Consider the following 144,179-nt stretch of genomic DNA (forward strand, 5'->3'; position numbering starts at 1 on the left):
TTCTGGGAGCTTCTACTCCAGGAGGGGATAAGAAAGGAGACAAGTGAATGAACATGATAACTACTGATAGTAATAAGTGCTAAGAGTAAGCGCCAATACTCTTAATCTAGCCACTCTTTGTGTCCTCTTGGAGATTCTAATAAAACAATGTCCCATGGAAGACAACAGAAATATGGAGGGAAGCTGCTTCAGGTGGGCCAACCAGGGAGGGCCTCCCTGAGGAGATGATGTTGGAGTAAAAAGGAGTCTTGGGAAGATCAGAGGGAAGGGAAATCCAGGCCTAGGAAACAGCAGATGGAAAGGCCCCAAAGTGGGAAAGAGCCAACATGCTTGAGGCACTGACAGGAGGCTAAGGCTGTGAACCAGATGGATTTGGGGGGTAATGGGGGAGCTGTGAAGATGGCCAAGGGAGGCCAGTGCTTCCCAGCATTTGGCACCACAGCCCACAGTGAGACATCACCTCTGACCCAACCATACAGCCCTCTAACCCAGGCTCTAGTGGTACACACTGATGCTCTCTATTCTCTCCCCTTCTACTCTACTCAAGTTTTCTTGGAAGAAGGAGGGGAAAAAAAGAAAGAGAAGACATGAAACCCATCAATTAACCTCCTCATCTGCTAAAGGGATACAATTGGCAATGTAGCCAACACTATTATAGATAGTAATAAAGATTTTTGTGTGTATTCTCAGAGCAATAGGAGTCCACTGAAATGTTTAGGCAAGGGAGAGGCTGATTTAGGTTTTTATGAAAACTGTTCTGCTGTTGTGTGCAAAAAGGGTTGTCAGGGCATATCAGTCAGCCAGCATCCCATAAGGACAAGACAATGCACTCAAAAGGACTGAAAAATGAATTAAAAATAGCTCTTGACAATGGTGAGGTAGGTGACAGACAATGCAGAAACCATTTACTCCCACTGGAGATGAGAAGAAGCTGGGGACTGGAGTGTGAAGATGGGATGCCAGCAACAACACCAGAACCTTGGCAGGAGTGGGGGTGACCCTGACCTCTTTCTGCTCCCAATCCCCCATTGCCTGCCTTCCAGGGCCTCTTATCGGTCAAAACAAACCAGATACCCAGAATGAGAGAGACCCAAGGGGTCTCACAGGACACAGCAGAAGGCAGAAAAGGGAGTGACAATTGGCACTATAAGTGGCCTTGATAATATGGTCGGCAGAATTTCAGAACTAGCCAGTGGCTTAGACTTGAGTGAGGAAAAGGTTTTTTTCCTCCACGTGGGGTGAGTCTTTGCAAAATACAAGATGCAAAGCTATGGTGAAGAAAAAGATAAGATGGGGTAGAGTGGAGATACCAGGTTCCAAGACACCTAGGTCTGGAGCCAAACTCTAATCCAGTACAGACGTGTGGGCAGGGATGACATTCAAAACAGCTACACATTGGAAGGGTACAGTCCTCCACCAATCAGAACAATGAAGCAGAGCTGGCAGTGTGAGGTGCCCCTTCTATTACTGGATTTCTGAGCTGGGTCCAGAGCAATGGAATGGCTGGGAATAAGGGCCCTTGGGTGGGGCATGAGGGGTGCTAGGATAGGGTTCTTTACACAGAGTTGAGTATTTTTCTAGCTTGTCCATCTATGCTAGGTCATCATGGGCTTGTCACCTCCCAGATGTGTCATTTGGGATGATGTTGGAATATTCTGAAGACAAAAGCAGAAAACAGAGGGAGAGCTCAGCTTGGGATGGCATTTGGGGTGAGGGACAAGCCCAACCCAGCTGCAGGACAGCTGCAGGACAGAGGAAGACATGTGACATTTGTCACCTACCCAACCCCAACATGCTCACGGAAGGGATATGGGGCAGGGGTACAGCCAGGCCTGGATGAGTACTTTTGCAACAGTCATTTGCCAGATCTCTTTATTGCTATTGTGAACTGCAAGTTGTAACTTTGTAGTGGGCCCTGGAATCCATTTAATAATGCAATCAGCATAGTTTAAAAAATCAAAGGAAAGGATAAAATCAAAAAGGAAAGGAACTATCAGAGTTTACAGGAGATGGCAAAGTAAGTACTTTTCTGTGAAATCTTCCCCTTAGACTTGCCCTAGTCAATGGATTCCTTAACTTCAGTTACAAACAGTGTGTTTGCAGGCAAGTAACCTTGTTTCTTTTCTCCACTTGCATATTGTACACCTTGGCTGTCTGGTCCTGTCCCCTAGGACCTGTGTAAACTCTCCCCTCTCTTGCTTTTCCACTCCTCTGGCTCAATGCATCATCTTTGCCTGTTTTTTTTTCTTCCTCCATTTTACTGATAAGGACCCTGAAGCCCAGGGATGGAGAATGGCCTGTCCAGGGCCACCTAGCAAGACCTCAAAGTCCCTTGTGTAGCATCCAGCAAACTCGAGAACAAATATCGGAGACTTTCAGGGTATCAAAGATGTTACTTTATTGGCCAAGTTTAACCTGCACAGGGGCGAACTCTCAAAGTGTCCAGAGACACAGTGCCCACAAGGAGCTGCAAATGAGAGCTGCCCCAAGCGCTTACAACTACATCCTTATATAGGGGCGGGCAAGCAAGCGTTATACAGAAGCAGACGTGGCAGTTAGCAATTCGCTTACAAAGACTGCGCGCGGGAATTTCAAACCAAGCATTCTTGCATAAGGTGGGAAGGCAGGATGTTTGTTCATTAACCTAGTAATCTCCTGGCTCTAGCTAGGTAGGTTCTTATTTTCTCATTAAAACTACAAAGCATTGCTTATCTAGCCTACCCAGGGGAGAGCATCTGCTCGACACAGGATGTTTGCTTAACTGCACTTTGTCTCTTTTATCATTTCTTTCTAGCTACAATGTGGTTCTTATTTACTAAGGTTAAATTTAGTTCTTAATTTCCTTATTCCCAACACCTTGCACTGCCTGAGTACATAGGCATGGTCCCCAGGGATGCCTTGGTGGAACAGAGTTGGAGGGAGGGGCACAGGAAGGGAGACATATTCTTGGGGAAGTGAAAGTGGACCAGAGCCTTGAGAGGACCTACCCTACTCCTTGGACTCTGAGGCCATGAGGATAAGGGTAAAAGGGTAAGGAAGGACATCAAGAAGACACCAAGTACTATGAAGGCTCTATTCTGGGTGCTGGGCAGAGGGCAGTGAGCAAAATTAACAAAGTCCTTGCTCCCTGACATTATATAAATAACTGTCAGAAAGGGAATGCTCTCGTAACTTAAATTGAGAAAACCAGTCTGAGAATAAGAAGAACAAGCTGGAGGCATAGTTAGACTGGAATGTCAAGACAGGCATCTTTCAGGAGGGAATTTGAGTGGAGGCCTGAAGGATGATCAGGCCTAGCCAGACTGAAAGTCACAGGAGAGCATTCCTGGCTGAAACCCGGGCACGTGCAAAGGCCCTGAGGTGAGACAGACTGAGAGAAGGCCAGTATATCCAAAGCACAGTCTGTCAAAAGGCCAGTGCAAGGAGTTCAGTGGAGGTCAGCAGGTCAAAGGGGAAAGGGCTTGCTTCCAGAAAGGGGAAAGTTGTGCAAGGCTCTTTGCTATAACCTGCCATCAGCCCCAGATCCATGTCCTGGGCCCACTGTGGTCCAGGACAGCCATGTTCTCTCACATTCTGCTTCCCAATGACTCACACGTCAGCTCTACCCAATTCAAAACAGACTGCACTGTGTATGCCAGCCATGTGCAGAGCCCCAGCAGGGGAAGGAGTGGAACTAAGAGAATGTGAGTCTGCTCTGTGGTATAAACACCCCGCCACTATGCCCACTGCTGGAGCAGTGACCATATGGGCTTGTTTTCAGTGTAACAGGCTTTTCTGTGTAATTCGTGCACATAGCAAATAAGCCAAATGGTAGGAAAGGACAATCAATGAAGAGCAAGTGTCCCTCCTACTGGGCACCACTTCCTGCAGCACCTATTCCCTGTGGCCACTTCCATAAATATGCTAAGCAAAAAAAAATGCATGTCACTCTTTTTGGATTCTAACATTCACATGCACACTTACCCTCTCTGAGGAAACCATATGTGTACTGGAGACATTCCCTGACCCCTCAGGCAGTTCCATTGTGCAGAACATTCACCATTCATGCCCTTCCAAAGAGCATTCCCTCTGCTACCACAACTGCAGCAATTCCCCCTGTGACTGCATTTGCTCACCAGAGTAGTGAGTCTATAGCACAATGAGTGTTGGGAGGGAAAGGAGTAGACAGGGGGATTAGGCCAAGGGTATATGGATTTTTAAATTTGGATTGGATGTGAGGATCCACAGAAGGAGAGTTAGGTAATTGACTCCTAGCCCCTTTGCCCCAATAGCACCTGGCATACCTGCATCCTTGCCCCAGCCCCCTTTCCTCTTGCAGGGCTGGGGAGAGGAGTCACTGTCTCACCTCTGCAGACTCACCTCTCTGCTTGGGGTAACAGCAGGCCTCCTCTTGGGCAAGGCTCACCTCCATTCTCTGGGTATGTCCAGTTCTGTGGATTTATTTTTATTTTTATTTTTATTGTTGTTCAAGTACAGTTTTCTGTCTTTTACTCCCATCCCAGCCCATGCCCCCCCCAGTCCTCCCCACCTCCCTCCCATTTCCACCCTCCCCTAGTTTTGTCCATGTGTTCTTTATACTTGTTCCTGTAAACCCAGTTCTGTGGATCTTGTTGCATCTTCTCCTCTCCCCTTTACCCACCCAGCCTCTGGCCATCCTCCTTTTTCAAGGCTAAGTAAGACCTTCAACTGCTTGGAAATGGGCTTTATCTGGTCCCAGTCCTGGCTGGGACTTTTAGCCATGTCTCAGGCAAAAGGAAAGGTTTCTCATACAGCAGTGGGCATATTGCCACTGTCGAAGAGGCAAGGAAAATTCAGGGGCTTGATCAGCTAGGGCCCAGGAGTTAGATGTGAACCCTGGGACAATGTGTCAGTCAGCCAGCTCAGGGTCTGAGGTTCAGGCTTCCTGCTTCCATGCAGTGACTCTCCAACATGTGTTTGCATCAGATTCAACACTGGGGAGGTTGAGAAGGGAGGTGACTGACACAAGATCTGGAGCCTCACCTCCAGAGAGGCTGATTTGGGGGCCTAGGAATCTGCATTTTCAGGAGGCTCCCAGATGATTATGAAATCCACATTTCAGTCAGCATTACTCAGAGTCACTGCTACATGTTAGGAGTCATTTAGGCATTTGAGTCCCAGCAAAGAATATAAAGTACAGGCAAATATATCTGCCCTTGAGGACTTACAGTCTATCAGGGGAAGACTGAAAACAAATAATAGACTCAGACAGCAAATGATAGGGAAGGTCAGAAGGGAGATACACTGTAGAGAAATGGGAAGTGGAGCAGGGCAATGGCACTCTGGAGTCCCAGGCAAGAGAAGAGGAGCAGGCCTCATCGAGAAGGTGATAGCCTCTTGAACGTGAAGGGAAGATGAAATAGACAATGCAAAGGTCCTGAAGCAGCAAGCCTGGTGTGGTTGAGAAATCAAGGAGGCCAGGGTGGCTGCAGCAGCACAGGGAGTAAAAGGACAGGGGTAGGTGTAGGTAAGGTAGAAGCCAAGAGGCCAGTTAAAGACTATCAGAATTTGGGTGAGGGTGTCTGAAACAGAGTGGCAGCTGCCAGGTGAATCCTTACCAGGACCTTCAGTGAAACCAACAGCTTAGCCCAGGCCAATCTGTTCCAAGTACTTTGTCAGTATTAACTGATGTAATGTTCACACAGCCCTATGGAGCAGGTACTCTTATGGTTCTGTTTTCTAAAGGATACTGAGACACAGAGAGGTGAAATAACTCACTCCAGGTCACAAACATAGCTTGAAGGTGGCAGAGCCCAAGTGTGAACCCAGGTCATCTGAAGCCAGAACCTAGGCTCTTGAAGACCATACTTTTAGACAGAAAATTCACAACCCCCACTCGGAGGGAAATGGTTTGTAAAGAAAATAGAACTAGGCCCTCATTAGAAAGATGGGCCAATAGGGGGGAAAAAAATGTCAGGCTCTGGTCTGACTGCCAGGTAGTCCTGCTGCACTTTGTCTGGAAGTGGGAAATCAGGCAAGCCCCTCAAGCTCTGCAAATCTCCATTTCATCTTATGGGAAATGGGGGCCAGACAATAGTACCTGCCAGGATGCTGCAGAGATTCAAACACCCCAGGCATTAAGAGGTGTTGCATTGACATCCACAAGGGATTGCAAAAATTGCATAACCAAGCGGGCAGGTCAGGCTAGGGATGGGACTACAGTCAGGAGGAGCCTGGGCAACAGGACCTGGGAGCAGCATTTGGCAGGCAGGAGCCCAAAATACTGGTTACAAGGGGGATTCTTGATGACAGATGTGGGCCTGCTTTAAGAGTCTCTAAGGGATATTGACCAGAGCGATGCAGGAAATAATGTCCCAGACACACAGACCGAGCCCAGACGCTCACCAGCAGTGTGCCCTTGATATGTTTGACTTCTCTGAGCTTCAGTTTCCTTGTTGTAAAACAGAAGAAAAATGCCAACTCCACTAGAAACCCTTTGTCTGGCATGTTCTCAACAGCTATAAATTTGAGCAGCTCACTAGTTGATTGTGAAATTTTTTTGTCTTATTCCCCATTTACCCCTGAGGGTTTCTGTCACTCTGAGGCTATTTCTTGAGGATAAATCTGAAGCTCAAGTCTTTGAAAGTAATTTCTATTTCTGCCAGAAGCTTTTAGGGGTTTGGTGGTTTATTTTGAAATACAGAAAAATGGGCAGCTATACACTGGGACTGAGTTTTCATGTTCCATTTTACTTAGATTATTGGTGGCTGTATTCTAACCCACACTGGCTTCTTTCCTTTCCCCCTCTCTGGGACCTTGATTTATAAATTGCAACCATTTGTTTTCTCCTGAAGAGGAACTTGTGTTATATGTAACTGGTTGACCAGCTTTGCACTTGGTGGACCATTCTATTCTGCGTTCTGGATGCTTGTCAAGTTCATCACCCAGTTTCATAGGTCCAATCATTATTCCAATATTATGGCTCATGTGTTATGGCTCATGTGAATTCATGTGTTATGAATTTGAAACCTTTGTAAAAATCTCATTAAGTAATGAAATCAGCCATTTTCTGATATTTACTTCTGTTTCAAGTAGCATATATATTCAAGGGGAGAATTTACTTCCCTTGCTGCCATTGAATCATTTATTCAACACTCATATACTGGTACTGTATTATGCCCTGGGACAGGGCTTTTGCAAGTTACTTCAACAGTGTTTGTGGCTTCTATTCTATTATTTTGCCAGTGACTTCCAAATTTCTATCTCCTGCCAGGATATGTCCCTGAATCCCAATATTTTGCATTCAGCTACCTGTTTCCATCTCCACGTGGGTGCCTCTCAGACACAACCAAACTCCCCCAACCCCAGCAGCTCACCCGTAATACTTGTGGAATCCAGGGCACCTCCTCTCAACCCACCCTGGCTTCATTCAGAGCTGCAGGACCTCACTCAAACATGCATGATTCCCAGGGCCAAGTCAAAGCTAAGTCAAAGCTCTGTACACACTAACATCTGCCTCTGCAAACAGCACACACCCATGGCACAGGCCACCTTGGGAAGGTCAGGCCTGGGGACAGGATCCAAGTTGTTCGGGCAGGGAACTCTAACGTCCAGAAACGTGGGAAGTCACTCCCAACACTCCCTCTTCTTGGCCCCAGCAGCAGCCTAGAGGTCTGTTGCCTAGTCCAGCAGATTCCCTTTCTGCCTTTCTCTTCTCCAGTCCTTGGGGCCTGGTTCAAGTCACCACCCTCTCATCCTAGGACAGAGCAGCACCTCTTCCCACACCTACTCCTGTCTACTTAAATCCATCCAGAGTTTGGAAGATTTTTAATTAGATTAAGTATTTCCCACTTAAGCAGTTTCCCCTTGCATTTGGAACCACATGAAGACTCCAACCCCTACAGCCACACCACACCCCTCCTAACTCTCAGCTCCAGCCCACTGGCCACCATGGATACAGCAGAGCCATCATCCCTGCAATTTCTCCTGTCCACACTTGGAGATTGCTCCTTCCTCCTTTGAATCTGGGTTGGCCTGTGACTCTCCTTGGTCCACAGAAAGTGGCAGCAGTGACATTGTGCTGCTCTGAGCCTGGGGCTCACCAGGCCTTGCAGCTTCCTCTCACACCCCTGCTCTGCTGCCTTGGGACTGGCTCAGGCTAGCTCTTGGGGAGCAGAGACAAGCACTGTTGTCCAAGGCCTCCAGGGAACCCCAGCTCCAGCCCATCTGCCCATCAACCACAGAGATGCCAGAACACTTAGCCAGGCCCAGCCAGAGAACCACTTGGCAGAACAAAGCCCAAATTGCTGATCCACAGAATTGTGAACAAAACAAGTGGTCATTGTTTTAAGCACTCCATTTCCGGGTGGTCTGTTACAGAGTAACAGCTGGATGACACTGTGGTATCATTCCTCAAGCTGACCAAGGTCTTCCCAACTTCTGAGCCTTCACACAAGATTTGCCCACCTAGGTCCAGCTTCATGCTGATCATGCCACCCCAGTTCAGCTCAGCCTCTACATTTCTCCTTAAACACCTCTGTAAAAATGCCTCTGTGACCTTCTGTGTAGACTCCTGTTGTCCATGTCCTTGCCCTTTCTGTTCCTTTGTAGCCCCATCTTTCCTGTCACTGCACATACCTCTACTTTCTTTCTCTCATCCTTGTACTTTCCAGGCCCATACTGGACTGTAGGTGGCAAATGGAGGGACTACCCCCAGTGCCTCCCATTTCCTCCACAGTAAGGGTAAAGCCAGCAAACCCAGAATGGCCTCCACTATGTTTCATTCCTTCATCAGATTAACTTCTCTCTCCCCTGTTGGGCTATAGCTCCTTAGGGACAGAGATCATGTCACATCCCCAGTTCCTACCACAAGTGTGGCACATAGTAGGAGATGAATATACATTCACTGAGTGAATAAATGACTGAACAAATGCTCTAGATCTGATTCCTCAAATGGGAATGCATGGGTGAGCTGGAGTCCTGCTGAGTGATGAGTAGGCCCTGGGGACCTGGAAATGAGAGCATTCTCATCATGTGCTCTGGTCCTTCCCATGTGCTCAGGCCAAAATCTCCAAGGTCCTCACAGTCTCCTCTGCCTCATGACCTATAGTCACAATGTATCTGGCACCTGGCCACTTTTCACCACATACTTTGCTATCTTCCTGCTTCACTGTCATGATCTTCTTTCTCCTGGACCATAGCCTCCCAAAGGCCACCCAAGAAAAGTTGCATGTGCTCTGGCTGGTGTGGCTCAGTGGATTGAGTGCTGGCCTGCAAGCCAAAAGGTTGCTGGTTCGATTCCTAGTCAGGGCACATGACTAGCTTGAGGGCCAGGTCCCCAGTTAGGGGTGTGTGAGAGGCAACCAATTGATGTTTCTCTCACACATCAATGTTCTCTTCCTCTCTGTCCCCCTCCTTTTCACTCTCTCTAAAAATAAATGAATAAAACCTTTTTTTTTTTTAAGAAAAGTTTCTTGACATAGCATCGTCTAAATAGCAGGTCACAGGGAAGTATGGAGAGGATCATCCAATTAGAGAAAGGGTGCAAGCCCCACTGCAAAGGTGAGGGTTCTGGAGAGAGTGAGGGCAGGAAGACACGGTGGCTCATGAAGGGGGACATCCATGTTTGACCACTTTCAATTGTATCATTGGAATTTTTACACCCACAAAGTGGCTTTCAGCCCATAGCTGGGTGTGGAATTGGTTCACATTGGGGCTGGGTTAGGTTTTATTACTATTGGTTTAAGAAGTGCTGTGATTAGAGTTAGAAGATTGGGATTTGAGATTCGTAATGGCGTTTGCACTAAAAGACCCAATAGAGTAGGTGTAAAGATGCCTTGGAATGGTTAGCGTTTGGGTAGGATGGAGTTCAAATTGTGAGCATGAATCAAGACTTGGAATAAATTCGGATTCTGGTGGAGTCAAAAGGTAGGGTAGGGTTGGAGTTTGAGATAGGCTGTAGATTTCCCAATTACGTTTTAAAATCAGGCAGATTAGAATGTAAGGGTGTAAGCCTTTGGCCAACAGGGCTGCATAATCTTTGAGACACTCCCACCTCCTAACCCCACCAAGTCTCCCTTTGGCTTTTGGCCTTAGTCCAAGGAAGGGGACTTCGGAGTCCCCATCCCTGATGCTGGTGGCTGAGTCAGCGCCTTCGGAGCAAGAAAGACTCCTGACCCCGCCTCAGTGTGTCCCCCAACAGGCGCCCGCAAGCTAGGAAGGCAGGGGAGGGGGAGTGGGGGAGGTGATACACTGGACGCAGGAGAGCCCAGCTAAGGTCGTGGCCATGCTGTTTGTGCTGTCTTACACTGACGCGTTATCGATGCGCAGCGCCTTTTCAACTTGTTTACAAGCCTGCGTCACCCGGGAACCTTTCACCTCTGCCTGGGACAAAAGGTTCCTCTTTTTAAGTCCACTTTGGTCAGAAAGGGCATTCACCAGAGCCAGGTACACAAACTGGTGCAGGGCGACACCCCGTGGTGGATTCAAACAGTGCACACTCACCCCTTCACTCCTCCCATTCCTCCATCTGTACTCTACCTACATCTATAATCCACCCACAATATATCATCTATGCATAACATCCATTGCACACCCACACATACATCCACCACATATAACTCAGCCATGTATATACACTTTCTCCTCACCCATTCATCCCTCCACTGGAATTTTCATCCTTTTATGTAAATATCTATGCTTCCCGTCACTATCCACTCACCACCTACTATCTATTGACTTAATTTAAGAAAATATCCATGGAACACCTTCTGTGTGCTAGGCCCTCGCAAAACACTGGGGTCAAGGAGTTAGAGGACAGTTCCTGTCTTTATGGAACCTGTAGGGCAGCAGAGGAGACATACCCAAAGAGGCCCCTATGAAATGGCCATAGTATTCACAGAGCATTCTGAGGATGTATCAGCTCAGACTTGAGGGCCAAGGATAGCTAAGTGAGTGAAAAATTTCTAAGCTGAGATTTAAAGAGTGCCAGGGATGAGCCAGGCAAAGAGGAAGAGACCAGAGGCCAGTCCCCTCACAGAGTTCACCTCAGAGTGGACTCTGAACAGAGTGTGCGAAGGAGCCAAGGGAAGAGAGAGCAGACCAGTAAGGCCCCTGACAGCTTATCAGAGCGCTTGGACATCACCTCAGGTGGCTGTGCCACAGGAGAGTTTCTTCTACTTGTAAACTATTGTATTTTTTACAGAAATAATACAGTTCTACAATTCATTGTACCAAAGAGAGATCAGTAAGGAAAAATAATAATTTATAATCCTACCATGCAGAGCTAATATTTTGGTGTATGTGAATATGTAGAGACCTCCTATGCATCGATGGGGCAGCCTGTGCTATGTTCCTCAGTGCTAGATGGTAGGATGACAATGAGTAAGGCTACAGCCCCTGCCTCAAGGTCTCACAGACAACCCATTGTGAGGATGTCTTGAAGTGGAGAGTTATGGGTATAGCAGACGCCATCGAAGTCCAATCCATCGCCCATTCAAATCATCCCCATTGCCTTGCTAAGATATCTGATGGTGTCCAAGCACCTATCCTTGTCCTTGGGGCCATATTCTCCAAGGCAGGGTCTCCCACAGAGTTCCCATCTCCATGCCTACATTGGTTTAGGCCTGCATAAAAAATATTTTTGCTAAGCAGACAGGACAAGAAGTGCTCTGAGGGGCTTCTCATTATATGAGTTGATATTGCCTCATCACTTAAGTCAGCTTTGTATATCTACTAAGCCTTTTTGCCAAATGACTGGAGTATTTGCCTTTTCATTACTGAGTTGTAGGAATTCATTATATATTCTAGGTACAAGTCTCTTATCAGATGCGTCTTGGAAAAATTTTCTCCCCTTCTTTTTACTTTCTTGATGGTATTTTTTACAGCACAAAAGATTTTAATTGTGTTGGAAACATGATCAATCTTTTTTTCTTTTGTCATTTGTGCTTTTAATGTCAGTGCTGCAGGAGCAACCTGAGACCCAGTGCAGTGGAGAATATACACAGTCTGCTTGTCCTACAAGTAGACCACCTGCACCTCTGAACACCCTTCCTGGGTTTGGAGGAGTCCCCACCCCCACTGTAGAAGCTCTGTTTCCCATCTCTCTTGCAGCCAGGGTGGAGGCAAGGACTCTTAAGCTTCTACCTATAAGACATAAAGTGTAGGCTGGTGACCCATGTTCTGCCAGTCAGAATCACACAGGTAGACCAGGAATCACAGCCACAGTATCTCTGCAAGGTCACTCGTACAACTGACTTTGGGCTCAGCTCCTGGCTACAGCAACTCCTATCCTGATTTCCCATCACCTCTGCAGATTCTGGGAGCCTTCGTATCTTTTTTTCTTTTAGCCAGCTGTGTCTGATTCCTACTGTCTGTTCCCAAGAACCCTGTCTGATGCACCTTCTTCAAGGAGGAAAATATGAAATCATAAATATAAATTACCCCTTAAAAATCCTCAGCATTTCTCACAAACATTTTATCATGAAAAACTTTAAACTTCAAACATACAGAAATATTGAAAGGATTTTGTAATAAATACCCACATTCCCACCACTTGGATTCTACAATTAGCACATCACATAGCTACCCATCTCTCTATGTCTTCATTATGTCAATTTATGTTAAAAATTAGCTTTTAATCTGTAAATTGTGCTGCTAATTAGATTTGTTAGGCTAAGAGTACAAGTTCCAAAGCAGGACACATTTTTCTAGAAGGTTAGGTTTCTTTCTAACCTTCTAAATTACTGACAGCCAAAGCAAAGACAAAAACACAAACACTGACCCGAGAACTTGTCTTATTATGAAGTACACCTTTGGACTTCTTGGTTTTTTTTTTCAAAATGTATGCATAAAATCATAGAACAGTTTCTGGTGAGAGGCAGTGTTTGGTTAAGAGTAATGATGAACTCCTCTGCCTGCGAATCCTGTTTCTGGCATCCCTGGATCTTCTGGGCATATTTGTCAACCTCACAGAGACTCCCATCTTCTCCTTCATGTGAAGGATGGGGTAATAACAGGACCTACTTCCTTAGGTGGTCTGCGTTAAATGGGCACAGAGAACTGCCTGGCACACAGAAACACTCTGTAAAGCTTCACAGAAAATTCACAGTTGTCCATAAACTTCCTGTTGGTAACAATAAGTTGGAAGTATGTTCACTAGGGTCACCTCTTTTCTAGATTCCTAAAAGTCTCATTATAACTCCTGGTGCTTAAGATAAATCATTTCAAATCTGTTTACTTTTCTACCTCAGTCACTAGTTAACAAAATGCTTGCAGAAACCTAACTCCAGTGCATAGCTTTCTGTTCTGCTAGTCCGCGACAGTTAGTAAGGAGGTAAGGCTACAGAATGTTTGCACGCCGTATATTTGCTTTTTAATGAGTTCCCAAGCATTTCTGAAGCTACAGGTGGCGAGACTACGTTGTAAAAACTGCTCCTCGAGATAGTGAGATCCACTTTGCAGAAAGTACCAACCATACGCATCCAAAGGCGCACTTGGAATCAATAAATTAGGGGATAAAAAAGAAACTGGAATAGAGTGAATATAATGAATGACAGAAGGAAATTCTTGTTCACCACACACCATCCTGGACGGGTGGCCTTCCTAGTGGGACCTCTGGAATTGAACTAGTAGAACTCTGGGCCTCCTGACACTCTACCCTGCGACCACAGACCCCACCCCAAAGCGGCTTTTGTGACGTCAAGGCCCCAGAAGTCAGAAGAATGGTTGCCATGGCAACGTCAAACAAAGGCCCTGGCGCATTGAGCCTGGAACTACTTTACGGAAGCTTCGGAGCAAGTCCAGGTGCGTGGGGCTGGAGGGTGCAGGGAGCTGCAGGGTGCGCACGGGGCTGTGGTGGGGGGCAGGCGGTGTCGGGGTGCGCTCTGGGCCGAAGTGCAAGACCTCTTTGCAAAGCTCCCTGCCCTCCGTCTCCTGTCAGGATACTTGCTTTATCATTCACCTAGTCTGTCTCAGGTCCCCGACCTCTTGTCCTGGCCTAGCTGGGGATACGGAGGCTAGACCCTGCTACCCTCCCACCTCTGATACCCAGATTTCTGTCCGCGGGACTGTAGCAGGCTGGAAGGGTACAGGCTTTGGAGTCAAGGAATTTTAATCTGGAATCCCAGTTTGGCCTTTCCTGGTTGTGTGACTTTGTACACCTCTCTGAATCACTACTTTGTTTCCTCCTTTGCAAAATGAAAAGACACTCAATGTTAAGAATGCGCCAGGCTCTTTGATAAGCGCAAGAGCTACAAACCAAAAAAGACCCCTGTTCTCGTGGAGCTTATATTCAGAGGGGAAATAGGCAATAAACTGATTTTTTAAAATGATAATTGGAGAGTGGGTAATTGCAGAAAGGAAAATAAAGTGAAGTCATGGAAGCGGAAGAAAGGAACCTACTTTAGATGGGGTGAAAAGAAGGCTTTTCTGAAGGGATGACTATTGAGTTCATATCTACAGAGAGACTGTGGGAGCTGGGTATGGGAGAACATTTTTTATCTGAGGAGGCAGCAAATGCTAAAGCCCTGCAGCAGACTGGTTGGTGTGACCTAGCAACAGATTAGACAGGGAAGCTAAACAAAGTCAAGGAGAAGAGAGAGAATGGGGTTCAGGACAGAGGAAAGGCAGAGAGCTGCAGGTGTTGGCCACATGGTGAACCCTCGGTAAATGCCAGCTGTTCTCAGCCACCCAAGGGGAGGGGAGCTGTAGGCCTGCAGACCATCTGGCTGAAGCACTGTGTCACTCCCCAGGTTGGAACCTCCTTTAGCCAAAGTCAAGTTTTGCAGCAAGCCCTTGTTCCTTTGCCAGGATATACAAGGTCCTGTCTACTATGGTCTCGAAGAACATGATGTACAACAGTAAGTACCCAGCTGGTGTGGGTTCTTTCAAAGATAAAGACAGCCTTGGAAGTCTGGACAATGAGGTCTAGACTTAATCCCGGGTTTAGGTGACTCTAAATCAAGCCACAAGGCAGAAACCACATTTTGCCAAGTCTCCTAGAAACCCCATGTATTAGTGTCCTAAGATTGCTAGAACAAAATATCACCACAGACTGATGTTTTAAACAACAGAGATTTATTGTCTCATGGTTTGGGGGCTGGAAGTCCAAGATCAAGATGTTAGGAGAATCTATTCTGTGCCTCTATCCTAGCTTCTGTTGGTTTGCTGGCAATCTTTGATGTTCCTTGGCTTGTAGACCTCAGTCTCTGCTTTCTTCTTCACATGATATTCTGTCTGGATATGCTACAAATTTCTGAATTAGGCATCCACCCTACTACTCCATGACCAGATCTTAGTTACTCATATTTTTCAGTAGATAAGATGCACCTAGGTTTTAGAGGAGGAAAATAGGGGGAAAAATTGAAGCAAAAAATGTGGTAAAATATTTAATAACATAAATAACATAATATTTCACCAATGTAAATGTAAACAGAACTCAACAGCAGCATTAACAACCATTATTCCTCTCAAATTTGGGGGAAAAGGTGTGTCTTATTGTCCGAAAAATACGGTATACCTGCAACCACCTATTTCCAATAAAGGTCACATTCTGAGGTACTAGCAGTTAAGATGTCAAATATTCAAAAACATTAGGGCAGGACACAATTCAGACCATGAGACCTTGTAACAGACCTTGAGGAAGGTGAGGCTGAAGGTGGGCCTCTTTCAGCTTTCTGACAGCCATGGTCACTGCGCTCAGCCCAGAGAAGATGCCAGTTGGCCCCAGGTCTTTGTGTGAAACATCTGCCTCCCCAAAGTTGCACACAGGCTGTCCAGCACTTCCACTTGTGGGGTGGGACACAGAGGGAGACTGCTGAGGCACACCTGGGGTTGCTTAGGCTGAGGTGGGCAGACTAGGCAATACTATCTACTGTCGTGTACTCTAAATCACCTCCAGTTTTTTATTTAATTTGGTTTTGAATAGACAAAATATTATTATGGTTCAAAATTCAGAAGTTCAAAATTCAGAGGTTCAAAACCTCCCTTGTAAAAATTCTAGCCCCATCTGTCCTCAGACAGCCAGTGTCCCCTCTTTGGAGGTGGCCAATGTCAGCAATGTTTCTCACATCCATCTAAGTGAGCTGCATGCCCATGCTCCCTGCACATACAGCTAAAAGTTTCCTTACACTTTTAGTGTTTTGAGCAGAATAGTAATTCATAGCATGAATGTATCCTAATTTGTTTGGCCAGTTCTCTGTTAATGGGCATTTAGCTTATTTCAAAAAAATGTATTACTGTTAACAGTTATCCCCATCATCATACTTGGGTGCTCACTCATTCTTGTTCATGCTGCTCCCGAGGAAATTGAAAAACAAAGAAAAGCTGAAATAGGATGACAAAAAAAAAAAAAGAAAAGAAAGAAAAAGATAGCTTTGGAATTTACAGATAACAAATTAACTTAAAACACACACACAAAATGATGCAACACAATGGCACTGTCACAAGACAGTTGAAGCTTCTATAAACTATATTGATTCATCCAGTGGTATCAAGGGATGGTGATAGGGGGTACCCTGTGATTCTCAAGGTTGGGTAATTCACCTTCTTAGAAGGTGATATGCAAAGGGGAGACCTCTTTGAGCTGAGTAGCCTGGTCTAAGTTGAGGGCCTGTGCATTTGGGGGGAAACCAGGCCAGGCCACTACTAAACTAACATACCCAGGGTTTTGGCAGGTCAAGCCAAGCAGGGGCACCAAACCAGGTGCACCAAACCAGGCAGCCGAATGAAGTCTGCCTGTAAGGACATGCACCAGCCAGGGCTTCAAGCCAGGAGGATTGCTGAGTCTGATGTTCTGGGTTCAGCTGTAGCAGCTAGGAACAAAGGTGGGGACCAGGAAGTCTACTAACCCCTAGGGAATGAGGGGCTTGGGAATAACTGAGCTCCAAGTCTGGGCCAGGAAGAGATAAAGTGTCTGGACCCCAGTCTTAGCCAGAGAGCTAAGGGCAGAGGGGTGGATCTGGGCAAAGACTTAGCTTAAATTTGACTCAGAGAAGTGAGTTCTGGGTTTGTTCTTCATTCACAAACACGTGCCAGCAGTATACAGGCATGTGTTCTAGGGACTGGGGATTCAGGGGTGAGTAAAACACATGGAGTTCCCCCTGATGGAACTTTAAAAAAAAAAACAACCAGTTTATATTTACAAGCCAAAAAGTGAAGGAAGTAAAAGCAACTGGAAGCCTCAAAGAGGTGGCAGGGGTAATTTAAATAGGAAAGGTGGTCAGGAAAGCCCTCTGGGAGGAGGTGACATTTGATGCCTATCATTAACAATCCTAAAGGATGAAAGAGGAGAAGAGCAGCTCTGTTGAGATAACTGGAAAGGTTTAAGCAGGGAGAATGTCCAGTTTCTGGTTTTTATGACTTTTATGACTAAGGGCACCATTCCCTATGACACAGGCAGTGGGGCTGCCTTGCCCACAACCTCCCTCAGGACACCTGGGCAAGGCCTTGTCCCTGATGCAGAAAACAGATGACACTTGATAGAGACTTTGGCCAGGGAAAGTCCAGAGCAGACCCCAAGGCTTCCCAGTCAGGGATAGTGTGTGCAGGGGCTATAGGACATGCCCCCGACTCTGGCCCCCCTACCCTCTGCACCCCACCCCAATTTGAAGCCACTTCAGGGAGACCCAGCTTGCAACTGGTCCCTCCATTTTGGGGGTTCCTGACATTTAGGCTGGAACCCATCCTGAGCCTCATGGGGGCAGGGGTGGGGAGTGGTCTTCATTGAGTGGCTGTGACCAGGCTATGGGCACTGGGATGAGGGTGTGGTGAAAGTTCATCCCTTCTTAAAACAACTCTCTTCGCCAGGTGCAGATACTGAACAGACATGTGTGCTGCCCCTCAAGTCCACGTTCCCCATGCTGGAAGCATCAACAAAAGGTGTAGGGATCTAAAGAAACTTCTTAACCATACAGATGCCCAGGCCTTCCCTCTGTGTGACTGCAGGGCTAAGGGAAGTTATAGTTGGCAATTTTAAGAATTATGGTTTTAAGTGATCCAAAGTTCATCTGGGGAGCTACAACATTGGGCCATTTCAATCCCACCCTGGTGGCCACATGAACTCTGTGTTAGACACTGTTGCCAGGCCACTGTTACTCAGTGATTTGACTGATGTTTATAGAACACCTACTATGTTTCAGACACTGTGTTATGCTAAGGATGCCAAAGTCAATGAGACAGAGGTGGTGCCCTCTCTCAGATAGTTTGCAGAGATGAGCAATAAATAGCTCTCCCCTCTGTGCTCACTCCACTCTGCTACTCTAGCCACCTGTGTTCCTTGGACAGCCCAGGCATACCCACTCAGCATCTTGGCACTTCTGTTCCCTCTGCCAGGAATGCCCTCTCCTTAGATTTCCTTGTGGCTCCCTCCCTCCTACCCTTCCCTCAGGAGTTTATTCGAACATCACCTTTTGGTGAGGCCTCCCCTGAACGTCCTCTTTAAAAACCTGAAGCACCCCACACCCTTTCTCTTCTTCTCTTGGCTCTTCTCTGCTTTATTTTTCTGGTTAGCATTTTCCACTGTCAACCTACCTCATCTTTCCTTGCTTATCTTGTTTCTCTCTCTCTCCCAATAGAATGTAAACTCCCTGGGGCAGGAGTATTTGTCTTTCTTACGTGCTGCTGTCTCCCCAGAACCTGGCATATAATAAGCCCTCCAAAGAATTCTGTTAGCTTGAAAGTCTTCTCTACAGAGAAGGAATAAGAGACAGATGTCTGCTATTCAACACTGTGCTGGGAGTAGTAGCCAGAGCACTTAGACAAGGAAAAGACATAAAAGGCATCCAAACTGGAAAGGAGAAAGTGACACTGTCTCTAATCAAAGGTGTCATGATCCTACAGAGAGATATCCCAAAGGATTCACAAGAAAGCTACTAAAGCTAATAAATGAATTCAGCAAAGTTGCAGAGTACAAGATGAGCACACAAAGATTAGTTTTACACACCAGCAATGAACAGTCCAAAACGGAAACTAAGAAAGCAATTCCATTTACAATGGCACCTAAAAGAGTACAATATCAAGAGTGACATCATGGGAAATGGCAGAGTAGTAAGATTCAGGAATCATTTTCTCCACTAAAACAAATATTGAGGTGGCAGGATCTTTAAAAACCCAAAATAGGAACTCTGGAGTCTAGTTAAACACTCAATTTCTGGAGGAAAGTGATGAAGAGGCTGGAAAATTTTGGTGAATATTGGCATTTTGTGGAGAGGGTACCAACCTCTAGATCAGCTTCAGTGGTGAGAGTGACCACATTCCTGGTGTGACTTGCTGGTGCCTTGTCCTACTTGAGTTGGGGCTATATATTTGGTTACTGAGGGTCTGCACCAAAAGCTGAGTGACTTCCCTGCCACATCTGTCATCAGGGATTTAAGGAGATAGGACCTTTCTGCCCCACCCTTTGGGGAGCCAGACATTTAAAAAACTATTTGACAAGATACTGATATCCAGAATATATAGACAATGCCTAAAACTCAACACCAATCAAAACTAAACACTTCAACTCAAAAATAGGCAAAGAATTTAAATAGACATTTTTCCAAAGACATATAATAGTAAGCACATGACAAGATGTTTAATACCAAGGACTCCCGGCCAAGATGGAGGCATAGGTAGATACACTTTGCTTCCTTGCACAATCAAAAGAAGGATAATGACAAATTTAAAAACAAAAAACAACCAGAACTGCCAGAAAATAGAACTTTATAGAAGTCTGACAACCAAGGAGTTAAAGAAGAAACATTCATCCAGACTGGTAGGAGGGGCATAGAAGGGCAGCTGGGGCAGAGAGGATGTGTGGTAAGGTGGCAGAGCAGACAGTCCCACATACACATGCAGGTAAGCCAGAAGGAACAACTAGGGAGCAAGACAAACCACACAACCCAGGGTTCCAGCATGGGAAACTAAAACCTCAGAGCCTCTAGTGGTAAAAATCTGTGAGGGCTGTAGCAGCAGGATACAAAGGAGTCTCCCAGTCTCAAAGGAGGGTTCATTGGAGAGACCCACAGGGTCCTAGAGTGCACACAAATCCACCCACCCTGGAATCAGCACCAGTAAGTCCCAATTTGCTTGTGGGTAGCAGGAGAAGTTACTGAAAGCAGGGTGAGAGCCAAGAAGTGGCATTGTTCCCTCTTTGACACCTCCCCTACAAACAGCCACAACATAAAGAAGTGTATTACCCCACCGTAGCGAATACCTAAGGCTCCACCCCTTACAACATAACACATACGCAAAGACAAAGAAATATGGCCCAAATGAAAGAACAGATCAAAACCCCAGAAAAAGAACTAAGCGACAAGGAGATAGCCAACCCATCAGATACAGAGTTCAAAACAGTGGTAATTAGGCCTTGGCTGGTGTGGCTCACTGGATTGAGTGCAGGCCTGAGACCTCAAGACTCGACAGTTTGATTCCCAGTCAGGCCACATGCCTGGGTTGCTAACCAGGTCCCCAGTAGAGGGTGCCCAAGAGGCAACCACACATCGATGTTTTTCTCCTTCTCTTTCTCCATTCCTTCCCTCTCTAAAAATAAATAAATAAAATATTTTTTAAAAATACTGGTAATCAAGATGCTCACAGAAACGATGGACCATAGACACAAAATAGAGGAAGAACTGAAGGCTATGCAAAGTGAAGTAAAGCAAAATACATACAGAACCAACAGTGAAGGGAAGAAAATCAGGACTCAAAGCAACAGTTTGGACCAGAAGGAAGAAATAAATATCCAATCAGAACAGAATGAAGAAACAAGAATTCAAAAAAATGAGGAGAGGCTTGGGAACATCCAGGACATCTTTAAGTGTTCCAATATCCAAATCATAGTGGTGCCAGAAGGAGAAGAGAAAGAAATTGAAAACTTATTTGAACAAATAATGAAGGACAACTTTCCCAATCTGGTGAAGAAATAGACTTCCAAGAAGTCTAGAAAGCTCACAGAGTCCCAAAGATATTGGATTCAAGGAAGAACACATCAAGACACATCATAGTTAAATTACCTAAAGTTAAAGATAAGGAGAGAATCTTAAATCAGCAAAAGAAAAAGAGACAGTTACCTACAAAGGAGTTCCCTTAAAACTAGCAGCTGATTTCCCAAAACAAACCTTATAGGCAAGGGGCTGGAAAGAAGTATTCAAAGTCATGAAAGGCAAGGACCTACATCCAAAATTACTCTCTCCAACAAAGCTATCATTTAGAATGGAAGGGCAGGAAAAGTGTTTCCCAGATAAGGTCAAGTTAAAGGAGTTTGTCATCACCAAGCCCTGTTACATGAAATGTTAAAGGGATTTAGCTAAGAAAAAGAAGAAGATCAAAAACTATGAAGAGTAAAATGACAACAAACACAACTATCAACAACTAAACCTAAAAACAAAACAAAACAAAAACTAAGCAAACAACTAAATCAGGAACAGAATCACAGAAATGGAGATCACATGGAGGATTATCAGCAGGGAGGGGAAAGGAGGCAATGGGAGAAAAGGTACAGAGAATAATGAGCATAACTGGTAGGTACAAAATGGACAGTGGGATATTAAAAATAGTATAGGAAATGGAGAAGCCAAAAAAACTTATATCTATGACCCATGGACATGAACTAAGGGAATGCTGGAGGGAAGGCCGTGTAGGGCAGCAGGTGAAAAAGGGGAGAAAAACATGGGACAACTGTAATAACATAATCAAAAAACATACTTAAAATTTTTTAAAAAGATGCTTAACATCATTAGTCATTAGAGACATGTGAATCAAAACTATGATGATGTATCATTTCACATCTACTAGGATGGTTATAATAAAAGAGAGAAACAAGTATTAGTGAGAATGTAGAAAATTTGGAACTCTCCTGCATTGCTGGTGAGACTGTAAAATGGTGTAGCTGCTGCAGAAAACAGTATAGCAGTTCTCAAAAAATTTACATAGAATTACCATACATATGATCCAGTAATTCCACCCGTAGCCTGAAAGCAGAGACTCAAACAGATATTTGCACATCCATGCATATAGCAGCATTATTCACAATGGGCAAAAGGTGGAAACAACTCAAATACCCATTGACAGATGAATGGATAGACAAATGTGGTGTATCTATATAATGGAATACTATTTTGTCTTTAAATAGAAGGAAATTTTTCTGACATGTGCTACAACGTGCTTGGATTTTGAGGACAGGACTCTGAGGGGCATGGGTGAGTGCATTTGTCCATTTCAAGTCACAAAGAGTGCCAAGCAGAAGGATAGGCTTATGTCACCAGCAGTGTTTAGGTGGGGCCACACAAATACAAGCAGAAAGTATAAGTGGGGTGGGTGTGAACACACATGTGTGTATGTGTGTATACGGATGTCTGTGTCATGTGTACATCATGGTGTGGCTTATGGTGGGTAGTACCTACTCTCTCCATACTCACCCAGGAAAGAAGACAGCATTGTGTTTCTGAAAGTCTGAGGAAGATTTCACAGAAGAAGCTCAGAAAGGGAGGAAGAGGGGCCAATGTTTGGCTTTTAGGAGGTCAGGTTCCCTGATCAGGAGGGAAGGAAAGGGGAGGGCAGGGGGAACAGAGGTGAGGTTATCCAAGTCTGACTCCTCAGCTGGCTTCCTGCTTCCTTCCACTTATGCAAATTGGCATTGCTGGAATTTCAGCAGCAAGCAGCATGCATGATTCAGGGCCCAGTCCCACCCTCCTGCTAAGCCCAAGATTGGGGGGAGGTTAAGTGACTGGGGTTGAGTTGCCTGAAGATATAGGGTGGACATTCAAGCACACTCATAAAGGCTTATGACAGTTCCAGCACCGAGGGCTGCGAAGGAATGTATGTGTTTGTTTTTACCAAATAATGAAGTATTTCAACTGGGTACCAGGGATGCTGTTGGCATGGCTGTGAACAAAAGTACCCTCATGAGATTTAGATTCTAGGGGTAGGAGACAGAAAATGAGCAATACTCAGATGATTCAGATGCCTTCAGGTAAGGTTATATGAGCTGAGAATGAAGTAAATTCAAGTGGCAACACACTGATATGGGTGTGTCTTTCACTGGGTGTCAGGAAAGACCCTTCTATGCAGACATCAGTTGAAAGAGACAAAGTCCTCCATGCAAAGGGTCAAAGGAGGTGCCCTGGCAGGGGAGCTAGTGGAAAGGTCCTGAGCAGGATTTGTGGGGCCTGTGTGAGGACCTCAAGGAGGCTGAGTGACTGGAGTAGAGGGAGGGAGAAGGAGATGGTAGAGGAGACAGCAGAGAACTCTCAGCAAGCACTCCTTGTCGGGCCTCCAGGCCCTGGTGTGGAGTGGAGCTTAATCTGTGCCAGTGCCCTCGTGCTGTGAAGCCAAGTTTCTTCATTTAACTCTAGGTATTGGAGATCATTTACTGTCTGTACACATTCATGCTCCATGCTTTGTAAAGATTGCAGAGATGCCCATAGTGTGACATAACAGCATTCACGGGATCTCCCTTCATTGTGGGCTAATTCTGGTTTCAGTATTTGCTTTTCCCAGCAGTCCTACAGTAGATATCCTATACAAGCATTTTCCCCCACCCCCACTCCCATGTTTCTGGGATAAAATACAAGATGTATCACTCGGTCAAAAGACCTGAAAGTCTTTTATTTGCACAGCTACTGTCCAGTGAGACTGTGTGCATCGGGACTGAGGCTGGCTGGTCAGAACAGTGCCCAGAAAGCAAGACTTGCACAGAGCTCAGAGTGGCAGCCAAGGCTGGTCAGCCTACTGCTCTGCTGACCTCATGGTGCTCTCCTTAAGGACTTCTGCCCATCTCCAGACTCCAGACTTAGTCACATGGGCAAACAGAGTTGGAGGAGGCCAGGGATGCGGTCCTTATGTTCTTGTGTCAGAAGGGAAAAAATGGAGATGGCGTTCTGAGGCCATACACTGGTGGTGTTTGCTCCCTGCAGAGCCCCTCCTGAGGCCAGACCCAAAACTTTCTCCAAGTCAGTGGTTAGGGGCAAGCAGGGCACTGGAACCCAGCTTCACTTGAGGTAACACTGAACCCTCTGAGTCTCAGTTTCCTCATTCTTCTCTGTTCCTAAGAAAGGAGGATTATGCAGCATGTACAGAATTTAGCACATGGTTGTGTGAGCTCCTGTGGTCCTGTGGGAGGGCTACCCTGAAGATACAGGCTGATGGCTGGACTTGAGCAGGTGGAAAGGGGAAGAGACACTCTGGGAAGAACTGCAGGTAAACAGACAAAGGTGGGCTTGTGGGGGAGGGCCACACCATTAGATAGAAAGGTAAGTTGAGGACAATCACAGAGGGCCCATACACCATACTGGGCTTCAGTGGGCAGTGGGCAGGTGCTCAAGGCTTGCCAGCAAAACAATGCCCTGGTTGGTGAGAGGAGGGCAAGCAAATGAAGACCCAGAGCAGGGCAGCTGCCACAGGGGAGGCTAGGTGAGGGACTGGAGGTGGGGAGCAGCAGGTAGGCTCTCTGGGAATGGTGGAGCAGATTTCAGCATAGCTTACAGCACCATTATGCCTGGTGGACCATTGGTGCTTCAGGGGAATTCTGCAATACTGATTTGGGAGTCATCTAAATACCAAAATGACCAACTTGTGAGAGCCACACCATCTCTACCTATTCAAGGTGCCTCTTCCCCTCAGCTTCCAAGCAGCCACACTTCCACCTGCCTCTGCTCTCTTCCCCTTCTCAGCCTCCTTTACAGACTCCTGTACAGCACAGTGACCCTAACCCACAAATTCCCTAGGGCTGGGTCTTCAGACTCTAAAATATCAGCATTATTTTATGCATCACTAAGAAAGAAAAATGTGGCCAGTGACTCAGTGCTGCCTTAGAATTTTAAATTTATTTAAACAGGGGTTTCTAGCATGTATCACACATGTGCATATTTTAAAAAGTAACTGAAATCAATTGGTTAAAGTATTCCTGAAGCCTCTTTGCATGCCTAATTCAAACACTCAGGAGTTACCTGTGACCCCAGGCATGAGATTTAACATCTAAATGCCTTCTGGTCCATGGAGTATTGTCAAGGGGCAGGGATGTTCAGCCCTGACACCCACTCTGTACATTTGATACATGTGCACAGCACAGCTGACTACATCCCAGCTCTACCTGACCCACAGTGGCTTTAGGAGGATTCCCAATCTCAGATGACTCAAAAATGTTGATGCCCCAGTTCCAATATACAGTCTGACCTTTCCCTTGAATTTCACACTCATACCTGCCTGCCTACTCTGCAATCCCTTGAGTGTCCAGTGGCAGAGCAAACTACCACAAACTTCTATCCCTCCCTGCCACATCACCACGTATCCCATCGCTAACTGTCACCCAGGTGTTCAAGTCAATAACCGGGGAGTCTCCCTTCCTCCTCTCTGTCCCCCTCAACATCCAAGGCCCAGAAGTCCACATCCCCTCCAGCTGTTACCAGCCTAATCCCAGCTATGACAGCTTCCAAGCTCTTAAAAATCACACTTTGAATCTTATCATTCCCTGTTCAAACCCTTTATGTGGCTTCACATTGCCCTTTTGATGAAATCCAAGGTCCTTCCATGGCTGATGGGGCCCCAGCCACCTCTCTAGCCTCATCTCCACATACTCTCTAAGCTCATGCCACACTGTCAGAAAAGGGATAGCCACATCACTCCATCTGCTTCTTTTGCCTCAGTTACCTCATGCTGACTTCCCTCAGTCCCTATTCAAATGTCCCACCTCACTGAGATTCTCGGACTGCCTCTTTACTGAAACATCTCTCTCACTTTCCTTTTACCCTGCTTTTTTTCTGTATAACACATATCATTGCCCAACTCTCTATCTTATTTTTATTTGTTACCTGTTTAGAATGTTGACTCCCAGAAAACATCACAGCACCTGCAGCATCACAGACACTTAGAAAGTGACTGTAAACATTGGCTGGGTGGAGGCTGAGGAAGTTATCATCGTGTCCTATCCCATTAATCAGAGTTGGCCAGAGTCCCTCAGCAGCAAATGCCACAGGGCAAGTGCAAAGAGGGCTGGTTGTCCTATTGATATGATAACATCAGGTGCTGGGAGAGTGTGGTTCCTATTGTTTTAACATGTAAATTTCATTATTATCCAGGTTTAAGGAGGCACACCACACAGGGCCATGCAGGGAAACACCAGGGTGCTCAGGAGGCAGAGGGAGCAGGGAACTCAGGGCAGAGACTTGATTGTGCTTTTCTTGGTAAGGAATGAATGAAGCAGGGTGAGAAGGCTTAGGATTGGCTGGTTTAAAGAATTTGGTGCTCTGGGGCAAAAGGCTTTCCCTAGTAGAGGACCATCTTAGAAGATGGCTACCACAAAAGATGAAAACACTTGACCATCTTTTTTTATTGTATTTTTAAATGATTTACCATGCTGTTGGGCTGGGGAGTCAGGACTTGATGTAGAACTGGCTGAGGAGAGGAAATCACAGAACACGGACAGTAGCTTAAATAAGGGTTGTGATAGCTGAAGTGGGAGGGAGGTGGATTGGATGGAATCTGCTTTTTAGAAGCGAGTCCTGGGACTGGGTGCCTGATTGTTATGAGCATGGGAGAGAAGGGAGTGTCAAGGTAACTTCATCTCTTATCTAAGAATACCTGTGCATCATGTGCTCTTTGCTGAGGTGGCAGAGAGCAAGGGAGGACTGCATCTGTGGATAGCTCAGATGGATGTGTTCGGTTCAGGTACCTGTGGGAACAGCTAAGTGGAAACTCAGAAAAGGCCGCTGTTGATGGAAGCTGGGGGTTAGAATAATAGAAGTTAAGAGTGTCAGTGTCATCGGCAAATAGAAACTGAAGCTCTGGTCCTGAGACAGAGAGGGAGGATGACCTGGACACAGCCTGAAGAATTCTGACATTTGGAGAAGGTTGCAAAGGAGGTGAAGAGAGCAACTGTACAGGCCAGAGGGAAGCCAGAACAGGGGGAGGAGAAGGAGCATGTCAGAGGGGCAAGTGCCCTAGGAGGGTAACCTCGCCTGCTGCCTACCAGAGTGAGTGGAGTATCTGAGTTGGGGGTGGTAACAGACAGACCAGAAGACAGAATTCCTGGCATGGGGGGAGGTGTCAAAGGGAGGCTAGTGGAAATGGTGAGTTTGGTCAGCTCTCAGGGGGTAGCTATGAATGAGGAGGGACACAGTAATCAGAATGGGTCATGCAGTTGGAGAAAAGCCATCACCAGAATCCCGGCAGGACATAGGAGGTCCACATAAGTGTAATAATTTAAGGAAATGTTGTGTGCCCGGTCTCAGCCTATTGATAATGTTAACCTAAAAACGAAAGGGTTTTTCAAAGTGAGAGGCCACAAGCTTTTATTGAAATCAATAAGAATAGCTATTCAGGTACACTGTTTCAGGCAGATGCCCAAGTAGTTCCAATTAGGGGACAAAACAATGGATATTTATGACAAAGGGAAGGGGAACAATTACACCAACAGAAGGAAGGCATTTCTATTGGTGCAGATAACTTAACATACCGATATTAATTCTAAACAGTTTTCAGTATTCAGTCTAGCAGTCATCAGTACAGTAGTCATAGTATCTGCTTCTTACTATCTTTGAAAATAATTTTGGGGGGTACAGCGTTGCTTAGGCCCAGTCCAAAGTTAATCTGCCCCATTTTTAACATTCAAAAGTTTTGAGGTATAAGACATGCAAAGCAGTTCTTTTGGGGTGGCAGCTCTGATTCATTTTAAAGTGGTTCCATTTATTTTTTTTACAATGATTAATGTTTTTGATCATGGATAAGCCTTCATAATTCTTCTGTTGCAAGATGCCCTTCAGAAATAACCACCAGGAAACTTGGGGGGGGCGCGGTTTATTACTTAGAGGACCTGAAAATCACACTGCACACCTGGGCCCACACAACCACAAGGAGGAAAGGGAGAGGGAGACAGAGAGGGAGAGGGGGAGGGAGAGGGAGAGGAAGAGAGCATGACTAGCACTTTCCCATAAGGGCCTAGGGTTTTGCTTTCTTTGGGGTTGAGTGTGGGAGCCTAGAGTGTGAGAGCTCACTCTTCATAGGTAAATTTAAAGATAAGAGTAGGAATTTAAAGGGAGGGAAGATAAAACAAACAAGTAGCCCAAATGGTCAGTTATTGAAATCAACTAAGATCTCCCAGACAGGAGCCTCAATGGGAAAGGTGCCTGGCTCTAGTCTTGTTGCCTGCATAGCTGGGATATAGCCAGCTATGAAGGGGATGCCTCTTTGAAATGGATACCTAGACAATCAAAGCTTAAGTCAGACACTTTCATTACAAAAAGGAAAAAAACAACTGTCAGCACTTATGCTATAGGAGTCCTAAGGAAGGGGCTATTGAGGGATGGGGAAGCACTGAGGGGCAGGCTTGCTCAGAGAGCTGGAAGTCTTTGGTCTCCTCTGTGAGCAGCAGAACCCACACTGTGCTGTGCTGGTGACTCAGGAGGTGTGAGGACCTTCAGATGCCCAGAGCTCACACCAGATCTCCCATTGTCCAGAGTGTGTGTGTATTTTATCACTTTTCATGAGAATATTTTTCAGCCAGCTTATCTTTTCCTCTTTCTCCTGGAGAATTATTCTAAAAGTAGGCTTATGTTTTGAAAACTTTTTAATTAAAAATTTTTCAATTTGTTAAAGCACTAGAAAAAACACAGGAATATTTTATAATGTATTTTACCTTCAGATTCAGAATGCCTTTTTAAGCAAGACACAAAACCCTAAAGCATTTCACGAAGCAAACATTAAAATGTCCTGTGAAGAAAAGATATGATAAATAGTCCAAAGATAATTGACAAATCATCTAAAGGAAAAATATTTTCAGCAGCTCTGACAAACAAGTGAGCTACTGTCCTTTAATAGATAAAAATTCTCAAGAATCATTTAAAAACTACAAATCCCAGCAGAAAAGTTGGCAAAAGATATTAACAGAAAGAGAGAAGCAAATGGATAATTAACACCTGAAAAAACAACACAATCGCATTAGAAATTGAAAAGTGCAAATTAAAACTGAGAGTGTCAATTTTATGACATTGGCAAAGGTCTAGATGTGTGGGAAATAGTCCAGCTCAGCCTGGTGAGGGAGAGTGACCATTGCAGAAGTTTGGAAATAACCTCAGAGTCCACTAGGGGGCTTATCAAGTAACAATGAGGCTTGTGCTTGAGCAGATGTATTTTTTTTAATTTATTAAAATTGTGGTAAAATACACATAAAGTTTAAGCATTTTTATTTTTAAGCATTCAAAGCATTTTCACATGTTCAGTTCAATGACATTAAGTATGTTCACATTGTTGTGTAACCATCACCACCATCTGTCTCCAGAACTCTCTTTATCTTGCCTCTGTACCCATTAAACATTAACTCCCTCTCCCTTCCCCTTTCCCCAGCCCCTGGCACCCACTATTCTACTTTCTGTCTCTATGAATTTGACTCCTCTAGGGAACTTATATAAGTGGAGTCATACATTATTTGCCCCTTTGTGACTGATTTTTTTCACTTCATATGATATCCTCAATGTCTTAGCATATAAGCAGATGTATTTTTAGTGAAGAAGCAAGTAATATTTAAGTAAGTTCATTCATAAAATACCTCTGAGTAGAGAAACAAAAATCTGTTAGTAAGGGTTTCAGGTAAGGACTTATCATCATAGAAATACATCATATCAATCTTCATCATGTCAATACATCAAAGCTGCATTGTTAGAAAAACTTGCTATGTGTGTGCAATTGCTTTTTCAATTAAGAAAAATTAAACTTCATTAAGATTTTTGTTTTTGTTTTGGGCCTATTTAAATTACAGTGGTATCTTCTGATTTTTATGATGTGGTTAAATAAAGTTTACTTTCTGGAAATTTAATCAAATAGTCACTAAGAAAGGCAGAAAATAATAAAGATTCAGCAACCTGTACCCCTGAGTTCTTCACAGGCTTCACCATTCCCTACAGCCTCCTTTCCTTTTACCACTATATATACTGCTTAGTCCTGGAGGCATTTGTTTTCAGCCCCAGGTACTTTCTGCCAGTCCCACAATAATCTTCTTTTCCTGTCTTCCCATACCCTATGACCCATCTGATCAGGGCCTGGCCTTTGGAAGTATACCCCCCAGCTTCCAGATCCTCACTTTTCCTTCATCATCCCAGGTCATCCTCCCCCACACTGGCCCAAGAGGACCAGCTCCCTGAACTTTCCACCAAAGCACACCTCCATGCTCTCCAGCAGTCCCCACCCCATGTGCCCTCTAAGCTGGCTGCCTTCCTGGGCTGGCATATACTGGGATCTCCAAGCTACAAAAGATTCCTGAGTTGGAGTTGGAGAAACATGGGGCCAAATGCCTGCTTCTCCGTGGGTATCAGTTGAAGAGAGAACAAGGAAATGGAAATCTCTGAGTCTGTGGGTCCAACTCTGATGGAAGAACCTGGGAAGTTGGTAGCAAAATGCTGGTAGGACAGGAAGAAGAAGCTTAGGGTCCATGACCTTCCTGTATAATCCTGTGCTGCTCTTCAGGAATAAATTAAAGGATATAAGGGGAAAGAAGGGGAAGGCATAAAAAAATCATCTGGGTGCAGGGCATGTGTGCTAGGAAATTTTGTGGCCATTTTCTTGCACAATTCTTGCAATTTCCTGGCAAAGTCAGCATGATTATCTCAAATGTGGAAACTAAGGTTCAGAGAAGCTGAGTGACTCGCCAAATCCCCTCAGCAAGCAGGTGAGAGCACTGGGGCTGGAGCCCTATAGTGTGTCTGAGACTCTCCCCAGCTTCATGCTGCCTTCACAGCTATCACAAAATATGTCATTTTCTGTGGCCCTCACTTTGTGTCTCCACAGAGAACAGCCTGGAATCCTCAGACAACTGTTCTCCCACAATTACGGAAGAAAAAAAGAAGCAGAGGAAAAAAGGCAAAGGTACCTAAAGAGCATGGAGCTGAAGTCCCAGGTGGTGGGGACTTTCACTTTCTCTCTCAGTTCCAGATGCCCTAAGACCTAGTCTCCAGTGTGAAAGGCAGAAAGAAATGCTTCTGTTTTCATTAGAAAATGGGTTACTGAAACCTGAAATAACAGGAACATAAACAAACCAGAATATGTTTCTTCCAATAATGGGAAGTGTGGGAGGCAGTCCATGACTCCATGAGGCTCTACCAATAGCAATTCTACAAAATTATCCAGGTGACCATATCCTAAGTCTTTCTCTTCTACTATCTTTAACTGTAGGGCTTTTAAATGCAAGGTTATCACATGGTCACAAAATGGCTGCTGCAGCTCCAGCCATCACATCTCATTCCAGACAGGGAGAAGGACCAAAGAGAAGAGCAAACTGTCCACGTGCCTCACAAAATATCCTTTCCATAAACTCCACCCAGTGATTTCTGACTACATTTTATTTGTCACAGGGTCACCAATGTCTGCAAGAGAGGCTGAGAAGTGTAGCTTTTCAGCTAGGCATGTGACAGCCACCTGTTAGGAGAAAGAAGGGTAGGCAGCTAGCTGCATGCACCTCATCATCTGATTCCCTGTTCTGTCACTCCACATCCTGGCTTACTGGACTTCCTCCTAGTTTCTGCATTGCCCCTAACCACCCCCAACACTCCTGGGCTTACAGGGCTGTCTGGTCCTTCTGTGGAGGTGTGCAGATATGACCATGTTCCCTGTGCCTGTCCTTCACAGGCCAAGCTCCCTCCTCTCAGCCTACTCCACCCCTCATTTCCTCTGTCTTTTGATTAAAATCCAAACCTGCCCAGAAGTAGAGACTAAAGTCCAGTGAACTCACATGAACTGACACGCCTAGTACCAGATTGGACAGTAGACAAGCTTTTGCCACATTTGCTTCATCTATCCCTTTTCTCCTTTTTGTTTTTTGCCAAAAGATTTTAAAGTTAATTCCAGAAGTGTCATTTCATCCCTACATATCTCAATGTAATTTTTTAAAAATAGGAACATTTTCTTACAAGCCCACAATGAAGTTAACCAGACCATCATCAGATTTACTTAATTATCTAGGAAATGTCTTCCTCCAAGATCTGTTTTAATCGAGATTCAAAGGAGATAGAAACATCTCCCATCTCTCTTAATCTAGCACAGCCACATCCTCACATCCTTTCATTTTCTGTGCCTTGAGTTGTTGGAAAAATGGTGTTAATTACCCTGTAGAATGTCCCTGGTTATGAGTTTGCTTCCTGGTGCTGTCATTATAACTGTTTCTCTGTTCCCCATACTTCCTCAAATAGGACAATAGATGTTTCATAGGATAGATCCATGTTACATTTTGTCCGCAACTCCTTCCTAGGTGGCCAATGTGCTTCCTACTACCTTTCATAAGAAGCCCACACATCCAGCTGCCTCAATGCTGCAATGGTAATTCAAATGGTAGCCACCTAACCCTCCCTCACAGATCCTCATCAGGCATTCACCCAATAGTTTCTTCTACTTATAGGTGCTTGTGCTGAACTGATTGTTAAACTAAGGGTGTAGGGTCTTGGTTTTGGATTTGTTTTGTTTCTTCACTGAGACATATCACATATAATGAAAAGAATAAACCTCAAGTATACAGTTTTGACAAGTGAATAAATCTTACCCTTCATTCACCATCTAGAACAACTCCATCTGCTCAGAAGTTCTCTTTCCCCAAAAGATGGCCAATCATCTGCTATCACAGAATCATTTTACTCATTCTTGAACTTCACATAAATGAAATCAATTTGTGCTTTTTTGATCTGGCTTCCCTTACTCAACATCACATCTGTGAGACACATGTAACAGAAGTCCGTTCTCCGTTGTTGATGAACATTTGGATTGTTTCTGGTTGTTAGCTATCACAAACAGTGCTATGGATATTCTTGCACATGCTATTTTGGGGACATGAGCACTCATTTCTCCAGGTATTTATAAAGGAGAGGAATTGCCGGTCATATGTTTAACTTCAGTAGATAGAGCTGGACAGTTTTCCAGGGCAATTATACCAATTCACAATTCTACCAACAGGTGTGAATTCCAGTTGTTTTACATCCTCTCCAACACTTGGCACTTAATATTACCTGGTCATTTAACTATGTATTAGTATCTTATGTTCCCTGGTTACCAAGTAGAGTGACTACCTGTTTATGGGCCATTGATGATTCTGCGTTGTGAAATGCCAGTTTCTGTCTACTGCCCACTTTTCTATTGGGTTGTCTGTCTTCTTATTTTAATGATTTCTAGGAGCTTTTCACATATTCTGAATGTAAGTCATTCACTAGTTTTAGGCCTTGCAAATGCCTTCCCCCACTCTGTAGCTTGTGTTTTCAGTCTCTTGGTGGTGTCTTTTAGTGAACAAGAGTTCCTAACTTTAATGTAGTTCAATTTAACATTTTCTCATGGTTAGTACATTTTGTGTTCTGCTGTTGACCAACCTCCCCACCCCCCAACCCAGGTCATAAAGATTTCCGCTTATTGTATCTTCTGTAAGTTTTATTTTAATTCCACAGTTAAGATTTATAAACCATTGTAATTAATCTAATTGTAAACATTTTGTTTGTAGATTTTTTATTTTCTGCTATACAGTTATGTCACCCTGAAAGACATGATTTTCCCTTACTTTCCAATCCTATACCTTGTATTGTTTTTTCTAACCTTGCTGGAATGTTGAGTAGAAAGTAGTTCAAAAATAGGCCTCCATGCTTTATTTCTGATCTTGGGGTGGGAAGGAACATTCAATATTTCACCTAGAACTTTCTTATATATACCTACATTTATTTCCTATTGCTGCTGTAACAAATTACCACAAATTCAGTGGCTTAAAACAACACAAATGTCTTATCTAACGACTTTGGAGGTCAGAAGTCTGAAAGGGACCTTACAGGGTTAGCATCAAGGTGTCCCAGGGCTGCATTTTTACTGAAGGCTCTGAGGGAGAATCCCTTTTCTTGCTTTTTCCAGTTGTCTGCACTCTTTGGCTTGTGACCCCTTCTTCCATCTCCAAAGCCAACAGTGTAGGTAGCATCTTCCAATCTCCATGACATCACTCCAACCTCTGTTTCTTTCATCACACCTCCTCCTCTTGATTCTGAACCTGCTGCCTCCATCTGATAGTAACCCTTGTGATTATACTGGGCATCCCATCTGGATGATCCTGGATCATCTCCCCATCTCTAGGTCCTTCATCACATCTGTAAAGTCCCCTTTACCATATAAGGGAATATAGCCATAGGCTTAGGGATTCAGGCACAGAATTCTCCGGGGTCCACTCCCAGAGATTCCCTTTATCAGACTGTGGAAGTCTCCTTTATTCCTAGTTTGCTAAGACTTTTATTCAAAATAAGTTTTTAATTTTATGAAATACTTGTAACTGCATCTATTGAAATGATTATATAATTTTCTCATTTTGTTATGGGTATACTACACTGATTGGCTTATAAATGTTAAACTAACTTTGCACTTCTGGGATGATTTGCTTCAAATGATTGCCATTCTTGGTTGTGAGCTTATTTTCACAATAATACACTGATTATCTAGTAAACATCCCCTACTCACTTAACTGCAAATGCAAACTCTGTTTTCAGAACCAGTCTCCACAAAGCATATAGCTACATAGCCTTGAGTGAGATTCTAAACTCTCTGTGCCTCAGTTTCTTCATTAGGGGTAACAATAATTTCTACCTCATAGGTTGTTATGAAAGTTAAGTCATGTAACGTCCTCGTCCTGGCCAAGGGTAATGCTCAGTGCTTGTTAACTATCATATGAGTCTCTCTGATGGAGACTGGGAGGTGCTGCCACCCAGTGTGGGGACATAAAGACTCTTAGTTCCCCTGTCACTGTGTGGACTGAGGAAGAGAAGTGGCAATTCTGTTCAGGCCCCTCCCACTCCTTTCTGCTGCCAAGAGCCATTCCACTTCTATGCCCTCCTCCTGGAGCTGTATTGGACTGCACTTCCCTCTGCTTAACCCTATCCTGTCTGCCTTCCCTTCCTCTAAGCTCCCTATCAGTTTCTGCTCCCTGATGTCACCCCTTCTTGTTGTGCAGAGTTGTCCACCATTTCTAAATTTGTTATATCTTTTCTGGTGGTGAGAGGGACCTCCTGTGTGGGGAGTCAAGTACATGGATCACCATCTCCATCTACCTCCCTAGATGACTCAGGTTGAGAGGGGCCCTTTGGAAGTATCCTTTGGAGTTTGTCAGAATCAAAGTCAGTATACAAAAGAAAGTCATGAATAGACATGGAACAAGAACCACACTTCAAGCCAAACCTGCACAAGCCCCTATAATGGTCTCCTGTCCCCCAGATCCTCCTCAACCCCATCTTGCATGAGCCTTTGTCCCATCTCTGGCCCTCCTATTCAGAGGTCCCTGATGGGCCTCAGGCCAGCACTGCTCCTGTGTCCCTCCCTGTTGTGGGCCATCTCCTGCCACAGTGCAGGCTCTGCTCGCTCCTCACCAGCCAGGTCAAGAACTGCCTGGAGGCCCTTCCTTCCAACTTCCTCCCAGCAGTTGGGCCAAGGAACAGATAACCTTTATTCTTCTCATTCTGAGCCTAATTTTTTTAAACTTGTGTTTTGACAGGGTTTAAGTCTTATAGAAAAGGTGAAAGAATAGTACAAAGATGTTGTAGAATGCCTATGACTTTGGGCTTTTCTGATCCCTCCTCAGGACAGACTGAAAAGGAAGCATCCTGGGCAGGAATGTCTGAGTGATGTCCTGGGTTCCCTTTGGAGAGAGTGCCAACTTTTCTCTCACCAATGTTCACCTTGGTTGCTTGAGTGACAAGGAGCCTACCAGACTTCTCCACTGTAAAGCTCCTTTTCCCTTGGTAATTAATAAGTATCTTGAGACTATCATAACTTTGAATCCCTTTAACAGTGCCCTCTTTTGGCTTGTGAGACAGACATCTAGAAGGCTGCCCACAGCCCTTGGCCTCTAGTCTCACTTTGGAAAATTAGCTACCAAAAACCAGTCAGTAGTAGTTGGCAATGTCCTTAGGATATCCGAGTGCTGAATGCACCCTGATGACATTGTGTGTCACTGTAGCTCTTAATGTTTGCTTACAAGGTCCAAAAGGAATTAGTCATTTCAGAGGGAACCGATGATGGTAAAGTGTTTTTTATGGAATATATGCAATTATTTAAAAGGTGTGTTGAAAAGTACTAGAAGAAAATACCCTCAAAAATGTTACCAGCAGATGATTCAAAGCCAATACTTTTTTCTTTTTTCACATTCTTTCAAGAATTTTTTGTTTTGTTTCACTGTTTCCCAAGAATCTTGTTTCTTTTAGAACAAGGGTAGTGGGAGGAAGCAACCATATTTTTGAGCCCTTTGTTTGGTGCCTTTTGGCTTCAGTCTTCCCTGATACCTGAGCTGTGGGAACCTCTCCCCAAGCCCTGAGGTTGGGGGAGTAGCAGAATTGGGGTCCTTGGTAGTCCCTACATCTCAAATTCTTGTACTGCCTCCCCAGGCCTCAGGCACATTGCTGTCACCCACCCCCAAGCCCAGTCCTTCCTTGGGAGGCTGGTGGAGACTCCTGCAAAAACAAGGCATATTCACATTTAGTGCCTCCTCCCCACTTGCAGGCAAGCACCTCAGCTCTGGAGTCAGCAAGCTCTTGCTTCCTTCCTCTACAGAGTAGGGGTTCCTGAGACTTTATTTTTTTTTTAATTGAAGTTATTGGAGTGACATTGGTTCACAAAACATCTCAACAAAATGTCATTTGCACACTGCATCACGCACCCATCACCCAAAGCAAAATATCTTTCCATCCCCTTTTGCCCAACCCCACCTACCCACATCCCCCACTGAGACTTTAAATGGCAGAGGACAGAGGGCCAAGGATTTAGCAGATATCTGAGACAGGAGGGGCTGTGTTCACAAGGTGTCTTTGAGAAGTCAGGGACAGATGTCCAACTCCAACTAGGTTAAACCAGACAGGTGAGTTTAGGACGCTGGAAGGTCCAGGGGTGGATTTTAGGCACAAATGGACCCAAGAGAACATTTGTCATTTGCAGGTGCTTTCATTCAAGTTTGCTGTGCTGGGCTAGGAGGGCACCAGGACCCCAAGGGCACAGACCTCAGCTTGGAAGAGCTGGTTTGTCTCTCCAATGAGGTATATCTTTCCACAGAGTCTGAGATTGTTTCCAACAGTTCAGCTAATCCTTTCCACATGTCTGGGGACGTGGATTTCTTCCTGCTCAGAGATCAGGAGAGGAGTAAGTCTCACTCAGTGAGTATCCAGGACCAAGGTCTGCCCCAGTTCGCTCTTCCCTTCACATGCAGCAGTCACATTTCCGAAGAGCACTTTCCTCCTTTCGCACCCCGAAGCCTGCCCAAGCTAAGTGCGCATGACCTCAAGTCCATGCTACCCTGGGACCAGGCAACACAGAGGGGAGGAGACCCAGGCAGGGTGGGACAGGATGGAGAGTGGCTGGGTGGGGGTTGGGTGCAGGCTGGCCTTGAGAGACCCGCCTGACCTGCCCCACAGGAGCGGCAGCAGAAGAAGGTGTTGCGGGTGCATGAGAAGATGACATACTCATCCAAAGTGTCAGCCAAGCACAACAGTTTGCGGCGGGAGCTGCAGATGGAGGACGAGACAGAGGACCAGGAGGCACGTGCAGAGGCCGAGCAGCTGCGTGCCTTCCGCTACCACACAGCCTGGAAGCTCTCGGTGACCAGAGGTGGGACCTCCTTCCTTACCAACATGGGATCTGAGCCACCTGAGAGGGCAGTGCTTTAAAAGCACTTGGAGAGGCAGGACTTCAGTGTAATGGGAAAGAAGGATCTTCTTTGTCCAGGGTCAGAACGATCAACTCCAGCTGGAGTGCAAGTCTAAACCCTTTCAATCCCAGTATTGCATGCATTCTGAGTGTTGACTATGCACAGTGAATGCAGGCTGTATAAAATATAGGCATCTTGCCCTGGCTGGGTGGCTCAGTTAGTCAGAGCATCCTTCCATACAGCAAAATGTTGTGAGTTCTATTCCCAGTCAGGGCACATACCTGGGTGGCAGGTTAGATCCCAGGTCAGGGCAATATGGGAGGCAGCCAATGGACATTTGTCTCTCACAATCACATCAATGTTTTTCTCTCAGTCTCCTTTTCTGCCTTCCTCTCTCTCTACTATTACTACTACTACTACAAAAAAAAAAGCAATAGAAAACATGTCCTCAGACAAAGATTTATGTATATGCACTTAACGTAGAGATAAAGAGTCAATATAGAACTAAATTGCCTGGGGCCAGATCTCAGCTAAGCATTTAATGGCTGCACCATGTTGAGCGAGTCAGCTAATGTCTTTGCATGGCAGGGCAGTTTCCTCTCCTGGCTAATGACTGTAGCCATCTCATGGTTGTGGGATTCAATGTCACCAGACATTGCATATAATGAGAAAGAACTGTGTGTGCATATGCTGTTATTTTTGTGACCCAGTAGGAAATCTTAAGTAATAAAAATGCATGTGTTTTCAGATGATATAAAGTATGTCACTAAACTAGAAAAAAGTAGCTTGGGATCAGAGAGTCCTGGAACCCCCAGTGACTACAAGTGTACTGGATGTATCAATGTAAGGAAACTCCCAGCCTCCACCCTGACACCCATAGCTTGTTCTTTGAGGTAGGAAGCCCTAACCTTGCTTTGACAATTGTGTGCCAAGTTCTGCATGGGGGAAGCAGTAGAGCATGTGTTTCCTTTCTGTCTCTACCCTCCATTCCTAAGACCTAGGAGAGGCAGATGGCACCTTAATAGGGAAGGTTGGACCCAGTGGGTTTAGACACAGATTCATCAGTGGTCCAGTTTTGGCCTCCAAGGGAAAGCTGGGTTTCCTTAAGGGCAAAGACTTCCCCAGGGTAGACCAGGGAGACCGTGACCTAGTGGGCTCACTGCCAGGCATCTAGACTTAAAATAGGACTGCTGCACTACACTAGCTTCTTCTGGAAAGGAGAAGATTTGAGAGGCAAGACAGCCACATGGTCCCGCAGTCTTTCCCATAGTCCCTGGGGTCTCCAAAGTTGGGGAGTATCTAGGTCTTCCTTTCCAGAATGGCCAAGGAAAGAGGTTCCCACAGCCCTTGGACCCATTGTACTGCCTCTCTGCTTATACTCTGAAAGGTCATCCAGATGCTCACCTTAACGTCCTCCCACCTGTCTTAAACCTTGGCTGTGTAGACTTAGCTGCTGCCCAAATTGGGCCCTGGGGACTTAGGGTACCCCAAATAGAGCTCATGCTGCTCCATTTTTCTCTGGTCCTGGGCAATAGGCCTTTTTTTTTTTTTTAAACAAGATTTTATTTATTTATTTTCAGAGAGGGAAGGGAGGGAGATAGAGACAAACATCAATGTGTGGTTGCTGGGGGTCAGCCTGCAACTCAGGCATGTACCCTGACTGGGAATCGAACCTGCAACACTGGTTCGCAGCCCGCACTTACTCCACTGAGCTATGCCAGCCAGGGCTAATAGGACTTTTTTAATGAAGTCCAGCTGGGTAAGACTTCTAGGGCAAGGGTGTCCAGAGTCTCATTCCAGGTAAGAGGAGTGCAAGAGAGGCTCTCCCACCTGGACCCATCTCCAGGCATGGAGATATGTCAACAAAGCCTTCTCTCCTTTTGCTGGAGAAAGGGCTTGTTCTCCCATGGTCCCTGTAATAACCTGGACCTTGCAGCTGACTGGCTCCCCTCTTTTGGCTACCTACCATCTACAGCTGAGAACCTGGGTCTGTCTCCCATTGCCCACCCCACCCCTCTAGATGCCTCCCTTCTCTCATTGCAGAAAAGAAAGGGGAATCTGATAACATAAACAAGTACATCAACCAGAAACGGCAAATGTTCCTCATCCAGGTAGGCCCATCTGTTCACGTGAAGGGGACCCTGGTGGGCTGTCCCAGTGAGGAGCATGATTCTTGCTCTGGTGGCCCTCAGTATGCCCTAGATATGAAGCGGAGTGAGATCCAGCGGCTGGAGATGCTGGCAACTAAGGAGGAGGCAGAGCTGGAGCGGGCTGAGAAGTCCCTGGAGAAGGATTCAGCCTTGTTCGATGAGTTCCTCAGGGAGAATGACCGCAGCTCAGTGCAAGCCTTGAGAGCGTGAGCCTGTGGCCAGAGGAGCTGGCTGGCCATGCACCATCCCCCCAGGGTCCCCTGGGCTTGTGCACACCAACCTAACCTAGCTGGGACCCAGCCCCAGCTCCCGTTTCTACCCCTACCCCTGCCCCCACCTCAATCCTGACCCCAACCCAGCCCCTGGGTAGTCCCCCCACTTCCAGCTCTGCCTGAGGGCAGTGTGGATGCCTCTCTTTAATGTCTGAGATTGTCTCTCTGCCCCTATCTCAACCTCCAGAGCAGAGAAGGAGACCAAAGTGAAGATGGAGAAGATCACTGAAATCCGAGATTTGACCACTCAGATCATGAACATCAAAAGGTGAGGTCAGAGGCAAACTGGGCCTGGGTTGGCCTGCCTACATTTTCCTCTACCACTTCTCCCCTAGCCAAAGAGATCCCCCACAACACAAACCTCATCATTTTAACACTGAACCCTAAACATGTCAGGACTCTGAAGCCCTGTAGGCTGCTGTCCATCTTACAGATGAGGTGACAGGCCAGGAGAAGTTCAGTGACTTTCCCAAGGCCACACCACCGAGACACAGGGCTCACATGCCTCCGAGAACCCCAGGCTCCCACCCTGAGAGGGGCAGAGAGAGTCCCTGAGGACTGTCACTCTGTTGGAAGCATAACCGACATCGGTCCCAGCAGGGTGGGGGCACTCTCCTTGGCACCAGTGTGTCTGTGGCTGTCTTTCTTGGCCAGAGTGCACTGGGTCCCCTCGGGGCGGGGGATTGGGGGATTCCAGGTAGAGTGTGACCTCACCTGTCCCTTCCCCCGGTTTAGCGAAATCTCCAAATTTGAAGACACTCTGCAACATTACAAGGTCTACAAGGATTTCCTGTATAAACTGTCACCCAAGGAGTGGTTGGAAGAACAAGAGAAGAAGCACTTGGCTCTCAAACAGGCTGAGGAGTTCGAGGTTGCTGAGGCCCCCAAAGAGAACACTCTATTCTTCACACAAGGGGACAAAGGTAGCAGAAGAGAATACAGGTCCCTGGGTCCACCTACACCCTGTGTCCAGCCAGCAGAGGCCTTGGAGGTGTACAGGCCATGGACTTGGCCCCTTCCATACCTTACAGAGCTCCAGTTAGGGCAGCAGCCTCCTCTTAGCCACTGGTGGCTCAACCTAAGCACCTACTTTGGGAAGTGGGACTGAATCTCAACTCAAACCCCAGGGACTTTCCTCCTATGCACCTCTTTTCTTCTGCCACCGAGGGACCCTGGGGAACCTTGTGCCCCCAAGCAGTGTTGCTGCTGGCCTGATTCTAGCCAAGGCCATCTGGGACCCCTCCCTTGCTTCCTGTAGGACCAGGGATCAAGGGCAAGACAGGCTCCAGAGGTATGTGGCTGCCCCAGGCTGGAGGGCCCCCACCCTGGGTTGGGAGCCCATAGAAATTATTCCTCTGATTCCTCCAGAGGGGCAAGGCCCAAGGAAGCCCTGGAAACTGCTGCAGGTGGCACAGGCAGGGCAGATCCTGACCAGCGCCATGAGCATCCAGCAGGAGAGTCAGCCCAGTGTTGGGCTGGACCCCAAAGGGTGAGTGAGCTTGGGAGAGCTGCAAAGGTGGCTGGGGCCTGGGGTGGGATACTCCCCAATGGTTCCGGGCCAGGAGTACCCAGGATGGGCCCAGACTCCTTGAGGGGAAGAGTGTGAGGAGGGGCTGTTCCCATACTAGAAGGTATATGAGTACAGTCTGACTTCAGTTGGAAAGTCAAGAGGTTTCTCAAGAAAGGTTTATTTCTGCTTGATTCAGTAAACTTAAGCCTGGGGTGGCCTACTCAGGTGCTAGTAGACTAGTCAGGTATGAACAGATGAAGGCAGCCAGGTGGACAGACAGGATGGCACATACCTCCTGCCAGCACTCTGTCACCAGGGAGTACTGGCCCAGGGGCCAGAGCTCCAGAGCTGGTCAAGAGAAGCCAGAAGTCTAGACATTATAAAATCACCCAGATTTAAGTATGGTGGTTACTTATAAATTTTCCAAAAAACACAATGAGAGAAAACAGAAACCCCAAACAGATCCATGGTCCAGTGCTAATCTGTTCCTCCACTCCTTTACCTCCAAGGCCAGAGCTGCCCTCCACTCACCCCACCTGGTTCATAGGATGGGCATATGTTTAGTTGCTGGAGCACCCAGTCACTGCTCTCTCAATGAAACATTCACAAACGTTACAACTCTATAGACGGTGTAAAAGCTTAGACAGGTCCCTGTGTACCTCCTTCTAGGCTATTGGCCCAGGAAGCCACAAGCAGTGCTTCAATGAATTTTATTATTTCCTGCATATCTTTTCAGCCATTTTCAAGCAAATAGTACACTGAACCATATGTAGGTCAAAAGAGTACTGGTATGTCCTTATGACTCAACCTAAACACAAGCAAAGGAGATTGTCTTATGCCCACCCTTCCTTTGAAAAGGGAGCTGACCTACACATATCACTATTTCTCCATTAGCAATATTGCCAGGGTGGATCCAAAGGCAGTCCTTTTTAGCCAGGGTTCAAGCTTCCCTGATGGCTTGTCTTGCTCCTGACATCTTGATGCTGGCTGGAATAAAATTCACAAGATGAATTTTGGGGTCGGGCACTGACTACAGCATCAAATGGCTAACTGGCATTTGCCTTCCTAGTGCCAGGGCCACTGCCAGGATGCTCCCCTCTCCCACGGACTCTGGACCACCTTGGGCCAGAGTGATGAGGAGAACCATGTGGTGAGCCAGGACAGGTGGCTGGCAGGTTTATATCCAGGGAAAAGAAAGAGAGAGAATTTAATTGGTTGATGTGATTGAGGGGTTGGCAAGACAACATTCTGCAGGCAGGCCAGCAGGGTGCAAACCTAAGGAAGCAGAGCTGCTGCTATCACTTAAGTCCAAAGGCAATAGTCTGACAGAATCCTCTCTTTTTTGGAGAAGGTCAGTCTTCCTCTATTGAAGCCCTCAACTGACTGGGTGAGGCTCACCTATATCATAGAGGGTTAGCTGCTTTACTCAATCTACTGATTTAACGATGGAGAGCAGGATGACAGCTGGGGATGGGGGAGATGAGGAGATGGAGGGATTGAACAAAAAGCAAAAAGGACTCATGGACATGGACAACAGTAGTGATTGCTGGAGGGAGTAGGGTGTAAGGGGACTAACGGGTAATGGAAAAAATAAAAATTAAATTATAAAACATACACAAAAACATACAAAACATTATTTTTGCTAATACTGATAAAAAAAATACAGAAATGGAACTTCTGGCCAAGATGGAGGCATAGGTAGACACACTGCCTCCTCGCACAACCAAAATAAGGCCAACAGAAATTTAGAAACAAAAAAACAACTAGTACTGACAGAAAATTGAACTGTATGGAAGTCCGACAACCAAACGGCAGAAGTGACTGAAAGCCAGCAGAGAGCAGAGCAAGCGCCATTGTTCCCTCTTGGAGCCCCCCACCCCCGACATACTGCATCACAACTCAGCAACTGGGTTGCCCCACCCTGGTGAACACCTAAGGCTCTGTCCCTCATATGTAACAGGCATGTCAAGACAAAACAAACGGCCCAAATGAAAGATTAAAGCTCCAGAAAAAATACAGTTAAGTGATGAAGAGATAGCCAACCTATCAGATGCACAATTCAAAGCACTAGAGATCAGGATGCTCACAGAGCTGGTGGAATTTGGTCGCAAATTAGATGAAAAAATGAAGGCTATGCTAAGTGAAATAAACGAAAATGTACAGGGAACCAATAGTGATGGGAAGGAAACAGGGACCCAAATCAATGGAGTGGACCAGAAGGAAGAAAGAAACAAACAGAATAGAATGAAGAAACAAGAACTCAAAAAAGTGAGGAGAGGCTTAGGAACCTCCAGGACATCTTTAAACGTTCCAAATCCAAATTATAGGGGTACCAGAAGGAGAAGAGGAAGAGCAACAAGTGGAAAAGTTATTTGAATAAATAAAGGAGAACTTCCCCAATCTGGCAAAGGAAATAGACTTCCAGGAAGTCCAGGAAGCTCAGAGAGTCCCAAAGAAGTTGGACCCTAGGAGTAACACACCAAGGCACATCATAATTACATTAGCCAAGATTGAAGATAAGGAATCTTAAAAGCAGCAAGAGATAAGGAGACAGTTACTTACAAAGGAGTGCCCATAAAACTGTCATCTGATTTCTCAAAAGAGACCTTACAAGCTAGAAGGGGCTGGAAAGAAGTATTCCAACTCATGAAAGGCAAGGACCTACATCCAAGATTGCTCTATCCAGCAAAGTTTTCATTTAGAATGTAAGGGCAGATCAATTGCCTCTCAGATAAGGTCAAGTTAAAGGAGTTCATTATCACCAAGCCCCTATTATATGAAATGTTAAAGGGACTTATCCTAGAAAAAGAAGATAAAAAACATGTATAGTAAAATGACAGCAAATTCACAATTATTAACAACCACACATAAAACTAAAGCAAACTAAGCAAACCACCAGAACAGGAACAGGAACAGAACCACAGAAATGGAGATCACATGGAGGGTTATCAACAGGGGAGTGGAAGGAGGAGAGAGGGGGGAAAAGGTACAGGGAATAAGTAGCATAGATGGTAGGTAGAAAATAGACAGGGGGAGGGTAAGAATAATATGGGAAATATAGAAGCTAAAGAAGTTATGACACATGGACATGAACTAAAGGAAGGGAATGTGGGTGGGAGGGGGTGTGCAGGGTAGAGGGGAGTGAAGGGGAGAAATGGGACAACTGTAATAGCATAATCAATAAACTATATTTTAAAAATACAGAAATGTATTGATTTAGACAATTTAAAGGTTACAAAAAATTATTAATCTTATCTTAAAAAACACCTCCACAGACACATCTAGAATAATGTTTGTCCTAGCCAAGTTGACATATAAAATCATCACAGGGGCTCAAAGCTGGATCTGCTAATCATGTAGAATTATGCCAGTGTCTGACAGCTTTGTCAGTCATCTAGGAGGCTCTAGCTGAAGGCCAGGCTTCCTGGGTAAGGTCCAGCTCCAGGGACTCTTGTCTTGTATGTAGTTCCTCCAGCTCCCAGGTCCCACCTCTGGCACTGCCAAGCACCTCAGACACCTCATGGATACCTTCCCACTGTCCTGTCCATCAATGACCAGTGACCACAGGACAGATCTCCTCCTACCCTACCCCCAACCTCCTCCCTCCCCAGCCAGTCCCTGCCTATCCTCACACTTCCCCATCCTTCACCACCCCTCCCCCAGGTGCCCTCATCCTGTATTCCTCCAGCTCAGCCACTCCAAACTCTAGTACCTTCTGGAGGGCCACCCATATGACAAGTGAGGAAACTGAGGCACAGAGCAGCCAGATAGAGTTGGAACCCTGGGCTCCATAGTCCAACCTTGGGTCCAGGGCCTGCAAAGGCCAGGAAGTTTCTGTGAAACAGTGATATGATCATATTTAGTTTTTTTTTACTTTTTTTTCTTTTATATTGAAGAGCTATTGACATCACAAAATGAACAAATCTTAAGTGAACATTTGGCTTTTTACATAAACATATACCCACATCACCATACCCAGATCCAGATAGAAAACAATCCCAATGTCCAAAACACCATGTTGCCCTCTCCCACACCAGAAATTAACCAGTTGTGATCTCAATCACTCTGGGTCACTTTCCCTTGTTCTTGAACTTGATGGACTTACACCACCACCACTGCCCTCTGGGTCTGTCTCTTTTCACTTCACACTTGCCTAGCTTTGTGCAGCCACAGGCTGCTCTTCACACCTGTTTTGTATCCCACTATGGGGCAAAAAAGCCCTGCTGTCTTGGTCCACTCTCCTATTGGTGGTCATTTTGGTTATCACCAATCCTTGGCTATTTTGATTAAAACTACTTATACACATTCTTGTACTTCTCTATCTGAGCACTATTTTATGCATGAGCATTATTTCTATGGAAATAAGGGTGGAATTATTGGTTCATAGGGTGGGCATATGCTTAGCTTTAGTAGCTTCTATCTGCATGCGTGAGAGTTCCAGCTTCCCCGCTTCCTCATCAAATTGTATTGTCAGTCCCTCTGATTATTCTAGCAGGGTTTGTTTGCAATAGAGTATATTGAGAGGAAATTTGAGGTTCCATAAGGCCAGTAGATCAGATGACTACCTTTGTAAAGACAGTTTGTTTTTCACAGTCCCCAGAGAAGGAGGCATGCCATGCCCCGAGAGCCACCTCGGGAAGCACCAGGGTGGTCAGGAGGCAAAGGAAGGAGAGCAACTGTGAATAGGAGCCGTTACTGTGGTTTCTGCAGGAGGGAATAGGTGAGGCAGGTTAAGTGGATTTAAATTGGCTGGTTTGAATAAATTCAGGCCTCTGGGACACACTGGCTACCCCTGATTGTCTGGTACTTGGCCCTGGTAATGAAGCAGGGAAATAATGCCTCCAGTGTGAGAGCTTGGGACAGGAGCACTGGATCGGTTGCTTTGCATTTGAAAAGCACATTCAAGGGTGTTCATCCCTCCAGTCAGCATGGCCTCAGATGTCAAAATATCAGAATACAGAAAATCAAAGATAGAGTTAATACAGGGGTGAGGTGATATATCTTGATTTTAATGACATTTTCATGAGGAGAAATACAATAGCTATTCAGATATCCTCCTTTGTGAAGTATGTGTTCAATTTTTGTACATTTTTATTGGACTGCTGGCCTTTCTCTTCTGGTTTTCTATTACTTTGTATATTCTGCATGCCAGTCCTTTATGTAGTAAGTCTAGTGTAAGTATCTTCGTCTAGTCTCTCTTATTACTCTTAATGTTATCTTTTGAGTCCAGTTTACCAATCTTTGCTTTTATGATTGGTGCATTTTGTGTCCTACTTAAGAAACCTCTGCCAACCCCAAAGTCACTAAAATAGTCTTCTATGCTTTCTTCTGGAAGCTTCATGGTTTATCAGCTTGGATGAGGGTGGTGGTAGTGAGGATAGGGAGAATGGGTAGCCCAAGAGCTCAAGAACCTCCTCTTCACTGTGCTTCTCAGGGTCTGTATCTTCTGCTCATCCCTTTATGTACCCTGTTCTCTGTCCTCTCTTCTTTACAGTGGATTGGCCACCCCTCCCATGGTTCTGCCTCCCACTGTTTGCTGAGCTCCAGGCCCCCATGGGCATTCCCCCCTTAGATATTCTCTACACTCAATCTCCCATATCCCAAACTGATACCTCTCCAGCTGGAAGGTGACCCAAGTGCTACCAATTTGCAAGCTCATGTTCATCTTTATGAATCATGGTCATGCCTTATGGAGACGAGTAGCCACCATTTGTGGGCCAGGCACATACCATGGTTTATTTACTCTGATCCCTGCAACCCCTGCCAGTAGGAGCTGCTATTTCCAGTTCTGTTTTGGATGGAGGCTCCAAGAGGTTAGACATGCATGCATGTTTCCTCTGCCTAGGTTACCCCTCAGCCCTAGAGCTACCACTGTAAGGTCTTGTGTTGGGAGAGTCCCTGAGAATAGAGGTGTGGGATCACTCTGTCCTGGGTTTGCATCTGGGCCTCTCCATCTATTAGCCATGTAACCAGGCCTCTGTCTACAGTTGGGCAGGGTATGATTCACAAGGTGTTTAGCCAAGAGGTTGAGTGGACACTAAAGTCCCATCCACACCCCAGGCTGTGTCCCTTTTTTATGAGTTTTTCTAGTATTTTATTCAGCTCTAAAAGGTATTTAATATAGCATGCCAGTAGAGGTTGCCTACATTGTGTCCAGATTCTTAAAAACATACCTTATGTGCCAACAATGTCCTGCAGGTGACCTTGGGCAGGTGACTAGATCTCAGAGCTGCATGTTCCTCATTTGCCAAATGGGCATTGATGTATACACGATGTGAGGGGCAGGCCCAGAGAGTGCTTAGTATCCTCTCCCACAAGGCCCTGCAGTTTTCACCTCTCCACTGTAGGCAGGTCAGGGCCTGGAGTCTCTCAGATCTCAGCCCAGTTTCCTCTGGCCATTCTTCAGCCAGCAGAACCTGTAATCCTGGGTGGGGGCCAAGGCTGCAGCAGGTGAGAATGGGTGATGAAAGACGTCAGGCAAGATTGGGCCCCCATCCAGCAGAGCCTTCCAGGGACCCACACTGAGGGCTCTAAGCCTGCACAGCCTTTCCCGCACTTATGTGGGCTGGCCCAGGATGGTCTCTGCCCCTGCGGAGTGCTCAGGGTTGGTTGAAGGCAACTGTGTCACAGGACAGCTATGAGGGCCATCAAGGACAAGTCAAGAACATACCTAAATAAGAGAGATGGGCACAAGAGGACCTGAAAGTGGCTTTTAAAAAAGAATGGCAAATGGAGAGGGGCAGTCTCCACAGTGGGAGCCGCAGGTGTCAAGGCCTTGAGGCAGGGTTGGCTCCTGGAGAGACAGCTATGGAGCTTGCACGGCAGGAGCAGAGTAACCTTGGGCAGTGGGGGAGGCAAGGGTAGGGAGGGCAGCAAGGTCCCCACAGCTCCCAGGTGGAGGCCAACCTTTATTCTAACGAGTGCGATGAGTTAGTTGAATTTAAAACTATCTACCTGGTTGCTGTGTGACAGTTGAGGAACCAAGAGGAAGCTGATGCCACCACCTGGGCAACCTGTGCAATGGACAAGGAGGACAAGGGGTTTGAGGGTGGAGAAATGCTGTGAAAATGCCAGGATTCTATACCCCTGGGGTGGAGTATATCACAGGCTGGGACCTGGTGCCCTGAACCCACATCTCTCCACAGGTCCAGCTCTGCCCTCCCTGTGCAAGAGGACCCAGACAGTGATTGTGAGGTCGGTGGCCCCATTCCTGGCAAGGCCTGAGGGAGCTGGTGCCCTCTGACTCTTACACACACACACACACACACACTCACACACACACACACACAACTTGTTGCAGGAACTGGAGCTGTACTTCACAGAGCCCCAGCAACTCCTGGATGTCTTCACAAAGCTGGAAGAGCAGAATCTCTCATTGATCCAGAACACACAGGAGATGGAGGAGACCTTGGAGGAGCTCAGCTTCACCCTGAAAAACACCCAGATCCGTATGTAAGTCTCAAGTGGGGTCGCCCAAGCCAGTGAAGGGTGAGTTCTGTCACTGACTCTCATCTTGGAACCCCCACAGTCACTGGGAGTGGGACTGAAATGTGCCACCCTCACACCCTACCCATCCATAGCCCTGGCCCTTCCCTGACTTCTGTTTTTGGGAAAGCTCTATTTGAAGGCTGTGCCTGGCTCTGGTGAGATGTACCCTATTGGGCAGGGAGTGTTCTGGGAGAAGGTCATATCATATGGGTGGGGCCACACCAGACTGGTCCATCACCACCCTGGAGCAGTCTGAAGCCAGAGGAGGGCATCCTAAGGACCTTTCGCCCCAGGTACATTCTGCTGATGCCAGGCCAAGGAGAGGTGGGTTGGGCAGAGTCAGGCTGGGGCACTAGGTGAGGCCTGTTGGGAGCAAGGAACTCACTCCCAAATACACACTGAGCACCTATGCTGGGTCAAGCCTGAGTCTAGGCCCTCCAAGGATAAAGTAAGAAGGCCCTGACTCATGGAGCTGACATTCCATGGAAGCAGACAAACAACAGACAGACCCATATATTTCACTAGTAGATACTGACACATGGTAGAAGGAAAATTAAAAGAATTATATGAGAAGGGGGCTAAAGTGGAGAGTGGCACAGATTGATGAGGGCAGCGGAGGCTTCTAGGGGAAGATGTCATTTGAGACAGGCACTTCCTGGGTGATGGGAAGCCAAACAGTGGTCTAGGAAGAGGATGCCAGGCAGAGGGAAAGTAAGTGCAAAGGCCTTGAGATGGGAGCCAGCCCAAGGATTCAATGTCCCACAGGGGAAATATGTTCCTGAATACTCATGCCTTATTGGCCCCTGTCCTGCCATGGAGAGTTTCCTGCTGGGAATCTCCAGAGTCATGTGAAACCACCAGCTCTCAGGCAAGATTTTGTTTTCTAGAAAGCTGGGAGGTAGCAGAGACACACACAGAGATGAACTGGGGAGAGGCAGGTAGCCTACCAGATTCCAAGAACCTGGTAAGGGGACACACACATGCATACACAAACCTCATAGAATCCTGGAGGTACTGTCCAGTAACTGGGCTTAAGCCAGCTGAGCCACCCCAGCATCTGAACCATACTAAAGCACCAACACTTTATTTCCAGGGAAGTCACAGCCCATATACATTTAATTTCCATGAACTCAACTACCTTTATTCAGGAAAAAAACTAAAAGCAAACAAACAAAAAATACAAGTAAACCATCCTAATGGGCCTATTTATTGAAGAAGTTGAATCAATAATTAATAACCTTCCAAAACAGATGAATTCTACCAAACATTTAAGGAACAAATTATACCAATTCTGTATAATCTCTCCTAGACAACAGAATACAACAGAATCTTCCTAACTCATTTTATGTGACCAGTATTACCTTAGTACCAAAACCAAACAAAAATATTATAAGAAAACTATAGACCAGTATCTCACATGAACATAGATGTGAAAATCCTCAACAAAATATTGAATTCAACAATATATGAAAAGAATTATATACCATGACCAAGTGAGATTCCCCCCAGATGTGCTAAGCTGCTTCTGCATATGAAAACCAATTTAAAAAGCAATCAACAAGCTAACAAAAATCACATGATCTATCAATAGATGCAGAAACAGCATTTGATAAAATTTAATCACTCATAATAAAAACTCTTAGTAAATTAGGATTAGAGGGGAACTGCCTGAACATGATAAAGGACTTCTTAAAAAAAACCTTACAGTTAATAACATACTTAAAGCTTTCCTTCTAAGATCAGAAACAAGGAAAGGATGTCCTTTCTCTTCATACCTTTTCAACATAATACTGGGAGTCCTAGCTAATGCAATAAGACAAGTAAATGAAGTAAAAGGTATACAGATTGAGAAGGAAGAAATAAAGTTGTCTTTGTTTGTATATGACATGATTGTCTATAGAAAATCTGAAAGAATCAACAACAAAAAAGCCCTTCCTAAAACTACTAGGCCACTGCAGCAAGATTATAGAACCCAAAGTTAATATACAAAAGTCAATCATTTTCCTATATATCAGCAATGAAAAAGTGGGATTTGAAGTTGAAAACAAAATACCATTTACATTAGCACCCCAGAAAATGAAATAATTAGGTATAAATCTAACAAAAATGTATAAGATCTATATGAGGAAAACTATAAAATTTCAATGAATGAAATGAAAGAACTAAATATATAAAGAGCTATTCCATGTTCATGGATAGGAAGACTTAATATTGTCAAGATATCAGTTCTTTCCAAGTTGATCTATACATTTCCAGTCAACATCCCAGCAAGTTATTTTGTAGATATCAGCAAAATTATTTTAAAATTTATATGGAGAAACAGAAAACCCAGAAAAACCAACACTGTACTTATGGAAGAAGAACAACAAAGTTGGAGGACTGACACTATGCAACTCGAAGACTTATTATAAAGCTACAGTAATCAAGATGTGTAGTATTGGTAAAAAGAATAGATAAATAGATCAGTGGAGCAGCACAGAAGCTCAGAAAGAGACTCACACAAATATAGTCAACTGATTTTTGACAAAGGAGCAAAGGTAATATAGGTATGCCTGCTTTCCACAAGTTAAGTTATACCACTTTGCTTTTATGAAAGGCCTACATTATTACCTGTTTTATCTGAAAGAAATCTAAAGAGGATTTTCACTTTTATGAATAAAGCTGTTACCATACTAATGTAGATCTTTCATAAAAGTGAAGTGGTATAATGCAAACTTTTAAAAGTTTGCATACTCGTAAGTTTGCAAAAGCAGGATACTCTGCTTTGTGCTATTTTAGCTTACAAAAGGTTTCACAGGGATGCTCTACTTTCAGATAACAGGGGAAACCTGTATAATGAAAACCTTTTCAAGAAATACTGCTGGAACAACTGGACATCCATATGCAAAATAAATAAATAAATAAGTAAATAAATCTAGGCATAAACCTTAAATCCTGCACAAAACTAACTCAAGCCCTGAATGGTGTGGCTCAGTTGGTTGAGCATCATCCTGCAAAGCCAAGGGTCGCTGGTTCAGTTCTCAGTCAGGGCACATACTATAGGCATCCAATCAATATTTCTCTCTCACATTGATGTTTCTCACCCTCTCTTTCTCCCTCCCTTCCCCTTTCTCTAAAAACAAATAAAATCTTAAAAAAAAAACCCAAATGGATCATAGACCTACATGTGAAATGCAAAACTATAAAATTCCTAATAAAAGATAACATAGGAGAAAATCTAGATGACTTCAGGTGTGGTGTTGACTTTTTAGATATATCACCAAAGCAAAAATTCACTCAAGAAAGAATTGATAAGCTGGACTTCATTAAAATTAAAAACTTCTGCTCTTTAAAAAGCAAATGTCAAGAAAATGAGAAAACAAGCCACAGGCTGGGAGAAAAATATTTGCAAAACATATATCTGATAAAGAACTATTATCCAAAATTAACATAGAACTCTTAAAATTCAACAATAAGAAAATGAACAACCCAAATGAAAAATAGGCCAAAGACCCTAACAGACACCTTATCAAAGAACATATACATACAGATGGCAAATAAGCATAGAAAAAGATGTTCAACAGCATATGTCATTAGGGAATTGCAACTTAAAATGAGACAGATACTACTACACACATATGGCCAAAGTCCAAAACTGACACCACCAAATGCTGGTAAGGATATGGAACAGGAATTGTCACTTATTGCTGGTGGAAATGCAAACTGGCACAGCCACTTTGGAAAAGTTTGGGAGTTTCTTACAAAACGAAACACACTCTAACCATATGACCCGGTAATTGTGTTCCTTGGCATTTACTTAAAGGAACAGAAAACTTATGTCTACTCAAAAACCTGCACACAGCCCTGGCTGGTGTGGCTCAGTGGATTGAGTGCTAGCCTGCAAACCAAAAAGTCAGTGGTTTGATTCCTAGTCTAGGGCACATGCCTGGGTTCAGACCAGGTTCCCAGTGCAGGGCACACGGGAAGCAACCGCATGTTGATATTTCTTTCCTCTTTCTCCCTCCCTTCTCCTCTCTAAAAATAAATAAATCAAATCTTAAAAAAAAAAAAATCCAATCCTGCACATGGATGTTTATAGCAGCTTTGTTCATACTTGCCAAATTTTTGAAGCAACCAAGATGTCCTTCATGGGTGAATAAATAAACTGTGATATACCCAGATAACAAAATATTACTCATCACTAAAAAATAAATGAGTTCTCATGCTATGGAAAGACATGATGGGGGAACTTTAAATGTATATTGCTAAGTAAAAGAAACCAATCTGAAAAAGCTACACACTATATGACTAACTATTGGACATCCTGCAAAAGGCAAAACTATAAAATCAGTGGTTGCTAAGGTTTAGGGCAAAGGAGGGATGAATAGGTGAATGATGGGATTTTTAGGGCAGTGAAACTATTCTGTATGATACTGTAATTGTGGATACATGTCATTATATATTTTTCAAAACCCATAGAATGTACACCAACACTGAACCTCAAGTAAACGATGGACTTTGGATGATAATGTGTCAGTGTAGGCTCATCAATGGTCATGAGTGCACCATTCTTGTGCAGGATGTTGACAGTGGGAGAGGAGGGGGATGCAGAGGATATTTAGGAAATCTCTGTACCTTCTGCTTTTAATTTTGCTATGAACCAAAAACTGCTTTAAAAATAAAGTCTCTGTTTAAATAATACATACAATAGTAAATGATCAGTCTATTCCAACAGTGAAACAAAGGGTGGCTGTGTTACAGGAATGTTCATAGCAGTTATTCATAATAGCCAAGAACTGAAAACAACCCATGTCCATCAGTAGGTGAGTGTATAAACAAAATGTGGTATATCCATACCATGTGCATTTAGATTTGTTTTTAACATAATATACAGGGTCCAGCAGAAGTAGCGCCTGCTTCATTGTGGTTGGTAGGGTAATAATATGGGTGTAATAATTTAAAGTTTTAATTTGAACATTTCACCTAAAATGTCCTATCACTATATGGATAAAAGATATTTCATGCAAATGGAAATATCGTACAAATACCCATGTACTTGGGTACGGTATTGTTATGTTTCAAAATTACATGCTTATGATTTTGTAATAAAAGATTTTGTAATAAAAGGGGTGTTTTTGTGCTAGACTCTGTATATATTTACTTTTAAATTACAGTTCAGGTGTCCAACATAGTGGTTAGGTCACTTATATAACTTACAATGTGATCACCCTAATCTTGTATTCATCTGATATCACACATAATTATTACAATATTATCAACTAGACTTCCTATGCTGCACTTTATATCCCCATGAATGTTTTTATAACTGGCAATTTATACATCTTAATCTCTTCCCCTTTTTCACCCAATCCCCAACCCCTCCCACCAGGCAGGCAATCATCAAAATGCCCTCTGTATCTATGAGTTTGTTTCTGATGTTTGTCCATTTAATTTTTTAGACTCCACATATAAGTAAAATCATATGGTATTTGTTTCTCTGTCTGACTTATTTCACTTAATACCCTTTAGGTCCATCCATGGTGTTGCACATGGCAAAATTTAACTCTTATTATGGCTGAGTAATATTCCATTCATCTATTGATGGGCTCTTAGGTTGCTTCTATCTCTTGGCTATTATAAATATGCTGCAATGAACAGGGATTCATGTCTTTTCAAACTAGTGTCGGGTTTCTTCAGATACTCAGAATTGCTGGATCCTTCTTCGTCTCTCGTTATAGCCTTTGTTTTAAAGTCTACAAGTGTCTAACATAAGTATTGCTATTCCACTTTTCTATATGTCCATTTGCATGAAATATCTTTTTTCCATCCCTTTACTTTCAGTCTGTTTCAATCTGAACTGGGTCTCTTGTAGACAAATGTATGGGTCTTGTTTTCTTATTCATTCAGCCACCCTGTGATTTGATCGGGGCATATAATCCTTTAAAAATAATTATTGATAATTATGTCACTATTGCCATTTTTTATTTGTATTTTTATCTTTTTTCCCTCTTCTTAAAGTCCTTGAACAATTCTTGTAATACTGGTTGAGTAGTGATGAAGTCCTTTACAGCTTTTTTTTCCCCCCGGGAAGTATTTTCTTCTTTTTGATGTTATTGTAAATGTAATGGTTTTTGTGTTTTCCTTTTCAGATTGTTCATTATTTGTGTGTAAAAATGAACTAACTTTGTTACCTTTGTGTCCTGTTATTTTGCTGAATTCATTTATTAATTCTAACAGATTTATTGTGGAGGCTTCTTTTTTATTAAAACATTTTAAAAAGATTTCATTATTTTCTAGAGATGGGGAAAGCCAGGGGGAAAAACACTGATGTGAGAGAAACTTTGATACATCACCCCTCACACGCCCCCAACTGGGGACCCAGTCCACAACCCAGGCATGTACCCTGAAGGGAATATCGAACCTGTGACCCTGTGACCTTTCTGTTCACAGGACAGCACTCAACCCACTGAGCCACACCAACCAGGGCTGTGGTGGTCTTCAGGGTTTTCTACATGTAAGATCATTATCATGGGTAAACAGACAATTTTACTTTCTCTCCAATTTAGATGCTTTTTTTTTCTTACCTAATTGCTCTTGCTAGAAGTTCCACTACTATATTGAATAGAAGTGTGAAAGTGAGCATCCTTAGCTGTTTCTGATCCAGGTGACCTACTTGCACCCAAGCTGCATGTGGCCTCTCATTCTTTCACCACTGAGTATGTTTGCAGTGAGTTTCTCATATATGGTTTTTTATTATGGGGAGGTAGTTTCCTTTTATTCCTATTTTGTTGTGTTTTTCATGAAAGGTCATTAAATTTTGTCATATCCTATTTCTGCATCAATTGAGATGATCTTCTGGTATTTTCCCTTCATTCTGTTAATGTGGTATATTACCTTGATTGATTTCCATATTTTAAACCATCCTTGCATTCCAGGAATAAGTCCCACTTAGTTGCATTGTATAATCCTTTTAATATGCTGCTGAATTCTGTATACTAATATTTTGTTTTAAGTTTTTGAATGCATGTTCATAAGGGATATTAGTTTGTAGTTTACTTTCTGGTAGTATCTTTGACTTTGGCATCATAGTTATTCTGGTGTCACAGAATGAATCAGGAGGTGTTCCCTTCTCTTCAAATTTTTGAAAATGTTTAAGAAGGGTTGGAATTAGATTTTGGTTACTGATTCAATCTCCTTACTAGTTATAGGTCTATTCAGATTTTCTATTTCTACATTATTTATTCTTTGTAGATATTGTTTCTAATATTTTATCAATTTCATTTAAGTTATCCAATTTTAGGGATGTACAATAGTTCATAGTACTCTTATCTTTTCATTTCTGTAGAATCAGTAGTAATGTCCTCACTTTCATTTCTGATTTTAGTAATTTGTTTTTTTCTCAGTCCATCTACACTAAAGGTTTGTCAACTTTGATCTTTTAAGAAAGAACCAATTGTTTTTCTATTCCCTATTTTGTTTTTCTCATCTAATCCTTATTATTTCCCTCTGATAGCTTTGAGTTTAGAATATTTTTAAAATAAGTTATTTAAGTTGTAAAGTTAGATTGATTTCTGATCTTTCTTGGATTTTTAAAATGTGTTTATAACTACCGTATAAATTTCCCCCAAGCACCACTTATTCTGTGTTGTGCAAGCTTTGGTATGTTGCATTTTTTTAATCTCCAAATTTTTTATTTCCTTCAACTTTTATTTATCTGGGAATGTCTTAACTTCTCCTTCACTTTTAAAGGGCAATTTTGACAGATACAGAATTCTTCGTTGACAGTGTTTTTCCCCCTTTGAGTACTCTGAATATATCAGCCTACTGTCATTTAGCCTCCAAAGGTTCTAAAGAGAAATCTGCAGATAACCTATTGAAGGCCTTTTATTGTGAGAATTTGTTTCTCTCTTCCAGCTTTCCAGATTCTTTGGCTTTTGATTTTCCTGTGACAGTCTTATTATAACATGTCTCAGTGTGAGTCACTGATTTCCTTTTACTTGGCAGTTCCTTGTGCTTCTTGGACATTTATATTCATGTCTTTCATCCAGTTTGGCAAGTTTGTGGCCATTATGTCTTCAAATATTTTCTCTGTACTTTCCTCTTTCCTTCTCCTTCTTCAACAATCAAGATGTGTATATTGGTTCTCCAGATGGTGTTCCACAGATTACTTAGGTTGTTTTTTCTTTTCTTTCTGATCCTCAGCCTTGATAGCTTCCATTGACCTTTCTAAAAGATCGCTGATTCTTTCTTCTCCCTGCTCAAGTCTGCCTTTGGATCCCTCCAGTGAATTTTTCATTTCAGTAATTGTACGTTTCAGCTCCAGAATTTTTAAGGCTATTGCCTAATGTTTCCATTTTGTTCACATTGGTTTCTTACTTCCCCCTCATCTTCCTTTAGTTATTTGAGCCTCTTTTAAGACAGTTGTTTTAAAGTCTTTGCAGTTTATCTGCCATCAGGTTTTCTTAGAAACAGGTTCTGTTGCTTTTTTTCCCATCTGAGTGGGCCATTCTTTGTGTTTTTCTGTGCCTTGTGATTTTGTTTTTGAACACTTAACATTCAAATCTAATAATGTGGTAACCCTGAAAATCAGCTTCTCTCCCTACTCCAGGGTTGTTGTTGCTGTTTTTATTTGCAGGTTCCAGGCTGTCTCTTTGCTGAGCCTGATATGTAAATTTAAGGCCTTTTTAGGTCTTTTCTGAGCCTTTCCCTGGGCATGCACAGTCATTTCCTAGTTTTCCCTATATATACTTTCCTTAATCATCCTTGGTCTTTAATGTCTCTCTTTCAAAAGGGGGAAAAGCAAAAAATTAAGGGAGGGAGGAGCACCAGCCTTTTAAATCCCTTGAAAGTTACTTCAGCCAAGGAAGAGGAACTTGCAGCAATGCAGGGAGGTGCAACAAAAATGGCTGTATGTCTGCCCCTCTGTGATCAGAAGTGCCAATCAGTAATCAGAGCAGATACTCAATATTTGAAGACAGTCCTTTTTGCCCACCAGAGCTCCCACACACTATGCTATGTTATGCTGTTGCAGGAAACTTACACAGCTGTCTGCCTCTGGGCTGGGAGTGGTAGTTGGATAGCTGCTATGTCAGAGTTGAAATTGACTGAAATTAACTGCAATTACTATCCAGGCTTCCCCTGGAAGTTGTCAGCTTCAATATTCCAGTATTCCAAAATAGTTTTATTAGACAGGTTCTGCCAGTGCAATTGCTGTCTAGGTGGGGAGACAGATTCCTAGGGCTTCTTACTCTGCCATCTTCCTCTATTTTAAAATATTTTGTTTTTGTTCTTTCTTGCTGCTATTTCTGCAGGAATATGGTAACTCTCTTTTGTTTGGTCTTTTGAATTACTTATTTACATTTCTTGATGTCTGCTTTTTTTTCTTTACTACCTGTCTAGTAAACTGTCTCATTACATGTCCCCAGGTATTTATAAAGGAATCCTCTTTCTTGTTACCTTAAAAAAAAACAAAAACAAAAACAAAAAACAGAACAATAGCAGCAAAAAACTTTTTGTAACTTCTCCAATTCAGCCCAAAAGCTCTAAGAAAATGTCAAATACACAAACATATATATCAGAATAGTATAATGAGTCCCTAGTTCCATCACCATCTTCAACACTGCTCAACTCAGAGCTAATATTCTTTCACCTAGACCCCACCCATGTCCCCATCTTCTATATTATTTATAAGCAAATTGCAGGCATTGTATCATTTGACCTATAGATATTAGATATTTCTTACACAATAGGGCTCTTTAACACAACCTCAAAAACATCTTTTGTTTAAAAAAAAAGCAATCATTATTTAATATCAACAATCCACATATTATTGCATTTAGTATATTAGATTGAATTAGAATCCAAATTAAGATAACACTTTTCAATTAGTTGTCTTTATATCCATTTTGATCTATTGGTTCCTTCTCCATCTTATTGTCCCCCTCCAGTCCAGTTGTTGAAGAAACCAGGTAACTTTTCTGGCAGCAAAGTGCTCCTCAGACTCTGTGTGTGCACTGGACTCCCCAAGGAATCTTGTAAAAATGAAGTCTCTCATGGGGTAGGTCCTGATCAAAGCCTGGACTCTGCTTTTTATGACAAACACGAAGGTGACAAACATGCCAGTCTGAGGACCAACAAAGAGCCATGTATCCTGGTGCCTCTGCATTTCCTATAAATTGGAGGTGGGATCCAGTTGAGAAAAAAAGATTGTCACCCAATGATTTAACATTTATAGAGAACTAGTAGGGGGCAATGGTCCCAATCACCTGAAAAAGTAGAAAACCAACAACAAACTACCACCACCACCACCATATCCACATAATAAATGAAAGTAGAGATGAAGCAGCACAGTGCCAGCTGTAGGATATGTAGGATAGTACACAAGCCAGTTAAGGCATAAGAAAGTGAAGGAAGTGTTAGAAGCCAGGTTAAAGCCAAATGCAATCATTTATCCCTTAGAAGACATACTACTGGCCCCAAAAGCACCTGCTCTTGCAGTGGGTATTCAGGGTTGGAGGGAAATAGGGCCTCGTATCAGGAGGTGTTGTTATCACCCCAGGTGATCTGCTTGTGCCCAAGCTGCATGTGGCCTTTCTGACCACCAGACCAGCTCAGTACTCCTCACACAGTCTTCTGGACTATGGTGTGGCTGTAACCCTGTGGCGATGCATGTGACAGATCATGGGACCCCTAGTGGGCAAGAGCTGTAGCCCATGGCACTTTGCTTAAGATGGAGACAATGTCAGTAGGTTTTAACAAATGGAGAGATAGCCATGAAATCTTCATTGGGGTAGGGGGCCACTTCTGGGCCTCCCAGGAACTGTTGGTGAAGTAGCCCAATTTGCATGTGGTCATTGTGATCAGGATTGGTGTGCAGCTGCCTGCATTGGGTGAAGCTATGCCAGCCATGAGAAATGAGACTCCAGCTCGGGAAACCCCCCAACATATAAGGGCCAGTGTCTGCCATGCTTGTGATTTCATTTTTTTTAAATTTGTATCATTTAAAAGTTGATGGTTGTAATTCTATTCTTAAATATTTACTCAAGAGAACTGTAAACAGTCCTCATAAAAACCTGTCTGTGAATGTTCATAGCAGCATTATTCCCAAGAACCAAAAGATGGAAGGCCACATGTACTATAATGGATCAGTGGCTCAGCAAAGTTCAGTGTGTCCACACAATGAACTATTTTTTGGTCATAGGAATGAAGTTCTGACACATGCCACAATGTGGATGAACCCTGAAAACACTGAACTGAGTGCAAGAGCCAGACGCAAAAGGCCACATGTATATGAGTTCATGTTTATAAAATGTCCAGGAGAGATAAAAAGTAGAGGGAGAGTGAAAAATGGGGAGTGACTGTTAATGGGTACTGGGTTTCTCTCTGGGTGATGGAAATGTTCTAAAAGTAGATTATGGCAATAATTGTACAACTTTGTGACTATACTAAAACCTTTTTTTTTTAAATGTCAATTGTTAAAAATCTTAAATTTTACCCGTGCATCTCTCAGTTCCTTTGACCCCTGGACATGCAGACACTTTGCAGTCATGGTCCCTTAGCCCTCAGGACAACAGAGGAAGTGGTCAGGCTCAGAGAGGTGAAATGCCCAGGGTCACACTGAGTGAGCAGGGTCCTGCTGGTCCCCCATCTAGGGATAGGGAAGTCAACCAATTAAAGCAGTGGATCACCACATTGATGATGGCCATCACCAAGGAGGAGGAGACAGCTGCTGAGCTGGAGCTCAAAGCCCGAGTCTTCCATTTTGGCGAGTACAAGGGTGCTCAGGAGGTAAGTCCCTGGATTGCAGCCAGCAGGCGGTGGGCAAGGAAGGAGTGCAGGTGACCACAGGCTGGCAGTAGGGGGTGTGTGCCTTTTCCAGGAACCTGCTGGGAGGGAGCCCAGTGCCTGGAGCTGTGACAGTGGGAAAGCAAGGCCCAAGGTTCAGCCATGCTCTGGGTCTGCTGTGGTCCCTCGCCATCTCTACGCTCTGTGCCCCAGACCAAAGGGGACTGGCTTAAGAAGGCTCTTGGTCCCAAATCCAAAGCACCCCATGTGTTTTTGCTCCATGGCTGTTCAGCTGCCCAACACACCTCCTGCATGCCTTTTCATTCAACAAATATGTCTGCTTCTTAAACTTATACACTGTACCCAGAAGGTAACCCTGCTTGGTGGAAGACAGGCACATCCCCTGGTCAAGCTGGGTGAGAATTCTGAAGGCACAGAAGGCCAGGAATGTTCCAGGCAGCAGGACCAGAATTTGGCACACACCTTTCCTGATAGCACCTCCAGCTCCCTAATTCATCAATTCCTACTGCAGGCACTGGGCCAGGTACACAGGATACCACAATGAGCAGGCCAGTAGATCCCCCGCCTCCTATTGATTGTCACTGGGTACCAGCTATGCCCTATGCCTGGCTTAAGCCTTTTTGTCTGCTGTTCATCATTTAGACCTCAGGCCCACTTGTGTGTCAGGGGGGTTAACTTTTTCTGAGTGTCAAAACAAGCTCAGAGAGGGGAATTCATTGGGCCAGGACCATACAGAAAATAGGTCACAGGATGTGGTCTTGTGGGGAGCTGAGGTTAGTGAAAGGGCAGAGAAAGGGTTCCCAGGAGGAGGGGATGGGGCCTTGGTGCACACATTGAGGCAGCTGGAGAGAGGCTGAGGCACAGGCAGACTCAGTGGAGACTGGAACCCAAGATTTGGCTGACCACAAAAGAGCAAGGGGGTCCCAGTTCTGGCCACGGTAAGTCCAGGTGTCCAAGTTCTATCCTTCCTCATGCTTCCCGAGTATTTACCTGTACTGAACAAGGCCCTGGGAGGTCTGCCATGCCACAATGAGGGCAGACCATGAAGTGGGGACAGACACAAGCCCAAGTGACCCTGCTGGTGGATTGCCCACCTCACAGGACAAGCTGCTGGAGAGCCTCAACCACAAGGTTCTGGATGTGTACCGGCACTGTGTCGGTGTCCAGCAGGAGTCTAACCTGGGCACTGTGCAGATGCTGACCATCATTGAGCACCAGATGGATGAGCTGCTCGAGAACCTGGAGCGTGTGCCCCAGGTCAAGGTCGAGCAGGCTGAGAAGGCCAAGGAGAAGGAGCGGCGCCAGAGGTGAGAGCCTAGGCTGCCCCTGTTATCCTGTTCTCCAAGAACTCCCAAACCAAGGAGACTGGACCCAGGTCCTCCATGCTGGGAGGGCCAGCAGCTAGGACTCTGTGGGAACTGGAGAGGACACCAAGCTGAACCTCAGTGAGGAAAGCCCCTCTTTTGGAGTGGGATGTTGTAGAGTCAGGGAACCCAGGAGCCAAGGTGAGGTGTGGCTAGCACAGCCTCACCTCTGAGGACAAAGGATATTTCCATTGCTGGACTGGAGAAGACACTGGCACTGCCAGAGCCCAGGGAAGGAAAGGGGTACAGACTCTGGCAGCAGCTGGCAGGGATCCCAGGATTTAGTGGCAGGGGCAGAAAGGTGGAGCTGGCAGTGTCAGAACATTGGAAACAGGTGGCATGGGCCCATCCTCTGAGGGGAGACCTGGGGAACTCCCCATAGGCCTAGTGGGGCTCAGATGAGTTCCAGAGGCCATGACTCCTCCGGCCTGTGGGATCCTGGCTCATTCAGTCCTGTGCAGAGCCCTGGGACACAGCTATCTGTCTCTCCCATGAACATGGGGGCTCTTCTTCTAGTGCCCTGCTCAAGCCAGACACTGGGCAAAGGTTTAAGAAGAAGTACAAAGAGGAAGGAGACAAGACTACTAACTTTACTGGGGTCTGGGCCTTCAAGAGTGATAACGGGGAAGCCCTTGGCATGTGAATCAGTGACCAGGGGATGAATCTAGGAACCTGGGCTTCCTGAAGGTATGAGATGATGGCCCTTAGGTTGTCTCCCAGAGAAGCCCAGAGCTGGGATGCCCCCATAGGAGCAGTGGCAGAACTATGGCCCTGCCTTGGAAGTGAAGGCTGGATAGGAGTGGGAAGTCTTCTCAGAAGTGCGTGGGTCATGGCCTGAGGGCTGTGGAGGAGGGAGCTGGGAATGGAATTTGGCAGCTTCCTCTGGCCCCTCTAGTCCTTAATCCATTTCTTGCTGCCACTACCACCTAGACTCCGGGAAGAGAAGGCCAAAATGCAAAAGCAGCTTCAAGAAGAGCGTCTGCAACGGGCCCAAGCCCGGGCCCAGGCTGAGATCAAGAAGAAGGTTGGCAGGGTGGCCCTGGGGAGCTACTGCTGGGCAAGGGTCCCACAGCCAGGCACAGTGGAGTTGGGAGGAACGGAGGGCCTGCAGCCAAGCCTGGTTCACCAAACCCTTAGCAGATGCAATTGCAGGGGTCTTGGAGCCTTAAGGGCCAAGCCTGGGTAGAGCAGGGTCTCCCATTCCTGGGCCTACTACCCCTCAGGGCTGCCCTTCCCTTCCTCCAGAATCCTTCCCCTGGGGCTGCCAGCCCTCCTGCAAACACTCCTAGTCAGTGACTGGCCTGGTCATGCCCTCCCAGCCCTGCCCAGGTGTAGGTCCTGAGCACAGAGAGACAGCACAAAAGCTTAGCTTTCCAGAGTCTCACTATACAACCTATACCTCAGGCCAAGCTCATCATCTACTCCTAGGGTCCCCCAGATTGCTGTGTACCAAGGCCTCCAACCCCACAGTGAATGGGCAGAACTCACCACTTGCCTCTGGCCCTAGCCCAGGAGGCATGGTCTCTAATGCAGGCCCAAGCCTGAACATGGCTCATAACAAACAAGGTTGATGGGCTTTCCACGGAATACACCAGCATTCACCACTCTGTCCCATGGAAAATGGCAGACATTGCAGGATACCCCCTATAATCCCCACAGCAAGAGTTATTTCCCATCTGTGTTTCCAGGTATTTACCACCCCCCCACTACCCCCACACATGTAGGGGCTGGCACCCCAGGGCATAGGCTTTAGTGCTGGACAGACACACTCCTGAGTTGGCTCAACAACTGCAGCCCTCAGCCTGCAGCTGACCAGGAGTGACCAGAGACTGGGATGGCTCACAGGGTCCCACAGTCCCAGCTCCCTAGCCTTTTGGCAGGGGTGTGACCTCCCAGCATCTAGGCAGCACCCCTGGTGTACTGAAGCCACCAGCAAAGGGTCATTGAGTCCACTACCTCTGCAGAGAGGCAGAAAGTTGGTGTGTCGCTCCCGGCCCCCGGTCTTGAAAACCAAGAAAGAACCTGAATACGAGCTGCTGGACAAAGAAAAGGAGGAGCAACTATTCTTCTTCACCTAGGCTTCATGGCGATGGTCTGGCTGACAGCACAGGAAAGATGGCAGCAGGAAGCAAACAGGGCTGTGTCAGAGCCCCATGCAGCCATCACTGTGTCCCCCATGGTCTCCTGCTGTGTTTCCTTACTCATATGAAATAAACCCCATGACTCTTTGGTGTCTAAGGCCTGTTTAAGGAGGAAGACCCTTTTTCCAAATGCCAGCACTCCTCTTTAATCATTTAACCCTAAGCAAATGTTTGAGGGAAGGAGTCCCTCTTGAATCCCATCTAAAACAAATGCTTTTTGAGAGACAAAAGCCAATTCCATGCTGGGGTGTAGTGTGGGACTAGCTCCAACACAAAGACTAGAAAAGCAGCAAGCTGAGCAGATGGAAGGGTTATTCCTACTGACTGGAGGAAAAAGTGATTTCAATACTATACACACAATTTCTTAAATTAGGCCAAGAGAAACCTTCAGTGTGTAACTATACAAAAACTTTTATTCATTTGCACTAGTAGTTGGGTCCACTGCCAACAGGGAACCTCAGTGCCCATAAAACTGACAGCAAGTACCAATCACTTTGTAGTGCACATTCACTGGGGACATGCAGGAATAAGGTCCAACAATATGTCCTCCTTTGGTAGACCAGTGCAGTATGACTACCCTTAGCAGACAGGCCTGGCACCTTGGAGAGGGAGGGGACTTCTGGAGGACCTGGAAGCTGAGCTAAATGGGCACAGAACTTTAGTCTGTGACGCAGCACAGAGTTCTGTATGAAGCATTTATAAATGGGGCCTAAATTCCTTCATGTGGGGAAGCACTGAGCAGGAGCAGTTGGCACCTCAGAACCGGACAGAGAGAGGAATCACAATCAAATGCTGGGGTCATTCCTAAAAGCCCAAGTCCAAAAACTCAAGAAACAAAGAAAACTAAGAATGTGCAGTTTGGATGATTCCAAGTCTGAAAACCAAAACAGCATCTGAATAAACACACACTTCAAAAGGCACAAGGCAAACACAGCATTTCTGAGTGACCAAGTCCAGTGTACTAACAAGTATGTGCAAGGTTATTCGCTTGTCTCCTTCTGCAATACAAAATTTACTCTGTAAAAATATATGGTCACATATGATAGCACATCTTCAATCTCAACAAAAACATGTACATGCCATCATCACAGTTCTGCACATAATTTACAGCATTCAGAACATTATAAACCACTGTCAAATTACTATTAAATGTTAATATCCAAATACAGAATTTAGAAAATTTATTGGAATGTTTCAACTCTACCACCCCCGAACTATGAGCTCAAAATTCAGGTTCCAAAGAGTGCCTTGCCAATAGGGACCTTAATGTTCCCACTTCACCCTGAGTATTTTCCTCTTACACAAGAAGCCTGCCTGGTCTGCCAGAACATGGATTAAAATTTGGCTTCCTATAACAGCAAGCTCACTTCTGCCCCACAGTGTGACAAAACCCAACTATGAACACTATCCAAGGGATTGAGAAACAGCCTGTTACATAGTCCTCAGAAAGGGAAAATGGGGTTTTTAGAGCTCCCTCAAGGCAAATGCTGAAACACCAAAGCTGGAAGACCCCATTTGGTTTTACTACAGATAAAGTTGTATTTGACTATGGAACTCATACACTATTTCCTGCACGAGTCTATTTTTTTAAATGCAACTGGTGCTCCATGGCTCAGATAAAATGGGAAAGGGATGTGTATACACAGGCAAGTAGAGAAGAGGTGCATGCTTTGCCAGAAAGGCAATCCTTGCATCACTGCAGCATTTTTCTTGGACAAGGCAGTTTCAAATGGTATAGCCTCAGACTGGTTCCTGATAGAATATGAGAAAAACATTTTCAATAAATGTACCCAAAAGTCTCTGAAGAACTAGGCTGGACTTCTGAGCAGAAACCAAGGGGGTTCTCACTCAGGCCTGCTAGACCATGTAACAGAGTCTCACAGGACACAGCCTGGAGGTGTCACCCTTGGGTCCCCCTGGTAGAGGACTGCTTTCACTGAAGGTCCTGCAGGTTGATTGTACTGCCTGTGCAGTGCATATCCTCAGGCCCAGCGGCCCCTCCAGCTGCAGGAAGCACCTTCTGCAAAACCAAGCAGAGTAATAAGGGGGACAGAGCAGAGGGCTGAGGTGGTATAGGTCCACCTCACTGCTGCTCACCTGGCAGCACAACTTGCAGGGCCACTCAGCAGGGTAGTCCTGACTTTTCTCAATTAAAAAGAACTTGTTTTCCCCTTATGTTTAAATATAATGTTCCTTGAAGAAATTTAAGCAATAAGAATTTCTAAAAAAAAAAATAACTGTCCTTGTTTAACCTGTAACCCTGTTCCCTCAACTTCATATGTGGCAAGCATATGAAGTTTACCTAGTTAGGAAAGGTAACTTTACCTAGTTACGACAGGTAGTAGGCAAGCACCTTTCCTAGTTACACTAGGTGTCCATCTGCAACATCAGCGGCTGACCAGAACTCCAGCTGCATTATTATCACCCATCTAATACATCTCTTCATGCCAGAGAAATATTCCTACATCATTAGAGAGGCCACGATGACCAGCTTTTGGCCACTTGTATCCTACCTTATTTCTTTAGAAGTAATCTTGTGAGTGGGAATACAGCCAGAATGCAGCAGGAACCAATGAAGCTTTCTGGATAGGTGCTACCAAATCACCCTCCAATTCCCCCCCACTCTAGCAGTGTGGGAGCTCCCACCTCCAACCCCACCTCATACCAGAGCTTTATTCTATATTTATTTTTGACATTAAGAAGAATGTTTAATAGTCCAATTTGAATACAAGAAAACTAAAATTCCTATTTGTATGGATTTTAAATATATATTTATCATTAGAAATTTAATAAGCTAGATACTTTCATTATTTTATATCCAAATTACCCACAGCCACCTATACCCAGCTTAACCACTTAACTTAAGCAAACTCTTTAATTTGTCTGGATCTATTTTTCCACAGGTTAAAAACTAACTTCCCACAGAAGAAAGTGACTAGAATTTCTATATATAAAATGTTTTAAAGAGTATTTTCACCTTACTTACAAATAGGAGCTATAATAACAGCAAATTTGAGCTTTAGTCTTACTTAGCCTTTATTTCTTAGCCATTTACCACCTTTTCTAGAAAGTAGCACATATGATGGCAACCAACCCAATGGATCTCCACCCGAGGTCCACCTCCTAACCAGCCTCAAAGCTGGATGCTTCATGGTAGTCTTACTAACAAACCCGAAGAGCTGTAAGGCATCAGACCTGGAGGACACAGACAGGCAAACTGATGGTGAACAGGGGGTGGAAGGTGGAAGGCTGCGGGCTGAGCACCAATGGCAAGACTCCTTCACCTGAAGGGTCATCCTGGGGAGGCAACAGCACATGTTTTATTAGCCAGGCACGACAGCATTCCTTACCTCAGCCTGAGATAGCTCAGTATGATTACGCAGCAAAACTAGTCCCACCCATTGTATTCCAGGCAAAACACCACCTGGACCCAGGTGAAGCCTGAGAACTCCACAATAATTGGCATTGGAACTGGGAGCTGCTTGCTCCCACTTCTGGTCATTATTGTCTCACCTTGATCCTAGCCCAAGTCCAGTGGGCTAAGGAGGATCTGAACCACCTACGATCAGCTGTTCCTCCCTTCCAAGCCCTTCTTCTGGAACTTTCCCGTGTTCTCCCACACTCAAATTCCTCCCCTTAGTCCAAATGCCAATTTCTCTACTGTTTGTTGTTCTTGAACTCTGGTGGAAGCTCCAGCATTCCTCCCTCTGTGTCCTCAGTGCTTTCCAGCAGACTTCTCAGACCACATAGGTAGGCTCATCTCTGCCCTGGACCCAGCCCTCAGTCAAGCTGGAAGGGACTAGAGAGATGGAAAGTCTTTTCAAGAGGAGAAGGCGACCAGGCCCCTAATCACCCAATTCAGGAAAGGGACACTACTTAACACTTTACCTGTCTTTCATCTACACATTCAGCCCATGGCCATCCACAGCCCTCACTACTCAAATCCTGGTGCCACCGCCACCATTAGCATCTCTCATTCCTTCCACAGCCTCAGGAACCTTCTGTGTCAAGCACTGAGCACTATCATTCTGATTTTACATATGATAAAACAGAGGCCAGAAGCACTTAACTTGCCTAAGACTACACTAGCCAGCAAGGGAAAGATAAAGCATTAAAACTCACGTTTCTCTACCTCAAAGGTGACATCTTTAATTGGGTAACTCTTAGAAAAATAGCCACTGCTTTCCACAGTGGCTGCATCAGTTGGCCAAAAAAAGAAAATTTTACCCTTTGCAACAGCATGGATGAACCTGGAGAACATTATGCTAGGTGAGATAAGACAGTCAGAGAAAGACAAATACCACATGATTTCACTCTTATGTGGATTTGAATAGGCAAAAAAGCAAAACAGAGACCAACTCACACAGAGAGCAGACTGACAGCTAGCTATGGTGGGGTGGTGTTAGTGGAGGGATCGAACAAAAAGGAAAAATTACTCATGGACATGGACAACAGTGTGATGACTGCAGTGGGGAGGGGATAGAAGGGGGATAAATGGTAATGGAAAAAATACAATTAAAAAAATTTTTTTAAAGAAAAGTAGCCACTACTCCTTTTCCAACTAGTTCCTGTTCTGCCAGTGGTACCGGCCTCTCTGCAATCTCCATTTTAGAAACTTGAGTCCTGCCTTCTTCACTTCTGACCTATCAGCCTTGACTATGTTCAGAAGGTTTGGGCCAGTCTGCCTCACACACATCCAACTTCCGCTACCTCTATCTTGGGAGAATCTTTCATTTTTCTGCAGACAAGTCCCACAACATTCTCACATCAGCTTCTGGTTTACGATAGCATGGCCATTCACTGGGCCCATCTCCCAAGCCCTCCCCAGGCTCTGCCCAGGCTGTTTCTGCCTCTCTTTCACTTATCTGAACCCTACAGACAGACTGTTAACAGCCAATATAGTCTTGACTTCTTCATGAACCTGTCCCAGGACTACAGACTCCACAGATGGTACTCCTCCCTTCTCCAGGTCAGCTCAGGACTCAGATGCCCTGTGACATCTCTTAATTGTGCCCTAGCCACATGGTGCTCTTTGGCTCCAGAGTACCCAGGACACAGGAGATTGCTCAGAGATAGCATGTAATCAGGTCAGGAGGGACATATTCCCTCATCTTTTAAATCTCTTCTGTCCTAAAACCCAAATTACGCTACTTCCCTATTCTGGCCCATATGGCCCCTCAAAAATAAGACTGGAAATAAAAGTGTACACAGAGGTATAGAGGTGAACGTGTCCAGTGAGTGTTCATGGAGTAGTTGCCAGCTGTAGACAATCTGCTAGACCATGGGCACAATCTGAGAGGTGGGCTGGCTCTGCCCTTGAGGGGCTTACTTTGGTAAATAAGAAAACAAGAAAAGAAAAAAAAAGCTACCAAGTTTAATATACAAAGGCTACATCCTCTAGTGTGCTGCAAGCAGTCCCCAGAGATGGGGGTGACAATGCAGCCTGAGAAATCCCCTTCACTCCAGCCCTGAGAAGAGAAGTATGGTCTAGGGAAAGGCAGGCATCATAAGGAGCCAGACACCACAAGGCATCTGTAGCATTGTAGTGTCTATCGGTGGCCAGCTTCAAGCAGCCCAAGCACCTGCAAGACAGCTACAGGGTGCCTTGGGATGGAGCAGGCACATTTCTCCACTCCACAGGATTCCTAACAAAGTATGGAAGATAGATTACATGGGGAGTGGGGAAGATCAGACACACACATAGTTTTGATACTGACACATCAATCCTAATGAAGATAAAAGCTTGAACAAATGATGGATGGGAAGAAGGGAGAAGCTAGGGTTATAGAGAGAATATTTAGGATATAAAATAGTACTTGGAACAATTCAGAAGTGGGGTGGGGGGCAGGGCCGTTCATTGAGAGGAAGGTATACTCAGAGACATAAGGCCTGAACCTTGCCTACAGCTCTTGCCTGGACACCTCTGTGGCCTGTCTCCTCCCAGCTGGATGGCTCTTACCTGCATTAAGTGGGCCTGAACACACTGCACCCCAGCTGCTGGAGCTGGTTCTGGCAGACCTCCACCAGGCACCACCAGGTTCCCACACAACCAACCGCTCTGGCTTGCATACAAGTGAGTAGGACTGACTTTGCCACCTTTCATTTTTCTCTGAGTAGACCCTGAGGCTCCTAAAATGAAACAAACCAACAATGCACTGTACATGGTACTGTCCAGGCCCCTGCCTTCACAGAGGGCACACTCTGGTGGAGACAGCCTTCCCATTACCTGTCACTCTGCACAGCCCTGCAGAATTAAAATGACTGAACAGGAACTGTCATGAGGTAAGAGGTGAAAAAAATATGCTGATCATGTGTCTTTTGGACAGACAACAATCAGACCCCAGATGCCTACTTCTTGAGGGCAGAAACTCTTCTTCCCTCTCCTTCCAACATGCAGCTCCAGACATACGGATCTCTGAGCAAAACCAACCAGTCGGAACAGCAGAATCACAAAAAAAGGAAAGAAAGAAAGCAGGTCATTGCATCCCACCCTTGGGCACTTTGGCACTTGCTAAATAGCTGCCATATCCTTCAGGCTGTTTCTGTGCAGCTTCCTTTCCAAAAATCATCATCACTTCATTGGTTTCATAAAGGTTTTTTAAAAAATTAAATACAAAGAAGAAAGAAAAATCCTGACACTCAGAAAAGATTTTCCTGACACTCATGGTTTGTGAGCAGCAGGAAATCCCAGAAGCAGAAACCCGTCTATATTTAATGCCTGGCTCCACAGTTGACTTGACCTTGAACTAGTAACCTAAGCTCTAGTCTCAGTGTTCTATACCTATAAAATGGGGATAATAGTCCTTACCTCAAGGTTTTGGGAGGAGTAAATAAATATGTGTAAGAGTTTAAAACAGTGTCTGGCTCATAGTGAGTGCCAGGAATTTTAGGTGCTATTACTGCTATGTCCAGACATAGCTGGACACATGTATATGAATGGCATCATAAAGACAATTTTATAAGGACTAGCATACAAGTTATTCTGAATAAAAGTATTCGATTTCATTTTGTTGAATTTAACAAAATGAAACAAACTGAAGGACTTGCTAAACTTCTAGAAAATTATTTCTTCATGGGAATTTCTAATTTAATCTAAATTTAAAGAAAAAAATGGAAAATAGGAGAGGCTGGATTCTTTTTTTGGAACTTTAGTTTCTATTTTAAACAGCAACAGTTGACTGCCTGTTGAACTACACAGGTCGAACTGTCTTTGTTATAGCAGATCTTACCTTAAGGTTTCAATACCACACAAGCCCAGAGGTCCCAGCTCCAGAGCTGCACTATCTCCTCTCTGTAAGCATGGTGCCTGCTGCTTCCCAACCCTACTCATCTCATGAGTGGCTGGATCTCATGCCAGTTGTTTCCCATATCTCTCACAGTCCCACATGTCCAAAAAGCTTTCCTGCCCTCGGCATTCGCCAGCCACCCTGGCTGGTATGAAACTCCTGGATCACAACTCCCTACCCTTGATGCTTGATACTCATAGATAGCTCTGTGGCGAGGGGCACTGATAACTGCAGTGCGTCTTCCTGCACACAGCCTACTCTTTTCTTCCTGGGTGCCTGAGGAATTCTTTATGTTTAAAGTACAATTACTAAGGACTTCAGATGGCAAGCCTCAGTTTCCCAGGGAGCAGATTCAGTGCCCCTTTTGCTACAGGGAAGTGCAACTCCATTACACCTCTGAGCACTTCCTTTTCTGTTCTCTGCCTCAGTTTACCCAATAACAGCCCCCCCCCCCCCCCCATGAGCTCTGGCTGGTCTCCATGTCTCTCTAAATTGCTCTACTGGTTTCAGACACCACAGTAGGGCTGGGACTAGGGTGAGGTGCTAGGGAGTAAATTCACTCACTCTTTTGTAACACTTACAACTTTTACATCACTCCCTATTCTTCTGGGAATATTAATTCTACTCACCTCTGGAATTTTACCTGAATGTGCTATTATACTTTGAAGTCATTTATCACCCTGTCATATTTCCCTACAATAAAAAACTGTACATAAATTACAATTTTATTTATTTTTAAAATGTATTTAAATATACTTTCTAGGAGTTAAAATTCTTCATCTGAAAAACTTAGTTACCACTGCAATTATTAGTAATGCAAACCAAATCCAAATAACATATAAAAACTTTGACAGATAATTATAAAATAGTCAAAGCAAAACTGTACTGAAAACACATCAAGAACAGTAAGCCTGACTGCCTGTTTTCCACACAGACTTCCGCCAGGCACCACCAGGTTCCCACACAGTCAACCATTCTGTCTAGAGTACATGTGTTTGTGTAACTATTACTTATTGCTAGACTGAGACACAGTCAAGCATATATTTCTGCCAATTAAAAAATATTTTTAAAAATAAAATGCTAGTGTTCTTTAAATACAATTTCATTAGCCCTGGTTGATATGGCTTAGTGGATTAAGCACTGGCTTGTGGACCAAAGGTCTCCAGTTTGATTTCCGGTCAGGGCACATGCCTGGGTTGTGGGCCAGATCCCCAATTGGGGGTGAAAAGCAACTGATTGATAGTTCTCTCTCCCTTTCCCTCTCTCTAAAAATAATTAAATAAAATCTTTAACAATAAACAAACATAACTTTATCACATCATTGTAACTGCAGACTCAGCTCATTCAATGTAGGGGCACTGTGTGTCACAAAGCCAAGCAGCATCGTTAGTCATTACTATCAGGATGGTTGGCTTATTTATGATAAAAGGTCCAACTTCATTTTTTAATTCAAATAAGCAATATTAACACATGTTTCAAGGAACATTATGGAATTAAAAAAAGGCATCAAATCATGTATTTTTTTCAACTTACTTTTAGAAGCAGGCAAGATTTAAATGATGCATATAGGTTATTTATCATTTAGTTTTATAACAAAAAACAGGATAAATATTATCTATTTCTCATTTATTTTGTAATGATTCAATGCCAACTGTGTGGGTCACAGTCAAATCTATGAAACATGAGACAATGATCAATGCCTGCATTCCTTCACTGAATGTGTGCTACCATGTATGCTATTCAACTATGAGGAAATTAAGTAAAAAATCATGTGTACAAAACCAGAAATAAATTCCACTAATTTTGCTAGACACCATGATTAAACATTTCCTTTATATTAATGAAAGACAAATGTTCACTACTGAAAAACTAGTCAGTAACTAGAATAAGATTGTAAATGCATTAATTTTGTAACAGGAAATAAGACTAACTAGAACTAGAATATTTTATGGTATATCAAAAGCTAAATTGGTATTAACTACTCTGTCAATATACAATCTGAAATTTACAGAAATTCTCTTTTTAGCCTGTACCTTCAATTCAGTGTCTGAAAATCTGGTAACCCTGCAGACACCACAGTTACATTTAAAAGAATCACTGCTACTAACTTGAACTGCTCTAGTGCCAGGTTATTTTTCTTTCCAAGTAATAACTCATTCTAGGGATGAAACACGAATAGCTGAAAAATGTGAATAGCTGAATGCTGTTGCTTTTATGGGACTTGCTCCTTAAGAAGCAGTTCATTTTATGACAACAGTACAGGACTAGGAATGGTGAGGGCTTCAAATGAAAACTGCTTATCCTGCCCAAGGAATATATACGATATAAGGGGCCCAAGGCCCCTTATACGATATATTTCCATTCAAAACATCTCACTATTCACTCCTAAAAAAAAACCTCTCTGCACAACAAAGGGCAAGCTGACCCTAAAACCAGCATCTTGAAGTGTGCTGGGTTTGGTCCTCTGGAAAATTATTGTTGTTGTTTTTCTTAAGATTTTATTTTTTTTTTTATTTTTAGAGAAGGGAGGGAGAAAGAGAGAGAGAGAAACATCAGTGTGTGGTTGCTTCCTGCACTCCCCCTACCGGGGACCTGGTCCACAAACCAGGTATACGCCCCAACTGGGGACCCCTGGTTCGCAGGCCAGCACCCCATTCACTGAGTCACACCAGCTAGGGATATTCTGTTTATTTTTATCCACACCCTACATTGTGCACCCCTATAAAAGCCTGGTTGAGGGACATGGCTCATTTTTTAGAAAGCAGAAGGGCAGCTATAAAAGGAAAGGTGGACAAGCAAACCTGTAGAACTCCTGGGCTCAAATGCACTCTCTCAGGCAAGTCAATTTTAGGTACCATTACATTTGCAAGGTGACAATCTGAAAGCTGATTCCTTTAAAACTATCCATGCCTGCCTCCCCCTTGAAAGTCTCTCCAAACACCCAAGGTCCTGGAAATCACGGTGAACACTGCCCATCAGCTCCTGTGAGAGATGCAAAGAAAGAAGACAGGACAAGGAGAGGGGGTATCTGACCCCCATGGTGCACCAAGCATCCATCAGCCCAGCAGGTGGCTTCTAGTCTCCCTGCTCAAGAGGAAAAAAAAAAACCACCTTTATTGTTAGAGCCATCAGGGCAGTGTATTTTGTTATATGATCCCAAATGATACACCTTGCCATCTGGAATTGTGTCATCAACATTTAAGATGAGTAAAAATTAATTATATACTTCCTTGTTAAGCAAGACTCTCCATCTGTGGATGCTTGACGGCATTGTAAAGCAAATAGGCGGTCCCTACATGGAACCCCACTTATGATCACACAGCAGAGTCCTCAATAGTACAAAAAGTCACAGTAGTAAATACAACATGACCCAGTTAATTAATAAACCAATCCCCCCAAAAATAAAAAATCCCTTTCTTACAGTGGAAATCCCGAGCCCCGTATAGAGCAAGGTAATCTTCATACTGAAATGAATTTTGCTTTTATATTTTCAACATTGATCCAAAACACTGACTTATGCTAGACAACTTTAAACAGTAGGGAAAGAAGTATAAATCCTACCACCAAGGAAATCTCTGGTAAGTAGATCTAAAAAGATAATCCTATGGATATTAAATAGCAAAGTGAGCTGGACCATGCAGTCATGTGACCTGAGCTCCCACTGACTCCTCCTGGAATGGTGGCACAGCAGGCTACCACCTCATAGAGCCACTATGAGAACTGAGTGAGGCCAGCAGGACACAGCCTGGCTCAGAAGTGCTGCACGGACACCAGCCCTACTACTATGGTGATCTCCTAAAGGTGCCCCTATACTGATAACTACAGGAGAATTGGGTGCCAACCCAAGTACCCATTATCCTCATCCTCAGGGGGTTCGGGCTTCAAGTGCACTTAACCCTCTATCCTACACACCACTGGCTCATATGCCTCCCTTTCCCCAATCTGGTGTATGGGGGTTGGGGGGGACAGGTGTGTCTGATAACTCTGCCTTTACGGGCACTTTCTCTACTGGGCTCCTCATTGAATCACAGAACACAGCAAACTACTTGAATAATTTCCCAATTCTGAGGATGGGATATTTGACTCATTATATATTGTGGATGGTGGAGGGTACTGAGGCATAATTCTCTCACAGTTTCTGATATGTTTGGTACTACACAGCTATTTTTTTTTTTATTTTTTATTTACTGATTTTAGAGAGAGAAAGAGGGGTATGGGAGAGAGAGGGAGGGGGAGTGAGTTGTTGGGAACTGCCCTGCCTGGTTTCAGAGGCTGTAATCCCCCATGGCTAAGGCTGAGTAAAGGACGTGGGACCATAAGCCACTTAGAAGAACAAAGCTTATTTTCCTTGTAGGGGCACCACCTCTGCCCCCTTTCCCTTCACCCTGCTTGGCCCCTGGCGGATGACTGGTTAGCCAATGACGGGTAAGATTCCTCAAAAGAGGGATGACCTAAGACAGGCATGGTCATGAAAAGGCCCTCAAGGAAGGACTTGAGAGGCTATAAAAAAAGGGGGTGATGGACCCTCACGCCTTGGCTTTGACATAGCCTGAGTCCTCATTCTGTCTGCAAGAACTCTCCTAATCTCTTGGCTGCCTTACTTCCCCTGCCTGACTTAAGCCTGAAACAATGCTGGAGGTGTGGCCCTGTACTGGAAAGGGCAGGTTCCCTAGAGTGATGAGGCCTAAGAAAGAATGCATAAAATCCTATGAATACTACCTAGCTAATACCCTCAACTTAAATTATAAGGGTTCAAGCAGGAAGTGAGTTTGTTCCTCAAAGTTTTATGGCCCTTTAACTATCTGATCCTGTCTCAGAATAAGTCCTCAGAGTTCTCTGAATGTTATCTATTGTTTAATCATTTCTGCTTGACAATGATTGATGAGCTTTACGTGTATATACCCTGTATTCCTGTGCAAACTGAATCCAATAAAAGCTTGTCAAGGCAAGGGTCAAGGCACTCTCCTCTCAAGAGAGTGGCTGACGCACTCTGAGGCTTTTTCTCCTTTTGGTAGAGAAGCCGCGCCGTCCCTTTTCCTTCAAAGAACTTGGTAGTCCATGTGAATTTGTCTTGCCTCATCCATAACGTCTCAGACCCCAGGAGCCGGGATCCAAGTGAGTGAGAAAGAGAGAGATGGATGGAGGGAGGGATGGATTTGTTGTTCTACTTATTTATGCATTCATTGGTTGGTTCTTGTACATGCCCAGACTGGGGATCAAACCCACGACCTTGGCATATCAAGACAACACTCTAACCAACTGAGCCACCTGACCAGGACTAGCTACACAGCTATTAAAAAAATGTACTATAAAATATATTTATTCACAATGAAAAATATTCATTATTAACAGTAAAACAGACAAAAACATGTCATTTCCTCAAAATTAAGTAACAGGTATAGTTTATACACATAGTGAAATGTTTAACATGAAAACATTGGAAATGGTTTTCTTTAGGTGGTGGAGCTGTAGGAGATAGTGCATAAAAATGAATCTTCATTTTTTTCAGAGTAAACCAACATTATCAGAACCATTTACTGAACACTAGTCCTCTGCTTAATGACTTGTGCACCTGCACCAGCTGTCCCCATTTGTCCTGCTGACCAGCTCTCCTCCAAGGCACTGGCCAGGCTTTCATCACCAACATTTCTCAGCATGCCTATATCACAGCACAGCAGTCTCCCCACCTCACTGTTTCTTTTTTTCAAAGCCCGCATGGAGATTCTCACTATTCTTTCAGATAAACTTAAAACTGGTTTTTTTTTTTTTCCAAGTTCCTTTGGGATTTTAAAGGAACTGAACAAAGATGTAAATTAATAAGAACTGAGTGTTTCCATCCGAAGTACATGGTAGGCCTTAAGAAGAACCTCATCCAGGCCCAGTATACATCTATCATTGGGATCCCAAGATTCTATACTATTTTTATTGCCATCTGAAGACTTAGTTTTTATTATTTTTTCTGATAAAAGCTACTAATGTGATATATGTAAATGTTCATCATACAATTAGCTGCCTATTTATCTTTATTTCTACTTAGAGTCCATTCCCTTGGATTTTCTAAACCTGACCAGTCATTAATAATCACTGATTCCTTTCTATTTGATTCCCTATTTTTCTCTAAACTTCCTATAAAAGTGTCCAATATCATTGCATTGTTGGTTTGGTTGCCTCTTCTCCAGACTGTAATATGAACACTTCCCACTGACACTGTTAGTCTGACTTGCTCTCCATTATTAGGGAAATGTTTTTGGTTCATAGTTGATTAAGGATTGTGATTTAAAGAAAAAAAACAGCACTGATGAGAAATTACTGGCTGCGTTTTTTGGCATCAGGGAAAAGAATGTGGTTCTCCTCTGGTCTTCGGATGTGGCAGATAAAGCTGATAGCCGTCTAACCCCACCCACCCAGAACCTTGGACAAGTCCTAATGACCCAGAGTCCAAGTGCTAGTTTACTTAGTTGGGAGCTCCGGGTCCACTGCACTTGAAGGTGATAGTTCCCATGTGTATTATATAGCTGAGGGTTTGACTCCTGGTCTGGTCAGCCACTAGCTATGTAGTTCCCATCAAGTTAATCTCTCTCTGCCTTAAGTTCCTCATCCAGAAAATGGGGTACTGGTACTGTGAGGACTCCAGGGGCTAACAGATGGAAGGAACTCCCAAACAATACTGGGTACTATGATCTTTAATTAGTGGTCATACCTGTCAGGTTTAGCACTGAAGTGGGCTAACTGAATGGCTTTTATTTGAATGTCTCCAGTTACCAGCAACCTGTTTATGTTCTTTCCATAAATACTGACTGAATGTTTACTACATTATATATTGTGCTAATAATGATGAGTCTTACCATAGTGCTTCCAATGGCTGGTGTATTCTAGATGCAGATGTTTGTTTTTCAGGGTCACACAGACAAACCCACAATCAAAATACAATGATGAAGGAATACAGGGTACCCTGGGAACCGTGAGGGGCTTACTGCCAAGAGACCTGAGCAAGGTTTGGGGGATACTGTAGTGCCATAATGTAGTCAATCGCCCTTGACAAACTGTTTTTAGTTAGGGAAGCTGTCAGGGTCCCATCAGGACCACAGGAACACTCTAGCTTATTGCACCCAGAGGGACTTCATGCACACAATGGGGTACATCAGTGACAGTACACTAAGGAACAAGCAAATAGCCAGATGGGCACACCAGAAACGCAAAAGCACATAAGTCCAGAAACAGGGACAGTGTATAGGATCCAGAATTACATCAGGGGCAACCCAGCAAGAACTGAAACCACAGGAGACATGGGCATTATCATAAAATTCCTAACAAAGCAGAGCATAAACGAGGAACTGGTTTCCCCTCTTCCCTCTGCCTAGTCTCCTATCAATGTTCACACAGGCCAACCCTGGCTGAGAGTCTGAGAAGGAGTCTCCAAGGATGGGAAAGTCAAATGGCACATAGAAAGGATTAACAGGAGCTCCCAGAGTGACAGAGAAACTGGGGTAGGCTGCAGGACCGAGTGTGTCCAAGCAACATCAGCAGCTCAGGACCACTAGAGTACATTTTGGGCAGAGAATGGTGGGTCAGACTTCAGGGAGCAAGGAGGGCACACCTACATAGAGCAGGGATTCTGCCCAAGGTCACAATACCTAATTTTGTCAGGTAAGCTCTCAGGGACAGGACCTAAAAGCACATACACACAAAGCCCTGCCACTGTCTTCCTTATTCTGCTCCAACAAAAACATTAAATGAACATATAGAAGATGTGATAAGCAAAACATACATTTAATTAAACCTATCACTGGGGCTCTCATTAGCCCTAGAGCGAATGTTTTGTAAGAATCTTTGCACGTTACTCTCACAACCACCTAGAAGGACAGCTCCCATATGTGTCCCTCTTTCACAGAGGAGGATGCTGCATCCAGAGGCTGGACACTTGCCCAAGGCCACTGCATCCAGAGAAGCAGACCTCAGCCCCCATTCCTGATTCCACAATTAGTGCTCTGAATTCCTAGACACTACCACTTGGTGTTGTCACCATGGGTCACATGGACAGCATAGCTCTTCTATGTGTAACAAAGCTGATTACATTTTTTGGTTAAACATAGACCTCCTCTGTATAAGAAGTAGAGACCTGTTAAAGAGGGCTTTCAGCTGGACACCTCAACTCACAGCCTGTTCACAGAGGGGAGTCACAATTCTCTACCAATACAACAGGAATGTCACTGTCACCAAACCCTTTTACCATGCCTTGGGAGATTTCCAGCTATGCCAGCCTTTAAAACCACAGCTAGAGTCCGTGAACAGACATACTCCTTGTGTCCAAGGGATCAATGACCAGAGAGGAATATGGCCTTGCCCATGAGTATACTGTAAAAGGCTCATGCTCTGAGTAGCTTTCCAAAGCAGACAGCTGTGCTTACCTAGCCTAAAGGGCTCTAAGCCCAGGAAAGTGAAGGTCAGCACAGGGAACTACCATGGCCAGATGAAGCCAACACATCCCTCATCTAAAGAAGAGTTCAGAGCAGAGGCCCCCAACCTGTGTCACCAAAAGTCCAAAATCCACTTTCCTTCCCCATCACAGGCTACATCTGCCCCAGAGTGCCTAAACAGGGCCTACAGGGTGTGAAAAGCCCCCCAAGTGATGATGACACATTTTCCTCCATACCACTAGGGCACTGTTTCTGGATCTGTAATCAAGATTCCTCATCCATACCAACAGGGGGTGGGGGGGGGGGTGGCAGGTCACTTCATGACATCACTCACATTCATAAACCACACTGGCCTTTACATTCAATGTCCATGTGAAGGTTACCAGAATTCTCTTTTGGAAAAAAGTCACAACTGCTTGTTGTAACTCCCTAGTTAACTGACAGCCACACTAGGGCACTTTTCCTGTCCTCCTCAGTGTGGTCCTTCTGCTCTCATCACAGCAGCAACAGGAACAAAAGAGAGCAACTTCGTAACTTACATGCACAAAGATTTGTGTTTTAATGTAAAAAAAGTCCATGTATATATTTTAAAAAGTAGATCACTAGCCTAATTTCAGGGCTCATTTGAGCCCAATTATTTACTCCAACATTCCAGCTATGTGGACTGACCAGCAGCACCAAGTGCAGTAGTCTCACCTCGCCCTCTGCTGACACGCCTATCTTCCAGCGTTAGACAAGCTGACTTGGGCTAAAGTCAAGGAGCTACAGAGCTGCCCCTAACCCATGATGCCAGGCCCCTACCTATTTCCTACTGCTCTCAATCCCCACTCCCTTCTGGGAAGGGAAACTGATTCTAGACTGAGTATTTCAGCTTATTGGAGAGACATATGGGGAGCCCTCCCAAGTGCCCCAGGTCCAACTTAAGAAACTTCCATTGTGTGCTCCACTCACGGAGCATAGCTGCTCTAGTTCTCAATATGTAAATGGGGGGGGTGTAGTATTAATACTGATTTTTAAATTACATAATTACTATATTTTTAAATGAAGAAAATGATTTAAAAATCCACAAACTTAAGTTAAAAAACCACTATCCTTGCATTAATTCTGCCATGTTTGTTTCTATACCAATACATACACCAACATGTCTATCAACACATCCAGCTTTTCTTACAAACACGGACTTAGCAAAAATATACACAAAGTGTGCAGCTTTACTGGAGTTTGAGTTATAAATATTCAATAACGCACACTTCCACACAGAGCTGCAGCTGGCACATGTATGGTATATTTACCTAAATATTTCCTTGAGATAAAATTCGTAAATGTTATTGCAAGACTGAACATTATGCATATTCCCTGGCTCTTCAAAACATTATGAAGTGACCCCCCACCCCAGAAATGTCACACTGCATCCCCAGTGAGGCTCTCACCAGCAAAGCATGAGAATTTGCTCCCTGTACACTTGTGCAAGCTCTGGGTTTCCTTCCTCACCTCTGAGATCCAAGCATACTCTGTTGGCTTATGGCTAAGACACATCCTCATGTTAGCAGTGTTCTGCACAGTGCTGGCTCATATCCCATATCAGTTTTTTACAGGGGTAGTCATCTTTCTTATCATTTCATAGTTTCTGCTTATTTAGAAACCTTTCAATGTTAATTGATCTTCAAGGCCCATGCCTCTGCCTCCCTATGGACATCTGTACCCTCCGAGTAGTGAGTGAGCTGGGGAGAGGGGCCTTGGTGGCCTAGTTGCAGAAAGGTCCAGTAATAACAGTCTTACCTTAGAACACAGGTGTGGCAAACACAAGGCCCACAGGCCAAATCTGACCCTCCACCTTATTTTATCTGGTCTGGCACCTTGTTTCTCACCCGCAGCAGTGCCAAGCTCCTTGCCTAGTTAAGCAGTAGTTACATTTACACAGTCCTAAAATTACATTTGGTCCTTTGAAGGCAACCACAAAGCTGATGTGGCCCCGGTGAAAATAAGTTTGACATCCCTGCCTTAGAAGGTTATATTTAGGGATCCAATATGAGGTAGCACACAGAAGAGAACAAAGTGTTGACTATTATTTCAGCTTTCCATGTTTAAAAAAAAAAACAAAACCTTAAATCTCTCATCTTCATTCTTTATCTTGTAGGGGATTTTTATATATTTTTTCCCCAAAAGGTCATCACTCATTTGTCAGTAATTGGAAGAGCCACCTTTATACACACAGAGGTTTGTAGTCTTAGGCCTGTGTCTCAGTGTGTGTAGATCTGGTGTCCTGTCTGCCTACAGGCCACCAGCACAACCAGCTTTAATTGTAGCTTATGAGATGCCCTAACAAGCACCATGTAAATCCTATATGCTAGTTTCCCCATGTTTCTTTATAAGTCCTTATCCATAGCATCTTACACAATTGCTCTGAAATCTCTCAGGAATTTCAAATGGAACTGTATTATAATACCATGGAAAGAGTTAGCATGTCTGCAATGACTTCTCTCATAAAACCCACAGCTGTCAGCAACTCTACCCACTGCTGAGTGACAGTCTAATACCAGCTACCCTCATTTCTTGCTGGAGGGCTACAAGAAACTTCTACCTGCTCTCAATGCCCAATGCCTTTTATTTTTCAGAAGAGCAGCCGGGACAATCCCTTAAAAAATATCATGTCACTTTTCTAATTATGCCTCTGTTTTCCCACCTGAGTGAAAGCCAAAGTTCTGACAATGACCTTGAGGCCCTAAACAGCCTGCCTCCCACCAGTTCTCTGACCACTTCCTAAAAACTCTCCCCTAGGCTGCCTGGCTCTGCCAACAAAGGCCTTTCTGCTGACAGTACCCTCCAGCCTAAGGGGCTCATTAACACTTCTTCATGCAGACCTGTCCAGGCACTTCCTTCCTCACCTCCTCCATGTCACCTTCTGTGAGGTGTCTACCTTTTTAAAACTGGAATCTATCATATTTTATTCTCATTTTATTCACATTTATCATCTGATTTACAATTTTTCTTGTTTATCAAATGCTCCAACCTCACCCCCCATCAGAATGCAAGCAGTGGTATCTGTGTTGTTTCAGGCCCCTAGCAGGGATATGTATCAGAAGTAAGGAGTTGCCTTGTCTCCTTTTTGGTCAAGTTTTATGTCTCCTCCACTCAGGTCCTGCACACTTTTGAAATTTCCTCCTTGATACTTTGTAATTTTTGTTGCTATTGTCAATGAGGTATTTTCTCCACTGTATTTCCTAATTAGCTCCTGGTGCCACACAGTACACTCCGGATGGTTCTACATTTATTTTAAAACTGGTCACTTAAATATCCTTTAAGTTCTAATTTTTCAGTTGATTCTTTTGAATTTTCTTTTAAAAAATGATTTTATTTATTTTTAAAGAGATGAAGGGAGAGACAAAGAGAGAGAGAGAAACATCGATGTGTGATTGTCTCTCACATACCTATGACCAGGGACCCAGCCTGCAACCCAGGCACGTGCCTTGACTGGGAATCGAACCAGTGACCCTTTGGTTCACAGGCCAGCACTCAATCCACTGAGCCACACCACCCAGGGCTGATTCTTTTGAGTTTTCTAATAAACAATCAAATAATATCCAAATTATTGTATGTCTCCTCCTTATCATTTTATCTTTCTTGCTCTATTTCAATAGCAAGAACCTCCAGAAAATTAAATACCAAGGGTGATAATGGTAACCAGTGTAATTCTTGCATGCACGTAGAATGTCTGCTAACTCACCATTAAGTATTATATTGGCTCTTGGTTTGGGATTCAGAATTTTTATTACATTCTATTTCCATCAGTAATGGATACAGAGTCCATTGGGAAAAAATAATAAAGTTCTTCACCAACCTATTATGATAAAGAGTGAAAACACTGAAATATCCTCATGCTATGGATTTAAACCCCACTAGTCAGAATATTAAATTTATTGCCAGATCCTATGTGTTTTGAGAACATTTCCATCAATTGTCATAAACATCAACATACAGCTCTCTTTTCATGGGGTATCCTTGGCAAGCTTTGTACCCAGATCATGGGGAGTTTCCTATTTTCCACAAAAACACTAGAACAGCGGCTACTACACATATACCATGGACAAGCAGAAGCTGTTAACAGGCAAGCATGAGACTCTGAAATACTAACTTTACTCACAGTTCTTATTTTTGAATAATGATAATTTCTGTTTTCCTGGAAAGTGTGCATTTTGTTGCAAGCACTCTAATTTATTATCAGAGTTTCAATGATACTTATTTTTTTTTTGAATCTGTGAAATTCACTTACACTTTTTTTTTTCTTGGTGATATTACTCAGCGGTAGAAACTGACAAGCTAGGGGCTATATAGACATAAAGATTTTTTGTTTAGCCCACACTGAATAGTTTGTCAACTTATGCATCAAAATTCAGAATTCTGATTCCTCTTAGATTTGTTCTCTCTCTTACTTAATACGAAGGCAAGCACTGCCTAAACTTCTGTCTGGCTTTAGCCATATCCCCTCCCTTTCATCCTTAACAACAGTAAATAGCTGAGATTTGGAGTACTTGTAAGCACTTTACCAGTATTATCTCACTTATTCCCCACAAGAATCCAATATAGCTGCTTCTATTACTGTTTTACAAAGGAGAAAACTGAAGACAGAGCAGCTGCTTGCTCAAGAGTTCAAACATAAAACCACTTGGCTATCCATTTCTTCTGTAAGCATTTGTAATTAGATTTTATTGCTTCTTTTACCCAAGAATTTGGTAGGTTTTCTTTTGTTTTCCAAGTAATTTTTACTTTCTATTTTATCACATTATGGTCAAATACATACACCATCAGGCTGGGGATTTTTGCCTAACAATTTTGCAATGCTTTTTCTGATGGCCTAATTTGTTCAGTTTAATTTCTATAAATATTCCATGTTCAAGGAATAGGATCTATTGAATCAACTTTATTATTCCCACTGTAAACATCTTTTGTATCATTTTCTGCTTCAATTGTAAATGAGTTAATTACCTCGGATATTGGTTTTTATTTATCCAATCCTAGATTTCTATCAGTTTTACTTTCTAATGTTTGATAATGTAAGCCTTCATATAAATATTCACATAAACGGCCAGAAGTCTTCTATAGTTCTGCTGTTGATCGTATGTGGAGAGCAACCAAAAACAGGGAAAATCTTCTCTGCGCCAAGTCATCATCTTTAAATTGTATGCTTTTAATAATAGTAGTATTGCCCTGGCTGGTGTGGCTCAGTTGGCTGGAGCACTGTCCCACAAACCAAAGGTCACCAGCAGTTTATGGTCACAGGTTCAATTCCCGGTCATGGCACACGCCTATGTTCAGGTTTGGTCCCAGTCATGGAACGTGTGAGAGGCAGCCAAACAATGTTTCTCTTTCTTTCTCCCTCCCTTCTTCCCCTCTCTCTAAAATCAATAAGCATATCATCAGATAAGGAATAAAAAAAAAGTTAATACTAATAGTATGAGCCTATGCTTTGTGATTCTGGCTTTTCTTTTGTTTTCTTATCTTAATTTTAACATTCCTAAATATTAACATCCAAAATGTGCTTTTTCTAGACAACATGAAGTTGGGATTCTGCTCTTTGACTCGGTCAAAAAAAATAAAAAAAGTTAGGGGACCCACACTTGTTTACACTTTTATTGTATGACTCCCCTAACATGTGTGTTTTACTGTTTACCGTCTTTTCCAGTAAGCACTGTTTTCTTTCCCGCCCCCTACTGTTAAGAGTACAGAAAAGAGATGTTTATATAATATGGATGTTTATAGTTCTAAAATTGGTTACACTTTTTTAAAGCTTATTTTGCTAACTATCAGCTTCAAGAATAAAAGTTTCTCTTGACTTTTTATGCTGAGAAAATATTCTTGGTTTATTCTGACGGGGGACCTCAATATTGAAGATGAAATGGCACAATTTTATTTTGTACATTCAAGAGCAACCCAATGGGAAGGATCTATAGGGTTTTAGATCCTATATCTTATTTATCAAATCATTCAGATTGCACATTTCCTAAGAATCAGCATATGCACTTTGGACTTCACTACACTGATAATGTGAAGTCCAGACTATGTTCAAATTACTTAATTCCATTAATAGTCCTTTTAACCTGTAACCTCACTGTTCCTGGACTTATTATACCACAATCCAAAAACCCAGGAAGTTCCAAAATCTACATTCCCCCCCTTAAATTTGGTGCCAAAAATAATTTAGCAGTAACACCTGTGAAACTATTTATAATCTTAGTTGATCCCACTTACATGAATATATTTCACTGAAAAATGCCAATGTAGTAACTAGGCATGTTAACAAATACAGAACATATGTACCATATTTCCATTCTAAAATGTGAAATATTCTGTTAAAGCATAGCTAGTGCAGGTTATATATTCTATTGATATATATAACATAATATTGGGTTGGCCAAAAAGTCCATTTAGTTTTTTTCCTTAAAAGACATATTTTTCATTTGGACATATTTTTGGGCAAAAATATTTTTGGACAAATATGCCCAGTGATTTGGACATATTTTTCATTTTCACCAAGAACTTTATTGCTTTGGAGTATGTTGGTTATCTCCTGCTATTGGCTTCCAGTAGATAGAAGACAGGAGCACTGCTAAACATCTTCCAATGCATAAGACAGCCCCACAGCAAAGAATTACTTGGCCAAAATGTCAGTAGTGACAAGAAACTTCACAAACCACTTTTGACATATTTTATTGGTCACAGCACCTTCTCCATACACTGCACAGATCTTTTTTTGCATTTGAGTTGTGTTTTTACCTTTCTTGAAATTACAAAGCATAATATGTAAAAAATGTTCTGTATATTCTTCCATCTTCAATTAAAAGGACTGCACAAAAATGCAACAATTTTGGTAATTTTTTAATGCACGCTGATATGACAGCTGTCACAATACAATCCAACAAAATTGTTTTGAATGAAATTAACGCAACTAAGCACTACTAGAGCCATCATACAGAAAAAAACTAAATGAACATTTTGGCCAACCCAATATAAAACATAAATATATCTCCTAGCAGCATCTGCCAAAAGAGCCTAGATGCAATGATACCCTGTTAGCAGGGACAACGAGCACACCCACAGCCTAGACCTCAGTTTCAGATATCTCTCTCCAATAAAAGGAACAGGGCTCCTTGGAGAGTGACAGACTCTAGGACTGAGCTAGGGACAATATAAGACAAGTCTGGTGGAACCAAAAAGTAGAAAGTGTCTCCCTAAAACACCAGGATGGAGGCATGTTGAAAGGATCCAACCAAAATTGCTACCAGTGGCCAAAGCTGGAACAATTTGAGCATCAAAATAAATACTGATAATAAATTAAGTAGGGGTGGGGGAAGTGGTGGGGGAAAAATGGAGACAACTGTACTTAAACAACAATAAAAAAAGTTTTTAAAAATACAATATTATAATAACTTAAAGGATAAAAGAAATACCTTTGCATACATACTGATGTAACTGAATGAATGGGAGAGAAGGGACAGCTCTTCCTTATAGGAAAATTCTAATTAATAAATGTGCAAGAAATGAAGGAAACTGAAAAACACCACAGTAATAATATCGCAGGCAAATCTACCCTTGAGTGTTGACTTAGTGAGAGATTGAAAGAGAAACAAGGTATCTACACAGTGTGTGGAAATGGATTAACCTTGCCCAAGGTGAGGTATGGCCTTCACTCCAGGCTCCTGGAAATTAATCTCAAGGTCCTTGGAATGTCCTGTCTGGTAGATGTGTTTGTTTACCTTTGGGCCCTGGGCCACCCTAAGTAGTCTAACAATGTGATTTATGGTGGAGGCCTGGGGCCCTGCTCAACAGCTGGAGAGCAAGACTCAGGTGAACTCCCCTGGCTGACAATACCCTGTGTGTTGTCACACAGTGGGAGGAGTTAGCACTGTCCACAACTCTCGGGACAGGTCAACTGGAAGCTTCACTCTGGGAACTGTCCTGCACCCTGCCTTATGCCCCTCTTCCCTTGGCTGATTTTATTCTGTGTTGTTTCACTGTAGTAAACCATAATTGTGAGTTCTGAGCCCTTCTAGAAAATTACTGAACCTAAGAGTGGCCTTGGAGACCATCAAACTTGCATTTGGATGTGAAAAATCAGGGTGATCTTATAGACCCTCGAGATCTACACACCATCTCAAAGTATCTACCTCAAATAAATATTTATTAATTAGAGGAAAAAATAGTAACTTCACAATGGGAAAACCTGGCAGATAATACCTTAACCCCGATCAAGGTTAGTATTATCTGTTACACGTTGATTACATGTACCTTGACACAATGCAATGGGGACACCCCACTTTGGCTTCAAAAGGTCCATAACTTCAGTCAAATCAAGAAAAAGCATGAGACAGATCCAAATGGAAGGATATTCCAGACTAGGGAACCAGTACTCTTCATAGGCATCATGAAAGGCAAGGAAGGGTTGAGGAACAGACACAGACTGGAGAAGGCTAAAGTGTCGTGACAACCAAATGAAATGTAGGAACAGAAAAGACACTAGTAGGAAACTGGTCAAACCCAAATACAATCTGCAGTCCATGTAATAGAACAGTGGCCATGACCACGAGTTAGGTAAATATACTGATTATGTGAGATGCTAATATGAGGAGAGGCTGGATGAAGAGCACCACAAATGGAGGACACAAATAAATAATAATACATATGGAATACTGCCAACAAAAGAAGCATTTAATGGCTGGTGTGGGGTGGAAACAGTTAGTCCCAAGGGTTTTGGAAAAGGGACTATGCATCTGTATTTTCATTCTTCTCTCTCTCAACTGGTTATACTTCAAGAGGGCTTTTCAAGGAAGGTATATGGCTGGCACTTACAGGAAAATTCTCCTGCCTTCAACATATGAAGCTTGAATACTTGGCAGGTTCTAGATTTCTTCCCATAAAAATGTGTAAAATGTTTATCAACAAGTGTCTAAAAACATTTTGACCACTACTGGAAGGTGCTAAGAAACTAACTCATTATTTTAAAAGGAATGATAGAATATCATCTTTCTGCAACCCCTAATCAATCTACTGGTCATCAACAGCTGCTAACAAAGACGTCAGAGACACCTGGAAGAGCCCCCTACCACCTGGTAAGCATTTTGCTACCCACCCCCTCCAAAATCAAACTTCAATTAAACCAAGCCCACAGATGTAATTACTAATTTACAGGAAACATACAAGACAGAAACCTGTTAAACTGTACCACAGTGACACAATCAGCAAAATCCACACTGGCTAGATTCTCCAACAAATACACAGGAGAGAGATGGAAGAAGTCTACAGATGTAAAAGAAACTTAAGAAACATGTCAACCCATAGTCATAAATGAGCTTTATTGGGATGCTGATTCAAACAGTTTTAAAAACCATTTATGGGCCCTGGCTCATATGACTCAGTGGATTGAGTGACAGCCTAAAACCAAAGGGTCAATGGTTCAATTCCCAGTCAGGGCACATGCCTGGGTTGCAGGCCAGATCATGGGGGGGGGCGGGCGTGCGGGGCACTTGAGAGGCAACCACACACTAATGTTTCTTTCCTTCTCTTTCTCCCTCTCTTCCCCTCTAAGTGTAAATAAATGAAATCTTAAAAAAAAAATTTATGGGATTTGGGACAATTAAAATTTGACCATTTGCTAAATACTGACATTAAGAAAATAGAATTCATTTTAATGAAGTGATACTAGTATAATTAATATGGGGCTATGTTTTTTCAATGTCCCTATTTTAAAAAATGCTGAAATATTAAAAAAATAAATTAAAATGTAAAACCACATCTAGAAATGCAACTCCAAAGCAATGCAATGGATATAACATGTATTATATACCTGAATGTTCATCGCACTTTTTTCTTCAAGCTGAGATTACTATCAGGTTAAATAAAGGCATTTGGTTTCCTTCATCAACTTTGCCTAATATGTGCTGAATGTCATTCTATAGATCACCAGCACCATACTTTCTTTTATTATTATCATCTCCAAAAGTCCTATTTGGGCATTTTTTTTTTAGATTTATTTATTTTTAGAGAGAGAAGGGAGGGAGGGAGGAGGAGGGGGAGGGGGAGGGGAGAGGAGAGAGGGAGGGAGGAGGAGGGGGAGGGGGAGGGGGAGAGAGGGAGGGAGGGCGGGGGGGGAGAGAGAGAGAGAGGGAGAGAGAGAGAGAGAGAGAGAGAGAGAGAGGAGAGGAGAGAGAGAGAGAGAGAGAAACATCAATGTGCGGTTGCTGGGGGTTATGGACTGCAACCCAGGAATGTATCCTGGCTGGGAATTGAACCTGGGACACTTTGGTTCCCAGCCCGCGCTCAATCCACTGAGCTACGCCAGCCAGGGCTCTATTTGGGCATTTTGTGAACTATGGAGGTAGTAACCCTTGCTCAGTCACAATGAACACTGACATGTACAACATACCTTATAGGGCAATGTTTGCTTTAAGAAAACTAAAGGAGTTATTATTATTTTAAAGAAAAAGCCCCATATTATTAAGGACAGAAAGATAATAAAATTATATTGCTAATTCTCCATACCCCGATATTTTAAAAACACATTTTAGATAAATATAAGACAAATAAAATGTATAAAATAAAAGCATTAACGATAATTCATGTTATCTTTACAAAAGAATTTACTGTAGTTTCCTCTAAACACTGTGTCTCACTATTCCATTTTCAGGATGGATGAATGTATAGATGCATGAGGCCACAAACTAGGTCTTATTGTGTCTACTTAGTGTTTTTTTTAAAAACCAAAAATGTTGCTGACATTTTAAAATTAGAAGACTTCAACATATAACTAAACTAGGTACCCATAATGACTCATGCCGCCTAGAGGCTGGCTCGGTCAGCAGCAGCTGTCCTCAGGGTCTTCCCAAATGCCAAGCTCAAGGGCCAGCAGCCATTTATCATCAGATTTCCACCTCCACTTTTGACACATGGTCTGCTTTGCTCTTTAACTTGCACCCTACCAGGTAACAAACACTGAAGTTTGCAACCACTAACTTTTACTCAGCTTTTTAGTTAAATAAAACATGTCCACACTGATGCTAGGAATTTTGTAACTTTTTTTCTTAAATTCACATAAAAACTAAGAAGTTGATGAAAGGGCATTCCGAACATAAAAGTAACACAAAGAACATAGAAAACATCCATTCTATGTATTTCTCCTGTCCCTAATTAAGCCCCAAGCTATCAGAACCTTCACTCCCCCAGCACTGCAGCACACACAGCCTCACCTGCATTGCTCCCAGTTCCTTTCTGCTTTTTTTTCTTGATTAGTTGAATGGCTCGGGAATCAGTTCTTGCTGAGCCCCCACTTTCCTGAGATCAAAGAAAAGTGTGTCAGTCACTTGACCGAAACAGCAAAGGGAGGGAACTACCAATATGTAGTAATTCTGCTTCCTGAACAGAGCAAAGTCGAATACTCTTTGAGAATCTCCAGCAAAGGCTCACTGAGAATCAAATACTATGTACAATTATAGTGATAGCTAAATGAAATCAGAGTTGGAACAATATATATAATTTTATTACCCAGATATTCCAAGTTTATTCCTCGAAAGTCTAAAACATTAAAATATTTTATACAGAAACTGTTAAAAAATGAATTACATACTTCTCTGCTGTCTGAAACAAATAACCAGTCTTCCCTCAGTGATTCAAGATTAATTTACTGCAGTACTTGCCAACGTTTTTCAGAGCATGCCACATAATACTTGTATGACAGACCTGGAGGTCCTATTTCATGTACCCACTGCAGAGGCCACTCCAGTGGCAGGTGCTCAACTCAGTGTTTTACAGACCAAAGCAATAATTGGTTATGAATTCAGGAAGTTTACTGAGGGAGTCAAACAGTATTATAGTATTTAAATAGGCCTTCAGCTGAGTTTGTGAATGTTTTATAAGAAAACCATGTTAATGCTTACCACTACAAAAAGAGAAAGAACAACCCTAAACAGCTCACGGCATACCTATAACCCATTCAACACACACCATTTGTGCTCAGAAAATCGAGGCAGCCCAATGTCACTCAGCTAGCAAGAAAATGGATCAAGGATCGAGGTCAGGGTGGCTCCTCCTGTCCCCACCCACAGTTAGGCCTCTGATGACGCAATGACACCAGAGAATTACTGTTTCCCAAGGCACTGAGGCCCTGCACTCAGGCAGTGACACCCTACAAATCTCTGAGCCTTAGCCATGTCCCCTCCAGGCCTAGGCACCTGCACACTAGGCAACTGCTGTAGCTGCTGAAGCAGAGATTAGCACATGTAGATATGCCCCCACAATAAATAAGACACCAGACAAAGCTAGACAGAGATGGAGGTTCTCTCAAAAGACATAAATGCTGGCTCCATGGTGGATGGTTACCACATCCCTCAAATTGATCCTAATTCAGAGAATTAAACTCTTTTTTAGAAGTTGTGGTAAGATTTAATATTTTGATCAATATCACTATCAAACTTAACCTGTGCCACAAAGAAAAAGACCTATTTGATCATTCCCATCTGAACCTGAGGAAAGAAATCAGACTTCTCCAAGAATCTTTAAATTATTTTTAAATTATATTAAATGTAAAACTGATATAAATATAAAGGATATTAACTGTCAAGCCTCAAAACTGGAGAACTACTCATAACCCTCCAGAAACAAAGGTACACAAACCACTATTTCCCCCCCTAACTCTAATTCTTTTAAAAAAATTGTTTTGCATGATTTTAAAATTTCCATTAAAACTCTAAAGACAATTGATAACAACATCCCCCTTACTCTGCTTATTAGTAAGTCTAAGGGCTTGTTATTATGTGAAAAGCACAAAGGCAGACTATTTCAACATTATGAAATACTACCAATTTTTTTTTTCAGGAAAAGAAACACATTATCAAGTAATCACAGCACTCAAAAGGACCTTAGAAATCATCTAGCCAACCCCCCTCATTTTAGAAATGAGACTTTTAGGCTCAGACAGGTTAAGTGATTTGCTCGAGGTTATAAAAACTAATCAGTTCTGACTCAGGATCAGAATTCAGATTTCCAAACTGGTAGTCCAGGGCTCCATTCTTTCACAAAGAATAAGAAATGTCTGTACATAAATGATTAATCCAGAACATCCTCAAAATTAAGTGTAAGAGAAGTGGGCTATGTGGCAGTGACTGAATATAGCACTTCATACCAAATAAAAGTTGCCAGTCCCTGCACTGAGCCCTGTGTCTCTCTGAGGACTGTGCTTTTCTGGAGGGCTGGAGAACACAGGCCGGGGCACCTCTCTGCTTTGTTCTTGCCGCCTGACAGCTTCAGGGCCAGAAGGTAAGTCTGGTTCCACTTTGATTGAAGCCAGCAATTCTGGGACACTGGTATTCCCTGGGAGGTTGCTTGAAGAGGTCAGTGTGGTGGTGTTCACTGCCAAACTGCTGCTGGAGGTCAAAACCTGTGGGTCCTGACTCAAGTTCTTGACAGGCAGAGCTACCAGACAGCCTAATTCTCCTGCACTTACAGTTTGCATATCATCCATATTGAAGTTGCTTTGCTGAAGAACTGTGGCTGTTGTCCCAAGAACAAGAGGGCTGTCCAGGCTTGGAGGAATGTCATTGTGGGCCACCAAGACCAGTGGGTCCATTGGCCCTAAGGAACTATTATTAGGGAGGTTCCCTCCAAGAGAGGAGCTCACAGAAGTCACATCAATAGTCAGGATTCCAGGAGTCAGTGCCTCATCCGAGGCCCCTGCTGCACTACTACCATCAGCAGGTACATCAGAGAAGAGTACTGTCAGGTCTATGTTGTTGAGCTCACTTTGGCCTGGGCTGCCAAGTTCACTGACTGGAAGAGAACTTTGAGCTCCTAGCTGAGGGAAGAGATCTGAAAAGGAATAAACAGTCCAGTTATTTTATGCCCTTAGAAGACTAAGAAGTTGTTTTGCTTTTAAAGATTTTATTTATATATTTTTTAGAGAGGGGAAGGGAAGGAGAAAAAGAGAAACATCAACATGTGGTTGTGTCTCATGTACCACCTACTAGGGGCCTGCCCCGCAACTCAGGCATGTGCCCTGACTGGGAATCAAAGCAGTGACCCTTTGGTTTGGAGACCCACGCTCAATCAACTGAGCTATACCAGCCAGGGCAGAAGACTAGGAAGTTTTATTTGTACACAAGATATTAGGCAACCCATCAAGACAACATCTATTGCCTAATTCCTGACCCTGCTGCCTGGCACATCAAAAGCAGAACATTCAACGAAGAAAGCCTGATGACACATAAGGCATTTTGCATATGTTGTCTCAAATCCTAGAGCTCACAGGGATGTCTCCAGATGGAAGAAATAATTCAAGAGTAAATAACATTTTCTGAAATCACATTAATGGGTAACAGAACTTGAAGCCATGTCTTCTCTGGCTTTAAATCCTGTATACCTTCTGCTGTACAACAGCTACCCCTGAGAAGACTGGAAAACTTTCCATGGCATCCAAATCTTGCGAAGTCAGACCCAAAGTGAACTCTAGTTCTGAGAATATTTTTGGAATTAGCTTGTATCAGCTCATGTCTCATCAAACTCTATGCCTCACTGTACAACTAGTTGCCACTCCAAAACAGATTTGAGTCATTTGGGGGTGGTGAATGGGGAAAAAAAATTGGCCAGTAGGCCCCAGCTCTAGGGAGCTGCAGAGAACTAGAGATCTGGTTCCGCAGGCACTCTAGAGACAGACTCCCCTCTCCCTACCACCTTTCTACCCTCAGTCTCTAATACTCCCCCCTACCCCCTGCTATGATCATCCTGAGGGTACAGTCTGTCTGACCATCTTTGTACTTTAGCACCAGGCACAGTGCCTGATGGGCCTTAAGCAACATTTAATAATTACTGTAGAAACAACTCTAATAGATCCCTCTTCATTCAGTCTTACTGGTCCCAATACTCTAATCATCTGGGTATTAGTTATCCAATTAATCCAAATAATCAGAATATCCCTGGGGGAATAATGAACACTGGCATACTTTTTAAAAATTTCAATGAATACTCAAGTTGGGGGTTTATATACAAGTGCACTCAATCATCCCAAATCCAGAGCCAAACAAGGATCTGATGTTATTCTTAAGAAATTCCTACCTGCAACTTCTAGAATGTGCCAGGTCCCAGCCAGAGGAAACAGGCTCCCAGTTCCTGGCTCTGTTCCTCCCATACCAAACATTAGCTAATCCCAAGCTCTTATTTTCCAATTGTGGACACCAGGTCAGAGTGCCCATTATATTTGTCATGCAGACCTATGAAAGAATCTACTCTAGACAAGCCCCCCAAATAAATTTTAAAATAATCAAATTCAGAATATATCTTCTTTAACGGTCATATTACTTCAAAGTTTAAATGTAGGATCAATATATTATTGCTTCTTAAGTATCTCTTAGTGATGAGACATTCTGAAAGAAAATGGCAGTGATTCTTTGGAAAAATTAAAAATCAAAACTATCTTTTTTTCAAAACTTTCCAAAAATTCCCTTGACAATTCTGAGGAATCAGCTCCCTATGAAAAGGTTAATAATAACCTTAGTGCAAACAGTGATTTGTCCAAAAATTTCCTAGTCAGCACTTTATTAATTCCACTTTTACTGGAGCCTGCTATGTATAAGAACCAGATATTCAAAAATCATTAACATTAATTAATAGAGCATCTAACATAAGGTTACAATCTTGGCTTTGTTCCAGCCCTTCTTTGCCTATGTGACCTCTAGCAAATCCTTCTCATTTCCATCTCAGTTTCTTTGTCATTGACAGAGTGGTTAGGAACCCCCTATCCTAGGACCACTATGAGGAGAAACTCAAAAAGGTAATCCAGGGTAGACCCTGGCAAAGTTGGTCCACAAAAAATGGACGTTCCCAAGCACTTATTTCTCATGAGGCAAACACTGGGCCAACACCTGGTCATCTACCCACCCCTAACTTGTGGCAGGGAAGAATGACCTGAGTAAGTCAGTGTCACATCATAAATTTGGAGCCTGGAAAACAAGCACTACAGAAGCACCTGAGAGGTTCTCATATCCAGAGAATAAACAGTGCTGTTGCTGACTTCTGTATTAGCCAAGCTAGGAAAGGGGAAGGAGCAGAGAGGTCAGGTACATGGTATCACAGACCACCAGTTCACAGTTGGGCAAGTAAGTTTTAGAGACAGAGGCAGGAACATAGTCAATCACTGAGGGCCTCTGAACATCAGCATAAGGAACCTGACTGGCCTGTGAGCCGAGCTGACAGCCTCTAACATGAGTCCTCAAGATACCTACCTAGTGTCTAGAAGGACAGTGTCTTTAAATACAAAGCAATCACTGTTACAACCAAAGGAGGAAAGAAGTGACCACACTAATGGGATCAGAGAAAGCCACAGGAAGGGCACAAACATTCACTGAACTAAACTACTCATCAAGCCCTATTCTAGACACTTTAACAAGACATTGCAATATGAGAACCACTCAAATTCCATGTCTGAAAGATGGACAAACCAGAGCTGGCAGGCCTACTCCCTGCCCAGGATCACACAGCTAGGCAGCGACTACACCCCAAGGCTGGTGCTGCCTGTCACACAGGTGGCAATGAGCAGGACCTGATTAGCAACACACTCGGATAACTCTATAGCTTGCCAGGATTTCACCAGCTAGGACCTGCCAGGTGCAGCAACCCCACCATACCCTAGAGAGCAGGGTGATAAGAGTGCTCTAAGGAGTCAACCACATGGCCACCCAGACCTCTCAACATCCTGACTAGAGGACTGTGCACTGCAGCCTCAAGAGGCAGGATTCTAAGTTCTATGCCACCATGCAACCAAATGAACAAGGCTATCTTGTGGGCCCTCCCACCTCCCAGAGAACTGTCGTGGTTCCCTCTCTGCCCTCACAATCCTGTCCCCATTCACATCCTGAAACACAACTCTGTTCTCATCTTGAAGGACTTTTTCCAGCAGTGGAATGGAGGAGACAAAAGGGTGTGCTCATAAAGAACCAATGGGACTTAGAAAGAGCAGCTGAAGAAGACAGAAACAGCAGAGGAACACAGGGGGTTCCTAGGTCACAGGGGGACACAGAATTGAGGCGTATGCTAGGAAAAGCCAACAAAATAGAACACTGAATGTTCTCCAAGGACGAATCAGAGAAGCAGAGGCAAGAAGTGGCAGGAGAGTCTGAAAGAGGCCACCAGGTTTGGCAGTCATGGTCCCTAGACTGGTAAGACCTCACTGCACTAGATTAACTTAACCTAAGACTCAGCCAACTTCTGAGAGAAGCTAAGGAAGGAATGACACGCTTTTGCTTCTCTGAAACATGCTGACCTTACACATCTTTGTAGCCCTCTAAGAGGGACAAAAATCAAGCAGACCTGGGTGCCGGCTGTGCTGCCTGACAATATGTGCCTTCATGCTGTGCTTGGAGGTGAACAGTCTGTTACAGCTGGAGACCGGGCAACGGCTTTTTGGAGCACCCACATCCTGCAGGTGTTTCTTGGAGTGAATGTAGAGACTGCTACGAGCAGAGAACCTGGCACAGCACCCTGGAACAGAAACAATGATGACTGTTAAATCTATGGATTACCAAGGAACAAATGCTGATATTTCCTTGTCATATCAGAATCATGTCCATGCTTTGGCTACTGGCCAGAGACATACACTAAAGACCCCTTGAAGCAGCATCACACAGAATTAAATTTGAAAGCAAACTCTGTTTTTAAAAGGAGATTTGAAGTTCCACATCATTTGTATTTAAGACATGTGACCCTGGACAAGTTAACTCTGAGCCTATTTCTTCACCCATTACACAGGGCTGCTAGAAAGATTAAGTTAAATTGTTAATTCCATAAACATTCAATTGCTAAAAATTTATACTAATCATCTCTATTAAGCTACTATTATATAACAACCATAAATGTATGACATTTAAAGTTAGAAGCTATCTCAACAGATCACCAAGGCCAATTCTTATCATTTTACCACTGAGAAACTGATGCCCAGAGTGACCAAACAAATGGCCCTAAGTCAGGGATATAAGCAGAACCTGGAACTGGCACTGCCTTATTAACTACTCAACTGCTTAGCCAGTCAGTAAGATTGCAGACCTGCACACAGGTCAGAGGGAAAACTAGAGATTCAAAAATATAGCCACCTTCCTTCATGCCCTGAATTTCCACTGTTGGAGGTCTGCACTACAGGGACAGAAGGGGAAGTAGGGTTCTTGGTAGCTTGTAACCTAGTAGAGACATGTAAACAATCCAATGTCTTAACAAAGGGCAGAATAAAACCAGCTCTAGTTCCGTGGCATATGCTGGAAGCAGAGGAAGCAGCACACCTCCAGAGAGGATAGAAAAAAGGTTTCAGAAGGCAGCTACCATGTGAGGTAACTGGGTGCCAACAAATGGTAGGGGCCGGCCAGAGCAGAGCAAGGGCATTCAAGTCAAGGGAGCTGCCAAGCTAAGGCATGGACGCCATAAAGGGCAGTAATGCTGAGGGGGCAGGTCCTGCTCTGGAGCTAGCATGACTGCATCCCAACTTTAGTTCAGCCCTCTGTAGTATATAGTCTTATTTATCCTTTTGGAATCTTTTTCCTTTCTGTAAAGTAGAAATGACACCAACCTCACAGAAATTATGAGGACTAAGTGTATAATACCAACCTACAGAGTACTCACAGAGTGCCTAAACAAGTAGAAACAAGCATCTTTATACTGTGGCAACTTTCAGGGTGGCAAGGGGGAGCTGCTGGAGTCCAGGGCCAGGGGGAAGCCTATTTTAGGAAAAGAGGCTATAAAGATAGGATATGGTCAGATGAATAAGGGTTTTGGCTGCCTCTAATGAGTTTTGAACTTATATCGTTTTCAAACAAAGCTTCAAACTTGTTTTCTAGTCAGGCTCATGCCAGTACATTTGGAAAACACCATAGAGAGAGTAGGTGTTATGGTCTCACCCTCGGGCATCTTGTCTATGACGCCTACTGTGTTCCACCCAGTGCATGGCAATACCCTCTATCTGTCATGTTCCTGGCCCCTTTTTCCAGCTGGGAGTACTCAGCACAAATTTCTGAAGGTAGCTCACAGAACGGAGGTGCTGAATACACTTTTTAATCAAGCTGCCGTCCCAAAGAACAAGATCAACCACAATAAGGATGTCTGCTACACACTTTTGCCAGCAGTTGAGTTTCCATTTTTTAAAATATTTGCTAATTCAACAGGGAACACAATATATTTCATTTTAATTTGTACTTTCTTTGATGACCAGAATGTGACCATTTTTTCATGTTAACAGTGTTATTTCCTAATTACAGCATTATATGTTGAGACTTACGTCAGTTCTGTACAAATCAAAGATATTAATAAACAGCAACCCACCTTTATACCAAGACACCACACTCAGGGGAAGCGTGAAGGAGTCCCATAATGACAAGCTTCCCTCCAAACCTGCAATTTCCACAGGTATCTGCACAGCTTGCATCCTCATTTGCAAAGTGACCACACAAACATCTACCAACCTTGACTCCCTGTGAGACATTCTGAAACACACTAGAGAAACCACCACATGTGTCCTGAAGGTCCCATCCCATTCATGCTGTCCTTGGTTCCCCATCTGTCCTCCCTCATACATGCTTCCTGCTGATGGCCCTCTATTCTCTCTTCCTCCTCCAGTTACCATGGAAAAGGAGATAGTGCTTGTTTTTAACTTTTTACTATGGAACATCTACGAAAGCAGAAAAAATGGCATAATCTGAAAACAGGCTCTGAGATTCCTCCACCAAGCTCCTGCCTTCACCACCACTGCCAGTCAAGAGCACTTTCAACCAGCCAATGCCCTATTACTCCTCTCTCCATTATCTGCATCTCTCTAACTCTACAGTAGCCAGCAACTGCCCTTTCCTCTTTCCTTCAACCACCTCTCTAGAAACATCTCCAGCCTCACCCTAGCTCCCCTCTCAGGTACTAGAGCAGACTTCTGCCCTAGCTACTCCACTGAACCTCAAACCTTGTGTCATAAGTGAAACAATCCAATGACCCTGCCTTCCAGAGGAGCCCCCGCACATTCCTCACCAACCCGCCACACCTCAGCACTCAGGACTCCCTTCCTTTTCCAAACATCCTCCTCTCTTGACCTTACAGTCTCCTTCTACTTTTCACCTGAAATTGTGGCAGTCCCCAGGATTTTGTCCTAGGCCTCCTTGATAACACAAATCATAACAACAGCAATAGGTGACCTTTTCAGATGGTTCATATGTGCCTTAATTAAGCTTATTAACTAATTGAACCCTCATAATAAATTTATGAGGTTTTATTACCACTTTACATATGATGAAGAGGCACAGAAAGCTTGAGCCGCTTAACCAAGGTCACAGAGCTACTTAAGGGCAGACCCTGGATTTGAATCCAGGCAGCCTGAATCTATCATTCACGTTCTTAATCACTATACTGCCTCTCTCTGATTTACAGTTGACCCTGAACAATACAGCAGTTAGGTGGGCTAACATCTGCAGTGTCAAAAATCCATGTATGATTACAGCCAGCCCTCCAGGTGCTCCTATTCCCAACCACAGAGTTGACCCTTGAACAACATGTGCTTGAAATGCGTTGGTCAACTGAATTGCTGTCAACTGCAAAAAATGAGCATGTAACTGGACTCACACAGTTCAAATCCACGTTGTTCAAGGGTCAACTATACACTGTTCCTTGAGAATTATATCCATTTCCATGGCTTAAATGATTACTGATGTGCTGCCTGCCTCACTCCAGACTACCTACTCACCAAGCCCAGCAATACAGCCCCGTCCTCTGAGGAACTCAATTTGCAAAGTGCATGGGTACCTAAAATGTAGCATGTCCAAACCAAACTCCTCTTCCTCTAATTACTGCCCTGTGTCCCCCTTCAAACTGACCCCAACTACCGCCTCTCCCACAACCCCCATCTTCCAAATCTGTCATCAAGTACTGTTAATTCTAATGTCTACCTCTCCTGTCTATGCTTTCCCTTCCTTCCCGCCACCCAACCCCAGTCCAGGCACCTTCCTTCCACTAAAGCCCAATCCAGGCACCAGCACCTGGTTTTAAGGAAACCAGACTGAGCCTAAACTCAAATATGATCCCATTGCTCCCCTGCCCCAAGCACTCAAGAGACTGCTTTTCTTACAGCACTGGGAGATCTTGCCACTCTGGCCTTTCTGCCACCCCGACACCTGGCTAGCTTTTCCTCACTCTTCAGCTGACTGGGAGGCCATTCCCATGCCCTAGAAACAGTTTGGGTGACCTTCTTTGTGCCTCCATAGCACTTTACATGTTACCTGTCTACATGTCATACCCTAACTGAGCTCTGATGAAGAGAACTGAATCTTGGTTGTATCATCTATATTATACTTATTTTGTAGGAAATGGTCTTAGCTTTGAACAGGTCTTTACTAACCAGAGAAGACTGCCTGAGGTCACCAACTTAGGGGAGGGTAGAGCCAGGATTCAAATTCACAACTCTAGACTGATCTGGTTCTACCACCTGCTAGTGCCTCTGCAGCACTACAGTAAGGCCAGCATAGCCAAGCCACAATTTTGGTGACTGAATCATACCTTCGGTGTTTTAGAGGGAAAAAAAACCCTAACACCCTTCTAAAAAGCCAGCCTAGCTTTACTGCTGTCCAATCACAGCACGGATAGCATCCATTTACTGAGTCCATGATATGTGCCAGATGCCAAAACAAGCATTTTTCAGGTTATTTCACCAAATCATCACAACGACCAAATTAAACAGGTAACTAAGTCACAGATCTAGTGAGAGCACTGCAGAGCCAAAGGTCAAACCAGATCTGATTCTGAAGTCTGTTCTGTCCAATACATTGCTCCTAAAACAGAGCAATTAACTAAAAACCAAGTAAATCTAATACTACAACTTATACTCACCTTGTCTTTAAGCAACTAAAACTTACCTTTAAACAACTAAAAATTACAACATCAGTGTGGAGATGGTGTTAGTTTACAGCTCAAAGTAACATATTAAAATCTACCTTTCACCGGACACTCGAATGGTTTTGTGCCCAAGTGGGTGATACTGTGGCCTTTCAAATGCTCTGCTCTCGTGAATGACTTCCCACAGCCTTCAACAGGGCAGGTAAACCTCCGGTCATCATCGTGTTTCCTGTAAGAACAGAAAAACATGACAGTAATTACTCACACCATCTGAAGGCACCAAGCCTCAGAGGTGACCCTTTGTTTAAAAGTCTGCAAAACATACCAAACTATAAACACTTTGCATTTTTTAAAAAACTACCAGTATACTTCAGAAAATCTAAATTGTATCTCTAGCCCACAGGGGCATACTTGCAGTTTAGCCACTTTGTAATTAGAAACTCTAGTTCAATGACCTAGCTGATTCCAGAGTCAGACAACACAGAACAATCAGTGCTGCTTTAATCTAGAAACAGCTGATTCCCAATGTACTGATAAAGCTACTTCCACTGTTAAGGAATCCTGATTATAAACAAGCTTTCCAACCCACAGAGGGCAATGATAAGTGTGCACAGAAAATCCACTGCAATGCTTAAAGGACCGTTTCAAGCCAGCGCATTAATGCTGTCTTTTCAAGTAACATTTTTATATTAAAGCCCTCAAACCCTAGCTATGCAAGCATGGACAATCCACCCAACCTCGAGTCCCACTGCAAAACAGGGAGAACAAAAACATCAGAGTCAAAGCTGTGAAGACTAAAAGAGATACACATGCAAAGTGCTGAGCATCATGATCGGGTAGACTAAACCCTCCAAGGTGATCATTATCACCATGGAAAGTTTGTACTGCGTAAGGAAAGCTTATTCCACATGTTAATTTTCTTAAAAATATAGGAATATATATAAAGGGTGTCAATTAAATTTAAAAACAAGTATATACAGAAAAAAAACTGACTTTAGGTTATTAGGTTCTCAGTGGTTCTTTTTATAACTTCCTGAATTTTCCAAATTATCTACATTCACCTGTCTTACAACTTAAAAAAATGACATATATTGCATTCATAGGCTTCTGCTACTAAAAACCAACACATTTATTTTCAAAACTTCTAATTCAATCAAAATGCATAATTACCTTTTGTGCCTCAGGAGTTTAGACATGCTGGTAAAGGTCCAGCCACAACTGTCAGAGTCACAAATAAAAGGTCTTTCACCTTAGAAAAGAAAAAGTTACATCACATAATTATAACTGCAAGCTACTACAAAGACAAATCTTGGGTCCAAATGACATTGCATTCTCTAGCTCATTACCGGTATGACTTCTCAGGTGAATTTTCAGGCGGCAGGCTTTGTCGTACTGTTTGCTGCAGCCAGGAAAGGAGCAGGAAAAGAGCTCCTGTTCTCTGAAGTGGGCACGGTTATGGGAAAACAGAGCACTCACTGTGATGAAGGTCTTCTCACAACCTGAACAACAAAAACAGACCTGTTCAACGGTGTGACAAAAATCACAGAACACAGCTACACTAGTCACCAACCAGGACACTCACTGCTGGCCTTGACTGAAGCAGACAAAGAATAAAGTGATTAAGAAGTACCTCTGAAAACTTACTACCATTGACATCTGGCTTTGTAATAGTTAAAGTAAGGGTGGCCAAGGGCAGTGAACAGCCTCACACAATCCACTTGTTTTGATGTGGCTTAGAGATGAAGGACTCAATCAAGGAAAGTCCTCCAATCACAACCACCTGCTCCTAGTTCTGTGGCACAGATCTTGCATACATTGTCAACTCAAGTGTCAGTGCTGCCAGTGTGAGATCCAAGAAAATCCAGGGAGGAAAATTAGACAAGGAACAAGATTTTCTTTGTTAGGGTTGAGTTGGAATGGCCACAAATCACTGTAGTATCTGAGACTTTTTAACCCCTTGGGTTGATGCTGCATCCTCTACAATTACAAACATCCTCCCGACATCCTCTGCAACTGGCAGCCCCCACTGCTGTCATCTGGCTTCTTTTTCCTTCTGCCCATTTCCTCAGGACTCCCTGCTCTGTCAAAGAAGGTTACTAGAGCCATCTTCACTCACATGGTCTTTTCTATCCCTTCCATCTTCAGCCCCAAGTTGAACCCCAGCCAAAGCAGCCTACCTAAGCAATTCCCAGACTTTCCACAGCAATAATTCTCCTTGAAGGAAAACATTTGGTGCTCAAGGAGGGTGGAATATATCAGGCTACAAGATGCTTATCAGGTGTCCTACTTGCAACTCTTCTCACAACCTTTAACATGCTACCATAGGTACCTGAAACTACCCAGCAGATACACACTGCACAGCATCCCATATCACATAAAAGTACTGGCCCAAGGAGCCCTGTTCTTCCTGGCAACACTGAACTGGGAAAACCTAATCTCTCTAAATGCCTAAAATCATCCTCTTTGCCATCAGTCTGCTCCCCACCCCCATTTCCCCAATTTGGGGCTTTGGTATAGATGACTACTTGGTCAGGTAAATCTGAGCATGCTGAATCTGAAACATTTCTTGGGGCCTCACTGATCCATCTCGCCCTCCTATCCATCTCAAACACTGACACCCCACAGATCATGTAGCTCAGGGTGTCAAACTCATTTTCACCAGGGGCCACATCAGCCTTGTATTTGCCTTCACAGGGCCAAATGTGGACTTCCGGCCAAGATGGAGGCGTAGGTGGACACACAGTGCCTCCTCGCACAACCAAAATTAAGGACAACAAAAATTTAGAAACAAAAAGACAGAAGACTGAACTGTACAGAAGTCCTACAACCATTCATCTAGACCCGTAAGAGGGGCGGAGTCAGAGGCCCACCAAGAGAGGTCCCAGCAGGAAAAAGCGGTGGCTGGCAGACCCAAGGGCGCAGGGCACAGGCAGCTGTTAGCAGACCCCAGGCGCGCAGGTGGTGACTAGCAGACCCCATGTGTGGGGAGGCATCAAGCAGACCCAGTGAGGGGCACAAGGCAGCTGACTGTTCAAAGTCACACATTCGCTCACAGATAAACCAGGTGAAAATAGGCAGCGAGACAGACCGCGCAACCCAGGGACCCAGCACCAGGAAATAAAGCCTAAAAGCACCAATTGAAAACACTTGGGTTGGGGGGTGGGGAGGTTGAGGTGCTGGGGGAGACTCCAAGCCACACAGGAGAGTTTGTTGGAGAGACGCACAGGGTCCAGAATGTACACAAGCCCACCGACCCAGGAACCAGCACCAGAATGGCCCAATTTGCTTGTGGAAAGCAGCGGAAGGGACTGGAATCCGACAGAGAGCAGAGCAAGCACCATTGTTCCCTCTTGGACCCCGCCCCCACATAGAGCATCACAACGCAGTGACATAGGCTGCCCAGCCCTGGTGAACACCTAAGGCTCCGCCCCTCATATGTGACAGGCAAGACCAGACCTCCCCCCTACCGCTCCAGCAAAAAAGATGGCTCAAACCGAAGAACAAATGAAACCCCCAGAGCCAACAGATACACAGTTCAAAACACTGGTGATCAGGATGCTCACAGAATTGGTGGAATTTGGTCACAAATTAGATTAAAAATTGAAGGCTACACTAAGTGAAACAAAGAAAAATGCATAGGGAACCAATAGCGATGGGAAGGAAACTAGGTCTCACATCAATGGAGTGGACCAAAAGGAAGAAAGAAACAACCAAACAGGAAAGAATGAAGAAACAAGAATTCAAAAAAGTGAGGAGAGGCTTAGGAACCTCCAGGACATCTTTAAACATTCTAACATCTGAATTATAGAGGTACCAGCAAGAGAAGAGGAAGAACAACAAGTGGAAAAGTTATCTGAACAAATAATAAAGGAGAACTTCCCCAATCTGGCAAAGGAATAGACTTCCAGGAAGTCCAGGAAGCTCAGAGAGTCCCAAAGAAGTAGGATCCAAGGAGGAACACACCAAGGCACATCATAATTACATTACCCAAGATCAAAATGAAGGAGAGAATCCTAGAAGCAGCAAGAGATAAGGAGACAGTTACCTACGAAAAAGTTCCCATCAGACCATCAGCTGATTTCTCAAAAGAGACCTTGCAGGCAAGAAGGGGCTGGAAAGAAGTATTCCAAGTCATGGAAGGCAAGGACCTACATCCAAGATTGCTCTATCCAGCAAAGCTTTCATTTAGAATGGAAGGGCAGATCAAGTGCTTCTCAGATAAGGTCAAGTTAAAGGAGTTCATCATCACCAAGCCCCTATTATATGAAATGTTAAAGGGACTTATCTAAGAAAAAGAAGATAAAAAACATGAACAGTAAAAAGACAGCAAACTCACAATTATTAACAACCACACCTAAAACAAAAGCAAACTAAGCAAACAACTAAAACAGGAACAGAACCACAGAAATGGAGATCACATGGAGGTTTATCAACAGGGGAGTGGGAGGAGGAGAGAGGGGGAAAAGGTACAGATAATAAGTAGCATGGACGGTAGCTAGAAAAAAAGACGGGGAGGGTAAGAATAGTATGGGAAATGTAGAAGCTAAAGAAGTTATGATACATGGACATGAACTAAAGGGAGGGAATGTGGGTGGGAGGGGGTGTGCAGGGTGGAGGGGAACGAAGGGGGGAAAATGGGACAACTGTAATAGCATAATCAATAAAATATATTTTTAAGAAAAGGCCAAATGTAATTGCAACTCCTTAACAGTTAAGAAGTAGTTACATTTATACAGTCCTAAAATTATTTTGGCCATTTTAAGGCAACCACAAGGCTGATGTGCACCCCCCCCCCCCCACCTTGTGAAAACGAGTATGACAACCTGATCTAGCTCAAAGCCCTCAGAAAACCTCATGCTCTAGAGCAGGGTGAGTCCTTGATTTTTCCGAGTATTATATTCAGAATCATGCTCTCTGTACATTTTACTATAAAATTGTCTTTAAGCTACTGTCAGGTTCTCAGAGTAGATGACTGAAAAAGGTTTCCAATCAGTAGCCTAAAGCCATGTTCTTCACAAAGAGGGACACACAAAACAAGCTGCAACATGTGGGGCAGTGGGCGGGGGCGGGGACACACTAGAACTTGTTAGCATCTGTTCGTTTCACACTTTCAAAATCCCTATATTTGAGTATATTTTATAATATGTCAACACACTCATGTGGCTCATGTTAGGTGCATGCTTGCCTCCATCCTCTGCTTGGCCCTCCCACACCTTCCCCACAGCCCACATGCGGCCTTAGCCCTGCCGTTTTACCCACCAGTCAACTTTCCCCAAACCAACTCCTTCCCAGGAAGGAATCTCCTCTTTCTCCCAGATGGCACTGTGTCTATCTTAAGTAAATAAATCACCTATCCAACACCTCAGGCAATCAATGTGGAGAAAAAAACACCAGTGAATTTTTTCCAATTGCTTGGTTTCAGTTACTTCATTTGTAAAATGATAATTTTAAGAACTTAACAAAACTGTAAAGTCCAAAGTAAAGTATAAAAGGGACAAAAATCTGTGCTACACCATTTTAGGGTCTTACATCTGTTTTCCTCTGGCACCGAGGGTGCGCCCCACAAATATGAGGAGTATTTCTAAATGATGACACCGAGGGAAGTAAAGACCTGTCTCATAACAAATCTCTGGTAAGATGCGCTCTTTCTTTCACTAGCCACCAAAAGCACCTTCAGAAAGACCTGCTGTCTCCACTATAGGGAATGACAACTGATTAGCTGTGACACCTCGCAGTCGAAATCTCCGCCACATTGCTGGGTTCACGTGACCTGGGCGGTGCGCTTCCGTGCCCACCTAGTTTAAATCCTGCCCAACCTAGCAGCCGGGGGGCAGGGCGTCGCCACACGCAGTCTAAGCGACAGCACTGGGAACCTGGCTCATGGCAGCCACGCCGCATCCCGCCCACAGGTCCCCGGTTACCGGGAAAGTCACACTTGTAGGGCCGCTCGGGCTCGAAGTGGCTGCGCTGGTGGGAGCTGAGCTTGGCCTGCGTGGGGAAACGCTCCGCGCACACCTCACACTTGAACAAGTTCTCCTGCTCGTGGGCCTTCATATGCGCCTTGAGGTTGTACACGGTGGTGAACTTCTTGCCGCAGCCACCCACCGGGCAGCCGAAAGGCCGCAGCTTGTCGTGCGACTGCAGATGTCGCTTGAGTTTATAGGAGGTGGTGAAGGCCCAGCCGCAGCCGTCCAGGGGGCACTTGAAGGGTCGCCGGCCCTGGCTGCCTCCGTGTGTCAGCAGGTGCACCTTAAGCTGATGCTTTTTGGCGAAGGAAAGCGCGCACTGCGATTCAGGGCAGCGGTAGCGGAGTGCACCGTGACCCGGCGGCCCGGGGCGGCCCTCGGGCGGGCTCGCAGACTCCTCGCCTGCCTGCGGGGGCAGGCCCAGGGATGGCGGGTCCGGTGGCGGCGGCGGCGGCGGCTGCTCGCCGGCCAGCGTGAAGACGCCGTGGTCGAAGCGCACGACCAAGTCCTGACTGCTAAGGGTGGCTGTGTTCGTGAGGGCCGCGCCGGGCCCAGGGATGGCAGCCGCGCCGCTAGAGCCCTGCTGAGGGCGGCCGGCAGGACTCGCGCCGGCGCCAGACTCAGCCTCTCGCGGCCCAGAAGTCTCAGCCGCGACGCCGTGCGGCACTTCCAGCACCACCAAGAAGGAGTCGCAGCCATCCACTAGGGTCGGCGGTCTTGGCCCAGGGTCAGCCGCCGCCGCCCGGGCCTCCCATCGCAGCGGTCCGGACCCGTCGTCCTCAGGACCACGCAGGAGCAGCAGGTGGCGGCGCGCGGGGCCCGGGCTGGGCGGTGGCCCCGGACTTCGGCGGAGTCGGCCGGGGCTGCCGCCATGTTGGGCTCCGCGCGGGGTCTGGGCGGAGAGCAGCGCCGGGAGATCCATCTTGGACTCTGCAGCGGCGTCCTAGTTGCCGCTCCGAGGAAGCGCGGTCTGCCCCGCCCAGGCGTGCGCGACGCTGCGCGGAGTCTGCGGAGAGTCGGTTCCAAAATCCGGCGCGGAGTATGGCCCGGAGCTGCGCCTGCTCGGGGCGGTGTGTGTAATGTGAAGGCCATCCCTCCCCTGTCCCCGCGACCTAGTCGGATTTTCTACTTCAAGAGCTGCGGTTTGATTCTGTACCCCGGAACGAGGCTAGCCCGACTTAGAACAGTCCTCCTTCATCTAGGTACTGGGTTAATGATTGCAGCTGCCCACCTTCACTTTCACAAGTCTTAGGAAATTGAGGCACAGAGAACTCGAGTCCCCTGCACGAGATCGAACAGGCCTGAACACCTTCAGGAAACTAGCGAAATTGTGAACCGTCCCCGCACTGGCCTCTGGCCACAGACCTCGCTTGCAGAACCCCCAGATCCTTACCTGACATCTAGGGCTTCCCTGACTAGACCCGTGCATACACTTGCAATTGCATTTCCTAGTAAACTTCACACAATTCACCTGTTAGCCCCCCACTCAGTCCTTGCCATGCCTCCTTCACCTCATCCCTGCACCTCCAGATTCAATCCGGAGTCCCTCCACTTTTCATGTCTCTGTACTAGGATCCAAACCCCTGTGTCACCCCTGAGTTCTTAGGAAAAGAACTCCATACCTGGCCCTCATCCTCCATCTACCACTCCCTCCACTCAATCTATTCTCTATAGGACAGACTCTTGTGATCTTACAAAAATGGAAATCTGATTATGCTCTCCTCTGTGCTCCACGTTTGCCTTATGGCCTTGCTGGTATCCCCCGGAATACACTCTTTGCTCTCATTTCTCACCATGTTAGCTTTCACTCTATAATCTCACCGCCACCATCTTTTTCCCAGTTTCTCCTACAGGCCAAGCAATTTCAGCCTCTGAGACTTTGCAGAGCTGGTCTTTGATTCCTCTGGGAAGTCTTAGCTGGCCTTCTGAACCAAAGTACACCTTCACCCAGACCCTTATTCTCCAACCCCCCTTTTATTTGTTTATTTTTATAGCTCTTAATTGCAGTTGTTTTTATTTGTCCCTTTCCCTGATATTCCATTGTCTGTGTCCCCTTTAGAATGGAGACTCATTGAGACCAGGAACTGTGTCAGTCCCTTTCACATCTATATGCCCAGAGGCTAGCAGCAAAGACTCTCAGTAAGTACATATGAATAGATGAATGTTTTATTATGAAAAGTACTTTAAAAAGAATGTACATCAATGGTATTGAAAAAAAGGAAACATGTTTATATATATATATATATATGTATGAATGTATGCCAAAAATGTATTTTTCCAAGACAGAAGGAGGAAAGAATAATCTTTTCAACAAATGTTACTTACGAAACTGGATATCCACATGTAAAAAAATAATAATTTGGAGCTCCTGCCTCACACCATGCATAAAAAGTAATTCAAAACGGATCAAAGACCTAAATATAAAAGCTAAAACTATTAGAAAAAAAAACCTAGGTGAAAATCTGTGTGATCTTGGATTAGGAAACAATTTTGTAACAGGGTGTTAAGCTTAAAGTCCCCCAAAATGGAGAAAACCTCCATAGCTATCACTTGGAGAATGAGGGAAGTGGAGCAAGGCGATTGGGAGCTACTTTGCCTACCTAAAGAACTTGGCCATTGTTTTAACAATATTAAAACCTGTGCCTGTGAGGAGCCAGGGAGATGAGTGTAACTCTAATCCATGATGCATTGTACCCATGTAGCCAGACAGGCTTCCTGCACCTGCTAGAGTGGCTTGGAGGCAGTTTCTGTGGCACAGGAACACACTTGCTTGGACTAACAATGGCAGCCAAGAAAGGCAGAAGAAACCAGACTACTGGCAGATGTAACCCAGTATGGGAGGAGTCAGAAATGGGGTAGCAGAGGAAAATCCATGCTGGTATTTAAACCCAGGTGCAGCAACCATGCTGGGGCTTAACCATATGTCTTGGGAGCAGAGAAGGGGCTCTCTTGACCACACAGCTTAGAAAAGCAGGAAAGCAAGATGTAGCTGCCATGTGGAGCTCTCTTTCTTGGCCACTTGGTTTGAAAGGATGCAGAATGATTCCCCAGCCCACCAAGAGGATATGGTTTTGGATTAAGAACAGGAGTCTAGCCGAGCTATGGACTTCTATTTCTTTTCCTGAGAGACAGTACCCCTGACTGGTCTGGTTTGGCGAGGACTGTGCATGTGTTTGTAGGTGTTTTAAAGGGACTTGGGGATTTAACGGCAACATTCCGCTATTACTCTAAACCTGTATAACTTTTGAAAACATAGTTCCTTTTCTTTTTATCAAACTCGAGCATTGAGAGCTACAATTCCTACCAGCAGTGGGCAAAAAGAACCAAGAGCAAAAGACCCCTGGGGAGAAGGAAGTGTTTCTGTAACAATTTCTCAGATATGAAATCAAAAGTACAAGTAATGAAAGAAACAAATTTGGCTTCATCAAAATTAAAAAATGTTTTGGGCCCAAGCAGGGTAGCTCAGTTGGTTGGAACATCATCTTGTACACCAAAAAGATTGCAGCTTCCATTCCTGGTCAGGACACATACCTAGGTTGTAGGTTCGATCCCCCATCAAAGGCAACCAATTGATGTTTCTCTCTCTCTCTTAAATCAATAAAACATATCCTTGGATGAGGATTAAAAAAAACCCCTTGGGTCAAAGTATACCAACAATGAAATGAAAAGTCTATCCACAGAATGGGAGAGAAATTTGCAAATCATATATCTGATAAGGATCAACTATCCAGAATATAGTTTTAAAACTCCTTCAACTCAACAACAAAAAGACAACCCAATTTGAAAATAGACAAAGTATTTGAATAGATATTTTCTCTGAATAAAAAATACAAATTTCCAATAAGCACCTGAAAATTTGCTTAACATCATTAGTCACTAGAAAAATGCAAATCAAAACCACAAGGAGTTATGCCACTTCACACCCACTAAGATAGCTATAGTTGTTTTTTTTTTTAATGGAAAAGAACGAGTATTAATGAGACTGTGAATAAATTAGAACCCTAATACATTTTTGGTGGGAATGTAAAATGGTGAAGCCACTGTGGAAAAAACCTTGGCAGCTCCTCAAAAAGTTATGTATAGAATTTGTACATGACCCGGCAATTCCACTCTTAGGCATATACACAAAAGAAATGAAAATACATCCACACAAAAAACTTGTATGTGAATGTTTAAAGCAGCATTGTTCATAATCTCTGCAATATAAACTGGAAACAACCACCCATCAACAGATGAATGGATAAACACAATGTGGTCTATCCACACAATGGGATATTATTCAGCCACAAAAAAGAATGAAGTACAGCTCTGGCTGGTGTAGCTCAGTGGATTGGATGATGGATTGCAAGCTGAAAGGTCACTGGTTTGATTCCCAGTTGGGGCACAGGCCTGGGTTGTAGGCTGGGTCCCCAGTTGGGGGCATGGGAGAGACAACCTATTGATGTTTCTCCCTCTCTCCCTGCCTTTCTCCCTGCCTTTCCATCTCTCTAAAAATAAATAAATAAAACCTTCATTTAAAAATGAATGAAGTATGAATGCCTGCTATAACATGGATAAACTTGAAAACATGCTAAGAGATATAAGTCAGACACAAAAGACCACATACATTGTATGATTTGATTTATATTAAATGTCCAGAGTGAGTAAATCCGAAAAAGCAGAAACTAGTGGTGGCTTAGGGATGGGGGAGAGGTAGAATTAAGACTGCTAATAGCTGCAGGGTTTCTTTTTCTTTTTCTTTTTTTAAGATTTAATTTATTTATTTTTAGAGAGAGGAGGGAAGGAGAAAAAGAGAGAGAAACATCAATGTGCGGTTGCTGGGGGTCATGGCCTCCAACCCAGGCATGTACCCTAACTGGGAATTGAATCTGTGACACTTTGGTTCACAGCCCGTGCTCAATCCACTGAGCTACGCCAGTCAGGGCGCTGTAGGGTTTCTTTTTGGGACAATGGAAATGTCCTGGAATTAGTGGTGATGGTACAGAACACAATGAGCGCACACTTTAAAACGGGGACTTTTATATTCTGCATCTCCACTAAAATATATTGTTAGGAAAAATCAATGTAGAACATTCTTTAGGAGGATCTGTTTGTATAGGAAGGGAAACTATATGTATGATAATGTGCCTGCATATCCTTAGAAAGTCCCTACAAAGATACACTGCTAGAACCTGTGACTACTTATAAAGCAAGGTGGAAAAAGTCTACTTTCACTTCCATTGGCACTGTTTGATTTTGTTTAAGAGTATGAGTGTTTTTTAAGTAATTTTTATAATTAAATATTTTTTCTATTATAGACAACAGTATGGCAGTTCCTCAAAAAACTAAACCTAGAATTACTGTATGATCCAGCAACTCCACTTCTGGGTATATTCCCCCCAAAACAATGAAAGCAGGGAATCTAACAGATGTCTGTACATCCATGCTTATAACAGCACTATTCATAATAGCCAAAAGATGAAAGCAACCCAGGCGTACTTTGACATATGAATAGATAGATAAACAAAATGTGGTCTATCCCATGTAAAGAAATATGATTCAGCCTTAAAAAGGAAGAAAATTCTGACACATGATGACATGAACTCTGAGGACATTATGCCAAGTGAAATTAACCAGTTTTTGTTTGCATTTGGGGAGAAATTGCCCAGCACCTCAGATAGGCCGAAAGGCTTCACTATAATTAGATTTGGCATTTCCAACTAAATGAACAGGACTTTCCAAGTTCTAACAGGATTGGGGATAGGCTGGGGTCAGGAGTCCCAATGTGTATATTTTTTTTCCCAATACCATCAGACAATTAAGTCAATTCTGATACTGTCTACCTGGAGATAGAATCAGATTCCACATGTGAAGGGCTCAGTGCTACAAAGACTCCACCCCCGACTTCAGACACAAGTTGCAAGTCCAGGTTGTCACCTATGCTTCTGACTGACTGGCAGTAAATTAGAGGTTGCCATGACCTTCCTCCTTGGGTTTGATTAATTTTGTTAGAACAGCTCATAAAACTCAGAGGAATATTTTACTTACTAGATTACCAGTTTATTATGTGAAATGTTGGCATCAGTTGATCCATTTAAAAATGGAGTCAGGATAGCTATTCCAGAGGATCTGCCTTGTTCCTTGAACCTTTGGAAGGTTTGAACGTGGCAAAATAACTTTTGTGTGTGTTACATGCCTTTGAGTTGGCTCTGACTCCTGGCAACTCTGTGAATGAATGACGTCCACAATGTCCTGTCCTCAACAGCCCTGCTCAGCTCCTGCAGACTCATGCCTATGGCTTCTTTTATGGAGTCAATTAATCTCATAGTTCGTCTTCCTCTTTTCCTGCTGTATTCCATTTTTCCCAGCATTATTGTCTCTTCCAATCAATCTTGCCTTCTCATGATATGCTCGAAATAGGACAGCTTTAGTTTTCTCATTTTGACTCCAGTGATGTTTCAGGATTACTTGCTCTAGGACCCACACTTATGTTTATCTTTCTTGAAGTTCAGAATATCCTTAGAGCTCTCTTTCAAATAAAGGTTTTTTACCTCTCACTTTGGCTTTTTATTTTCAGGTTTATCATAACAGCCAGATGGAACCCTGCAAGAGGGCAAGGTATGGGGAAAGGACTCAGAGCTTCCATGCTCTCTCCAAGTATATCACGCTTCCCAATCTTCCAGTGTTCTCTAACCTGGAAGCTCCCCAAAACCCATCCTTTTGGATTTTTAGAGAGGCTTCATTACACAGGCATGATTGATTTAGTCAGTGGCTATCAGCAACTGATCCAAACTCCAGCCCCTCTCCCCACTACCCAAAATCACCTTACTAATATAAACTCAGGTGTGCATGAAAGGAGTTTGTTATGACTATCAAAAAACCTTTATCACTCTTATCACTTAGGAAACTCCAAGGGTTTTAGAAGCTCTGTGCTAGATATGGGAAGGAAGACCAAATGCATATTTCTTATTACAAGTTATGTCTGGACAAAGTCCCACCATTGTAAATATAATGAGAACAGTTTGCACATCAGTGTAACTTGTCAGCAAAGGAGAGTGGATTTCAATGAGTATGCATGAACAATGACAACTATACTAGTCAGTGGGGGAAGTATTAACCATTGTGCAAGGATGTGTACTGTGTGGCCACCACATTCAAAGTGATTGAGCAAGCAGAGCAACGAATATGCATGAAATTTTGCATTAAGCTTGAACATTTCTCTGCAGAAACTATTCAGATGATTCAGAAGGCTTTCAAGGATGGATCAATGAGTGCAGCACAAATAAAAGTGTGGCACAAATGCTTCAAAGATGCTCAAGAATCTGCCCTGGCTGGTGTGAGTCAGTGGACTGAGTGCCGGACTGTGAAACAGAGAGTGACTGGTTCAGTTCCCACTCAGGGCACATGCCTGGGTTGCAGGCAGGGCCCCAGTAGGGGGCACGTTAGAGGCAACCACACATTGATGTTTCTCTCTTTCTCTTTCCCTTCCCATCTGTCTAAAAAATAAATAATTTAAATCTTAAAAAAAAAGATGCTCAAGAATCTATTGAAAGTGGTCCACATTCTGAATCACCAGCAACAAGCAAAACACATAAGAATGTTGAATGTGTATGAGCTGCAATCAACAAAGATCTGCAACTAACAGTGCAAGAACCAGAAGCTGATCCAGGGATTCCAAAAACTACTGTGTCCAAGACTTTCACACAGGATCTTTGCATGCATTATGGCGAAATTCATTCCATGGCTTCTGCTACCAGAGCAGAAGGAACATTATGTAGCAGACACTAATGACTTGATTTAAACCCCTACCAATGAACAAGATTTCTGCAACAAGGTCATAACAGTCTATGGCTATGATCCAGAAACAAAGGCCCAGTCATCTCAATGGAAATCACCTGCTTCTCCACACCTGAAGAAGGTGTGGTGAAGTCTCAGCAAGATCAAGACCATGTTAACTATGTGTTTTAATTGGAAGGGTGTTGTCCATCATGAGTATGCCCGCTTAAGGCCAAACAATCAGTAAGGAGTTCTTCATCATTTTAAAGATGCAATACATAAAAACAGCCACAGCTGTGGGCAACAGGTGATTGACAGCTTCATCACAACACTGCACCTGTTCATGCTTCGTGTCTTGTGCAGAGTTTTTTGGCAAAACATCAATCACCCAGGTGACTCAGCCCCCCTACAGCTCAGATTTGGCACCTGTGACTTCTCGCTTTTCCCAAAACCAAAATCACCTTTCAAAGGTAAGAGATTTCAGACCATCAGTGAGATTCAGAAAAATAAAATGGGGCAGCTGATGGCAATTCCAACAAAGGATATTGCAGAGTGTTTAACAGTAGAAGAGAAGCTGGGAGAACTGTGTGAAGACCCAAGGTGCCTACTCTGAAGGAGACTGAGGTGTCATTGTCCTATGTACAATGTTTCTTGTATCTTTTTCAATAAATGCCTCTGTTTTTCATGGTACACGGCTGGATACTTTCTAGACAGACCTCATATAACATCACAAACTGAAAGAAAACTTTTCTATCAAGGATCCCAGTGATGATTAATTTTACATGTCAATTTGAGTGGCCACTTTAAACATGTTTCTGAGTGTGCCTTTTAGGGCATTTCCAGGTGAGATTAGCATTTGAATGAATGGATTCATAAAATAGGTGACCCTTCACAAAGCAAAGTAACTAGGTGCACACTATAAGGCAGACAAAGGAGGAATTTTTCCCCTTTTTCTTGCCTCACTGATTAAGGGGTGCTCATCTTATCTTCCCATGCTCTGGAACTTGGATTTACAACATCAGTTTCCCTGGTTCTGAGGCCTTCAGACTCAGACTGAATCACATCAGTGGCTTTACTGGGTCTCCAGCTTGCAGATGGCAAATCATGGGACTGCCACGACACATATATCATGTATGTATGTATGCATGTATCTATCTATCTATAAATATCTATATACCTATGTTATATGGCATTGTTATTGGAGGATTGTAGGGGTTGGCAGGGACTGTAGCAAATTGGAAAAATAAGCCCAGCCCCAAGAGGCCTCCAGCTGTTGCTATCACTGAGGCAGTGAGAACACAGTGTGACCTGATCTACTGGTTTCTTCAAGTAAACACAGTCTGAAGTTTTAAGTGAAATCTCCCAATCTGTAAAAATTGATGACAAACTCAAAAAAAATATTTTAAAGAGAAAGCCAAACAAAATGCAACTATAGGTCAATTCCAATCTCCAACCCCCAATGTAGGGATCTATTCTGGAAAGCCAAGGGCAAAAGAGCACACCATTCAGCCAAGCCCTCCTGAACTGGTCTAGGTTACCCAGCGAGGAAAGCATCTGGTTCTCAGGGAGCTCCAGTTTCGTGGGGAGCAGAGGTTGCCGAGGCAGAGGCTCTAGGACATTCATAGCCTCAAATTTTCAAGGCAACTGAAGCCTACACCCATTGCAGCCAATTGGTTTCTATTTTAATCGTTTTGGTAAAAACATTTCTAAGTGGATTACACATCTCAGCTGTTAAACAAAAACCTTCACTGCTGAAAGCTTTTCTGAAAGAAAGGGTTTATTGAGCCATTTGCTAGCCAATAAAAAGGACCAGGTCCTGGGTATGCAGTTTAAACAAGCAGCAGCCAGACTATGGTAAATGGGGGAGACAAACATGTCAACTGTCCTGCTGCTGATGAAGCTCTTTATAAAGAAGTTGTTTTGCAAAAATTTACATTGGCTATAAATAAGGGGGGCTGTGGCTGCAAAAGGTGAAGCAGGGACAGTTTTAGGATAGGTACACAGCCCATAAGGAAAAAATATTTACTACTTTTTATTGATTGTAGGCAACAGTCCAGAAAGTTCATGCATAAGCAGGATGCAGCAATATCTGGTGATCAGTTGTTTTTTTTAGATAGCAACCTGGAAGTTGACTCAAAGCTCCAACATATGAGTATATTCAGGGAAATAAGCAATCTTTTGTTAGTTGACCTATAGCTATTAACTGGTTAATCACCCTCATCTCCCTACTAGCTATAATTTAATTAAAACATCTTAGAATTTTTTCTTGTCACTACTTTCTTAACCCTAAAACTGAACTAGACACACTGAACAGCCAGTCTGTTCCATTCACTCCACGGCTACTAAAGCTGTGGTCAGATGTCCCATCTCCCTACTGAGCTTCGTGGTGGCCCCATTATGGATGGTAGCTACCCTTTCTCCCTGCTGGTAGCTGGCAGCACACTGGTGTGTAATGCCCAGTGAAGTAGATTACTCACTGGCATGGCTGGATATGGAGCCAAGTGGGGTTCTGAGGCCTTTGCATGTGGGTAGAAGCCACCTGAGAACTTGGCCCAAACTGGACATTGAGTCCCACCTGACCATTTTTTATTCATTTTTTATTAATGTTCAAATACAGTTGTCTCCATTTTCCCACCACCGCTTTTCCCTGACCTATCCACCCTCACATCCCAACCTCAATCATACCCCCCTTTGGCTTTGTCCATGGGTCCTTTATACGTGTTCATTAATGACCTTTTACCTTCTTTCCCCTGTTATTTCCCTTCCTCAGCCCCTCTGGTTACTGTCACTTTGTTCTTAGCTTCAATGTCTCTGGTTGTATTTTCCTTGCTTCCTTGTTTTGTTAATTAAGTTCTACTTATAGGTGAGATCATATGGTATTTGTCTTTCAATGCCTGGCTTATTTCACTTTGTGTAATGCTCTCCAGTTCCATCCATGCTGTCATGAAGGGTAGGACCTCCTTCTTTCTTTCTGCTGCAAAGTATTCCATTGTGTAAATGTTCCATGTTTTTTGATCCACTCATTGGATTGGCACCTAGGCTGCTTCCAGCATTTGACTATTTTGCTGCTATGAACATTGGGGTGCATAGGTTCTTTTGAATTGGTGTTTCAGGATTCTTAGGGTATAATCCCAGCAGTGGAATTGCCATGTCAAAAGGGAGTCCTGCTTTTAGTTTTCTGAGGAAATTCCATACTGTTTTCCACAGTGGCTGCACTAGTCTGCATTCCCACCAACAATGTACCAGGGTTCCCTTTTCTCCGCAGCCTTGCCAACCACTTGTTGTTTGTTCATTTGTTTATGATGGCCATTCTCACTGTTGTGACCTGGTATCTCATTGTGGTTTTAATTTCCATCTCTCTGATGGCTAGTGATGCTGAGCATCCTTTCATATGTCTCTGGGCTCTCTGTATGTCCTTCTTGGGGAAGTGTCTGTTTAGGTCCTGTGCCTATTTTTTAATTGGATTGTTTGTTTTCCTGGTGTGGAGTTGTGTGAATTCTTTAATATAATATACTTTGGAGATCAAACCGTTGTCCAAGGTATCACTGGCAAATATATTTTCCCATTCAGTTAGTTCCCTTTTCATTTTGCTAATGTTTTCATTAGCTGTGCAGAAGCATTTTATTTTGATGTAGTCCCATTTGTTTATTATTTCCTATGTCTATGGCTCCAGGGAACATATTAGTGAAAATATTGCTGTGTGGAATATCTGAGACTTTCCTGCCTATGTTTTCCTCTAAGACTTTTATTGTATTGTGACTTATATTTAAGCCTTTCATCCACCTTGAGTTTATTTTTGTGTATGGTGTAAGTTGGTGGTCAAGTTTCATTTATTGAATGTAGTTGTCCAGATCTCCCAATACCATTTGTTGAAGAGGCTATTTTTACTCCATTTAATGCTTCTGCCCCCTTTCTTGAATATTAATTGACCATAGACACTTGGGTTTATTTCTGGGCTCTCTATTTGGTTCCATTGATTTTTGTGTCTGTTTTTATGCCAGTACCAGCCTGTTTCAATTACTGTGGCATTGCAATATAGTTTGATGTCAGAGATGGTGATCCCTCCCTTTGTTCTCCTTTCTCAAAATTGCTGCAGCTAGTTGGGGTCATTAATGGTTCCATATAAATTTTTGAAATTTTTATTTATATCTGTGAAATATATCACTGGTATTTTAATAGAGATTGTGTTGAATCTATAAATTGCTGTGGGTAATATGGACATTTTGATGATGTTAATTCTTGTAGTCCATGAACATGGTATATGCTCCCATTTATTTGTGTCTTCCTGAATTTCTTTATTCAGTGTTGTGTAGTTTTAATGAATACATGACTTACATCTTCTTGGTTAGGTTTTTCCTAGGTACTTTATTTTTCTTGTTATAGAAAATGAGATTTTTTTCCTGATTTCTTTTTCTGATATTTTGTTGTTGGTGTACAAAATGCCTTCAATTTGTGATTATTAACCTTGTATCCCACCACTTTGCCTAATTCACTTATTAGGCTGAATAGTTTTTTGGTGGGATCTATTGGATTTTCTATGTATACTGTCATGTCATTTGCATACAAGGATAGTTTTGCTTCTCCCTTTCTAATTTGTATGCCTTTTATTTCTTCTTGTCGGATTGCTGTGACTAGGACTTTCAATACCACATTGAATAGAAGTGGTAAAAGTGGAAATCCTTGTATTCCTGATCTTAGTGGGAAAAGTTATTGTCTGTTGCGTAGGATGTTGGCTGCAGGTTTTTCATATATGGCCTTTATTATGTTGAGGTATGCTCCCTCTACTCATACTTAGCTGAGTGTTTTATCATAAACAGGTGCTGTACCTTATCAAATGCTTTTTCAGCATCTATTGTTATGATCATGTGGTTTTTCTCTTTTCTTTTGTTTGTGTGATATATTATGTTTATTGATTTGCAAATATTATACCATCCTTGCATCCCTGGGATGAATCCCACTTGCTCATGGTGTGTGATCTCTTTGATGTATTGCTAGATGTAGTTTGCCAATATTTTATTGAGGATTTTAGCATCCATGTTCAGATGCTATTGGCCTGAAGGTTTCTTTCTTTGTTGTGTCTTTATCTGGTTTTGGGATTAGGATGATGCTGGCTTCATAAAAAGAATTTGAGAGTCTTCCTTCTTGTATTTTTTGGAATAGTCTGAGAAGTATAGGGATTCATTTTTCCTTAAATGTTTTGTAAAATTCTCCTATGGAACCATCCAGTCCAGGCCTTTTGTGTGTTGGGAGTCTTTTGATTACTGCTTCAATTTCATCAGCTGTTATCGGTCTGTTCAGGCTTTCTGCTTCTTCTTCACTCAGTTTTGGAAAATTCTATTTTTCTAGAAATTTGTCCACTTCATCTAGGTTTTCAGATTTCTTGGCATATAGTTCTTTGTAGCAATTTCTCTACAATTGTATTGTATTACAATTGTATTGTAATACAATCCTTTGTATTACTGTGGTATCAGTTGCAATGTCTCATTTTTCATTTCTGATTTTGGTTATTTGAGTCCTATCTATTTTTTTCTTGATGAGTCTGTGTAAAGGCTTGTTGATTTTGTTCATTTTTTCAAAGAACCAGCTTCTGGATTTATTGATTCTTAGAACTGTGCTTTTAGTCTCTATGTTATTTAATTCAGTTCTGATCTTGCTTATTTTCTTCCTTCTACTTGCTCTGGGCTGTCTTTGTTGTTGTTCTTCCAGTTTTTGTAAGTGTAGGGTTAGGTTGTTTATTTGAAATGTTTCTATCTTTTTTCAAAATTTATTTTATTGTTGTTCTATTACAGTCATCTGCATTTTCCTCCCACCACTCCCCCCACCCCAGACCCCAGCCAACCCCACCTCCCTCCCTTGCTTCCACCCCACTCCTTGATTTTGTCCATGTCTTGTTTATAATTTTTCCTGAAAACCCTTCCCCCATTATCCCCACCCACCTCCCCTATGGTTACTGTCAGATTGTTTTAAATTTCGGTGTCTCTGATTATATTTTGATTGCTTTTTTCTTTTGTTGATAAGGTTCCAGTTAAATAATGATCTATCTTTCTTAAGCAGGCCTGTATTGCTATGAACTGCCCTCTCAGTACTGTCTTTGCTGTTCCCTCCCTGACCCTTTCTCTACATACAGCACCACAATGCAATGATGTGGGGTTTCCCTGCCCTGGAAAATACCCAAGGCTCTGCCCCTCACATAGTGATGTATGCCTGTTACATGTAATAGGCACAATATGACAAAAAAAATGGGCCAAATGAAAGAGAAGATCAAATCTCCAAAAATAGATCTAAGCAATGAAGAGATAGCCAAACTATCAGATGCAGAGTTCAAAACACTGGCAATTAGGATTCTGACAGAAATGGTTGAGTATAGTCACAAAATAGTGGAAAGAGTAGAGACTATGCAAGGTGAAATAAAGGAAATGCACAGGGAGCCCACAGTGATGGGAAGGAAACTGGGACCCAAATCAATGATTTGGAGTGGAAGGAAGAAATAAACATTCAACCAGGACAGAATGAAGAAATAAGAATTCAGAAAAATGAAGAGAGGCTTAGGAACTTCCGAGACAACTTTAAACATTCCAACATCTTTTTTTAAAATATTTTATTTATTTATTTTTAGAGAGGAAAGGGAGGGAGATAGAGAGAGAGAGAGAGAAACATCAATGTGCGGTTGCTGGGGGTTATGGCCTGCAACCCAGGCATGTACCCTGGCTGGGAATCAAACCTGCAACACTTTGGTTCGCAGCCCGCGCTGAATCCACTGAGCTACACCAGCCAGGGCCCAACATCTTAATTATAGGGTGCTAGAAGGAGAAGAGGAAGGGCAAGAAATTGAAAACTTATTTGAAAACATAATGAAGGAACACCTCCCCAATCTGGCAAAGGAAATAGACTTCCAGGAAGTCCAGAAAGCCCAGAGAGTCTCAAAGAAGTTGGTCCCAAGGAAGCACAACCAAGGCACCTCATGATTACATTGCCCAAAATTAAAGATAAGGAGAGAATTGCAAAAGCAGCAAGAGAAATGGAGACAAATACCTACAAAGGAGTTCCCATAAGACTAACAGCTGATTTCTCAAAAGAAACCTTGCAGACAAGAGGGGCTGGAAAGAAGTATTCCAAGTCATGAAAGGCAAGGACCTACATCCAAGAATACTGTATCCAGCAAAGTTTTCATTTAGAATGGAAGGGCAGATAAAGTGCTTCCCAGATAAGGTCAAGTTAAAGGAGTTCGTCATCACCAAGCCCTATTATATGAAATGTTAAAGGGACTTAGCTAGAAAAAGAAGAAGAACAAAAACTATGAAGAGTAAAATGAAAACAAACACAACTATCAACAACTGAACCTAAAAACAAACAAACAAAAAACAAGCTAAGCAAACAACTAAATCAGGAACAGAATCACAGAAATGGAGATTACATGAAGGGTTATCAGCAGGGAGGGTGAGGGAGATATTGGGGAAAAGATACAGGGAATAAGTAGCAACTGGTAGTTAGAAAATAGACAGAGGGAGGTTAAGAATAGTATAGAAATTGGAGAAACCAAAGAACTTATTTGAGACCCATGGACATAGGGGTGAAATGGGACAATTGTAATAACGTAATCAGAAATATATTTAACAAATTAAAAAATAAAAATAAAGAGAATGCAATGGGAATGTGAAAAAAAAAGCTTGAGTGGCAATACATATATCTGACAAAACAGACTTTAAAACAAAGCCTACAGTAAGAGACAAAGAAGGACACTACATAATGATAAAGGAGCAATCCTATAAGAGTATATAACCCATGTAAACATTTATGCACCCAACATATGAGCACCTAAATATGTAAAAAAAAAATCTTGGATCTAAGATGGTGTCGGAGTAGGAAGGAGCAGATTTGGCTTTCCTCTGCTCAGGGGAGAAAATCCTGACTGATCTATGGAGTAGAAAGGCAAGCAACCAACATATTTCAGCATCTTTGAAAACAGAGGACCAAGGATTGTGGCAGAACCGAAAGAACAAAGAACGGATCCTAAGGGGAGTGCTGCAACAAGGTAGGGTCCCAGGACAAGCGTGTGGTCCCGGGGCTGCAGCCCCAGGCCCAGGGGGCGCAGCTGGGTTTACCATAGGGTTATTGGGAGAGAGCCAGGTCAACTGCTCCCTCCCCAGCCGAGCAAGGTCTGAGCGGCTCTGGGAGGAATCCAGGTGCTGGCAAACACACCGGGGTGGTGAGCAGCTTTGGAGGAGGTGGACACTAGAGCCGAGTCGCGCAGCGGACCCGGACTCCCACGGTCACCGTTCTGGCTGGAGCTTTGGCGGTGAGAGAAGCCAGGCCACTGTGGGGAGCGGCGGGCTCGAACGGGAGGAATTTCTCAAGAAGAAGGAGTGAATAGACACAGACACTGTTTGGGGAATTCTCCTAAAGTGATCAGTGGCTCTAGCCTGTCTGCTCCCCAGCTGTGAGAGCGCAGGCACGGTCACACGGCGGCGGCCTGCTGCAGATGGGCCATGCCCGCTCATGGGAGCACCTGCGCAGGGATGGTGCCTGCAAGGAGAGCATCCCCGCACACCAGCCCACAGCAGTAACCCTGGGGAAAGACCTGATTCCCACACCCAGGGCCCAAAGCTGAGGAGCCAGTGCGAACTCCACGGGCCAAGGAAGAAAAGCCAAACAAATCATCCTTCAGCCTGTCTCAACCAGCAACAGCAGAAAAACCGGTTTGGCCACTTTGAAATCAAGAGACTTTTTAATTTGATTCTATTTTTTTTAACAATTTTTAATTTTTAAAGTTTTATTGTTTTTATTTTCTTTTGATTTCTTTTTCCTCTCTTACCTGATTTCTTGTTTTATTCCTTCCTCCTTCCTGTCCTCCATTTTTACCTTTTCTTCTTCCTTCGTCTGCCTTTTCTATTTTTTACTTTTTAAATTTTTTCCTAAATACCTACAAGTGAGACAAAATCCTGGATCGGTGAAAAGACCAAAGTTGAACCCCAAAGAGGGGCATCACAACAGCTGGGACAGTGAGATAAATGTCACTCTGCTATTACAGAGAACCTGCAAGTTATTGCATATTGTATTATTATTATTATTATTTTTCCAGTGTTCCTACATCTTTTTTTTAACAGTATTTTTATATCCCTCTTATTTTTGTATAGCCTGCTTTGCTAGGCTGGTTTTATTGTATGACCTGACAGCTTTCCCCTGATATCTCTTTCTATACTGTATTACTAATCTACTGTCCATTAACTCACCTGTGTCCCATCAGCATACTACTCGATGTTCTGTACTCCCTATTCTTGTTACCTAGATCTCATAGACTCTGCCATATGAATGTGGCCATAATATTATTGTAAATAACTGCTGTTCCATGCAATTGTAATTACTTCACAACACCCCCCACCCCCCGTTCTTAGCCCATTTCAAAGTTTCCTGAACTCTATTACTGTAGTGCTTAACTCTATTCTCTCACACACTACACCTATTTACTATCCTTTACTCTCACCTTACCCCAGAATCTGACCGCCCACAACCTCTCTGCTTTATAGATCCAACTCACAATCCTTCCTCCCCCAACAAGAGTCTTATTTTCTTTCCATCCTTTCTAAAAATCAGTTAGCTGGGTGGAAGACCACGGTTAACACTATACATAGTGAAAGGATCTCGTATATCTTCCCTACTTGCTACTACTGTAAATAGCATAGAATTCTCTGTTGCTGTCTTAAACCATTTTGCCTTCCCCCTCCAACTGATGACAAAAAGGAATAGGTGGAGGAGGTGAACACCAGGATACCCACTGGAAGAGGAAACCCAACAACAAAGGAACCACTAACAGATAACAGCAGAAGAAGGTGAAGGAGGGAGTAGTAACCACACAAACCTCAATCCAGGACTTATCTGGAAATACAACTAAACAGTAGAGACAGTACCCAATACAAACAACTGAACAAGATTTCTTTAAACCTTGTACACACAGAAGAACCAGCTTCAACACAACCTGCCCTCACCAGCACAACAAAATACAGAAGGTGGTGGACAGAGTGACCCACATTTAACCAGCTGGCGGGAAGGAACCACCAAAGAAAGACTCAACAACAATCAAAACCCAAAGGCAACACAAAGCCAACTTAAACGACAGCCCAAGACCAGTGAGCTTGGGGGGTCAAGGAAACAGCACCACTGAAACTCACTGCTACTCTACTAAAGAAGTTCACATCATAACCCAGGGAGCCAGAACAGATCAATATAAGAAGCTGAGGCGAACAAGAAGAGTCTCACAAACATGGGAAGACAAAGAAATAATCCCCAAATGAAAGGAAAGGAGGAAGCCTCAAAAAGAAATGCTAAATGAAACAGAGGCAATTCAACTATCAGATATTGAATTCAAAGCAGTGATTGTCAGGAAGCTCAATGAGCTCACAATGAGCTACGAGAAACTACAGGGAAGCTACAATGAACTCAATGAAAACTACATCAGCATAAAAAACGAAATAGAAACTCTCAACAAGGGCCAAGAGGAAATGAAGAATACAATTTCTGAACTGAAGAACACAGTAGAAAGGAATGAAAAGCAGGAATCGATGAAGCAGAAGATCGGATCAGCGAGCTAGAGGACAAAATAGAAGAAAACACCCAGAAAGAGCAAGAAAAGGAAAAGAGGCTCAGAAAAAATGAAGAGGGATTAAGAGAAATGCAAGACAATATGAAACGTAATAATATCCGTATAATAGGGATACCAGAAGGAGAAGAAGAAGAACAAGGGATAGAAAACCTAGTTGAACAAGTGATGATGGAAAACTTCCCTAATTTGATGAGACAAAAAGTCACACAAATACAGGAAACACAGAGGTCCCAATCAAGAGGAACCCAAAGAGGCCCACCTCAAGACACATCATAATTAAAATGGCAAAATTTCAAGACAAAGAGAGAATCTTAAAGGCAGCAAGGGAGAAACAGGAAGTAACATACAAGGGGGGCCCCACAAGGCTAACAGCTGACTTCTCAATAGAAACACTCCAAGCCAGAAGAGAATGGCAAGAAATAATCCAAGTAATGAGAACCAGAGGCCTGCAACCATGACTACTTTACCCAGCAAGGCTCTCAATTAAGATAGAAGGCCAAATAAGAAGCCTCTCAGACAAAAGAAGTCTAAAAGAATACACCTCCACTAAACCAGCTCTGCAAAAGATGCTGAAGGGACTGCTTTAAGGAAAGAAAGGAAAAGAGAGAGTGAAAGAGGATCACACGTACATAAAAGGCATGAATAAGTACCTATCAATAATAACCTTAAATGTAAATGGATTAAACGCTCCAATCAAAAGACATAGAATAGCTGATTGGATAAGAAAACATGACCCACACATATGCTGTCTACAAGAGACCCACCTCAGGATAAAAGATCTGCACAGGTTGAAAGTGAAGGGCTGGAAACAAATTTTCCAAGCAAGTGGACAGGAAAAAAAAGCCGGGGTAGCAATACTCATATCTGACAAACTAGACTTCCAAAGAAGGTCCATAAAGAGAGACCCAGAAGGTCATTTCATAATACTCAAGGGAAGAATTCACCAAGAAGACATAAATATTGTAAATATATATGCACCCAACATAGGAGCACCCAAATACATAAAGAAAATCTTAGAGGACTTCAAGAAAGATATGGACAGCAACACAATTATTGTGGGGGTTTTTAACACCCCTCTACCAAAAATGGACAGATCTTCCAAACAAAATATCAACAAAGATATTGTGGCATTGAACAATAACCTAGACGAAATGGGCTTTACTGATATTTACAGAACCCTCCATCCCAAAAAAGCTAAATACACATTTTTTTCAAATGTACATGGAACATTTTCAAAGATTGACCACATGATAGGACACAAAAACAAGCCTCAACAATTTCAAAAAAAATTGAAATCATACCAAGCAATTTCTCGGATCACAAGGGACTGAAACTAGAAACCAACCCCAAGGAAAAAAACCCAAAACACTCAAATTCATGGAGATTAAACAGCATGCTATTAAACAATGAATGGGTCAAGAATGATATTAGGGAAGAAATCAAACGGTTTTTGGAAACAAATGAAAACGAACTGACAACAACCCAAAACTTATGGGACACAGCCAAGGCAGTCCTGAGAGGGAACTTCATAGCAATACAGGCCCACCTACAAAAGTTAGAAACATTTCAAACAAACAACCTAACCCTACGTCTACAAGAACTCGAGGAACAACAACAAAGACAGCCCAGAGCAATCAGAACGAAGGAAATAACGAAGATCAGAGCAGAATTAAATGACATAGAGACTAAAAGCACAATTCTAAAGATCAATGAATCCAAGAGTTGGTTCTTTGAAAAGATAAACAAAATCAACAAGCCTTTAAGCAGACTCATCAAGCAAAAAAGAGAGAAAACCCAAATAAACACAATCAGAAATGAAAGAGGAGAGATTACAACAGATACCACAGAAATACAAAGGATTGTAACAAATTACTACAAAGAGCTGTATGCCAAGAAATTTGAAAACCTAGATGAAATGGACAAATTTCTAGAAAAATATAACCTTCCAAAACTCAATAAAATGGAAGCAGAAAGCCTGAACAAACCAATAAGAGCAAAAGAAATTGAAGCAGTAATCAAAAAACTCCCAACACACAAAGCCCTGGACCAGATGGTTTCACAGGAGAATTCTACAAAGCATTTAAGGAAGAACTAACCCCTATCCTTCACAGACTATTCCAAAAAATCCAAAAAGATGGAAGACTCCCAAACTCTTTTTATGAGGCCAACATCATCTTAATTCCAAAACCCAATAAAGACACAACAAAGAAAGAAAACTACAGACCAATATCGCTGATGAACATTGACGCTAAAATCCTCACAAGATACTGGCAAACCGCATCCAACAGTACATTAAGAAGATCATACACCATGACCAAGTGGGATTCATTCCAGATATGCAGGATGGTACAATATTCACAAATCAGTAAATGTAATACATCACATAAACAAAAGCAAAGACAAAAACCACATGATCATATCAATAGATGCAGAAAAAGCATTTGATAAGGTACAGCACCCATTTATGATAAAAACACTCAGTAAAGTGGGAATAGAGGGAGCATTCCTCAACATAATAAAGGCCATATATGAGAAACCTACAGCCATCATTATACTCAATGGGCAAAAATTAAAATCTTTTCCACTAAGAACAGGAACAAGACAAGGATGTCCACTTTCACCACCTCTATTCAATATAGTACTGGAAGTTCTAGCCACAGCAATCAGACAAGAAAAAGAAATAAAAGGAATCCAATCGGAAAGGAAGAAACAAAACTGTCACTGTTTGCAGATGACATGATACTGTACATAGAAAATCCTATAGACTCCACCAAAAAACTGCTTGACCTAATAAATGAATTTGGTAAAACAGCGGGATACAAAGTCAATATCCATAAATCAAAGGCATTTCTGTACACCAACAATGAAACAGCAGAAGCAGAAATCAAGAAAAAAATCCCATTTGAAATAGCAAAAAGAAAAATAAAATACCTAGGAATAAACCTAACCAAAGAGGTAAAAGACCTGTATTCAGAAAACTACATAACACTGAGGAGAGAAATCAAGGAAGACACAAACAAATGGAAACATATACTGTGTTCATCGATTGGAAGAATTAATATCATCAAAATGTCCATACTACCAAAAGCAGCTTACACATTCAATGCAATACCTATTAAAGTACCAATGGCATATTTCACAGACATAGAACAAACACTTCAACAATTTATATGGAACCATAAATGACCCCGAACAGCTGCTGCAATTTTGAGAAAGAAGAGTAAAGTGGGAGGGATCACAATACCTGACACTAAACTCTACTACAAGGCCACTGTAATCAAAACAGCCTGGTACTGGCATAAAAACAGGCACATGGATCAATGGAACAGAACAGAGAGCCCAGAAATAAACCCAAGCCTCTATGGTCAATTAATATTTGACAAAGGAAGCAGCAACATAAAATGGAATAAAAATAGCCTCTTCAACAAATGGTGTTGGGAGAACTGGACAGCGACGTGCAAAAAAATGAAACTCGAGCACCAACTTACACCTTATACAAAAATAGATTCAAGGTGGATAAAAGACTTAAATATAAAGCGTGACACCATTAAAGTCCTAGAAGAGAACGTAGGTAGGAAAATCTCAGATATTTCACCCAGAAACTTTTTTACTGACTTGTCCCCTAGAGCAAGGGACATAAAGGAAAGAATAAACAAATGGGACCTCATCAAAATTAAAAGCTTTTGCACAGCTAAGGAAAACAGTATCAAAATAAAAAGAGAACCAACTGTATGGGAAAACATATTTGTCAATGATACCTCAGACAAGGGGTTAATCTCCGAAATATATAAAGAACTTACACAACTCCACTCTAAGAAGACAAGTAACCCAATTAAAAAATGGGCAAAGGACTTGAACAGACACTTCTCCAAGGAGGACATACAGAAAATCCAAAGACACATGAAGCGATGCTCAATATCGCTAGCCATCAGAGAGATGCAGATTAAAACCACAATGGCCATCATAAACAAAGCAACAAACAACAAGTGTTGGAGAGGATGTGGAGAAAGGGGGTCCCTAGTGCACTGTTGGTGGGACTGCAGACTGGTATGACCATTATGGAAAGCAGTTTGGAACTTCCTCAGAAAACTAAAAATGGATCTGCCTTTTGACCCAGCAATTCCATTGCTGGGACTCTATCCTAAGAACACGAAAACACCAATAGAAAAGAACCTTTGCACCCCGATGTTCATAGCAGCACAATTTACAATATCTAGGTGCTGGAAGCAACCTAGATGCCCATCAGTAAATGAATGGATCAAAAAACTATGGTACATTTACACAATGGAATTCTATGCAGCAGAAAGAAAGAAGGAGCTCATACCCTTTGCAACAGCATGGATGGAGCTGGAAAGCATTATGCTAAGTGAAACAAGCCAGGCAGTGAAAGACAAATACCACATGATATCACCTTTAACAGGAATCTAAACAACAAAACAAAAGAAAAAACACTAGCAAAATATAACCAAAGACACTGAAATAGGGGATAGTCTGACAGTGGCCAGAGGGGAGAGAAGAGGGAATTTCAGGGGGGAATGGGTAGGGGTTACAGGAACAAATTTGGAGGACACATGGACAAAAACTAGGGGTGGGGGGTAATGGGGGGAAGGGGGAAGGGTTGGGTGGGTGGGCTGGAATTGGAGTAGGGGGGAGAAAACTGTACTTGAACAATGATTAAAATAAAAAAAATCTTGATAGATATAAAGGGAGAGCTTGACAGTAATACAGTTATTGTAGTCCTTTAACACCCCATTGACATCAGTGTCAATGGGTAGGTCTGATAGATCTTTCAGACAGAAAATCAACAAAATGGTGGCCTTAAATGGCCCACCAAATCAGGTGGGTTTCATTGATATTCATAGCATTTCACCCCCAAAAAGGAGAATATACATCCTTTTCAAGTGCACATGAAACATTTTTTTAGGATAGACCATGTTATGACCCCAAACAATTGTCAATGAATTTAGGAAGATTGAAATCATATCAACCATTTTCTCTGGCCATAGTGATATGAAACTAGAAATCAATCACAAGAAAAAAAAACTACACAAATGTATGGAGACTAAATAACATGTTTCTAAAGGGTGAATGGGTAAACAATGAAATCAAGAAAGAAATAAAAAGACACCTTGAAATAAATGAAAATGGGAACACAATAACCCAAGATCTATGAGACAATGAAAGCAATCCTAAGAGGGAAATTCATAGCATTACAGTCCTATCTCAAGAAACAAGAAAAACCTCAAAATATCTAACTTCACACTTTAAGGAACTGGGGTGGAGGTGGTGGAACAAGCCCAACCAAGCATAATGGTCAGAGCTCATTTCTCTTATCTTTAAAATTGAGAGAATGTTTACTTCACTTGTGATGAATAAAGAAATTAATATTAATAATAAACTGATATACAAGCATATCATCTATTTGCAAAAGGACTTGAAGATTTGAAGAACCTGATTTTGTTTTAATTTTTAGGCTGAAGAAGAGGGAATTTTGGCAGTGAGTCACGGCAATGAAGGCAAGACTGCCTAATGTTTGTTGAATGTCACCTAAAGTGACAGGCAGTATGCTTGACAACCTTGATATAGATCACCTCCATTTAATCAGATTTGATATTAAAGACTTTTGTGCTATTGTAATTTATACATGTTTAATAGAGATTTTTAAAGTACATACCTGTGCAAAGCAAAATTCTAGGCAGCACAGCAATACCAAGAAGAATCATACTTTATCCCTGTCTTGAAGAAGTAAAGGAGACAAATCTGTACTCAAATATTTTAGGAAGTAAAAGTCAATATGAAAAAGAAGGGACAGATGAAGGGGACTAGCATTGGCACAGTAAGAGGAAGTCTTCACATGGACTCAGTTGGCTTATAACCAATCTTGCATCCTTTACATGAAACTTGCTGTTAGTGCACGTACTGCTGCTCTGTAGCGAGGCTACCCTCAGTGACTGGGTATGGTTGGGTCTGAAGGCCAGAGAACAGGCAGCTCCATTTATCTGTTGCTCTACACCAGAGCTGTAGGACTTTACAGTCAGTTATCCCTAGCTAAGAGGTAATTAGACATGATGTACAGCCTTAAATTTTGGAATATATGGTTTATGTAATGCCGACTTTCCCTCAACCCTTTACCAATCAGTTAGTCTTAAAACCCAACTTCCTATAGCTTCACTTGTTCCACTTAACTTCAGGTTTTATTTTTTAAATATACTTTATTGATTATGCTATTATAGTTATCCTATTTCCCTCCTTCACTCCCCTCCACCCTGCAAACCCTTTCCTACCCACATCCCCCCTTTAGTTCATGTCCATGTGTCATACTTATAAATTCTTTAGTTTCTACATTTCCCATACTATTCTTACCCTCCCCCTGTCTGTTTTCTACCTACCATCCATGCTACTTATTATCTGTACCTTTTCCCCCTCTCTCCTCCTCCCACTCCCCTGTTGATAAACCTCCATGTGATCTCCATTTCTGTGGTTCTGTTCCTGTTCTAGTTGTTTGCTTAGTTTTTTAAATTTTGTTTTAGGTGTGGTTGTTAATAATTGTAGTTTGCTGTCATTTTACTATACATGTTTTTTTTCTTCTTTTCTTAGATAAGTCCCTTAACATTTCATATAATAGGGGCTTGGTGATGATGAACTCCTTTAACTTGACCTTATCTGAGAAGCACTTGATCTGCCCTTCCATTCTAAATGAAAGCTTTGCTGGATAGAGCAATCTTGGATGTAGGTCCTTGCCTTCCATGACTTGGAATACTTCTTTCCAGCCCCTTCTTGCCTGCAAGGTCTCTTTTGAGAAATCAGCTGATGGTCTGATGGGAACTTTTTCGTAGGTAACTGTCTCCTTATCTCTTGCTGCTTCTAGGATTCTCTCCTTCATTTTGATCTTGGGTAATGTAATTATGATGTGCCTTGGTGTGTTCCTCCTTGGATCCTACTTCTTTGGGACTCTCTGAGCTTCCTGGACTTCCTGGAAGTCTATTCCTTTGCCAGATTGGGGAAGTTTCTCCTTTATTATTTGTTCAAATAACTTTTCCACTTGTTGTTCTTCCTCTTCTCTTGCTGGTACCTCTATAATTCAGATGTTAGAATGTTTAAAGATGTCCTGGAGGTTCCTAAGCCTCTCCTCACTTTTTTGAATTCTTGTTCTTCTTCATTCTTTCCTGTTTGGTTGTTTCTTTCTTCCTTCTGGTCCACTCCATTGATTTGAGTTCCTGTTTCCTTCCCATCACTATTGGTTCCCTGTACATTTTCCTTTATTTCACTTAGCATAGCCTTCATTTTTTCATCTAATTTGGAACCAAATTCCACCAATTCTGTGAGCATCCTGATCACCAGTGCTTTGAACTGTGCATCTGATAGGTTGGCCTATCTCTTTGTTGCTTAGTTGTATTTTTTTCTGGGCCTTTGATCTGTTCTTTCATTTGGGGCCAATTTTTTTTTTGTCTTGATGCTCCTGTTATGTACTGAGGGGTGGAGCCTTAGGTGTTCACCAGGGCAGGGCAACCCAGTTGCTGGGTTGTGATGCTGTATGTGGGGAAGGGGTCTGAGAGGGAACAATGGAGCTTACTCTGCTCTCTGCCAGATTCAGTCACTTTCCCCACTTCCCCCAAGCAAACCGGGCCCTTTTGGTGCTGATTCCCCTGTGGGTGGGTTTACATACATTCTAGGACCCTGTGGGTCTCTCCAATGAACTCTCCTGTGAGGCTGGGACTCTCTCCTAGAAGCTCAACCCCCACAGGTGTTTTCAATAGTTGTTTTGAGGCTTTATTTCCCCTTGATGGAATGCTTGGTTGCACAGTCTGTCTTGCTCCCCAGTTTCACCTGGTTTATTTGCACTTGAATGTGAGACCACCCACCTTGCACGCCAAGCCCCTACATAATCCACTTCCTCAGTAGGTCCACCTGCTCCTGCCTTGTGTGCCCACTGGGGGTCCTCCAGCCACCACTTTATTTTTGCTGTTACCCCCTCTCTACCCAGCCGCCCAGCTCTACCCCTCCTACTGGTCTGGATGAATGTGTCTACTTTAACTCTTCAGTTGTTGGACTTCCATACAGTTCAGTTTTCTGTCAGTGCTCATTGTTATTTCGTTTCTAAATGTTGTTGTCCTTATTTTGGCTGTGAGAGGAGGCACAGTGTGTCTAACCCGTGTCTCCATCTTGGAAGGAAGTCTAACTTCAGGTTTTACACTTCATTTTTTTTCACTGTAATGAATGTTAGTCCCTGTAAATGTCCAAGGGGGGGACTGGTGCCCATGTGACAGGACATGAAAAATGATTTTCCATTTGCCTGGAGATTGGTAACTAATATAAATATTTTAGATTTGACACTGCTGTTTCTGTTGGGTTTTCCTTAACATTTCTACAGGCTTTGGCAGATGAGCTTCTAAAATTAGTATAAATATATATCCATGCAAGCTGGTATGTCAATTTATTGTTATGTTTCAATTTCTCTAGTGGTCACTCATTACCCTCAACTCAAGAAGAGTCTGAAGAACTTGGTATATGCTTTTCTAGCAAATGATTGAATTTTCTCTCAGTCCCTTGAAAGTGGTAAGTCACCTGGTGTACAATTCAGTCTAAAAGGCATACCTATTTTATGCTGTACTTCCAAGAGATTGGGTTAAATATAGAACTACTTTATGGCTCAGGTTAAATCGTGAAAGGTGAATCAGTACAAGTCAGTATCATGGGATTCTGAAGAAAAAGTTATTGCTTTCATTTAGCAAAGAAGGGTGGATAGAGAATGTGATGTGATGGTGGAATCAGGGTCAGCAAGTCATTATAGAAGAGATTTCTTGAGCAGGGGGATGGAAAAATGATTAGAATTTGGACAAATAAAAATATAGGAGAAAGACCATGTAGAAGGTAAGAATGATACTGAATAATGACATAAGACAAAATGTAGAGCAGGTAAAGGAAAAAAATGAGAAATCAATACAGTTGGACATAGCAGACATAAGTGATCAAAAATTAAGTTAAAAGATATGTTATAGCAGGATGAAAAAAAGATTGAATGTGAGAGTAGATTTGTCATTTAAGACCTATTCACTTACCTTGAGAATGTTTACAAGACACACTTTTACCATGACTATGAGAAATAAATTTATGAATGATCCCTGGCACCCTCAGAGAGCTTTGTGATTGCTCTTGTTTGTGGTTAGAACTTACAGAGAGAGGACTGTAGTCATTGAACTAGGAACCTAAATGCAATGGGAGTAATTGGAGCCCCAGGTGGCAGAGGCCAAGTAGCAGTACTCACCACAAAGGCAAAGTGGGCATGGTTACTGTAATGAACTGGAGAGTCAAAACAGCACTGAGATGTATGTCACTGGCTACTTGATCATGGTGCTCCTAGAAGTGAAATAGATAGGATGCCCCATTAATTTTTTTATTTTTAATTGAATTTATTGGGATGATATTGGTTAATATAAATCATATGGGTTTCAGGTGCATAATTCTATAATAGTCAGCTACATGAGGTGTATCCTGAAGGTATCCAGCAATGTAATATGAAAAATAGAGACATTTATTGAAGAAGATACAAGAAACATTGCACATAGGACAATGACGCCTCAGTCCCCTTCAAAGTAGGCACTTTGGGACCTCACACAGTTCTCCCAGAGGCCATTGGCTGCCTCATCATATTTTCCTTAATCTCATCAATGGTCTGAAATCTCTTCCTTTTCAAAGGTGATTTTAGTTTTTGGGAAAAGCCAGAAGTTGCAGAGTGCCAAATCTGGGCTGTAAGTGGGCTGAGTCACCTGGGTGATTTGATGTTTTGCCATAAAACATTCAGCACAAGATGTGATTAATGAATGTGTGTTTTGTCATGATGAAGTTGCTAATCACCAGTTGCCCAGCTGTGGCCTTCTGAATCACCCTAATTCTTTCTGTGGAAGAATATTCAAACTTAACACAACATTTGATGCAGATTCATTGTCTACTCAGTCATTTTGAATACCATGGCCACACAGTACACGTGCTCACTCAATAGAGTCTACCATGCCTACCAACTAGTACAGTGAAGTCAACGTTCACATACATGCATTCCAGTCTACTCCTTGGCTGTCAGGTTACATTAATATTATGTGAATGTTCTCTTTTAGACTAACAATGGCTGGCCTTTTTCTGGACAGACCTCAGTATGGTCAATAATATTGTAATAGCACTGGCTGGTGTAGCCCAGTGGGTTGAGCACAGGCCTACAAACCAAAGGGTTGCCAGTTTGATTCCCAGTCAGGGCAGATGCCTGGGTTGTGGGCCAGGTCACCAGGTAGGGGGCATGCAAGAGGCAACCACACATTGATGTTTCTTTCCTTCTCTTTCTCCCTCCCATCCCCTCTCTCTAACAATAAATAAATACAATTAAAAATAATAATAATGTTGTAATAACTATGTATGGCATCGTTCGGATAGTAGACTTACTGGGTGATCACTTAATAAATTATATAAATGTCTAATTACTATGTTGTACACCTGAAACTAATACAATATGTCAAATGTAATTGAAAAAACTTTTTAATTAAAAAGAAACCAGTGTCATGTGGAATACCATGAGGGTGAGTAAGGCATTATGTAAGTCCATGGATGGAAGTTTTGGCAGAAGCATTGCATTCAGGAAATACAAATATATATCCTTTTGACTTTTTCCTTGGTCTCATTATTAATCCATTCATTGTTTAATAGCATGATATTCAACTCTATGAATTGGAGTGTTTTAGTTTTTTCCTGAGGTTGGTTTCTAGTTTCAGGCCTTTGTTGTCTGAGAAGATGTTTGCTGTGATATAAATTTTCTTGAATTTGTTGAGGCTTATTTTGTGTCCTGTGATATGGTCTATCTTTGAAAATGTCCATGCACATTTGAAAAGAATGTGTATTTTGCTTCTTTAGGATGAAAGGTTCTATATGTATCAGTTAAACCCATTTGATCTAGGGCATTGCTCAATGATGCAATATCCTTGTTGATATTTTGTTTGGAAGATCTATTCATTTTTCACAGTAGGGTGTTAAAATCCCCTAATATAAATGTGCTGCTGTCTATATCTTGCTTGAAGTCCTCCAAGATTTTCCTTAAATATTTGGGTGCTCCTGTGTTTGGTGCATATATGTTTATAATGTTTGTCTTCTTCATGGATTCTTCCCTTGAGTATTATGAAGTGTCCTTCTGGGTCTCTTTTTATGGTCTTTCTTTTGAAGTCTATTTTGTCTGATATGAGTATTGCTACCCTGGCCTTTTTTTCTATCCATTTGCTTGGAATATTTTTTTCCAACACTTCACTTTCAGTCTGTGTAGGTCTTTTGTTCTGAGATGGGTTTCTTGTAGGCAGCATATATGCTGGTCATGTTTTCTTATCCATTCAGCTACCCTATGTCTTTTGATTGGAGCATTTAATCCATTTACATTTAAGGTTATTATTGATAAGTACTTATTCATTGCCATTTTACTCCCTTTGTACCTTTGTTCTTTTCTCTCCCAGTGTTTGTCTTCCTGTGAGGGAGCTTTTCCCACAGAGCCCCCCTGTCTGCCATGGATGAGAATAAGTCTACCAAGACATGATCTGCTTGGGGAAGAAAGGTGGCCGTTCTCTCAAAGGAGAAGGACCAAGAGCCTTTTCCTCAGTGGGCTTTTATTGGGTTCATTTTGCACAGGAATAAAGGTAAAGCTCGTCAGTCATTGTCAGGCAGTAAGGATCAAACAATAGATAGCATACAAAGAGCTATGAGGGTTTATTCTGAGTCAGGGTCTGTTAGCCAAGGGCTACAAAACTTTGAGAAACAAACTCATTTCCTGCTTGGACCCTCATCATTTAATTAAGAGCATTCTTAGCAAAGCAGGTTTCACAGGATTTTTACACATTCTTTCTTAGGCCTGATCACCTTGGGGAACCAGCCCTTTCCAGTACAGGGCTGCACCACCCTCTGTCATTGTTTCAGGCTTAAGTCAGGCAGAGGAAGTAGGGCAGCCAAGAGATTAGGAGACTTCTCACAGACAGAATGAGGACTCAGGTTGTGTCAAAGCCGAGGAGGAAGGGTCTATCACCCCCTTTTGCTGTAGCTCCCCAAGTCCTTCCCTGGGGGCCCCCATGATCATGCCTGTCTTAGGTCATCCTTCCCTTGAGGAATCTTACCCATCATTGGATAACCGATCATGCATCAGGTAGGCCAGGTAGGGTGGAGTAAAAGGAGCAGAGGTGGTGCCCCTGCCAGGGAATAAGCTTTGTCTCCTTAGTGGCTTATGGTTCCAAGGTCTCTCACTGAGCCTTAGCCATGCAAGGACTACAATTTCTGACACCAGGCAGGGTAGTTCCCAACATCTTCCTTTTTTTAACGCAGCCCCAATAGGATATCTTGCATTGCTGATTTGGTGAAGGTGTATTCTTTGAGCCTTCTTTTTTTCTGGGAAGCTCCTTATTTCACCTTCCAGTTTAAGTGAAAGCCCTGCTCAGTAGAGTAGTTTTGGTTTTAGGCCTTTGCTTTTCTTTAGTTGGAATATTTCTTGCCATTCCTGTGGCAGATCCTGGTCTGCAGGATCCATGGATGTTGTGGCTGCTCGTGAACAAGTACACACAGACAACAGAAGTCCTGTGGAGAAAAAGGGATGGCATGGCCTCTCTCTGAGAGAGAGAGAGAGAGAGGGTGAGAGGGCCCTCCAGCCCCAGTCCCTTCCTGGACAGGCTTTTATTGCTTTTCTGGGTATATTACATGGAGGGTAGTCCTCATTTACTATGCACAGGTTCACTTCAGGGGATTACCTTTTATAGATAACAAAGGAAAGAATGTCGCTAATTACTTCAAACAGAAGGATGTTGCAGATCAGGAGGAAAAGTGGTTGAACTGGTCACACTCCATACTTGGGAGATTTAGCTCAGATTTTACAAAGTTGCAGCAAGCCCTTGCTGCCTCAATTCAAGGTGAGGGAGTTTTAGCAAAAGCAAGTCTCATAGCAGTCTAGGTACAATGCAGGCCTGATTCCCCATGGGAAAACCTCTCCATGGGTGTGGTCCTGCATGCCACTCGCTCCCCACTGGTTTTCCATGTGAGTACAGAGCTACATTTCCACACCATATGGTTCCCTACACATTCCCTTCTGGCTTGTAATGTTTCTGTTGAGAAGTCAACTGCTAGCCTTATCAGGGCTCTCTAGTATATTACTTTTTGTTTCTCCCTTGCTGACTTTAAGATTCTCTCTTGGTCTTTAAATTTCACTATTTTAATTATGATATGTCTTTCAATGAGCCTTTTTGGGTTCCTCTTGATTGGGACCCTCTCTGCTTCCTGGAGTTGTGCAGCTTTTTCTGTCATCAAATTAGGGAAGTTTTCTGTCATTACTTTTTCAAGCATGTTTTCTATTCCTTTCCTTATTCTCCTTCTGGTATCCTTATTATACAGATATTATTGTGTTTCTTGTTTTCATGAATTTCCCTTAATTTATCTTCATTCTTTGTGGGGGACTCCACCCGCAGGACCCCCCTGTCTGCCATGGATGAGAATAAGTCTACCAAGACATGATCTGCTTGGGGAAGAAAGGTGGCCGTTCTCTCAAAGGAGAAGGACCAAGAGCCTTTTCCTCAGTGGGCTTTTATTGGGTTCATTTTGCACAGGAATAAAGGTAAAGCTCGTCAGTCATTGTCAGGCAGTAAGGATCAAACAATAGATAGCATACAAAGAGCTATGAGGGCTTATTCTGAGTCAGGGTCTGTTAGCCAAGGGCTACAAAACTTTGAGAAACAAACTCATTTCCTGCTTGGACCCTCATCATTTAATTAAGAGCATTCTTAGCAAAGCAGGTTTCACAGGATTTTTACACATTCTTTCTTAGGCCTGATCACCTTGGGGAACCAGCCCTTTCCAGTACAGGGCTGCACAACCCTCTGTCATTGTTTCAGGCTTAAGTCAGGCAGAGGAAGTAGGGCAGCCAAGAGATTAGGAGACTTCTCACAGACAGAATGAGGACTCAGGCTGTGTCAAAGCCAAGGGGGAAGGGTCTATCACCCCCTTTTGCTGTAGCCCCCCAAGTCCTTCCCTGGGGCCTCCCCATGATCATGCCTGTCTTAGGCAGTTTCTCCCTTTGGGAATCTTACCTGTAATTGGCTAACTAATCAAGCATTGGGGGCCAGGCAGGGTGAAGAAAAAGGAGCAGAGGTGGCACCCCTGCCAGGAACATAAGCTTTGTTTCCTTAGTGGCTTCTGGATCCAAAGGTTTGCTCACTCAGCCTTAGCCATGGGTGGGGGGGTGGTGGTTACAGCTTCTGAAACCAGGCAGGTTGGTTCCCTACAATTCTTCTGAGTCTTTTTCCTTTTCTTGTACTTTTTGGGAGTTATTTTTCTACTTTGTCCTTCAGGTCTCTGATTCAATACTCTGCTTCTTCAAGCCTGCTTTCGATTCCTTCTAGTGTGTTCTTCAATTCAGAAATTGTATTCTTCATTTCCTCTTGGCCTTTGTTGATTGTTTCTATGTTCTTTTTTATGTGTAGTTTCCCTGTAGTTCTTGATAATTTGCACTGAGCTCATTCAGCTTCCTTATAACCATTGCTTTGAGCTCATTATCTAATAGTTGACGTGTCTCTGTTTTATTTAGCATTCTTTCTGAGGATTCCTCTTTTCCTTTCAATTAGAGGTTGTTCTTTGTCTCCCCATTATTTGTGTGAGTCTTCTTGTTTGCTTCTGCTTCTTAAATTGATCTGTTTTGACTTTCTTACTTTGTGATGTGAACTTCTTTGGTAGGAGGCCTGTGAGATTCAGTGGTGTAGTCTCCTTAATCACCTTAACTTGATGCTCCTGGGATGTCCTTTATGCTTTTATGCTGGTCCTCTGGATGTAATTGGGTTTTGATTGTTGTTGGGTAGTTCTTTGGTAGGTCCTTCCCTCCAGCTGGTTGACTGATGGTCATTCTTCCCATCATGTCTTATGTGCTGCCAGAAGAAAACCACAAAGTCCAGGAAACAAATCCACACCCACAAATATAACTCTCCCTACAATCCCACTATCAATAGCAAATGAACCAGTATTAATAAGGGCATAAAGAGATTAAGACTATTATAAGAAAGGAGAGCAGATATGAGGTGACTACTGAAAGAAAAATAATTTTGAGAGGATAGAGGGATGAGTATGAATAAGAGTTGGGAGTTGGAGCAATGGAGAAAGAGAAGGTAAAATTTACCTCATGAATAAAAAAAGGGAATGAAGAATGTAGAATGGAGTATGAAAAGGGAAGTGTATACTATAATATTAGGTTTAAACAGAAGTTAAAGTAACATAAAATAAAATAAAGTGAAAGAGAGTAAGAAAAAGGAAGGAAAATAGTAAATAATTAATTAAAATATAAGAACCAAATTGGAGAGAAAGATCCACCATAATACTTTCAACAACAAATGAACTAAAATTAATATAGTTGGTATGCAGTAAGAGAGAAAAAGGAAACAGAAAAGTCTAAGAGTTGTTTAGAGGAATGGGAAGCGACTTTGAAATGATAGAGGGAGAGGGAATACTAAGAGTGAGGAAAAGAAACCAGGCCAGCAGAGGGAAAAATTAAAATTTGGGATGTAAGGAAACAGTAAAAAGAAAAAAATGGGAGAATAAGGAAAAATAAAAGGGCAGGGTGAAAGAGAAATAGATGAAAGACAAAAAAAAAAACAGGCTAAGACAGAAAAATTAAAATTTGAGACAAGAAAAAAGAATAGGAGAGGGGACCAGTAAAATTTATATTTCTGTACTTGAGATACAGAATTAGTGAAGCTCTACAAATAAAATTGAAAAAACAATGCAATGATAACTACCCTACCCACAACCAAGTAGCAAAGATTGTTAAAGGTGGAGAGAGAATACAGGTATTTTAAGAGCAGGGCAAAAGGATGTGAAATGACCCTTGACAAGAAAATTGGTTTTGTGTTTCTGGACAGGGGAGAAATAGTAAGTGTGGAATAGAAACAAGTTGTAGCTAGAGAGAAAACAAAGTTTGAAATGAAGATAATTCAAGGAAAGATTAAGGTAAAATTGGCTGAGAGGAGGTAGGGGCAAAATATGTGAATTGAAACATAACAGTGACTTAATATGTACAAACATGCTGGACAAGAAATGAATAGTAAAAAGCTATGCAGGGAAGAAAATACCACAAATAATGAAGAAGGCCACAGTGGCTTTCATCTTGGTAGCCTCTTGTATTTACCACTGTTTTTTTCTTTCTGGATCTGCCTCTGGTGATGTCAGATGTTGACCCCATCTGACCTTAGGCAGCCTGTTCTAGACTTCCAGTGATCTGCTGTTACTGGCTGTCTCCTTCAGTTGTTAATCTGATCACCTTGCACTCAGCAGCCTAGTTTAAGCACTGTAGGATAGGACCAAATCCCTCCTGGGGTGGGGGCTATTGTTTCCCCTCAGGCTGCTGTTGCTCAGAGGGAGGTGGTCTGCCTGAGCAGGATGGTTGCTGTGTATGGGGGCTGGCTCAGCACCAGGATCCCAGTAGCTACTCTCTCAGTTTTCTCCCTCAAGCTTCAGTCCTTTATCTCTCCTCAAGTCTCTCTAGGGCACTCTACCCCATATTTGCCATGGATCTACTCTCTCTGACTATCTCTTTCAGTTGTTAATCTGGTCACTCTGCACTCAGCAGTCAGGTTTAAGCACCACAGGGCCAGAGCAGAGTCCCTCCTGGGGTCAGGGATATTGTTTCCCCTCAGGCTGCTGCTGCTCAGAGGGGAGTGGTCTGCCTAAGCAGGATGGCTGCTGCCTTTTGAGGGATGACTCAGCACCAGGATCCCAGTGTCTACTCTCTCAGTTCTCTCCCTCAAGCTTCAGTCCTTAGTCTCTCCTCAGGCATCACCAGCCCACTCTACCCTCACCTTTGCCAGTGCCGAGGGTAAGTGACTGCAAAGGAAAATTTGTGTGTTGACCCTTTAAATGGCTCTTGTGTCTCCAGCCATCTGTCTCTGCAGTCCTGCTGCTTTTCGCTTCTGGTTGTTATCTGTGTCTTTTCTGTGTTCTGGTGCTCTAGGCTGGGAATCCAAACTTAGGTTTAGACCCTACTCTGTCTCAGGGAGATCCACCAGTTGCTTAATTATCCCTCAGGCGCTGCCACCTGTGGGCACCTAGCCAGCCTTCTCAAGGCTCCACCACACTCCTTTCCAGACAGGTTGTGCCAAAGCTGGTTCTTCTGTCTGTCCAAAGTTATTTTGCTTCTCTCTGGCTATTGCTCAGTTGTTTGTTCTGAGTGGTTTCTTCACAATTAAGTTGTAATTCCAAATTGGCCCTGGGTAGAGGTCAGTGTAACTTACATTCACTCTGCCATTTTCCTCAGCCCTACCTGTCCTTAATAAGGGAAGATGCTGGGTGGGAAAAGGAGGGCCTGGTCTTAAAATTGAACATATCTTCCTGGTTTCTCCCTAGAAACAGGGAATGCTCACCCAGCTATATATACCGTGGTACTTTCCTTGGAGTCTTGTTGACAGACGCTATGATGATTAGATGCTTTTCCTGCTGTGTGGAACAGAAGTCCTGCTGGGATGGCTTTTAACACATGAGGACCAAGGAATCTGGAGACAGGCAAGATGACACTGGAATGGCAGCTCCATGTGCTGCCAAGAGTCCAGGCACCTATACATTTCCACATGTACCCCTCCTATGCCTCTTTGGGCCTTATGGTCACAGCATGGTTTCTGTACTTACAGCATCATGCCTGAGGTTCTAGCAGGAAGAAGGGGTGAAGGCAAAAAGCAATCCAGCCACATCTGTACATTTTTATTAGAAAAATAACTGCTTTTCCAGAAGTCCTACCCAGCAGATTTCCACCTCATTTCATATGCTGGAACTTGGTCTCTGGTCACTGCTAATTGCAAGGAAGGCTGTGAAATCAACTATTTTTACTAAGTATATTGCTATGCAGACAAAACTGGGGTTTTGTAGGCATGGGAAAAGGGGAGATGACCACTGGGGAGGAGATAAATAATACTGATAACACTGATTTTTTTAGTGGTTTGAGTGATTTTGAATTATGAGTGATTCAGGACTCAG

At 43.2% G+C, this 144,179-nt stretch overlaps 2 protein-coding genes and 2 long non-coding RNA genes across 9 annotated transcripts; 1 reads left to right on the forward strand and 3 right to left on the reverse strand.

The window, feature by feature from the left end:
• Positions 1 to 13,548: 13,548 nt before the first annotated feature.
• Positions 13,549 to 64,224, forward strand: CFAP100 (cilia and flagella associated protein 100). Of its 3 annotated transcripts, XM_036009385.1 has the most exons (16): positions 13,549 to 13,761; positions 30,709 to 30,786; positions 36,964 to 37,064; positions 37,323 to 37,515; positions 39,599 to 39,666; positions 39,748 to 39,911; positions 40,165 to 40,245; positions 40,713 to 40,900; positions 41,236 to 41,268; positions 41,346 to 41,466; positions 48,633 to 48,681; positions 48,788 to 48,939; positions 60,606 to 60,741; positions 61,861 to 62,066; positions 63,054 to 63,147; positions 64,088 to 64,224. In XM_036009385.1, the coding sequence occupies exons 1-16, from the start codon at positions 13,680 to 13,682 to the stop codon at positions 64,199 to 64,201; spliced, it is 1,860 nt and encodes a 619-aa protein (XP_035865278.1). In that variant the 5' UTR covers positions 13,549 to 13,679; the 3' UTR covers positions 64,202 to 64,224. The 3 variants fall into 3 exon arrangements, with proteins under 3 accessions (XP_035865278.1, XP_035865279.1, XP_035865280.1); XM_036009386.1 differs by lacking the exon at positions 41,236 to 41,268 and having other exon boundaries at positions 13,583 to 13,761; XM_036009387.1 differs by lacking the exons at positions 13,549 to 13,761; positions 36,964 to 37,064 and adding an exon at positions 17,769 to 17,837.
• Positions 46,162 to 51,335, reverse strand: LOC118496746. Its single transcript, XR_004899306.1, has 2 exons — positions 49,970 to 51,335; positions 46,162 to 48,916 (listed from the first exon to the last, which is right to left on the reverse strand). It is a non-coding gene; the product is annotated as an uncharacterized LOC118496746 (long non-coding RNA).
• A 431-nt stretch (positions 64,225 to 64,655) lies between the features above and the next one.
• ZXDC (ZXD family zinc finger C) lies at positions 64,656 to 108,847 on the reverse strand. 4 transcript variants are annotated; one of them, XM_028524071.2, is made up of 10 exons: positions 107,774 to 108,847; positions 103,199 to 103,351; positions 103,023 to 103,101; positions 101,951 to 102,081; positions 97,311 to 97,481; positions 93,136 to 93,818; positions 91,205 to 91,289; positions 70,224 to 70,393; positions 67,460 to 67,561; positions 64,656 to 66,284 (listed from the first exon to the last, which is right to left on the reverse strand). In XM_028524071.2, exons 1-10 carry the CDS (start codon positions 108,738 to 108,740, stop codon positions 66,198 to 66,200), a joined length of 2,628 nt encoding a protein of 875 aa, XP_028379872.1. In that variant the 5' UTR covers positions 108,741 to 108,847; the 3' UTR covers positions 64,656 to 66,197. The 4 variants fall into 4 exon arrangements, 3 of the variants coding, with proteins under 3 accessions (XP_028379872.1, XP_035865276.1, XP_035865277.1); XM_036009383.1 differs by lacking the exon at positions 64,656 to 66,284 and having other exon boundaries at positions 67,066 to 68,063; positions 107,774 to 108,845; XM_036009384.1 differs by lacking the exons at positions 64,656 to 66,284; positions 67,460 to 67,561; positions 70,224 to 70,393 and adding an exon at positions 91,937 to 91,999 and having other exon boundaries at positions 91,239 to 91,289; positions 107,774 to 108,842.
• LOC118496745 lies at positions 100,213 to 101,944 on the reverse strand. Its single transcript, XR_004899305.1, has 2 exons — positions 100,994 to 101,944; positions 100,213 to 100,963 (listed from the first exon to the last, which is right to left on the reverse strand). It is a non-coding gene; the product is annotated as an uncharacterized LOC118496745 (long non-coding RNA).
• Positions 108,848 to 144,179: the final 35,332 nt, after the last annotated feature.

Source organism: Phyllostomus discolor, chromosome 9 (assembly GCF_004126475.2).
Source record: "Phyllostomus discolor isolate MPI-MPIP mPhyDis1 chromosome 9, mPhyDis1.pri.v3, whole genome shotgun sequence".
In the NCBI taxonomy this organism is placed as follows: Eukaryota; Metazoa; Chordata; class Mammalia; order Chiroptera; family Phyllostomidae; genus Phyllostomus; species Phyllostomus discolor.

Bases quoted from the DNA above. Each gene is read 5' to 3' on its own strand.
- ZXDC (XM_028524071.2), bottom strand. From the start codon at position 108,740: ATGGATCTCCCGGCGCTGCTCTCCGCCCAGACCCCGCGCGGAGCCCAA. The intron at 102,082-103,022 runs GTAATTATGCAT...CTGTTCTTACAG, and splicing joins AAACTCCTGAGGCACAAAAG to GAAACACGATGATGACCGGA. The intron at 66,285-67,459 runs GTCTGATGCCTT...TTGGTTTTGCAG, and splicing joins TGCCTGTCTGTGTCCTCCAG to AAGGTGCTTCCTGCAGCTGG.
- CFAP100 (XM_036009385.1), top strand. From the start codon at position 13,680: ATGGTTGCCATGGCAACGTCAAACAAAGGCCCTGGCGCATTGAGCCTG. The intron at 37,516-39,598 runs GTGGGACCTCCT...CTCTCATTGCAG, and splicing joins GAAGCTCTCGGTGACCAGAG to AAAAGAAAGGGGAATCTGAT. The intron at 62,067-63,053 runs GTGAGAGCCTAG...ACTACCACCTAG, and splicing joins GAGAAGGAGCGGCGCCAGAG to ACTCCGGGAAGAGAAGGCCA.